Source organism: Peromyscus leucopus, chromosome 19 (assembly GCF_004664715.2).
Source record: "Peromyscus leucopus breed LL Stock chromosome 19, UCI_PerLeu_2.1, whole genome shotgun sequence".
Classification (NCBI taxonomy): domain Eukaryota; kingdom Metazoa; phylum Chordata; class Mammalia; order Rodentia; family Cricetidae; genus Peromyscus; species Peromyscus leucopus.
The window spans coordinates 67,597,702-67,740,712 of NC_051079.1; the positions used below are offsets into that span (position 1 = coordinate 67,597,702).

At 46.3% G+C, this 143,011-nt stretch overlaps 3 protein-coding genes across 7 annotated transcripts; 2 read left to right on the forward strand and 1 right to left on the reverse strand.

The window, feature by feature from the left end:
* Positions 1 to 17,230: 17,230 nt before the first annotated feature.
* Positions 17,231 to 87,687, forward strand: Pard6g (par-6 family cell polarity regulator gamma). The gene is made up of 3 exons (XM_028871993.2): positions 17,231 to 17,461; positions 46,759 to 46,981; positions 84,969 to 87,687. The coding sequence occupies exons 1-3, from the start codon at positions 17,390 to 17,392 to the stop codon at positions 85,823 to 85,825; spliced, it is 1,152 nt and encodes a 383-aa protein (XP_028727826.1). The 5' UTR covers positions 17,231 to 17,389; the 3' UTR covers positions 85,826 to 87,687.
* A 3,793-nt stretch (positions 87,688 to 91,480) lies between these two features.
* On the reverse strand, positions 91,481 to 119,333 carry Adnp2 (ADNP homeobox 2). Of its 5 annotated transcripts, none has more exons than XM_028871989.2 (4): positions 119,197 to 119,333; positions 110,056 to 110,176; positions 102,248 to 102,337; positions 91,481 to 96,066 (listed from the first exon to the last, which is right to left on the reverse strand). In XM_028871989.2, the coding sequence occupies exons 2-4, from the start codon at positions 110,161 to 110,163 to the stop codon at positions 92,782 to 92,784; spliced, it is 3,483 nt and encodes a 1,160-aa protein (XP_028727822.1). In that variant the 5' UTR covers positions 110,164 to 110,176; positions 119,197 to 119,333; the 3' UTR covers positions 91,481 to 92,781. The 5 variants fall into 5 exon arrangements, with proteins under 5 accessions (XP_028727822.1, XP_028727823.1, XP_028727824.1 ...); XM_028871990.2 differs by having other exon boundaries at positions 119,193 to 119,241; XM_028871991.2 differs by lacking the exon at positions 119,197 to 119,333 and adding an exon at positions 110,808 to 111,799.
* Positions 119,334 to 132,343: 13,010 nt separating this feature from the next.
* Positions 132,344 to 133,295, forward strand: LOC114694923 (protein JTB). Its single transcript, XM_028872031.1, has one exon. It carries the CDS (start codon positions 132,597 to 132,599, stop codon positions 133,035 to 133,037), a length of 441 nt encoding a protein of 146 aa, XP_028727864.1. The 5' UTR covers positions 132,344 to 132,596; the 3' UTR covers positions 133,038 to 133,295.
* The last annotated feature ends 9,716 nt before the right edge of the window (positions 133,296 to 143,011 follow it).

Consider the following 143,011-nt stretch of genomic DNA (forward strand, 5'->3'; position numbering starts at 1 on the left):
TAGCCACTGGACAACAAAGTATCCTCGAATCAACAGAACAAAATGGACAGACAGAACACGAAACAAGGGACTACTGATTCTTGCCAAAACAAGTGTGGTTATGGCTTTATCAAAAGGCATCTTCTGAGGCCAGGACAATACGGCCCATCCCTGAAATGGCCTTCGCATCCGGAAAAGGTACGGTGCCCTTTTCTTCAAAGCAGCTTAACAGGCAGAGGGCCGATGGATTCTGTTGTACAATGGAACAGCAGCTGAAAGCTCATGCCTCTCGAAAGTAGACTGGCATTTAATAGAGGGATGTGGAGAAGAAGGGGATGCTGAGATGAAGCCATATATACACAGCCAAGAAGAATGGACAGCTGAATTTAAAAACTGTCAACAATTTCCAGAATTTAAAATCCTGAATCATGACAGGACACTAGTGGAATTCAGGTGTTTCTGGTACGTGGACTGCTCTCACCCAATGTGAGGTTGAACTGTTGACCTTGTGTACATCCTACTTCACAAATGAGTCTGTCAGATACACTAAGCCTATAGGCTGAAGATGATGCCCCAACACTGCGGAGAAACCTCAGGTGACTGCCCAGGCAGCTGGCTGTTTCTGTCAACTCACAAAATTTTTTGGAAGTTGCTTGCATGCACTTCCTGTTTTTATTTTTGTTAGCTAATATTATTCCCTTCTTGGGTCTCTGAGGGAGTTGAAGATTAGTTAGTTATGGTTGAAGATTAGTTAGTTATAGTTGAAAATTAATTAGGATAGAAAGTGCATTAGATACATCTTGGATTTACCAAAATAGGATAGAAAATGGAATTATTTTCTCTGATTTGTCAAATACCTGTTTAGGTATTTATTACTTGTATATATTGTATATAGTTATTGTACTTTTGTATATAGTTTTTCTTTTGTTAGTTATATCCTTTTGCTTTTTTTCTTTTTATTAAAATAGAAAAGGGGAAATGTGGTGGTAATCTAATTGTACTGAAATATTATTTTGATTGTATGTTAATAAATAAAGTTGTCTGGGGGTCAGAGCTATTAGAGCCATAGCAAGAGTGTGGCAGTGGTGGCACACGCCTTTAATCCCATAGATATCTGTGTGTTCAGGGTCAGAGCTATTAGAGCCATAGCAAGAGTGTGGCGGTAGTGGCACACGCCTTTAATCCCATAAGATCTCTGTGTGTTCAGGGATACAGTCAGCATTGGAGACATATACCTTTAAGACCTAGGGGGCTGTACATTCAGACAGTGACGAGGCAGTCATGTGTTTGGGTTTGCAACCAATGAGAAGGCAGAACAACATACTTTAAAAAAAAACGAACCGACAGGAAGTAGGTCTCTTTTCGCGAAGCTGGGACAGCAGGAGGAAGGGTGAGATTTTAGCTCTGAGCTCTGACCTCTCGGCTTTCTCTTTTACATTGTTTCTGTGTTTCTTATTTAATAAGACGGTTGGTTACATCTACAGGTCACAGGTTTTGTGGCTGGGTTGGTGTCCCAGTCCCACCACGGGAAGCCTTACCTGGTTATAGAAGATGGCCAGTTCAGGCTCCGTATCCCCCATCAAGAATTGAGCTGCGATGTTTTGCTAGAGGTGGTCCTCAGTCTGCTTACTGCCTGTAGTGGGGTTTCGATCAGTCGGCCTGAACTGAGTTTCCGATTTGCAGTAGGCTTTGCTGCTGTAGTTGTAACGGTTACAAGAAAATGTACCAGTTGGTCTATGGGTACACAGTGGTGGTTCAGAGACTTAATTTTTTTAACATTATTATTATTGTGTGTGGGTGTATGTGAGTGTGTGTGATGTGTGCATGGGTGTGAGAATGTACGTGCCGTGAGATATGTGTGCAAACCAGAGGAAATCTTTGGGGAGTCATTTCTCTCCTTCCACCTTTGCGTGAGTCCTGGGAACTGAGCTCAGGTCTTCAGTCTCAGGCAGCAAGCGCCTTCACCTGCTGGGCCATCTCACCAGCCCTCAACTTGTTTTTAAGAGTTTACATACAGAGTTTTAACTCTTGGGGTAAATTTACCCAGACAATTCCTGAAAGTTTTAGACAAATGAGCGAGCTAGAGACCCATTCAGAAGTCAAGAGTGATGGGTTTAATCTGGTCATATCTACTTCAGAATTAGGACAATCAATAAATGGTACTTTCACAACACTATAAATAAATTATAAAACTCTCTCATGAACGATCCTGTCTTTAGGAATCTAATCTTGCTTGGGCAGCAGAATTGAAGGACGGTCAAGCTGGAGCAGTACCAGAGAAGCAACCATCACACCTGTTTATTTTGTTCTAAAAGCCGCTGTTTTCACTTTTCCTATCACTCCAGATTATAAATTAATTTCTATTGATTAAGCACAATTTATATTAATCAAGGCATCCTTTATAGCACTCTGCTTGTCAGCTAACGTTTTGGTAGACCTGTGTGTTCATTTCGTTTGTAGCTATGGTTAAACTAACAGGTCTGTAGATGTCAAAGTGCTTTCTTAGTCTGATAGACTCTGGGATTCTTTTGGGAAATGCAAATGGATTTGTTTTGCTTGGTTCTGTTCTGCTTATATATTTCAGACAGAATCTGGATTCTTATCTCAGGCTGGACTTGAATCCACTGTACTCCTGCCTCAGCCTCATGAATGCTGGAATTGTAGGTATATGCTGTCAGACTCGGGTTCTGTAGGGATTTTATTATATGAAAAACTTCAGTCTAGTTGAAATTAGTTCTGCCCAGATTGAAATCCATGTTCAGCTAGTGTGGTCTGGAAGTAAAACTGTGCTTCCTCTTTGATAAGGTTGTGCATCTTTCCTCCCATCACTGTTTTGTCAAGGAAGGCAGATTTCATGAGTGAGTGCATAATTTATAATCTTAAAGATGATCTCACTATCAGAATTTTTCCATTGTGATGCCCATTGTGAGCTGTGGGGGTTTCACATCACTTCAAACAAACAAAAAAAATATTCATTACTGAAATCCTTGAAGAAATGACCATCGCAAGCCACCACTCCTCTTTAAAAATAAATTTACAACAGACATGGCTTGAGAGTTAAGAGTCCCTATTCACACACCTAGGAATCATTCCCCTAGTTAAAGTAGTGTTGCTGGGTCCTAACGGCTCCCTCAGGGGAAGGGGTGAGAAGGTGTGGCATCAACAACACAGACATGGGGAGTCTGCTGTTCGCCTTTCACCTGACTCCCAGCATGAATTTTAAAAAAGCAATCATTAATATCTAAAACTAAAATAAGATGGAGGGATAGCACTAGAGTTGGGGAGGCCTGGTTGTGTGGACCCCATTTTTTCCATGTGATCATTAACTACATGAAGATCCTGCAGGAGGCGGTAGTGTCCTGATCTTTGGGGAATGACAAATATGGGGGTACTATGTTTACTTGGGCTTGGCTCTGTATGCCCCATCTCCAGCTGTTCTGACACCAGTCTTTTTAGGATAGACAGCTTGGGTTCAATTCTAGGCCACTGTTCTCCCCATATCTCCTGATCTGAGAGCCATGTTAGCTAGATGAGGTCAGGAGGCTTAATGGGGCTGGACCCCTGGGGGACAGTGGCCCTTAGAATTGGGGGTGTGACTCGCGTCGGGATCACCAGCTTGTCTTTTCGTGGACCTCAATGTCATCAAAGTAGGCCCTGTCATCTGTAGTCAAAACAACACCCATATCTTCTAAAATATCTCTGCCCCAAAGATTCCTCGGCACAGAGGAAACGACAACAGGGTGGATAGCCCCTTTGTTTCCATCAAGGTCTTTGCAATGGACTGGATGGGTGGAATTTTTTTAATCTTTTTGGAGTCTGCTGTTTGCCTTTCACCTGACTCCTGGTGTCTGTGTTGCTTACACCCAGCCTTCCCACCCCTCCCCCCGGGGAGCTGTTAGGACCCAACAACATCGTAGTAGCCAATGAACTCAATAGAGATGCACTTTAGTGAGTTGTTTTTTGTTTTTTGTTTTTTGGGGGTTTTTTGGTTGGTCTCGCTCTCTTTGTGTGTGTGTGTGTGTGTGTGTGTGTGTGTAGAGTTAAAGAGTTGGGTGACTGAAATTCACAGAAGAGGCATGTCTGCTGAGTGCTCTCATTTGAGACATGCTATGACAAACAAATATGCAGGAGGAACACAGGCACATTGAATACTCAATGATACCTTTCAGACAGAGCTCAAGTGAGAAACTCTATGATTGTCCCTTCAATGTTCTCTTATCCTCAGAGTTTTCATCTATTTCAGTATAACTTGCATTGACAATGTATGTGGTGCAGTTTAGAGAACTATTGATAACAGTTGGTGCTTAAATAAGACATCAAAACAACATAGGCTATTGCTGGTGCCCTTAGCTTTCTCCCAGGAATGGAAGGTAGGTCCCGATGGCTGAAAACAACATGTACTTTGGATACAGGACTCAATAATCAAACTGGACCTGACTCCAAAACCTCCTCCCTGAGGACTAACTTTCATAACACCAGACGGTGCTATGCAACCTGCCACTGGAGGAAATAATTCAATGAGCCTGCCCAGCTGTGGTACCTATGAACCACAACCACAAATAAGACACCCCTATGGTGCAATAGTGGTACTTGTATCTTGGTGGTAACCAAGAGCTGTGTAATTGGATTTAAGGGCTTCTCACAGGAGGAAAATCATGCCCAATACTGGAAACCTAGTCAGCCAGCTGTGGTTAGTGAGGTCACTGATCTCAAGGGAGAGCCTACTATTGCTATTTCCTTGAACCAGCATAACTCCTAACTACATTCTAAACCTTATCCTTGTGCCCACATATAAGTGAATCTCTCATCCCTTATCAAAGGAACTCCTTTTCACAGCCAATGGAGACCATTCCATAAACACACAAGTAGGCAAGCTGTGGAGAACAACCGTGTGATGCCCAGGCCCAGGTGATACAGCACAGCCCTTACATGTGAGGCTCAGGGAATATTTCAGAAATCTCGGAAGAAGGGGCAGAACGTGTATCTGTAAGAATCGGATGACCAGGAGGTCGCTGCATGACTGAGTCTTCTAGATAGGACGGGAACACTAGACCCATGAAAATCTCAACAATATGGCTACTTCAACAAGACGTGAAATGACACCACCAACTGGCATTCCAGTGTGGATGGGGGAAGTCACACAGGGCCCCACCCCTAGAAAAGCTCCAGGCAGCCAATGACTGCTGAGAGAGGGAGAATTCATCTTCTCCAGAGATCAGCACTCTAATGGGGTGACTACAAATGGTCAGTACTGAAAAAATACATACACACAAGCAGCATTAAACACACTTAGCAGGTTTCATTTATATATTTATTTGTGTGTCTGTCTGTCTGTATGTATGTATGTGTGTGAGAGAGAGACAAAGACAGACAGACAATAATAATTAAAGAATAAGAGACAATAAAATTGGAAGTGAGCAGGCAGAGGAGGGGACACTGGAGAGACTGGAAGGAAGAAAAAGGAGAATGATGTAATTATGTAATTTTCTAAAACTTAAAAAATAATTTTTAAAAACAGCATCTTGGGGGCTGGAGATGTAGTTTAGTGGTAGAGTGGTGACCTAGCACACACAAAGGCCTGGATCCAACCCCCTGCATTGTAAACAAAGTGTCCAAAATTATATCTTACTGTTTCAGCTTTGTCATTAATGAAGCTGGATATGTCTTTGTAGTCGGTAGGCATTTGGATTTCCTCTTTTGTGAATGGCCTCCCGGTCTCCTTTTTCCATTTACACAACATTGTTTTATTTTGTTTTGTTTTCTTGTTGATTTGTAAAAAAAAAAATGCTTTTATAATCTAGACAAAAATACATTTGTTAATTTTCAACACTAAACAGGACTTTGCCCCGCCCCCCAGAAGACATCAATCTTCTTACACACTGTGAGTTATTGCTCAGGATTTCGTGAATGGTGCGTTTGCTCTGGCTCGATAGACCCCTGGAAAGCCCATTTTCTGCAGAAGCACTTGTCCGTTAGATTTACGTTTCGGTTCCTCTGTCCTATTAGACTGTGTCGTCACTGACAACAAGTAGAAAACCTCAACAATAATTCACACGGACTCAGAATAACAATGTCGAAAAACTTAAATTTAACTGAAATTAAAATTGGGAATTAGTTTTTTTTTGTTTTTTGTTTTCTTAAATGACAAATGAAAACTACTTCAACACACATTTTTTTTTTGGTTGTTTGTGGTTTTTTTGTTTTGTTTTGTTTTGTTTTTTTGTTTTTGTTTTTGTTTTTGTTTTTTTGGTTTTTCGAGACAGGGTTTCTCTGTGTAGCTTTGCGCCTTTCCTGGAACTCACTTGGTAGCCCAGGCTGGCCTTGAACTCACAGAGATCCGCCTGGCTCTGCCTCTCGAGTGCTGGGATTAAAGGCGTGCGCCACCACTGCCCAGCTTCAATACACAATTTGAGAAAGTTTGGGTTCTATTTCAACCTAAGATAAGTATCCATGAGAAATGACTTAACATCTTGACAGCAATTCTAGAGGTTAACATCTGATGTTATTATTTTGAGAAACAATTGGCCCGGTTTCATGTAAAAGTTTCACACGGCTCATAAAACAACCTTTCGCCTGGGTCTCTGGCCTCCAGGCTTTCAAATGTATGTAGTCTGGTAATATTTCCACCGCAGAGGCCTGTTGGCTAGGGTGATGCTGTTTTCTAGACTTCTCAGCAATGCAGCGCTTCTAGGAAGTCACAGCCCATCTCACTGGTCAGCGACTCTGGCTTGGTTCATCCTCCAAAATTTAATAATTCATTCAGGAGTGCACAGCAAAACAGATCTTAAGAAAAGTGTAGATTCTTGGAAGAGTTCCTTCCCCGAAGCTGGTTTGGGTTGAGTATCTTATCAATGCAGACTCTGAATAGATTTCTACCCTCTATCTCACTACTGAGTCTCTCGAAATCTGCCCCAGCCACATTTCCCTTCCTTTTCTTTCTGTAGACCTACCTGTTGTAGTTAACGGCGGTGGAAAAGTCACAGCATACAACAGAACTCCTGTGGGAGGTTTACTAGGGGAAGGAAGGGGTACAGACACCAGCCTCTGGGGGAGAAGGTGAAAAAGAGTGGGGAACGGGAGGAGCTTGCCTTTTATAAGGGGATTTAGTGCACGCACACAAGAGTGGCTGTGGATGATGATGTATTCAGTCAGGGCCCTGAGCAGGCCAGCGTAAATGCCTGAGTACTAATACATGCATGTGTGCAGACAGGGAGTGCTCTTAGCGGTTGCAGCTGAGGACCCTGAGGGCAGGCCAGTGTAATGCCTGAATGCTAATGCTACCCTGACTCTTAACTGTTGATTCCTGAACTTTGACTCACTCACTGATCTCATGACCTTATCCATGATCCATAACCCCAATCCCAAACCATAACACCAGCTCCTAACCCCTAACTCTAATCATAACTCATATTAAGTAGTGGGCAAACAGTGCAGACTGAAGTCACTTGGAGATGATGTGAATGAGAAAGAGCCCTTATAAGGAGAGGTGAGAGCCTGCTTATCCATTCTGCCACAAGGACACAGCTAGAAGGCACCATCCAATCAGAGTTTGCCCTCACCAGACACCAGGCCTACCAGAAGCTTGACCTGAGATTTTCCTGACCCTAATTGCACTTTTATGTTGGGGATAATCAATGGCTGTCTCATTAGACGTAAGGCTCGCTCAAAAGAGCATAATTCATGCCTGATGCTATAAATATAACCAACTACCAGCAGCTGGAGAGGTCATAGACCAAGGGAAAATCCACTACTGCCATATTTTCTAAACTAGTATAGTTTCTAACTATATTCTTAACACTTATATTTATACACACAAATAACTGTAGCTCTTACCTATCATCAAAGAAACATCCTTTTGCAACAGATGGAGACTTTTACAGAGGTCCACAACTGGTCAAAATACAGATAACAAGTGTCCATGGGGTGCCCGACACCAGCTGATACATCTGCAATGCAATCTCTACACTAAGGCTCGGGGACCATTACAGAGGTGGAAAGACTGTAAGAGCCAGAGGCTCAGGGTGCTAGACAGTGTACCCTAGGCACGGCAGGAAAAAATGAACATATGAACTCTCAGCAATGTGTTTGCCTGAATAAGATAAATATAATCTCAATATCAGTGGGACGGGGTCAGTCCCACAAAGACCTACACCTAGATGAACTACAAGTAGTCAATGATGGCTGAAAGTGGGAGAAACATTTTTCCCCCAGGGATGAGCTCCCACATAGATTGCCCAATCCCATTGGTCAGCCCAGAGAACATGTATGTATGGGCAACAATAAATGGACTCAGTAGGTTGTTTTTGTGTGTGTGTGTGTGTGTGTGTGTGTGTGTGTGTGTGTGTGTGTGTGTGTATGCATGTGTGTGTTTGTGTAAGACACATCAGAACAATAATTGTGTTGACTCTAGGTTTCTGAAGGATGAGTAGTCTCTAGTGTCTCTTTTTGTTTACTATATTGTCTAATTTTTCAATAGTGAGCAACATTAATTATAACCTAAAGAGTTTATGAGTGGAATTCAGCCTTTCATATACTTGCCAGTAAAAACAAATAAATAAGACCTGATGTTGGGAGGAGATGTGATATTGGGTCTTTGGGGAGTTGGTGGGTAAGAGGCGGATATGAAAAAGACACACTGTATACTTGTATTTTAAGGAATAAATTAAAAATTAAAATAAAAACAAGAATTTTCATTTTTCAAAATTGTTTCTAAACTCAGGTACTTAAAAGTTTGGGCAGAATCTTTAGGGAGCGGTGGCTTGAGTTTCCCCACTGCTTGGGAAAGTCTTCATCTCTGTAGAGTAGAAATGAAGCAAAAAGCCTGGAAGAAAGCAGCTTAGGCATAAAGGAGGAAGGGTAAACTGGACATGGGAAAGGAACCGTATGCTACCAAAGGCTGCTTGAATTAACACAGCCTTTCAGAGCAACACACACAGAAAGGACCAGTAGTACTGAGAAGGTGGAGGCAGCTTCCGGGGGAACGGACAGCAGTGGGTTCTAATGCATGCTGGAGGAACCTGCGTCCAGATAGGGGCAGGTGACAGACCTTCACGTAGAGAGAGTCCAGGGTGGCATGCTGACACTAACGACCTATTGGCAAAGAGCAACAAGAGCAGAAATATGAGGTCACCACCTAGTAGCAGCCTCAGCTGTTGAGTGTCCAGAAAGATCGCCTATGAATATAACTTAGGATCTGTTACATATGTATGGGCAGAAAAGTGAGGAGACCTGAGTTTCTGGGCCTTTCTTAACACTTGATTTTGCAGATACTCTCTGCAGTTAAATAATTCAAAGACACCAGAAGAGGATGCAAAAAAAGGAGACTGGAAAGGGAACCAAGAGACAGAAATCATATCAGGAAGATGTCAGGGCATGGAAAGTTTCCCAATTTGTCCTGGAACTAGACATGGAAGTTCACAGTGGGATGTTTGAGACCAACTTGTAACACAAATCTTAAATGGTCTTAGTAATAAAAAACCTGGAGCCAGATATTGGGGTGAAGGCTGAAAGATCAAAGAAACAGAACAAGCCACAGCCAACCTCACTTCACCAATTCTTCAGCTGATCATGCCTCAGCTGATCTTATTTCCCCAGACTGAAAGCCTCTGAGTAGTCACCCAAAAGTGTCTCCACTGAACTGCTGCTAAAAGGCCTAAAAGCTTAAAAGCCCTAGTTCCCGGTCCTCACGCCTTATATACCTTTCTGTGTCCTGCTATCACTTCTTGGTTGTTTCCAGTGTGGCCTTGAACTCACAGAGATCTAGTTGGACCTCTGCCTCCCTGAGCGATAGGAATAAAGGTGTATGTGCCACCATTTTCTGGCCTCTGTGTCTAATCTAGTGGCTGTTCTGTTCTCTGACCCCAGATAGGTTTTATTAGGGTACGCAATGTATTGGGGAACACAATGTATCACCACACCAACTCCTCCTTGTCCTGTTGGCTTTGCTGTATCCTCCGTGTTTCCCTTGTCCTTCACTGTCCCCTGTCACAATACCTGTCCCATTGTGTTCATTTCCTGTGTCTGTTTTACTTCATATTAGACCAGTATCCCCAGCCCTGCCCAGTGGACTGGCAGATAACCAAGTGGATTCTGTATACAGATTCTGATGCACACATAACGAGGGCTGAAAGGCCTCCTAGCTAGAGGACTGGGTTGAAAACTAGTGATTACCTCTCTTCCCTCAGATTAAGAATGCCAGGCCTGGTGGCACACACCTTCAATCCCAACACTCCTTAGGGTTAGGGTTAGGGTTAGGGTTAGGGTTAGGGTTAGGGTTAGGGTTAGGGTTAGGGAGGCAGGTAGGCGGATCCCTGAGTTCAAAGCCAGCCTGGTCTACAGCACTAGTTCCAGGACAGCCAGGGCTACATGGGGAAACAGAAATGGTTACATAAATGTTCTTGTTCATATCTTCTGGGTTAGAGAGATTAGACAGAGAGCCAAGTGATTTTGGTAACTTCCAGGAGATCTCTCCCAATCTGAAAGTGATGAGCTGACATGTTGGTGCTGGAGCGAATGAACTCTGCATGCCTGGCTCCCGGGTTGTTATTCAGCCCACAGCCAGAAGGCATGAAGGATTCCATGGTGTTTGTGTAACCAGCAGACAGTACCATGGCAAAACCTGACAAATTAAACATTGTCTCAGAGAGTGCCAGAAGCTGACCCACCCCAAAGCTGTGTCGAAGTAGACAAGAGAGCAAGCACCCCATCTTTATCGCTACAAGGCCTGTAAGGAGTTCAAGCCTGCAGGGTACCTACCTGGTAGGAGTGACCGTGCTGGTGAACAAGCGCTCCACCATTGAATTGGCCACATATCTCTGCCAGAATATCATACTCAGTTGGGTTTGTCAGCTCAGCAGAATAAAGCTTTATGAATCACCACCCCCTAGCACCCCCCCCCCACACACACACACACACACACACACACACACACACACACACACACACACGAGAGTTTGATCCATGGCTAGTGTGATCCTTGGAATGAGGACTTCATTTTATGCCCCCAGGTACTTTTGTTTGTGTTTTGAACACTTGCCTCAGAGCTTAGTGCAAAGCCACAGCAAGCAGGGTGACCCCCCTCCCCACCACCCCCCACCCCACCCCACCCCCGCCTTTCACTTCTGACACATACATACAGCCTCACAAGGACCAGTAAGCAAGCTCCGGGCTGAGGTGGGGGGCACGCTCACTGGTTCAGGGGATTCCAGCAGAGCCACTTTGGAGGATGTGAACAGATGTGAACAACAATTTCCACATGGCTCTGGAATGTGGGGAATTTATTCTTTTGTGGCTGAGAGTGCTGTCTGGAGAAGGAGTGGCTACTGGGTCTTTGCTATAGATCTTCCACACAGGCCAAATCATCTTCACCACAAAGGCAGACGCGTCCTCGGTGAGCAGATGAAGAGCAATACCTGGGAAGATGTGCGTTTTTAGATGAGGACCAAATGATGGCCAAGCCGTACTGTGACACTTGCTTAGTTCAACTATAATAGTGGCCTTCTATCTTCTTGTCTCACCCCAGGACCATACACCATGCCTGACATGCGCAACAGCACATGATCCAAGTGTCATGGAATGCTTTCCAAGCATCACAAAACCGTACCTTAGAGAACGTTTTCCTGGGAAATTGTACCTCAACAACCCCCCCTTTGTTTGTTGTCAATGACAACAAATCCTGAAAGTGATTAGTAGAGCTGGAGCCATTAACCAATTATATTGTCTTTAATCCCAGCACTTGGGAGGCAGAGCCAGGCGGATCTCTGTGAGTTCGAGGCCAGCCTGGTCTACAAAGTGAGTTCCAGGAAAGGCACAAAACTACACAGAGAAACCATGTCTCAGAAAAAACCATATATATATATATATATATATATATATATATATATATATACATACACATATATATGCAACCTACACAAACACTTCACATTTTGGGAGAGAGATCAAAGAGAGCTGGGTGTGCACCTACATTTTTTCTACAGTGGCTTCGGAAGGCCTTCTCCTCACCCCCAGGCCTGCCGCAGGAGTCGGAGAGAGGTCTGCTTCTGAGTGGTGGTCCTCACTGCTTCTCTCTGCCACCTCTTTAGGTGGAGGGGCTGCAAAAGTATGATCTGTAGGTCTGTGTTCTGAACTGTTTCTTTTGGGGCGATCCTGCTGCATCTTCTCTTTGACCCTTAACATTATACAACCTCCATTAGAAACTCTTATGGCTAAAAAGAAAAAGAAAAAAAAAAAAGAATCTTCACTGGAAACCAACTACTTACTCTGATGCCTAACGTTACCTGTTAGGTGGTGAGATCAGATGGTGCCCACTTGCAGAGAACACCTCCATCAGGAAGGAGCTCCAAGTCCTAGATCCCCTTTGTCTCCTGTACTTCATTGAGGACCGTTCATGGTACCAGAGAACCCTGAGCCTGCTGTTCAACAGGACCCAGAAACTATTTAGCTATTGGCCAGTCCATGGGGCGGTCCTGAGGCTATCAGTCTAGTGAAGTACACCAGACAAAGGAAATGGATACAGTGTGACAAGTGTTGCTGTCCTGAGGCTATCAGTCTAGTGAAGTACAACAGACTTAGGAAATGGATACAGTGTGACAAGTGTTGCGGGACATTAGAGATGCCAGGGAAACACTGTAGATAGAGCTAAAGGGGGCGGGGTGGGGTGGTGGGGTGGGGGAGAAAGGTCTCCAAAATGCTGTTCCTAGTGTTTTCTTTCTTAAAAAGAAAGAAGAAAGGGGTCATCTCTTTGAAAACTTTAGTCTATGAAGTAAAAGTGAAAATACACAGAAATAAAACAGACATGGAGTAAGATAAAGCAGACAATCAAGACTAGGGTGGGGGACAGGAAGCATCTCAGGCAGGAGATGAGCTCAGAGAACAACCGGAGGAGGGACAGTGACCGGATGATGAGATACAACGGGAGGCTCAGCAGCACCCACTGGTCCAGGGCACTCCCGTTTGACATTCGCCCTGTAATAACACTGAAGTAGGCTCTGGGCGAAACCGTGGGCAGGGCATGCTTGGCATCCACCCAGGTGCCATACCCCACCCCCAGGGTTCTGACTGATCTCAGGCCTTGTTCTCAGAGTACCCAGGGTGTCCAGCATCCTCTGCACTGTGACCTCCAGGGTTCCTCCTCCATACACTCCAAACACATGCCTGATGATATGCAGCAGGAGTCTGAGTGGAGCACCCTGGGGCCTTTGATTTAAGAAGAAATGGGACTTGACCCACTAAGTGGATGCTTTGCATTTATAATTTTATTTTATTTCAACACATTCTCTTAAGAACTTTTACGCCAAAGTACCCTTTAGAAAAGAAAGGCTCCATAATGAGATTTTCAGTGTTTCGTCTTTTGTATCCAGATGTGACTTGCTTGGTTTGCTTTTCTTTGAAGTGCCGAGGAGGCCAGTGCAGAGCAGAGCCTGATATTTATTTTTATTGGTTTCACAGCAGGCTAACTTTTCCCAGTCTTTATCACCAGACCCAGAGACCAGAAACAAGGGCAGCGCAGGTCTGCACACTTCAAAATGTGCAGAGCTCTGCAAACCAAGGCTCCAACAGGGATCCACAGTAAAGATGAAGAGTGAGCGGCCGGGAGACCCAGGTGGGAAACAACAGCCCATGGCACAGCTGGCGTTTTGGCTGGGTTCAATCCCTGTGTATAATCGGAGCTGCCCCCTCTTGGCATTACTGGCCCCTGCACTCAGTAGCACACCCTGCCTTCCTCACAGTGGATGCTTCTAGACATTGCCAAGTTTCCCATGGGGGAGGGGAGGGCCAGGTGGTTTGCTTAAGAACCCCTGAACATTCCCAGGCATCACCACTCCTGAGATCTCTGGTGGGCTGCTCCATGGGTGTGCAGGGCCTACTTATCTCCTACCCAGGCCGCTCTGGCTGGTACCGACATCTTCAGTGTAGACAGCAGCCCGAGCTCCTCTGCCTGGATAATCTAGTAATTCTCAAGGCTGCTTCTCCCTATTATCAGTTGTAGAGTTTTCCTGCCTTGCCCACAGTCAGGACAAATCTCTCTCACCCGCCAGTCCCACAGCCGCTCAGACCCAACCAAGTAAACACAGAGACTTATATTGCTTACAAACTGTATGGCCGTGGCAGGCTTTTTGCTAACTGTTCTTATATCTTAAAGTAACCCATTTCTAGAAATCTATACCTTGCCACGTGGCTCGTGGCTTACCAGCATCTTCGCATGCTGCTTGTCCTGGCAGTGGCTGGCAGTGACTCCTGCCTTCCTGTTCTTTTATTTCTCCTCTCTGTTAGTCCCGCCTATACATCCTGCCTAGCCACGACCAATCAGGTTTTATTTATTGACCAATCAGAGCAACTTGACATACAGACCATCCCCCAGCACAGCCAAGTGCAGAACATCTCAAACACCTGCACTCAGGCCCATGGTCCTAATCATCCTCTATGCAGACCTGCTGGGTAACGCCACAAGGAACCCAAGAAGGGCTCCCACAGGACATACAGAACATCCCATAGCAATCAGTGATCCTAAAAACAGTTCCTTTAGGGGTGTTTTGTTATTCTAAAATCTGAAAAAGCAATCAAGGTTGCCAGTCTCCTTTCTTTCTGATAAAATTGTCTCAGCTGCCACCTATCTAGAAATCTGAGATTTTGAAGCTCTGTGCTATTTCCCTTTCAAGGACTGACAACCTAAAACAGTGGTTCTCAACCTTCCTAATGCTGAGACCCTTTAACACAGTTCCTCATGTTATAGTGACCCCCAACCACAAAATTATTTTTGATGCTACTTCATGACTGTAATTTTGCTACTGTTATGAATCATAATGTAAATATCTGTGCTTTTTGATGATCTTAGGCAACCCTGTGAAAGAATAGTTCAACCCCCTTAAGGGTTGTGACCCACAGGTTGAGAAAACTGACCTAGAGGCTATATTTTGGGATCTACATTCATTTACCAGGGTTGGGTAAGTCATTGGTTGTTTTGAGACAGTCTCACTATATTGCTCAGACTGGCTTTGAACTCTCAATTCTCCTAGCTTGACCCTGAGTGACTAGAACTATAAGGCACAAACCATCACACTGAGTTAGGGTTACCAATTGACAGATTCTTTGAGGAAGATTAGGCCTGTCTCTCTCTATTTTCTTTTGAAGGCCTCGGGATCCCTAGAGAGCTGCTGGTCTTCAGTCTGTATTCGAAGCTCAAAGGAGTCGGCTCCAGTATTGGCCAAGTATGCTGCAGCAACAGGCTAGAGAACGTGACAGTGAGCATGAGGGCAAGAGCAGGCAAAGAGCACTTTTCTTTTTCCATTGTCCTTTATCTGAGCTCACACCAGAAGCTGCCGTCCACATTTAGGGTGGGTCTTTCTGCTTCAGATAATCTGATCAAGAGTCAATAGTTCTTAAAAGCCTCAGAAACAAGTGGATTTAGGAATGAGTTCAGCATTTATAATATCCCTCACAAGAGCACCTAGAGGCTTGCGTTTAGTTGATTCCAGGTGGAGTCAAGTTGACAACCAGGGGAGGGCACTCAATCCTCAGCATGCTCCTGAGCCTCTCCCACCCACAGGACAGTCCCCTTGGAGGGGACAGTAAGCAGCAGAACTGTGACTTTCCACAAGCCCAAAGGACTGTCCTGTTAGCCATCTTCCCTTTGAATAAAGTCATCATGAAGTCCCGGGTCCCATACCCAGCTCTGCATAAAACTGGGTGTGGAAGTATCCACACCTGTAATCCCAGCACTATGGAGGTGGAGGCAGGTGGAGGGGAAGTTTAAGGTCACTTCAGTTACCTAGCAAGTGTGAGGCTGGCTGAGGTTATGTGAAGGCCAGAGAGAGAGAGAGAGAGAGAGAGAGAAGGAAAGAAAACTATGAGAGGGGGATGGGTTGGGAAAGAGGAGGGAAGAGAGGAGCCAGCACTTCACCCCTGCTGCTTTCCAGTGGGCATCTCCTGGTGTCTTGCTGGCTTGCCTCATGTGCCCCTCGGAACAATCTGGAGTTTGTCCCAAGGTAAGGATTCAAACTCTAAACCACTGTGACCATAGGCCTGTAACAACAAATACACAGCAAAATTAAATAAAAATTGCATTTTGAGGGATAAAATTTGGCAATTTGTATTAAAAGCTTTAGAGATATGTGTATTTTATGGCCTAATAATTCCGTTTTAAGAGTCAACACTTCTTTTAAAAAGCCTCAGAAATAAGTGGAACCGGGAATAAGCATTTATAATGTTAGTATGTATACAATGCAAACACAGCCAATAAAACAGTACCACCAGAAGTCATACCCCTATTCACATAAGCAGCTCTAAGAACATTTTCTAAAAACAACTGATGAAAACGTCCGTTCTAACCCAGGCAGTGACATAATCATGTTGCAAAACAGGATGAACTGTACGGTCACAATTCTATAAAGTATATTACAATGTACACGAAAAGTAAACAGAAGTAAAATATACCCGAAGGTTAGTAGAGTTGACTGCTGAGTAGCACCGCTGTAGGTGATTTCACTAACTTGTATTTTCCACGTCTTTGCGGTGACTTTATGATAAAGTTTTAATTCTTTAACTAGCAAATTACAAAAAAAAAAAAATGCGTAAGACATTTTAAAGCTGTTTTTAAAGCCTGTGTGTCTCGTCCTAACTTTTTTACAAACTCCTTAAAGGACAGGTTGCATCTTGGGCTTCTTCTTCCCTCTATGTGCTCTCTAGTAACAAGTGTTCTATGGTGTAACTGATAATCAGTTCCCTCTCTCTCCGAACCTATCCTATCTCCTACCAACTGCCATAGAAAAACCCTCGCTGCGCCTCAAAAACAGTGTAAGTTCTTGTTGTCAGTCCTACCCGTTAGATTTAACGTTCACTGCTTCATCACAGTTTGGGACTGGTCGCTTTTCATCCGGCCTGGGCTGGGCTGGGCTGTGCGTTCAGAGTTCGCCACTCCAGGCCGGGACCACCCACAACCTGGCAACTAAGGCAGGCAGGTGGAGCCCAATCGGATCAAGCCTGGGGTGCTTCTCATTAGCGTGCTTATAAGGAATCCACCAAACACCCCTTTCCTGGGCCGATCGATCGCTGTGGGGAAGGCAAAACCATGAGCCCAGAGAATGGCCCAGAGCTTCCTTTGGAAGCGCACCAGGTGGGGGCGTGGCGGGGGAGGGTCCTGATAGGCGGGGCGCTGGGGGCGGGGCGCCGGGGGCGGGGCGCCGGGGCGGGGCCCGGGGGAGGCGTCCCATAGCTCCTCCCGCGCGCGGCCCCTGGAGTCCCCGAGGCGCGCGGCCAGCCCAGCTCCGGCCCGCCTCACACCGTGCAGCCCGGGCGCCCTAGCGAGCGCGGGCCCGGCGCCGGGCCCGGGCAGACGGCCGGGGGCGTCTCCGCCGAGACTCTCTCCGTGGCCCCTGAGAGGCGAGGGCGAAGGCTGAGTGGGGCCGAAATCATGAACCGGAGTTTTCACAAGTCTCAGACCCTACGCTTCTACGACTGCAGCGCCGTGGAAGTCAAGAGCAAGGTAAGTGCCCGAGGCCCACCGTGGCGGTCTGCACTCGTCCCCCTGGCAAATGAATGGGGCACCCCGCGGAGGGGAACTGGAGCGGTGTGGGAGGCGACCGGCGTCGACAACTTTGGAGCTTGGGCGCTGCATGCCTCTGCGCAGGGTCCGTGGGATGTGCTCCGGGACCCCGGCGGTCCTCCCTGCTCCCTGTGCGAACACAAAGCCCGGCGGCCGAGGGCCATAGGACAGTCAATGCAGGCTCGGAACCCGCTCCACGAGAGCTGCTCTTTTGTTCCACGAACTAGAGACGACCCGGGCGCGCCACACGTTGGAGGGGAGGGCTGTGTTTCCGGGGCGATCTAGGAGCTGAGGCTGCTGGGTTTCGGGTCGTGGAGGGGTCTTTGGGGGCCAGAACCAGGAGGGGGGGCCTGGCTGCACCGCCTATTTGACTGTGAGGAGCAGACTGGCGGTCGACTCCCAGATCAGGGCCCTGGCCCAGCCCCCAGTTTGGCGCTGGGTACCAGACCCGGAGCCCTAGGCGTCCTCTACCCCCAGGCCCAGACCCCTTAATCATACACACCTGGCTCAGATCCAATCTTCCTCGACCCAGCCCTGAACACCCTTCCTATCCAGACATCTTTCCCAGACGCTCCCCCAGCTTAGATCCTTCAGGTCCCTAGGGTGCCGGGACCCAGAAATTCCCATCTGGGCCAGCCCCCAGACCAGACTGCAATCCGCTACGGGGCGCGACCCCAGCGCAGACTCAGACCCCCTGGGCGCGCCTAGGCCCCTCCCGCTGCTTGTGCCTAGGCAGAGCGTGCCCGAACTTGCGGGTCGCCTTGTGTCTGGATAATTGGCTGATAGGATCTGGCGCTTCTCCCCTCTGCGGAGGCGGCTCCTTCCCTGCAGACGCTTTAGTCTGGGAGGGTCTACAGTGTGGACCCTGCGGGATGGAGAAGGAGCTGCTGTTGCTCCGGGTCGGGTGGGAGAAGTCCCTCGAGGCTTTTACTGACTAGGAGATAAGCAGCCTAGTTTCTGTGGTGTTCTGGGTGAAGAAGGCGGGGCTGCCAAAATGGTCCAGGTCACCAAGGGTTGAGTTCTCACCAATGCTTCTTATGGGCCCAAGGCCTGTGATCCGTTCCTCTGCTCTCCAGGGAGGTGGTGCATCGCTGGACTGCTGACCAGCCCCAATGAGTCTTTTGGTGTAAGATTTTCAGGGTGTGTGTAGAGGACCAGGGAAGGGGGCAGTCCCTCCGAAACAGCAGCAGGGCATCATCGCAGACTCACAGTGATGAATTGCAGGGGCTCCTCATCTGGGGACTCTCTTACTTATAATGAGACCCTACCCTGCTTCCAAATGCTAATTCCCTGACCCTTGCCCCACACCCATCCCCTCTGTTGCCCAGGAGTGCTCCCAAACTCCCGCACTCATGGACCTGTGAAGTTAGGGCCCTCAGTCCACCAGGAGATTGAAACGATTGCTCATTTCTTCAGCACTGCAATATGGCAGCCACTCCGTTTCCTTAAACTTTGTTTTGAGATGATTGTACATTCACAAGTTGCGGCCAGAGAGAATACCAAAATCTGAGGTCACTTTGCCCAGCCTACTGTGATATTGACCTCTTGTGTGAGTAGATGGGATCTTACTAGGGTTTTGTGTGCTCGCTTGTGTGCGCACACAGGTGTGCACACTGGTGTGACCGCCAACACGGTGAAGGCTCAGAGCCATCCATCACACAGGATCCTTCCTGACCACCGAGTGTGGACTGATTAGTACTAAACACTCAATCCTGGTGCTCAGCAGCTCTGCGTGGCACAGCACATTATCAAACTCAGAATGAGGCTGTGGGACAGATCTGGAGGAAATGCCCTCACCAGGCCTTATCCTGCAGTTCTGGGCTGTGGTCCATGCAGGGCTGTTAGGGGAGGAGAGGCCACCTGCCTTTATTTCCTGGAGTGTTAGCCCAACTGCCTCGTCCAGCTCAGCTTAGTAGAGAAATGCTACCCCCTGGCTTTGAGCTCAGATGCTGTCTTGAGTGGAGTAAATGGCGCAGCTGAAGTTTGTTTGAACTTGAGGGACATTGGAGGGCCCACACTGACCGAGGCAGCACTGGGATGGCTGTGGCACACTCCCCACCCCACAACTTGGCATACTCATTGTCCAGAATGTCCCGTGCGGCTCTTCCCTCCATGTCTTCCCACACTCCTCCCACTTTGTAGTTGATATGTGTGACTGTGGTGTCCATCTCTGCAGGGAAGGGCTTTTGTCACACTGCTGGAGGCAGGACTTCATATCAGCGAGAGGACTTCATGCAACATGAACTACCCTACCGCGGTTTTGCTTGGCGAAATGGCAGCCTGGGAGCTAAGCGCACCCACGTTTTGCCACCTCTCTACCTTCGGGGGTTTGCAGCAAGTCATTTAGTTTCCCTATCTCAGTCATCTCATCTGTAGCATGGGTGTTCTCTCTGAGCCGCTCGCCTCCCGAGATGAAATGTAGCAGTGGGGGTGAGGGCATGTTGGAAACTCCAGCATGCACACCCACAGTCGTGAGGATCCAGCACCACAGATCAAGGTCCTGTAGCACTGTAAGATGCCTGGTCTGAAAATCGCCACACATCCTCCCCAAACTGTGATCCTCCGTCATCTGCCACCACTGACCAGTTCCTGGGCATGCCGGGTGTGTCTGCAGAGGGCACAGGTTCTTGGCCTGGTGGCTGGCCCCCATTTGACATCCCCCTACCCTGAAGTCTTTAATCTAGCTCATCAGCTCTGCCTCTCCAGAGCATGCGCACTTCTGACTTCCTGCTTCTGCCTGCCCTTCTCTCTCCTTTGGCTTTTACCTCTCCCCTCATAAGACCTGCAGCCAGAAGGGAGAGACTGAAGATGCATAGGAAAGCTTATTTCAGACTGAAGGAAGAAGGGCAGACGCCTAGCTGCTTTGAAGGGTAGATAGCAAGCTGTCGGGATTGGGAACTGGCGGGGAGGGGGGGACGGGACACGGAGGGTACCAGAGGGTACAGTTTTCATCCATCATGTCCTAAGTCAAGCCTTTTGCCTTTTGCCTCCTCCGTATCATCAGCCGTACTACCATCTGCTTGAAAAACCTGAAAGGCATAACAGGCCCTTCCACCTCAGGAGTGTCTCAATTCCAGAATTAAATGAGTTATGCTTCCAGGTTCTTTTCTACACTGTGTGGTGTCAGTTCACACCTGGTTTGGCCTGAGCCCCTAAACAAGAGTCTGTGCTTTTCCCCACTTGAGAGGCTTGTCCTAGATTGTCCCCCTTCTGCAAAGCCATTCTGAAGGGTCCCACACCAAACCAGGCTCGCCCTGACCCCTTCTCTCCTCGTTTTAAGGCATCCCTCTGATGCCCGCTCTGTATTCAGTTTTCCGTCTTGTTCATGCCTCCCTAAAGACAGTCGAAGCTGGGTGAGGGGTAAATACCTCTGGGGATTCTGTCCACAGATGAACTTCTCTTAAGTGTTGTCTCATGGCCTTCTGATGGCACATGCATGTGTGCACACATCACATTATGGTTTCTAAAATTAGCATCACAAAGACATATTACATAGTCTACTTCCGGTCTGGCAATATATTATGTTTCTTCATGTCATTAATATTTTTAGAAGACTTTTTAAAAAATGACTACATAGTATTATTATATCTCATGTCTAAACCAAAATTAATTCAACCAATATCTTGTTTGAGTGTCTGCCTGTTTTTCCCATACTAAACTGCTGTAAACCATATTGAAGTATTTATATGAAGCTTATATAAAATATACAACATAAGGTAAATGAAAGTTATTGGATGCATTAAATCAGTACAGAACTCTGTGTATTCAAAATTACTTGAGAGAAAGATGAACACATTTTTGCAGCTTTGAATACATAGTTAGTCAATGTTTAGGCAGATGAGATAGCCCAGTAGTGAAGGCACTTGCCAAGCAAGCCTGACCTCTCCAGTTCGATCCCCGGAATCCACATAAAGGTGGAAGCAGAGAATAACTCCACAAAGTTGCTCTCTGACCTACACACACACACACACACACACACACACACACACACACACACACACACACACCATGGCATGCACACCAGTTGCGTTCTCTCACACACATATCATGCACATGCAATAACTTTTTAAAATGAAATGTTCCGAGAAATCGCCTCAGCTATCTTCAATGTGCTGTTTGACATTGATTCACTATCCTCCCCCAATCCTTTTTTTCTCCCTCTTTCAAGCTCTAGACACTTTCTCATTCCTTCCCGATTATGTAAGTGAGGTGGCATCTTATTGTTTTAATTTGTATATTCCTTGAGATGTCAATGAACTGGAAACTCACATGTGCTAGTGTGCTCTTTGTCCATCTTGTTTTAGCTGCCTGGTTTTATCCGGTATCCTCTTCCCGTTCTCTTTGTGTTGACGTTTGGGAGCTGCTTATCTATAGAGGGTCCCACCAGAGCAGGTGAGACTGATCTTCCAGGTTCTCAATGGAGTTGGTGTCCTTTCCCTAGTATAGCCTGGCTCAGACATTAACCTGGGCCCCTGGGAGGGCATGTGTGTGAGTAGCACCTTGATGGCTGGATGATCATGTGCTGGCTGGCAAAGTTCTGCTGTAGACAGCTGGGCACACCGTGTTTTCTGTCAGCAAGTCTCCTCTGATCCCCAAGATCTTATCTCTAGCTGAGCCTGTTGGCTGCCATGGCCCTGCAGGGACCCACCCTTCCATCTGGCATGAGACAGCAGGTGGGATGGAACCTGGGCCAGGCCTCCCTGTTGGATGGCTGAGGCCTTGCCTCCTGTGGGCCAGTTGAGAACTGCCTGGACACGGTTTGACTCACCTGTATGTCAGCTACACCCTTTTGAGATTCTGGTTTGTTGTATTTGCACGTATGTGTTTCAACAGGTTCTGGGACTTGGTTTGAGAAGTTGCGTTCAGAAGAGGCTCTTGACAGGGACCCAAGTGGGATGTTAGTCTGGGGACCACGGATGGTGTCACTGCCCCCAGAAGTTTTCCCACCTTCTCTGGGTGTGTGGCCGGGGGCTACTATATCTTGCTAGGGAGTCAAGTCATTGCCTGGGACCTGGGGTGTTCCAGATACTGGGCTGGGGTTCTTCCAAGTTTAGAGAAGGGAAGGGTGTCAGAAATTGGGAGATGGAACCTTCCAGGGTCTCAGAAGCTCTACCATCTGTGCCGTGTGTCTAGATTGGCATAGGAGAGGTGCGCCCTGGCTTCAAAGGGTCTCCACCATTAAGGGAGCCTGAAATGACAGCAGCAGGACACACTTCGTCCAACTGACCGTTTACATGACAAATCCTCATGCTTACTGGCTCCCCACTTCCTTTTGGCTGTAAATCTGGGACCCAAGGTGGCAGTGTTATACTCCTTTGTAGCCCCTCAACTTCTTCCCAGCACACTTCTAAGCCCTGCTCTGAGGCTGTCCTGACCCACTGGGGATGTAAAACAGGGCACGTATGACGTACTGCCCTCTGTGCAAAGGGTCCCATTCTAAAGCATTTAACACTTATTTAACGTATCCAACGCATGTATGAAATACGTGCCAGACATGGTTCCAAATACGTTGACATTACAAGAAGACATTCATTAGTCCCCATCATGACCCATAAAATGGGCTCTTCTATCACTTTCACTATGTACAAGGGGACCTTGAACTCCTGACAGCTCCTTTGTCCTGCCCAGTCTTTAACAGGTTCTGAAACCCAGTCGATGCCATAACAGCTTATGGCCACTAGTGGGGACGGCTCAGAGCTCTTCTTAGGGATTGTCAAGTCATGAAATCCAGACCAGGATACAGACACCACAGCCCAGTTCCCCCATTTTGTACAAGAGACCCTAGCTCTCTGGATGCTGTTACAGTGTTCTAGTTTCCCACATGGGGCGAGATGTCCCTGGTTCTCCAGGTCTAGAGCTCGTGGAAACAGCTGGGAATGTGAGTCCTTTGATCTTAAGATGTTTGCTTTTCCTTGTACTGTGGAAGAAGGTTCTTGATACATGTCCTCAAGGGAAACCTCTCTTCAGTGGCTAGCTATAAAATGCCGACCCTGCAGATACTCGGCGGCGGGGGGCGGGGATGGGGGTGGGGTGTTGCTCTTCTACTGGGCAACTACTATGTGTCAGGGATGGAGACCATGTTGGGGGTACAAAGACAAGACAGCAGACACCGTATCCACTGTTATCAGCTGAAGGCAGATTTGGATGAGGTGGCATGTGGCGGGCGGGGTGAGAGGGGGGCGGCGTCATTTATCCTATTATTTGAAGTGTCACCTGTCCCCAACCTCACATTAATGTGAAGCCAGAGGTCAGCAGCCCAGCTGTCTTGTCACCGTGCCTGGCCTCTGGGAATGCCCTCATCTGTTCTTTGCATCTGTGGGGGGTTCTCTGTACCAGCTCTTGAGTCCAGAGCTCTTGGGCTGTTGGGCGCTAGTCTTCTTGTTTGGAGTTCTGTACTCCTCCCAGGACATGCACAGCAAGTTGAGCATTTTAGAAGACCAGCCCCGAAAGTCACTGGCAGGTCATGTCTTCATTATAATTCAGCATTAGCCTGCGAAGTTGTACATATAGTACACATCCAATAAATGCTTGCTGATTGAGATGAGAAACAGATGGATTTTCCTTACAGCTCTGACTTCAGACTACTTTAGAAAATCTGCTTTCTGAAGGTGGCGAGCAGCCCTCCTGTGCCTGGGGAGATAGCTGATGCTAGTGCAGTGGACAGAAGGAGAACAGACTCTAGACAGAGCAGAGAAACTTGGGAACTTAAGTACCCATTTTGCTCTTCCTGCTGTTAATACCTTCAGGCTTCCGTTTATGTGGAACTGTGTCTCCAAGGTTCAGCCTGACCCACTTGTCCATAGCAGATCCACCCAGTGCACCGGACCCACCCCTTGGGCATGAGAGGAGCCTTGCTTCTTCCTGCGGTGGGTGTGTTGGCAGTCACTTGAGGCTGCTTCCTCCTGACGGTGCTACCAGTAGGATGGGATATAGAGTTGTCCTGGGCTGAGGGGAGGCTTGCTTTCTATACCTATAATGTTCGAAAGCGCCCACTGTGCAGCATCTCATCTGAGTGCAGGGCCTCCTGTATGGACCACCTACATCCAGTTGGTGGCTTGTCTGCTACCGTGACCTGTCCAGTGACCTTCCAACAAACCGAGACTGTGCCAGGTGGTGTGGCATGAGTTAGGGCTAGCCCACCCCCCAAGATGTATAAAATGGTGATGCTGTGTGTGTGTGTGTGTGTGTGTGTGTGTGTGTGTGTGTGTTACTGATTTTACTACTTTTCAGGTTTTTGTTTGACATGCCATAGTTCTGAAGTTCTGAGGAACTGAACTGAATCTCATTAGGTATTTGTAAATCAAGAAAAGTCTGTGTTTTTTGCCAAGTTTTGGGTACCCACTGCTGATATGTGAGCCAAGAGGCTCTTGTTACGCTTCACAGTGGTGAATGGTCGCCTCTGCACTTGGATTTCCATTAGTTTCTAGCAGTAGGTCATTCAGAGACCCCTGTGGCTAGCAGGGTGTTGTGGCTGAATGTGACATGACGTGAATGAATGAGGATTAGCCTGGGCCACATACAGCAGATCGTAGGCCATCCTCTATGGTATTTATTCTTCACGTATGGGGAAGGTTGGACCATCTTCCTTTGAAAAATGGAGGTAGTATATGTGGAATGAAGGTTCCATAGCAGACTCACGCTTGGTAGTCCATGGAACCTGGAGAGCCAAGATCTTGCACTCTACCTTAACTACAGGGTGAGCCTGGGTCTTCCTGGATGTGAGTCATACACACTTGCGGGTGTTGAGGCTTCATGTCTTGTGAGTACATCAGAGCACCATGGGATTTCTCTGTTCCTCTTCAGGGTCCTGGCTGTTGAGTAAATACATGTGTGTTTTGTTTCACTTTATTATATTACTGTGCTTGTCGCCGCTAGATTTGACCTTCCAGGATCACAGCTCCCCGTCTCTGCCTCTGCTTCTCAGACAGAATAGATGAGGCAGAGGTGCCCAGGCCCAGAAACCTCCCCTCAGGGGGCTTTTTGAGGGAAACGTGATGCTATAGAAAGACCCTCTGAGAGGCTATTATGAAAGGGAACTTTGAGGGCCACACGTGCTGTTGTTTTGGGGTGGTCAGCTGTTGTAGAGGAATTTAGCAATGAAAGTAATGTTAGTATCCTGTTCTCCATGGCTCAAGGGCCTACGCCACTAGCTGCCCCCACCCCCGGACAGCCAGGCTAGCCTCACTCCCTCAGTGTTCTGAAATAGCAGGGGGTTGCTAGGGGACAAATAAACCTGTCTGCCTGCAACATGGTCCCTTGCAAGGAAGAGGAGGTGCACCTGCTCCTGACATCATACCCGGCCAGTCAGCACCATTACTGACAGAGATGAGAAAGGAGAGAGACGATGTGGTTTCTCCCTGAGGGTGAGCCTGAGAAGTTGATGTTGAATGTTGGAGCCTGTATGTGACCATCTCATATGCTCAGTTTGGTCTAAAAACTATACACATGTGCTCCTTTTGTTGCAGACGGGAGTATTTGCTGGAAGGTGACCCTAATGAGTCCGAGCAAGCAATTGCCTGACCTACCACTGTTTCCTAGGGTTGTGACCCCGTTGTCTGTGGGTGAGATGGAGCTGGAAGGGACCTAGAGGTGCCTTTCTCAGCCCAGGCAGTAGTCCCAGCCTGACCCAAGATTAACGCCTGGTGCTTAGTGGATAGAATCTGCTCGAGGAACATGATCAAGTCTGTGAGAGAAGAGGTCACATAGACACATACATGTGCAAAGTCTAGGTGTCACCTACTCCAGCTTGAATGAGTCTGATGGTTATAGCCTTGGGTAACAACTGTGCCAGGCCTCATTCTGGGCACTTGGCATACAGGGTTCTGTTGATACTCAAAACACCTTACAGAGTATTGTTCTTCCACTGTGGCAATGAGGACCCCGAGGCTCAGCAAGGACATGAACTCATGACAAAAACCATTAAGCCATGTGTATTCAAGTCCAGAATTTGAGTTGCAACATCATCCTGAACCATCCAGTTCCATGGTCCATGATTCCACTTCCTGGGAAACAGACAACACCTGGCTGCTGAGGTCAGTATCCACCCAGCTCCCTCCCTGCTGCCTCCCGGACATGTGTTCAGGGCCGGGCTGCTTCCTAAATGGCCTCCTGTATCCTGTGAGGTCCCCTCTCCTCAGCAGCCTGAGCCTTTGATCCTGCCTGTTAGCACAGCATGGGCGCTTCAGCCCTGTGTGCAGTGTGCCTGGCGGATGCGAGGAGCACAGACTTGGAGCATCACCATTTCCTTCAGCAGTACTGCAGCAGGCTCTCTGCAGCAGGATTACTGGGAGTATTCCTGGGTCCTCCAGACCCTGACGTAGCAGATGCCCATTGACTCACACAGCTGGGAGGAAAGGCCACTACCTACCCAAAGCATCAAGCTCTGGTCTCTCATAGTATTATATATATATGTTGTTTGATTTTGAAAAATAGCGCTGAAGAGTAGCCACTTTATAGCAATGGAAGGGACGGGCCTAATAAGCCAGGCTATTGCTCAGATGTTAGGAGATGCAGCTCAGCTGATGAAGAAGAGTGCCCAGCCCATAGCACAAGCTTCCCCAAATGGTCTGTCCTAAATGCTGCAGGAGTTTGCAGGTTGGTCCATGAGGCAGGCTGAGTGACAGCCCTGTGAGAGCCTTGAGATGCTTGTACACCTTCTCAGGCCTGCAGAGTGCAAGCCGCTCCGGGATGTCTTGCTCTCCTCCCACACTCTGAGCACAGAACGAGCCCTTCCAGTCGGATCCTCACAGACCCTGTAAAGACCTGCTCTTCATTCCTGCTCACCAAGGAGTCTAAGACCCAGGGTTACGAAGCCAGGACAGGGAGCAGAGCCGGGAGCTGGTGTACTCCTGAGTCTGGTGCTTTCCAGCCTGACTCTGTTGTCTGAACCTGTGCTGTGAGTCACCAGGACCAGCCCGCATCCCTTGCGCAGCTCCCAGCCTGCAGAGTGCCTGACTCTTCCACATTTCTTAAGCACAGGTCAGACTGTTTCCTCTCTAACCAGGGTTCTCACTGTGGATTTACAGTTCAGGAAAGTCCCGTGGAGGTGGAGACAGATGAGCAGCTACGTTCACACTCCACCTACCTAGAGCCTGTGTTCGCCCGGCTCCCAGGCACCCTACTTCCTCCCTGGCAGCCGCTCTTGCCCATGCCAGTCCATTGCTTCAGACCTCCCCTCCCGCCTATACCCGTCCTCGTCTCTGACTGTCCCATCAGAATGATCTCAGGCCCTCCTGTAATCTGGCCTCAGCTCCTTCATTACTAGCCTTAGGACTGAGCCGGTCAATGAATCCCTCTAGATCAGCGCTTCTCAGCCTTCCCAATGCTGCGGCCTTTCAGTATAGTTCCTCATGTTGTAGTGACCCCCCCAACCATAAAATTATTTTTGTTGCTACTTCATAACTGTAATTTTGCTACTGTTATGAATCATAATGTAAATATCTGATATGCATCCCTGTGGAGGTCATGACCCACAGGTTGGAAACCACTAGGTCTTACTCTCTTGGCCTATAAAATGGGGCAGTGGTACCTCTCCCCAAGTAGACTTGCTATAGGATTGAAGTGTACACAGAGGCTGCCTGGCAGTGACTTAGTCATCTCCGTCATGCTTGTTTGTCTCCGGCCTCTGGTCCCAGTCCTGGCTGCGTTGGGTCCCCAGTGTAGAGTACCTGTGTGAACCAGAGTGCAGGCCTTCCCGCAAAGGCGCATGGCCTCCCAGATGGAGCCCAAGCCAAGCGAGGGTTCCTGGCCCCAGAGTCGCCCTGGGCAGTCTCGTGCACCCTGTGGTGCTGGTCCAGGCAGTAATGCAGGTGTGACAGTTGTGCCATCATCACCCTGGATGGCAGTGGGAGAACAGAGCACAGGAAAGGACCAAGCACCACCCTGCCTGACTCACAGATTTATGACCCAATTTTAAAATGTGTCCCAGTATGTCATCCAGAGCATCATCTGTGGTGTCTCTATTATCTTCCTATTATCTATCCATCATCCATCCATCCATCCACCCATCTGTCTATCCATCCATCCATCTATCCATTCATCCACCCACCTCCCCACCCACCCACCCACCTACCTACCTACCTATCACATCCTACCCTGCTTCAAGTTGGAATATATGACTCTGATCCAGGTTCTTTCTCCTTAACAAATCCTGTTCCAGCCATGTCTCTAATAGTCCAAGTCAAGTCTCTGTCATAACCCAGGTGGAGCCATCATTGACCCTGCCTGACCTTCCTCTGGAGTTAGGTTGTTGTGACGCTGCGACCCATCTCCATGAACAGTGGGAACATCAGAGACATCCAGAGGGCCTTGGCTTGTACTGACTGATGGCTGCCTTCCTGGCCTTTCCCTACAGCACCTAACAGAGGGCAGGGTCCCCTGTGTCTGGCCGCACTGCCCTTCAGCTTGTACCATAGATGAGATGTATATTCCCCAATCTCCTTACCTGATGATTTACTTGCTTTACACACCCAGTTTAAATGAAGGCCTGGGTTCTCGGTCACTCCCCTGGCATTTCTCAGTGTGTAATTATGCGCTGCATGTGTGACTACTGATTGACATCCTGCTGGTCAGCAAACCTTCAGCCACATGAAGGCAGATCCATAGACTCACCCCAGCTCAGGGCTAAACATAGTAGACATTATGTGAAATTTTCTTGAATGAACAAATACTGAAAAATAGACTATAATTGTGACTGGCTGTTGACAGCCCTGGTTGTCGGTCTTGAAAATACAGCTGAAGGCCAGTGATCTAGCTGAGATGACAGTGTGATTGCATGGGATGCACAATGCGAGTTTGATTCTCAGCACCAACTAAACTAGGCATGGTGGTACATGCCTACAATCCTAGGGTTGGTAAGTGGAGGCAGGAGAATTAAATATTCAAGGTCATCCTTGGCTACATAGCAAATCCAAGGCCAACCTGGGATACATGACTTTCTGTCTCACAAATAAGGAATGATAAAAGGAAATGTACCTCGGTTTTGTCTCTTACAACGCTGCATTCATTGTTCCCATAGGCCCGGGTGCTGATGCTGTTTGCTCAACATCACTCCTAGGAGCAAGAGTCCATGCATCCTAAAGCCATGCCTGGGGTCAGCAGGATTTCTCTCTCAGAGACCCTGAGGCCAGGCTTTGCTCCTTTGTTTTGTGTCAGAATACCTTTTACCTAATCAGAATCACAGGGCACACTCGCACTGAGTCCTTTTTCTTGCGTATTGTAAAGAAGTCCCTGAATTCTCTTTTAACCCTTTGAAAACACCACTTGCATTTGGCTTCATCTGGTAGTTCTGTCTACAGCTATGGCTGTTTTAGTCTGTTTGAGTTGGTTCATTTATTGGTTCCACTTTTCATTGCTGTAAATATAATTGATGAGTTATTTGTGGGAATTTTGAGATGCTTCTGGTTACATGAGATTGTCCTCATTTGCAGAGCCCTATAGGAGAGTGCCTGTTCCAGGCGGAGGAGCCTACAAGGGTGGGTCTTGCCAGGAGAGGCCTGAGGGAAAGAGGGTTGTAGAGCAGGGCCTTGAACAGCTCAGCCATAAGGGTGGGTCCTTGCAGGACCAAGCCTTGTAGACTTGGGGGAGGAACAGCATCCAGAGTTGTAGGACAGATTGTGTTTGGTTTATAGGGTTATTCTCCTGTAGAAAGGTGGACGGGCTTTTCATTCACAATAAACCTTACAGTTCAAGAGAGTGAGCGAGGCCTCTGCTCTGGTCTTGGCTAGCTAGGATCAGAGTGAGAACCACATGGGTCCCTCTCGAGTAGGAGGGAATCTGATGGCAATGTCTCAGTGAGACCAGATGCTTCCCCCGGGGTCCAGAGCAGCTGGTGGAAGAGACCTAACTAGGTGGCCTCTCTCCTCTCAATTACCTCATTCATTCTCCTGTGCCTCTGAGAGGTCCTAGCCTGCTGGGCGCCCCTCTGTGGGGCGCCTGAAGTCCTTGGATCTAGGTAGTTGAATCTAGGTGGAGTTTCGTTTATAGGTACCAAATGCCGGAGAGAAAAGAGACCCTTTCCTAGGTTTTCCAGGCCTAGGTCACAGATGTGCATTCTAACACTGGCCCACTATGGCGCCCTCCTTGACTACCTCCCGTCTGCCGTCTTATTCCTCTGGGGCTCTGTTGGGTATGCAGGTCAGCCAGTGCCATTCCAGCGAGGCTGATGTCCCTCCTGATCCACGCTGGGAACAGATCCAAGGAGAATAATTTCAGTCAGAGGAGACCTATCCGGGACTCTCAGGGGTGCCCCCCTCTGAGTTGGGAGGGAGAGGCCAGAAAGCGACACTTCGGGCTATGGGAGCCAGAGAGGGCGTCCACAAGCAGGCAGCCCTTCGGGTAATCTTGGGCAATCTGGACACTGTGAGCAACACCCTGTCCCAGGTGGGAGAGACAGATGGTTCACAGGTGCAGTCTGCTGAGGCCAAAGCCGAGGAGGCGACTGGAGAAACAGGGCTGAAGAGTGGGCCGCAGGGTGGGGGGTATGGATTGCTTCCTAGAGAAGCAGCTGTGAAGGAGTAGGAGCCTGAGCCATCCCAGCCAGAACCAACCGGCTTTAGGGGCGGGGGGGGGGGGGACACTATGGCTCTGCTGCCTGTGGCCTCGAAGACCATAGAGTTCCCCCACGTCTGTCTTACCCACAATCCTCATTGGCTCCTAACTCACGCACAGTTGGCTGTTTTCTACTTCATGCTGCCTGCCTTCCGTAGGGTTTCCTGAGGGCTGGCGTTTCCTCTCTGGGCCCTTTCCTATCCTAAGTGTGTGGGATGGCATCTAGGCACAAGGTGCCCTGAGAATATTCTCTGGATGAATGAAGGTAGAGTTATGCAGTGCATGCCCATTTACCCATTCAGCAAGTGGTTTTGGATGCTCTTGTATGCTAAGTCCTTGAGTGGTTAAAATGGAGACCATGTCTTTCTTTTAGGACTCTGAAGCACAACACAAGAAAAACCTGGTTCAGTGAATAAGCTCCTACTTAGAGTGGAAGGGGTTCAAATAAAGAAAGGTGTATCCCCCCCCATCCCAAAGGACATTCTGTGAGAGTGGCCCGGCCCTCCCTCAGCCCTGATGGCTCAGTAGTTCCTGCACTGCCCTGTGACGCAACATCCTCAGTGCTCTCTTCCTTGTGTCTAGTTAGGAGGACAGGGCTGTGGTGGAAGGTAGCCTCAGAGTTCCCAGGAGATGCCTACCTGCGGCATGTGTATGATACAGTCCACAGTTGAGGGTGACCTGGGGCCACCACCCAGGTTAGCCAAAAGCCAATGAGGATGCCACAGCAATTCACTCTGTTTCCTTCTTGGGTAATTTTTGGAAACAAAGCCTCTTTTTTTTTTTTTTTTTTTTTTCCAGGTAAGTACCTAATACCTCCAGGCGGCTCAGAGGTACAGCTGTAGTCACTTGGCTCTGTTTCTTATTATTCTTGAATTTACAGCTATTCTTTGAAACATTGCCTCCTTGTTTTTGCCAGCATATTGGCTGGCACGTGGCTTCAGAAGGGTAGAGGATTTGGAAGATGGATGTGCACCCAGCAGGGCTAGTGGAACCCACTGCCTGTGAGAAACGTGGATCTCTTTCACAGCTTTCTCATCCCATCTTGCTTTATGATCTCCTAAGCCAGCGCCAGCTTACAGCCTTACAGACTTTCTGGCTTAAAGCTCATTAGCAGGCTTAATTCATTAATTCAGTCAAGATTTGTGCATCTGCCGTATGCTTCTCATCCATGGTGAGGTAGGGCAGCTCCTGCTACTTTCTAGTGTCGATTAACTGTTTAAAATTTGTGACTGCTTGGGTTTTGAGAGGTGAACTGGTCCCCAAGCCAGCTCTGGCTGGTATAGACCGTTCACTGATACCCGGACCGTCAGCAGCCCTTTCCCGGTCAGTATGACATAGATGATGTCCTGTCCCGTGTGCACCTTAGGAAGGCAGCAGCCAAGGACAGATAGCCCTTCTCAAGTCGAAGGGCTCATGTCAGTTGGGGTGTCCCCTCCAAAGCACCGTAACAAGCATTTTCACAATAGAGCAAGTCAGTGAGAAAAGTATAACCTTGTGGGTAGATAGAGTGCTACTATTGTTTAGAAAAGAAGACTGGATGAGGTGATACTTGCCTTAAGATCAGGATTCCAGAGGTGGGGGCAAGAAGATCACGAATTCAAGACCCCCAGGGCTGCATCTCAAGACTGTCGAAGGGAAAGAGAGAGAAGGGAAGACTTTACCTTCTTTGCATATAATCTTTTGAAGACCACATCATCGCTGGAATCATTGATTGCTTGGGGAAGAGGACGTGGGTGGCAGTGGGTCCTGAGTCCCTTTTGAGTTTAGAATTATATGGTTGTATCCCTACTTAAACCATGAAGAAACGCAAACCACATACTATGTGATCTTCGTTTTAAAGAAGAGCGCTTGCTAGACACTCCTGAGAGAGGCAGTCTGGCCATATCCAGTGGGCACTTCTGTACGGCTGGTGATGTCTCCATCTGTCACACATCTCTGTGGGACCCTTGAGAGGCATCAGGGACAGCCTGTTTTCAGCAGGTATCTTGAATGAAACTGGCTTCTTTGGCTTTACCCGAAACTCCTGTGCTTGTCACACATGTGGTCCACGTCTCTGGCCAGCTCAGAGACAAACAGTGACTTAGCTTGGGTGCAGAAGGAGGAACATTTTTCAAAAGCGGAATAGTTTGAGGAAATGAAAGACATAGGATGATGGAAAACCAGTCAGAAATTCGTGCTGTTTGATTTTTATTCTGCCCTTTGGTGAAAACCAACTTGAAAAGGGAGGTGATCTCCTGGACAGCCAGATCCTGGCAGAGAATGAGAGACCAAGGGTGAGTCCTTCCACCACTTGAGTTTGGAGATGGTACATCTCCCCGTAACAGCCAGAGAGCAGAGGTGTTGTGTGGGTCTCCGGTCCCCGAATAGCTATTCAGAACAGGACAATCAAATGATGGATTTGGTAGAAGACCTTCCTTCTGGCCCACCGCAGGACCCAGTGGGCTCAGACCCACGAAGCCTCCGTCCGTCGGGAGACAACAGCATGTAAGGGCAGTGCTGTTGCTGGTTCTCATCCCTCTGAACGTGGCAAGGCTCAGCTTGAGGGTGGTGGTCAGCCAGCTTACCGTAGATGCCAAACCAGGGACATGCGGCTCACCAGGAATGGTATCCAGCCAGAGGTGCACTTTGTTCAGCAAGAAGTGTTTTTTAATTGTTTTTCAACGTGTGCATGTGAATACAGGTGCCTGCAGAGGCCAGAGGCATTGGGTCCCCCTGGAGTTACAGATGGTTACGAGCTGCCAGATGAACTCAGGTCCTCTGGAAGAGCAGTACATGCTCTTAGGCTCTGAGCCATCTCTCCAGCCCGCTCAGCAAGATGCTTTTCAGTGAAAATAGTATCCGCATGAATTTGATATGAAGTGTGTGGACCATGTATTAGTTGCTTTTTATCACAGTGTTAAAATGTTTGAACAACACTTAAAAAGAGAAGCCATTTATTTTGGGTCAGGGTTTGAGAGTACTCAGTCCATGCTTGGCTAGCTCTGGACCAATAGCAAGATGGAGCGTCATGGTCGAAGGATGGGACCAGGGTAGAGTTGCTCACTTTATGGCAGCTAGGAAGCAGAGACACAGAAAGAGGGAACACATAGGATAAGAAAAACCCCACACAGCTACACTCTTGATCTGTACTCCCTAAGCAGGCCCCGTGATTGGTTATATCAGGGCCTTCATGACCTGTCAGCTTAAAAAAGCCCCATCAATTGGCAACCCAGCCTTTAACTCATGAACCTCCAGGGGCCATTTTTAGATTGTTTTCTAAACCTATGTTTTCAGCAATAAGAGAAATGTGTGGGTGTAGCCAGAGTCTTCCTGCCTTGCCCACAGTCAGGACAAATCCTTGTCACCCGCCAGTCCCACAGCCGCTCAGACCCAACCAAGCAAACACAGAGACTTATATTGCATACAAACTGTATGGCCGTGGCAGGCTTCTTGCTAACTTTTCTTATATCTTAAAGTAACCCATTTCTAGAAATCTATACCTTGCCACGTGGCTCATGGCTTACCAGCATCTTCACATGCTTCTTGTGCTGGCGGCATCTGGCCGTCAGTCCTTCTGCCTTCCTGTCCTTTTATTTCTCCTCTCTGTTAGTCCCGCCTATCCTTCATGCCTAGCCACAGCCGATCAGGTTTTATTTATTGATCAATCAGAACAACTTGACATACAGACCATCCCCCAGCACAGCCAAGTGCAGACCATCTCAGACACCTGCACTCAGGCCCATGGTCCTAATCATCCTCTATGCGGACCTGCTGGGTAACGCCACAAAGAACCCAAGAAGGGCTCCCACAGGACATACAGAACATCCCACAGCATGTGGGCTGTTGGCTACCAGTGGCCACAGTTGGTGCTTCAGGAAGAACAAAGTAAGAGTCAAGACTTAAGGATCCCATTTCCAGCCAGCCTGGATTGGGGCGAGTCTCTCATGCTCTCTGAGCCATCGGTGGAGGGCCTTGTAAAGTAGTAGCCTTCTGAGAGGTGAGAAGCTTTCAGTTTAGTTCAGGCCATGAAGATAGCTGAGCAGACCTGAAGAACACACCGCAGTGAGCCCAACTCTGCTGACCCTAAGACACCCACATGTCGATGACTCTAGAACCATCCATGCTCTCAGTTAAATGTGTTTCCGCATGGAATGCGTGTGTCCAACTATGATATGTTAAGTTTACTTTTCTCCTGAAGTATCAAGAAAAATGAAATCCCAGTGATGTCTTTTAGCCTGGAAAGTAAGGAAGCGCAGTTGGCAGTGATGATGAATTACCCCGGGATATATGTGGAATAATGAAGATAGAGTCAAATGGCCAGAGCCCTATGACTCCAGAAACACCATTTCTAGACGTTCGTTTCTGAATTAGGGAAGACCGGAGGAACTTGTGCAGTTTGGGGTCAGGGTGGAGACAGGAGTGTGAGGGAAAAGGCAAGTTCCACCCTGTTCGGAGCACCTGTCCTCCGACCTCCTTTCTCTTCAACACCCTGGGACCCATGCAAACAGGAAAAGCTGGCCTTGCCAGCTGAGCTGGCCCAGTCCTCACAGCCCATACCTCCTTCCAAAGGCCCAGCAGTCATGGGGCCTGGCCTTCCCTGATCTCTTAACTGTGCATGTTCTCTTAACTGTGTGCTGACAAGTGCTAGGCCCCAGTCTGGTGGGGCTCCCTGCTTACTGGAATAGAGCCGGAGCCTCCATGTGTAGCACCGGTCCGGTGCCTCCCTACAGATTTCCATGTTTCTCATCACAGCTTCCAATGAGCCTTTCCAGGAGGCTGTTTTACAAAACATAATCTTTAAGGTCAGCTCTTCTAAATAACAGCTGTAGACACTATAATTAATATGAAGTTCACACCTATAAATTGTAAAATTCAGTGGTTTTTAATAGTCTGAGTTGCATGGTCATTACCACTATCTAATTTTAGAACATTCTCTTCACCCAGACAGAACCCCTGTGACCATGCCCACCAACAACACTAATTCTTTCCTCCCTTCAGCCCACAGAATCATTTCCATATTACACTTTTTGTCTCTACTGATGATAACGTGTTATAACCATATGTGGTCATAACGTGTAAGTAGAATATACAACAAATGGCCTTTCGTGTCTTTTTTCCCTCTTAGGATAATATTTTCAAGGTCCTCCAGCCTGTAACATACGTTGTATGCCCTGGCAGTCACTTGATGGACGCTTGTGTTATTTTCATTTTCAAAACAGTGTTGTTACAAACATTTGTATACAATTTTTTTTTTGGCATGGGTATATGTACTCATCTCTTTGAGTATATACCTAGCAGGGAAATGGTCATTCAAGTAGCAACTCTGTTTAACACTCTATGGAACTGCCCAACTGTTTGCTAACCATTGAAATCCTATCAAAGAGGCAAGCGGCTTCGTAGTCCTCCGCATTCTCGCTACTATGTTTTACATTTTTTTATTATTATAGTCACTTAAATAGTTTCGAAACGGTAACTTAATTAGATTTCCACTACTATCATAAAATATCTGAGGCAAATCACTTATAAAGAGAAAGGTTTATTTTGGCTTTTTATTCTGGAAGTTCTGATCCAAAATCATGGTCTGAGCCTGTAGCGAGGCAGCAGATGATGAGGAGCATATGGCAGAGTAAACCACTTAGCTCATGAGCCAGGAAGCAAAAATAAACATCTGGGGTCCTAGAGTCTCTCTTGAGGGGATGCCCCCAATGAACTAAGGATCTCTCACCAGACTCCACCTCCTTGCAAGTTCATGTGGACCTTGGAAGACACCCATCTAAACTGTAGGAGTGACTCATTATAGTCTTTTGCAAGGTTGGAGTTTATAGAGTGAGAGTGCATGCTTAGATTTAAGTGCAGGCAGTTAAGAGAGATGTTGAAGAAAGTACCGCACTGTGCACTCCAGAGGACTCTTGGGTTGGAGAAAGCTGCCCCGTCTTTTGATCCACATTTCCCCAGTGACTAGCAATGCTGAGCACCATCTGCTCATGTGTTAATTGGCCATCTGTAGATCTTCTTTGAAGAAATTGTCTATTCCAGTTTGTTGACTATTTTTTTGTTGGGGTGAATCGTCTTATGTGGTTGAGTTATGTTGTTTTGTTTTGTTTGAGACAGTGTCTTTCTGTGGAGCCCTGGCCTGGAACTCTCTATGTAGACCAGGCTGGCTTTAAAAGTCACAGAGATCTGTCAGCCATGCACCCCACACACACACACACACACACACACACACACGTGTATATGCAACCATGCCTGGCAGCTTAGTGTTGGGCTTTTAAAGTTCTGTATATGATCTTGATGCAATTTCCTAATCCGGTATCGAATTTGCAAATATTTTTCCCATTCTGTAGATAACCTTTCCACTTCCTTGATAATATCTTTTGATGCACAGAAGTTTTAAATTAATGAAATCCAGTTGGTCTGTTTGTTCTTTTCTTGTTTATGTCATGGGTGTCATATCTAAGTGATAAGTGCCTAACCCAAGTAGTAAAAATTTAATCCTGTGTATTCTAAGAGTTTTTAAAATACTTAGCTATTGTGTTGACCCCATGACCTAGCCTGAATCAGTTTCTGTGTGTGGTGTAAACTAGGAGTCCAACCCCAGTGTTCTCACGTGGATGTTCAGTAGTCCCAACACTAGTTGTTGAAAAGGTTATTTCTTCTTGCAGAGGGTTGGCTTGGCTTTTTTTTTTTTTTTTTTTTTTTTTTTTTTAAGCAGAAATCAATTGGTCACAAGTCAGGTGTTTTATCCATGTATTCGCCTTGATCCTATTCCATTGATCATGTGTGTATTAGTCAGACTTCGGGTTACTGCGACAAAATACCTTCCTGAGCAGCTAAAGAAGGGGAGATTTATGTTCATCACTGCTTCAGTCCACCGTGAGTACAGAGGCCATGGTGGGGCAGAGCATTTCCTTCACGATGGCCAGAAACCAGAGAGTACATGTCTGTTCTAGCGGGTTTTTCACTCCCACGACATCTGAGCCCCAGCTCATAGGATGGTAGGACTCACACCAAGGCGGGCCTTCCCCCTTAGTTACATGTCTCTGGACAGGTCCAGAAGCGTGCTGTAGTTACTTCTCAACCCAATACAACTGACAGGATTAATTGTCACAGTGTATCAGTACCACACTAAGAAGTTAGAAATTAGCGAGTGTGAGTCCTCCAGCTCTTCTTTTCAAGATTGATTTTTTTGGATATTTTGTGTCTTTCACATTTCCAAATACTTTTAGGACCAGCTTGGCAGTTCCTGTCCCAAAGGCAGTGATTTTGATAGGGGTTGCTTTGAATCTGGAGACCAATTTAGGAAGCATTATGGACACTGAGTTCTGTAATCCGTGAACATGAAATGCCTTCATCCATTTCATCTTCTTTAATTTTTCAACAATATTCTGTAGTTTTATGTCTTTTATTTACTTTATTCCCTTTAGTATGTTATTAGTAAAATTGTGTTTTTAACTTTATTTCCAAACTGATTGTTCATTGCTATGATATAAAAATAATTTTTGGTGTGTCCTTAAATTGTACTGAACTCATTCATCAGCTCTATGGAATTTAGATAAATTTTATGAATAGAAATGTTCGAACATCCTTCTTCTCCTCTTACCTTCCTGTTCTCAAAGGTGAAAATAAACACTCTTCTTAACTTTTCTTAATTTCTTCTGAATTCTGGGGCAAACTAGTCTGTCTCAAGCCATTAAGTGCAGTATTAGCTGGGGTTGTCCTCATTTGTGGAGTTCCATTTTTAGTTTGTCGCGATGCGATGATTGTGTTGCCTTTGGCCTTCAATATTGCTTATTACAATAACCTATTTCAGATGTGAATACCACTTTGCACTCCTGTAGTTCACGTTGTTGGCTCTGGTTGTGTAGTTCTTTTTGTGTGTTGGTGATTACATATTGCTGGCATTTTAATGGATTTTTGTCCTCTTCATGCTGGATTTTGATCTGTAGATTTATTCTGTGCCTTTTTTGGTGTTGGTATCAGGACAAAATTGGCCTGATAGGAAAAGGTAAAATGTATTCCCTCATACGTTTTTGAAGAGTTAGTGAAAGATTGCTATAAATTTGTGAACATTTGGTAGAATTCATGAGTGAAGGCATTAGACCTGGAATTGTCTCAGTGGGCATTTAAAAAATTAAATTATACCCTGATTAGAAGTTACTTGGAGTTTCTCTTTCTTTTTTAATAAGTCCTCATAGTTTGTATCTTCCTTGGGCTCTATCTGTACCATCTAAGGTGTCCAGTACTCAGCATATGGTCACTCATAGGATTCATGTGTAATTTTTTCTTTAAAATTTATTTTAGGTTGGTGAGTTGTACCCACATCCATGCCCACATAATTCACACATATAAAAATTAGCAGCTAAGGTCTACATATGAGAGAAAACATGTGGGACCTTTCCTTCTGAGCTTAATCTAATATTTTCAGTTCCATCCATAAGTCCTCAGAAAGGGAACCGTGAAACAGGGTGGGGGTGAGGTGTAAGGAGGGGTGTGGGGAACGTGATAGAACACATACAGCATGAAGATAAAAAGGTGAGCACTGAGAACAGAAGGGTACAAGCCTGGGGGGAGGGGACATGGGTGTGAAGAACAAGAGAGGATTAGCCAAACCAAAGGCGAAAATGCCACAAGGAGACCTGTTACTTTGTGGACTAATATAAAAATGTTTTAAATCATGTTAGGACAGTTTTCAGTTTACAGAAAGATTGCAGTGAGGATACAGAGGATTCCCATACAGACCACGCTTTTTTTCTCAGTTTGAGACATCTAATGTTACCGTGGTACATTTTTGTAATGATTGAGCCGATGCTGATACATCATAACTAACTGAGTCCTATACTTTACCCAGATTTAGTTTTTCCCTGGTGTTCTTTCTAACCTAACGTTCCAAGACCTCATCCAGGAAAGCCTATTCCACTTAGTTGCGATGTCTCTGCATCCTTTTGATTTGGATTATTCCTCTACCTGTCCCTGTTTTTGATGACCATTTTGCTTTTGAGGACTACTGGTCAATGTTTTACAGACTGTCCCTTGATGGGGATTCGTTTGTTGTGCCTTTCATGATGGGACTAGGGTTGTGAGACTGAGAGAGAAAACCACAATGGCAGTGTACCATTTCTGTCCCTCATACCAAGCGTCCGGGCTGGCCACCGTGACTTGCCATTGTTGATGATCTTGAAGCCCAAGCAGAGAAGTGTGTTCAGATACCCCCACTGTGAAGTCACTCTTGTCCCTTTCCACACTGGAACAGTGGAGCAGATTCTTTCTGCACAGCCCATCTTTGAAAGGCGGAGACTTGTGCTGCCCTTTCTTGAGGGTGATGTATCCAGATAAATCATTTAGTATTCTTCTGCATGGAAGCTGTGTCTACCCAGTTATTTATCCTGGCATTTGTTTGTATCTGTGTGGACTCGTGGATGTTTATTTTGTGCTCTTTTATTTTGTTGTTCAGATTGTTCCAGCTTTGGCCACTGGCATATTTCCCAGTTGGTTCCTGTCTCCTTCAACATGTTCCATGTTTGTGGGGTTTGTTTTGCTTCCTGGCTTTCTGCTATTATGAAATGGCCAGGCTCATCTCACATGTTTCCTGAGCCATGTCCTAGAATCAGATATCACAGTGCCCATTGCTATTGGGGTACTCAGAGTCCTCGTTCCTAAAGATTGACGGCAATGTCCTCCCTTGCGTTCGTGATTTGAATGATTTGAATTTCTTTTTCTCTCCTATCTAAAGATGTGCTGATTTTGTTGGTCTTTTCAAAGACTCAACTTTTTGTTTTGTTTCTTTCCCTATTTTTTCCTAATCTCCAGCCCATTTATTTCTGCTGGTTTAGATTAGGTTTGTACTTTTTAAAGTTTCTAGTTAGTGGATTTCTTTTTAGGTTTTTATACCCATAAGTTTCCCTGTGTGTGCTGCTTTAGCTACAGTCTGTACGTTTTGGTGTGATCTATTTTCATTAATCTCTAGGTGTGTTTGATATATTTTCTTTAATCTCTATGTGTGGTTGATATATTTTTATTAATCTCTAGCTGTGTTTGAATGTCTCTTCTAATTCTTTTTGTATATGTGTGGTATGTTAGGATGTATGCATGGTTGAGGGGAGTGTGCATCTGGAGGCTGGGGCAGGATGATGTCTTCCTTTATCATTCCCTGGCTTATTGCCTTGAGGCAGGACTTCTTACTGGCATGGAAGCTCTCCATTTCAAGAGGTGGGGGAAGGGAAGAGAGATAAGATGAAAGAGATAAAAGACAGATGATGTATTAGTTGAGGTGATATATATGTATGCGTATCTTTTTCCTAACTGTAAAATCATAAATCTGTTGTTGTTATTGTTGAATATACACTAAAGAGAATCAAAATAAATTTCACTTTTAGGTAAATACACTTTTTTGAGGGTCTTATTTTATAGCCCAGGGTGTCCTGGAACTTGTGGTGATCCTCCTGCCTCAGTCTCTTGTGTACTAGGACCGCAGGCATGAGCCACCATGCCCAGCTGAGAATAATGTACTTTTGCCTACTGGTCTAAGAATTTTGTATTGAGATTAATTTTCTTTTGAGCTTTAAAAGGCAAAACTATCCCCTTCCCTAAGTGTTTACTATCCTGTTGCAGAAATTAAGACTGAAGATCACCTACGAAGTAAGTTAGTATTGTCAAAATAATGGAATGACAGTTTATTTTGTGAAAGTTCTGGAAACTAAGGAGTTTCACACCTGTGAATTTCCCAGTGAGAAATAGTCTTCCTTTAAAAAGTACTTGATTCTTGCTCTTTATTTGTTCTCATAATAATAAATAGATTCCTTAGCACTCTCCAGAAGGTAGCAATTTGTGTTATTATAAGCACTTGGGTTTGCACATATTAGAAGAGGTCCCATCCAAGGCACAAATGACCTGAGGCGGCCGGGAGATTATTCTGGCTAGGTGCTCCTTTCTTGGTCAAGTATGCTTCTGGAAAGGTCCCTTCACCAGCTCTTGTGCATGTCTAGACTTAACTCCCCCAGGGAAAAGCATACTGCCTGAGTTGAGTGCTGATGCGAAATGGGGGTTGTGATATGTGGTATACTAACGTGCCTGCTGGCCTAGCTAGGCCCAGCAAGGCCAGTGTGTGTGTGTGTGTGTGTGTGTGTGTGTGTGTGTGTGTGTGTGTATGTGTGTGTACATGTGCGTACCTGCCTGTGTGCATGTCACCACACCCAGCTGAATCTAGCCGGTGAAATCTGAATGGGTGGTTTAGTATTTCCATTAGCCATTTTTAAATAGAATAAACACAATCTTTTTTAATAATTGGAAAATTTACGTAATTCCTTTTCTCTTTGATTTCTTTTATCTGTTACTATCCAGAGATTTCTATTCTACTAGTTTATGCTTGATTATCTGTCACTCTTCTATGTAATAAAAAGTTTAGATAAGTTAAAGTTGAAATAGTCTCCACATGGCTATCAATCTCTGTTAAAATTGCTCCTAAATTGTTGCCCATCAGTATTTTCAATTTGCAAAATAGGAAGAGCTTCAGAGATAGGAACCCTGGGACACAGTTGTAATCCCGTCACTCAGGAGGCAGAGATAGGAAAACTTTAAGTCCATGAGTTCAAGACCAGCTTAGGCAACATTCACACACACACACACACTTGTGAGGGGGCACTTAGGCATAATATAGATGCACTGTGATTATCACCCCAGAATTGTATAAATGATGAAAATGAGGCACCCGTGGTGACATACTTCTGTAATTACCCCTCAGGCTGAGACAAGAAAATCAAGGGTGGTGTTGGGAGTGTGGCTGGAGGATTGGGAGTGAAGATTTAGGCTGGATGTGATCAAGATATATTATACAAATAAAAGTGATATATAAGCATGAAATTACAAAAGAATTAAAATTTTTAAATAAAAACCCAAATGGCAAATGTAAATTAGAGAATTTACCTCTTAAAAGTTCTAGATTGAGTTATTACAATGTTTATCAAATTCTGCATTTAATAAAAAGTATTATTGCTCGGTGACCAGAAGTGTCTTCTTGTATTTTTTTTTAACTGCTATAGATGTCCACACCAGCGTGAGCTTTGTTACATAAACAAATCAAATGCTGTGTAAGTGAAAGTACAGCCAGGGAGAGTGAAGGCTCCTGGTGAGGAAAGGGCTCTGGGACCCTCCCTGGGTCACATGCCAAGAGTAAGTCAACCATTAGCATCATTCAGATGACCTCTTTGCTGGGAGTTCAGTGTGAGCAGTTTCTGGGTTTGATGGACATAGACGGTAGGGAAACAAGACTTGCCACCTGGTCAGCAGAGCCATGCAGTTTTGCAGTTTCTGGAAGCTAGAAAAATTCTTGGCTTTACCAAGACTTCTATGGCATTGAGGGGCACCTACTAATTCCTTCATTCGGAGGCCCCTTGTTCAATCTGATATAAAGTGGAAAATAAATTTTTTTAATTTTTAGATAAAATGGATTGATTACATCACCTTTACCCACCTCTGTCGGAACTCTGGACCTCATTAAACATACATAACAGGCTCTCTGATTGCGTGGCAAACCAGTCACATGGTCAGACACAAACCAGACTTTCTTCACCTCAAGAAAAGTCTGATTGTTTTGCCTTTCCAAATTACTATAGGAAGGTACACATTTTAGGGAAATTGTTTAAATAGTGAAAAATACTTTGAGCTGCCTGTAGATTAGTTGCCAAGTGAACCTAAGATGGAAACATTGTTGGAGAACTTGGGCATTTAATGTGTGAGCTTTATCTCACACATAACATGGGTGCTGAATCTGCAGTGAGGAGTGCTGTGAGCATACAGAGGAGGGTGTTCCTCAGGTGGGGTACAGTCATACATCCTGCTGAGGATACCCAAACAAGGACTGGCGGTGAGAGAAATGCTCCTGGGGTTACATTACTCATCATTACTGTCTTCTATGTCTTCACTGGGAAGAAAGGGGTGTGCTCTTAGACTCCGCAGAAGTCAGCCAGACAGGTGGGAAACATGAAGACTGCCCAAATAAATACGTTATGACTTGACCGGATAACTAAATCAGGAAGAAATCATACAGAACGTGGGTTGTAGGCTTTGTCATCTTACAGTTTTTCAACCCCTATGGGGGAAGACCAGCATGCTTATTGGTGAAATTATCAAGGCCACTCCAAGTAGTTAAAAGGGAGGTTTATTTTGTGGGGTAACTTACAAGTGAAGGGATAGGTAGGTCACAGGGTCTGGGGAAGGTGTATCGCAGTCCAGTGGTGTTCTCTAGAGAACTCTGCTCAGTCTACCTCCAGCGTCCAGGGTCCAGAAACCAAGAGAGCTGGCGCATCCGGATCTCGGGTCTTCAGAGTCCTTTCTCGGCCCCGCCTTGTAGGATTGACCATTACCGAAGCCTCAACGGGGGTTGGAACTTCCAGGTCAAAGCTGGGATGGCTACCCACTACACATGTTCTTCCCAGGCCTCCCTGTTGCTGGGGCATCCTTTGTGAAGTGCTGAGAAGAAATGACATGTTTGTCTGAGTTTGTCTGGAGCCAGGGTGAAAGAGTCTAATCTGCGCCTCTGACGCCAGTGGGGACAGAACAGAGTCCTTTCCTCTGCTCTTTCCGGGGCATCAGGCGTTCATAAATGTGACTAGCAACACCAATGCTGGAGCCGTACCTCTTCCCCTAGTGAGTGTGTGGGAGGGCCATTCTTCTCCCCTTACTGTGTGTGTGGGAGGAGACAGTAGACTTCTGACTAGCCACCGAATGTAGCTTTTCCCAGGCCGGCATTTTGAATTGTTCCTTTGTTGGGTATCCTGGGCAGTGCAGGTAGGTCAGAGGTTGGCTTTGCTTTGGGTGACCTGCAACAAGTGGGACCAGCAATTGCTCCCCAGGCAAGTCGGTCTTCACACGGATCTCTGGACGCTGGTTCCCTTAAGCCACCGGTCTCTGTATGTGAGCCCCAGACACAGCATTAGTTACTTCTGAGAAGTTCTTAAAAATCACAAACTCTTGGGCTACATCCCCAAATCTGAACGCTTCGTAGATGATTTTTGACACAAACCTCAGTGATTTGGGATGGTTTGTCCAGTATAATGCCCAGATATAATGGCCATTCATGTGTAACATTAAACATTAATCTTTGTGTCCATTGGAGCCCATTTATTTACCTCTTAATTATAGTGAAAACTATTCTGAGCCAAGACCTCAGGCCAGACTGACTATGTTGATTTCCTTGCAGCTCTCAAGAGGTGACCATATGCTGTGGGCTGGGGTCCTCTGCTGTGAGCATAAGCTCTGTGCACAGCTCCATGGGCAACGAGGTCAGGGCCGGGGTCTGCAAAAAAGAAGTTGGCGCTGGGCCTTTATGTTTGTGGTGCTGCCAGTTACTGCCCAGGTGGAGGGTCGATGCTCTTTTGAAAGGAAGCTGGTTCCTTTTTCTCCCCATTATTCCTTTCTCTCTGTCCTCCCTGACAGTCCCGGTCCAAGATCGATGACTTTGGGGTTTGTTTTGTAACCCATGTAGTTTAAACCAGGGCCATCTGTGTGAGCATTAGATTACAGCTGTCCATTGAAGCTTGGTGGTGGCACCATTGGGTATACAACTGGAGGCAATGACTCCCCCTCTCCCTGAATCTGTCAGTAGCAAATAGTTAAGCAGTGACAAGTAAGCCCCCCCCAAGCTCCTCCTTCTTCTCTGACTGTTGAAGGGCCCATTCCTGCGCAGACCCAGAGCATTTGCAGCCACTGAGTTCATGACTGCCATGGCTGTGTCTTGCCTAGAGATAGCATTTCACATCCCTTCTCCTGTCATTCCTTCAGCTCTGACATTCCTCCGGTCCCCTCTTCACAGTGTTGCCCAAGCTTTCGAGAGAATGGTCTGAGCATGGTGTGTAGGGCTGAGCACTCATGGGTCATGGGTCACTTATTCTTCGCACCCTTGCAGCCCTGAGCCTCCTCACTCTCCACCCCTCACTAGAGAGAGACCCTTTTCTGATTACGGCTCACAGTAGTGTCCGTGCGCATAAACATAAGTAGGCAGTTCAGTGCGTAGTCAGTTTAGCTAAACAGCAATGTTCGGTTCCCCTATGGCCTTTTGTTTCCCCTGCCATGGGTTTTCACCAGGGTTCAGTACCCAGCGTGGATTCCCTGCCATGGTGTGGGCATTAACTCTGATCAGAGGCAGTTGGTTACCCCTAACCATAGTGCCGCTATTGCACAGGTGGTCACATTTTCTTTTTAACCTGGCAGGTCGATGTCATAGCTCGTAAGAGTCACAGCTGATGCCTTTCCCCCAGCAGCTTGCGTAGCATCTTCATTTTGTCCCTTGGGTGTGGATCCTGGCTTCAGATCTCTGATTTGTTGGGTTTACTTGGAGTTCCTGTAGAACCCAGGGAACTAGTAAGAGGCCATTGGGGGTGGGGAGTCTTAAAGGAAGGAAGAGAGTAGAACATAGGTAATTTGAAAGTAGTTTCTGTGAGTGGAAAGGTTTGAGCAGGGAGGGGTGGGAAACATGGGGAGGACTAACCCAAACAAAGAGGAGATTTAAAAAAAAAAAAAAAAACTGCAAACCTACTACTTTAAAACCAAAATTAAAAATATACATTATATATTTTAAATAGAATTTGACTTGCTCAGTCACAAGACCATGGCACAGGACTGCTAGTGACCTCAAGGGGACTTAGTTACCACATTGTTCCAAGTACCTCACTGACTCTTCCCAGTATTTACTTACCTCATCTCTTCTTGCCTTGTAGTTTGGGGCTGAATTCCGAAGGTTCTCCTTGGACCGTCATAAGCCTGGGAAGTTTGAAGATTTCTACCAGCTGGTTGTGCACACCCACCACATCTCCAACACCGAAGTGACCATCGGCTACGCCGATGTACACGGCGACCTGCTGCCCATCAACAATGATGACAACTTCTGCAAGGCGGTGTCAAGCGCCAACCCCTTGCTTCGGGTCTTCATCCAGAAGCGAGGTACGAGGAAGCGGCACCGCTCTGTTTACTCGGCAATCACTTAAGAGACAAACAGAGTGCTCTCTCTCTCTCTCTCTCTCTCTCTCTCTCTCTCTCTCTCTCTCTCTCTCTCTCTCTCTCTCTCTCTCGGTATAGGACTCTAAGTTCCAGTTTCTGGCCTGTACTAGCAGACTTTAAAATTAATTTTCAGATCAATACTAATTTGTTTAAAGGTCTTAAAAGTAGCTAAATTGCCTTTTCCAACTTAACATAGCATTGGCTTCTGCCTTTTAAAGATGTAAGAAAAAATAATACAAATACTTTCAGACTTTTATGAAGAATAAATAATGCTGATATTTTTAGCATTTTAGCTAGAAGCAAGTGAATTCAATAACAAAGAGGCATTTGTCAATATCTTAAGGTTAAACTTGAGGGCCATTCTTAGTATGTCTTTTTCACATCCCTGGAAGACTAGCTTGAAATTGTAACTGTGGTTAACTCTAAGCTCTAAAATCCTGGCCTTGTTGTAAGCAAACACTATTTTGTATTGAAATAAATTACTGACATAGGCAGGTTGGTGATTGGGGCGGCGTGGGGGGCTAGGGGGAGACAGTGCTGTGAACTCATCCTGCTTACCTCTCAGAAGTGCATTTCGGGTTTCGTTTTCTTACATCTGAGCTTGGCAGAGCCTTGTCAATGAAAAATACTATGTTACAGGAAAGAGCCAGCTGCAGGGGAAGCTTCGAAGTCGAAAAAGGACATTTCATAATCAATTTGTTAACTATCATCCTTCTTCTGGGGCAGACCTACTTTGAACATTGCAAGCACAGGCCTGGAGCGGACTGCTGTGTGCAGTGTGCCTCAGACCGAGGAGCCAGTGGAGATCCCTGTAAAGCCGTGCAGCAGCAAACCATGTCTGCTGCTAAGGGCCGCTCCTTAGGTGTCTTCTCCCAGCACCCTTTCGGTGTTCATTATGCTTCCTTCTCCCTCTTCCCCGAGGAGCAGCATGGCATTTCCAAAGCTGGCTTTTTCAGTGTGAGCACATCTGTCGTCTGAGCTCAAATCCTTCTCGTGGGTTCCACCATCCTTTCTGAGCTTGGTGGAAAGAACCAGAGCAAGCCACTGTAGTGTGCTGAGTGAGGAAATGGAAGACCAAGGTGTGGAGCTGACTGTGGGGCTCGGAATTGTTAGCCAGGCCTTCTGTGTCCGGCACCCTCTTGTCTTGACAGTGGCCTGCTCACCAGGTTACCGTGAAGTGACACATTGCACGCCAGCTGACAGCCGGTGGCCTGGAAATACTGACTTTTAGTGTTCTCACTTGTGCTGATGGGGTACGGTAGGGGACTCCTAACCTCACTTTAGTCCAGTTTCCTGGCACAAAACTAGAACACACTGGCATCTGTGTGATAGTAGAATCTGCATGTTGCTGATGATGCTGAGAGACTGGTCCAGCTGTCCCTTCCTCGGACAATTAGGAGACTTTGGGAATCAGGACTCTTGTGCTCCCTGTGGCTCTCTGTAGCCTACAGTGTCCCTCTTGTCCCTTCTCGATCCTCTGTGGTAGCCATAGCTGGTCCTGGTGTACACATACTGCATCCTACTACCCCATCCTGGAACTCTGCCCACCACACCACTGGAAAATCCATCGATTGACACTCTGCCTTCTCAGAAGGCCATTTCAATCTGCTCATGTTTTCCTCTGCCTATCTGTCCTCTTCTTCTTTTCTCTGGATGTTACCTATTACAGGTTCCTAGAGTGGCTCGTGATTCATCTCCACCAGACTCCCAGGCCCCTGGGCCGGTTCTTGGCTGTGCCACAGTGACCCCAGCTCATGGCCTCACTCACGAGGGGCAGGTAAAGGGGTGAAGGCTCTGGGAGTTGGCATCCATGCACATAAGCCTTGTTATCCATCATGAAGGAAGCTAGTGTTTTGATCCTCCTGGACTGTGGAGTCAGGGTTCTGAAGTTCCGGCAGAGGCTGGCTTGAGTGAGGCATGCCCCTCACCATGGAGCTGCTGAACCTGCACTCAGGCTGGGAGCTCAGGTCTGCGTGTTGCAGGTGGGACTGCGTTGGCCTCCCTCACGGTTCAGGTGGCTTTCTCTGCTTCAGCGTGTAGGCTGAGGCCCAGGGTCCTTTCGCTATTACTTATTTTTCCTTCTTATTATTTTTCCTCTGCCCTGAGTAGCTGCATGGCATTTCAAAGCTGGCTTTTTTCATATTATATAAGCTCAGATCCTTCTCATGGGCTCCAACCATCCTTTCTGAGGTGGGAAAGTTCTTAGATTTTTGTTGGATTCCCATATCAATGAACTCTTGACTGGGCCCATGTACACCATCCTGGCCCCTCTTCATACCTCTGGATAGCTCAGAACCTTCTCTTCACCCTCCTCATGGGGTTCGGACTGGGGTAACTGCATGGGGGGAGAGTCTATACATCTGTGGACAGCTGGACACCTTTGTCTGCAGGATAGACTTGCTGGTCCATAACCATGAAGATCAAGTGTCCATGTGGTTGACGTCTTGAGACCACCAGGGTCAACAATCATAGTCCATTGTCTTTCCATGGCATTGGGCTGGAGAGGCCAATGAGTCCCAGGTAGCTTCCCATTTGACAAAGACTTTTTTTTGTTGTTTTTTTGTTTTTTGAGACAGGGTTTCTCTGTGTAGCTTTGAGCCTTTCCTGGGACTCACTTGGTAGCCCAGGCTGGCCTCAAACTCACAGAGATCCACCTGGCTCTGCTTACCGAGTGCTGGGATTAAAGGTGTGCGGCACCACTGCCCGGCTAACAAAGACTTTTTTAAAGAGAGAGAAAGAGTGTGTGTGTGTGTGTGTGTGTGTGTGTGTGTGTGTGTGTGTGTACACTTGTGGTTGGTTCATGTTAGTGCAGTGCCCATGGAGGCCAGAAGAAGGTGACAGATGCCCTGGAGTTGGAGTTATAGGTGGTTGTGAGCAGCCTGATGGGTGCTAGGAATCAAACTCCGATCTTCTAGAGGCAGTACATGCTCCTAAATGGGAACCAACTTTCTAGCCCTGACTGATATAGAAGTTTTAAAAAGAAACTATTACCATCACCAGTGAAAAGTAAGCATTCTTCATAAATGTTTAAATAAATCTTCAACCATGCTTAAAACATTTAATCTCCTCTTACAATCAGCCACTCAAGGACATAACAATAAAATGACAGACAAGTGTCCCTTTCAACTAAAACTCCCAGCAGAACCCAAGTGTGTGGGTACATATCCACACAAAGACTTGCACACAGTACCATTCACAACAGCCTAAGAGCTAACCAAACCCAAGAATCTACCTGCCAGTGAACAGATGACCAAGTGTACATATCCATGCAAGCAAATGTTATCCTGCCGTAAGAGAGAGCTAAGTACTACTTCACAGCAGTGATGATCACCAACAGTATGCTCAGGGAACTAAGCCAGGACCCAGGGCCACTTACCATGATCCCATTATTCAGATGATGTGTAGTTAAAAACTGATCTGCTTCTAGTATTTACTTGTGACCCTAAGTCGACACTAACGTGGTTCTCTGGTCATTGGAGAACATGCACAATGAGTGGAGAAATACTGAGCCACTCGATGCGAAGGTCACACGGCAAAGCACCTCGTGCTGTCCTGTCTCTCCCAGCATCCATCGCTCACACACTCTGTCCACTGCCAACATTGCCACTTTTGTTTTGTTTTGCCTTTTGTTGGTGATTTCACTCTTTAAAACGGCCAAATGGCCAAGGGCTGACATGGTACCTAACGTTCTCAGCTCAGGAGGTTGTGGTGTGCCTCATGGAGATGTCATGTTAGAGAAGCCACATTCAGGCCCTCTGGCCACGAGCTCAGTAAATGCTAAACACAGTGTCTTTAGACAGATGTCAGGTGATATGGTGACTGGTTGTTGACAGGTGATGATTGGAGTCCTGTGATGACCTGAGCATATCTCTCTCCAGGGATCATGGCTTTGGATTTACTAACTCACTGTTCTTAGTGACTTTACAGAAAGAAAGAACCCTTAATAAGGAGTTTGCCGTCTGTGAAAAGTCCAGGATGAGCAGATTCATGGAGACAAACGATTGAGTCCGGCTAGGAAGATGCCCCAGGCAGTGAACTCCCTGCCACACAAGCCTGAGGCCTTGAATTTGGACCCCTAGCACCCCTGCAAAAAGCTGGGGATGGCAATGCCTCTGTAACCCCTATTGCTGAGATAAAACACTGTGACCAAAAGCAATATGGGGAGGGCCTCTCAGCTTACAGTTCCATAGTCCACCGCTGAGGGAATTCAGGGCAGGAACCCACACAAGGCAGGAACTGGGAGGCAGGAACTGACGCATAGACAATGGAAGAGTGCAGCTTACTGGCTTGCTCCTCATGGCATGCTCAGTTTGCTTTAATATATACCCCCAGGACCACCCGGGTGCCCAGGGATGACACCATTCACCATGGGCTGGGCCCTCCCCCATCAATCCCCCCATCAATCACTAGTTAAGAAAATGAACCATAGGCTTGCCTACAGGCCAGTCTGGTGTGTGCATTTTCTCATTGAGGTTTCCTCTTCCCAAATGACTCCTGTTTGTCAATTTGAAGAAAAACAAAAAGCAAAAACAAACAAACAAACCCACAGCCAGCACAAGGTGGATCCCTGAAGGGCAGCCAGCCTAGCTGAAGTGATACACTCTGGGTTCAGTGAGAGACTTCTTCTCAAAAAAATAAAGGTAGAGAGTGATCAAGGAAAGACACACGACGCCAGCCTCTGGCCTGAGCATAAACTTGCATGTGCACCTGCTAATAAGTGCATAGCCACACATGCACATCACAGGCGGTAAAAGTGTTTCAGGATCAGAGATCTCTGTGGGTGTGAAATTGTGCACTTGAATCCGTCAGTTTCGTGTGCTGTGTCACAGCAAAGCCCGTGCCAGGGTTAGCTGTGACGGCAGTCACGGTGCTCTTCTGGTCTAAGGTACGTTCTTTAGCAGGACCTCGGGGTTCTCTCCAGCTTTTACTTCCAGAATTCAGCCGTCCTGACTATGTGTGGCTATTTTGAGGGTTTGTTTGTTTGTTTGTTTGTTTGTTTGTTTGTTTGTTTTTCAAGGGATGGCCTCATGGAGACATCAGAAACTCTAATCTGTAATGTGGCTCATCGTGTCCCAAATACTTTGACTTTCTAGTTAACATATTTGTTTGAAAGTTTTTTTAAAAATCATCTCTTTCCCTGATAGTCAGAAACTTCCTGGGTGTTTCTTCTAACCCTCAGGTGTGAGCCATGCCCAGGTATGAGCCATACCCCAAATGTGTGCTAAGCCCAGCTGTGACCCATGCTCCAGATACGAGCTGTGTCTGGGTATGAGCCACGCTTTAGGTATATGCCATGCCCCAATGTCAGCAGTACTGTGGTGTGATCGAGGCCCAGATAGGAATGGGTCCCAAGTATGAGCGTCGTCCAGGTAGAATATTTGACATTCTGATAAAGTGTTCTCAAGTACTCTTATGGCAGGGCTTATGGTACATACAGGACCTAGGTCCCCATTTGTAGAAAAGGCTGCTTTGGGACCCAGATAATCAGCCAGGAACCACCTGCCTTTTGTCCCACTGGGTCCTGGTCAGGGGATGTTTTCTTGAAGACCACTACATAGCTTTCTGACCGTGGAGGCTTGGGGAGGGTGTGTGGCAGCCCCCGGCTTCAGCCCCACCAACTTCTTTCAGACTTCTTTCTTCTACATCTGCTGGCTTCTGCCATCATCTCTCCAGGGCAACTCTTAAAAATCCTGGGCCTTTCTCTCTGGAAAATAACCGCTTCCATTCTGCTCTTCACATTAATGCTCCGTCCATGCGAGTAAGGACGGCAGCAGGCCCAGAACTAAGGGCTCAGGATGCATGCCTGGGTTGCAACCCTGGTGAGTTTCAGTGACTCATTTTTCTACTTGCCCGCCTTTCCCTCTCACCCTCCCCAGTGGGTGCAGGAACACTTGGGAAGCTGCTAGTAGTGAGTGGACAGAGGACTGAGGCCAGTGTAGACACTAACATTGTTACCACTAATTCATTAAGTCCTTCAAACACCAGCAGTGCCCATTATCTTGTCTACCTCCAGGTCATACTCAGGGCAAGGTAGGCTAGGGCAGTGGTGGGGTGAGGGTTCCTAAAAATAAACATACATGTTGCCCCTGCGCGTGTGGCTCTTAGCTGTTCTGGGCATTTGGGATTCTTAGAATAAGCAAAACTCATTTGCAACTGCTTAGGTTGATCAGAAATTGTGCGAGGTTACATTTGCTTGTATTTCATTGCACTGATTTGCTGTGAACCATAAAAAGAAATGTTCTTCAAAGTAAGTAGAACAGTTGTAACTTTGGTTACAGACCCTCACGGAGTTTGAAAGTATCAGGCACAAGAACTCTGCTCACTGTTTTTCTTGGATTCTTACGTGTTGGCTCTTGGTAGGAGGGTTACTTAGCAGGAAACATCGGTGCGTGGTCAGAACTCCCCGAGTTCCTCTCCTCTGAGGCTGACTAGTACTGCTCTATGAGACGTTTTGCTGTGTTGGGCCCATTATATCATTATGTCCCTGTGCTCGCAGGGACAGGCATGGAGCTGGCACACACCTCTCTGGTGGAGGGGCCCCCGCCACTCAGCTTGTGAGATTCGGTAATGCCACGGAGTCCCGGAAGCTCTGGTGTTTGGGAAATTTCCTTTCTCTATCATTTTCTATGTTTTTGTTTTGTTTGCTTTTGCTTTTTCAAAAGGCCAAGAGGGCCTCTGACTACAGCAGCGTGGGAGCATGGAGGAGACAACAGGCCTGCCTGCTGCCCTGTCCTAGAGTGGGCGTGGGGGAATGTGCTGAGGCAGCTGGTGGAAAGCCACACACCAGAGGTACCCAGCACCCAGAGGAACGTGGCTGTCTGGGGACCCACGCACAGCCAGCCCGTAAGCCTCAGCTTGTTGTCTTCTAGAGTCCTTGTGTCCTTCTGGCCCAGCTGGTCTATGATTAGCATATTCTCTAGTGAACCACCGCGGGGACCTGATGTGCAAATGGTGAGGTTTCACACCCGATGAGCTGGTGCTTTTTTTCCTCTCTAGTCGGAGCTGCTTTTACACAGTCAGCCTACTGTGTTTATAATTTGATTTCTTGCTTTCTAAGTGTCATATGTCATAAATAGACCTGATTGTGGAATGCTTTATAAAATGTTTTTTAAGACTTTACTGTTTGTGACATATTTGTGTAAAGAAATTCAGGTGACGTGGAAATAACTCCCTGCCCCAAGACAACATTTAGCATTTGACAAAATTGTTCCAGGCTTTGGATGTGGTATCCCATAAACAAGTTGTCGTATCCATGACATGGAGATTGCCTTGGCCTGGCATTGTCCTTTTGTCCTTTTGCGGCTCTGTGTGGATGAGCATCACCCTGCCATGATGAACATAAATGCCACCTTTGCAACTGACCTCCCAGTTTTCCTTCATTCTAAGCTATGCTGAGCAGTCCTATAGAGCTGTCAGTTTCTCTCTTGGGATAAATGAATAAAAATATTCTTGCCAGATTAGATGGTAGGTTTGAGCAAAGGTGTATAATTCCAGTGTTCCTGCCCTCAGGAGGATCTCAGTGTGACATTTGAAGCATCTTTGAACATGGTCATGTCCTATGGAAACTTGTGGTCTTTCAATTTGTCTTCTTGGACACAATGGCAAAGGCCATCCCTCCGGCCAGAATGACTGAACTACACAAATGGTGGCCATCCCTGGGCTTCTGTGAACCCTGGGATCCTGCCTCCCCTGGCAGCCGCTGTGTATTGTTGTTCCTGGTGGCCTCACCTTTGTGAGTGTAGAGTCTGACTTCTGTCACATGTCATCTGTGGATACGTCTCACAGGAGCAATTCCCATGATGGGATCATTGATTTGCTGTCACTTTGACCAATGTATTGGAAGGCTCAAAACTGTCATCTTGTTCCATCTCTCTGTGACATCAGAGTGACCCACTGGGTGGCAGAACATAGGTTTATATATAAATTTAGGCTGATGATAGCCTGGAGCCAAAATGATGGGTTTTCAGACTTGTTTCAAAGACATGTTGTTTTTGAAATAAATATTTATTGAACAAAGATAATGTAATCGATCATCTAAGAGGGGTATGTTCCTCTGCTTCCAGAGTAGGTAAGGGTCACGTCATGTGGGCTACTGGCTATTTCAGAAGTGAGGAATTCTTCAGCCTGCTACGGTGGCTGCTGTGTAGACCTGTTCCCGGCCTACACCACTCGGATGCTGCTCAGTGACTGTAATGCCACCAATGGGGTCTTGTCTGATGGTGAACTCTCTATCTCAGATGTGCAAACTCGAGGGTTCATCCATTTCCCCATGAGCTTGGTGGCTCTCCTGGGTGCTGTGGTGAGCAGATCAAGAACGGCATCAGCTCTCACAGCACCGGTCTCTGCCATTGGGGGCCATGTGCTAAAAGAAAACTGAGCAGTGTGATTTCAGTAACTGCGGAGGTTGGGGGAGAAAACCGGGCATACTGTCATGCATCTCTGGGAACCACTTGCAGAATGCATGCTAGAGTAAGGCCTCCTGAGAGACCAGCAGAGGCTGCTTATGCAGACAGAGAAGGCCAGCAGAGGCAGTAGGCAAGAACAGGCCTGCATGCTGGTTAGTGGACCTCCCCACAAGGCATGCAAACTGTGCTATCCAGAGGTTTCCAGTGGGGAACTACAGAGCTAACCTCAGGATCTGACAGTACAGGGGTCCCCCAAGTAGACCTGCCGTGGACCCCACTCACATCCAGAAGGTCAGTGCATGAACTCCAGTTGGTGAGGTTTGGTAGAAACGTCTTGTGCTGGCGGGAATAGATGAAATTTCAGCATGTCTCCCTCCACCCTCAGCAGGCCTTTGCTCAGCAGGGGGATGGAGATTTCTAGGCCCTTGCTGGGTCACTGACCACAGGTGTTGCCTGGGGTCATTTGCTTCAGCACAGAGATTTGGGAAACATGATCTCTCAAAAGTCAAAGTCTTGTTTTGTCCCCTTTGACCTGGATGGCTGCCAGGTTAACAACCTTTATACCAGAAAATCTAGAGCCCTCCACAAAAATCCCAGTGTCTAGGCCATCATCGTCACCATTACAGAGCTAACGCTTCTTCCCCTCATGTTTATTCCACCTCCAGCAGCACTCTCCTGGGCTTGTCATGCACTCCCCATTAATACCCAGAACTTTGAGGAGTGGTCCAGTTAGAGACTCGGTCACAGAGCTTCCTTACTTATTAGGCACCTACTGTGTGCTCGGAACTCTGCCGCCTCCTAAGGGTACAAGGTCAAGGCTCCTGCCCCTGAGTGTCCTGCAGCCCCAGGGGTGCACTTTCTCCAGGTGACAGGTGCCGTGCTCAGGATGGAGCAGGGCGTGCTGTGGAGGAAGGATGGGAAAGAAGCTGACAGCATCAGGGCCAGCTCAGAAGGCTTTGTGAGGAGGCAGGGCCAGTGTCATTGGAGACTGGGCTGTGGAGTGAGAACGGAGGCATCTGGAACAGACACAAGGTCATGTAGAAGGTGAAGGTCAGCTCGCTGGTGCCAGCAGAAGTGTGCACTGGGACGACACAGTAGGATTGCTGGGAGCTGCCGTCTCCGTGAGTGCCTGCAAAGAACAGAAGGTGCTCACCAACGAGCATGGGTTAGGGAGCCCCGGGGAAAAGCTCATCCTCCCAGGAGGCTTCAGAGAAAGCAGAATGTGAGTTCCCACAACAGCTCAGTAGGAACTCAGGCCAGGTCCCAGGGAAACCTGCATCTGAATTGCCTTGAACTGGGACATCGGTGGCACAGTCATAGAAATTCTGGGTAGGCGTTGATCTTACTGTGTGCTGTTAAACATTTGGTATCTTTGTCAGAACAGCGGGTCTTTAGATACCTACCCATGATGGCAAAGTTCGTACTCTCTGCCAGAGGCCCCCTTTAATACGCACCTGTGTCTGGCTGACGGGCTACCAAACTCGGGAGCCATTTACATACTAAGTTGCTGGTGGTTCTGAATATAAAGCCCAAAGTGCTGGGGAGGATTGGGTAGGTACTGGCCCCACAGTCAGTGCCTGTGGGAAGAGATGGACACTGGCCCCATGTTGTAAGCCACTCTATCCAAAGGGCTTATGATATCAAAGATGCCTTGCTCAGATGATGGCCATGGAGCTCCAAGTCAGCGGAGGCTCAGCCAGGCCCATGCACAGATCTCCCTGCAGTCCGCCCTGCTCAGGACTCAACAGAGAGAAGGCAGGAGATCATATGTAGCCACCGGGAGCATGGAAATGCTGCCTCAGACCACGGTTTCCAGATCCCTGCTTGAAACCACCAAAGTGGTACCTTTACCCCTTCTGATGCTGGGCTTGAAGCGCCCAGCTAGCTGCTTGCCTTTTCCCCCTTTTTTCTCGCATCAGTTCCCAGACTCCAGCCTGTCTTCCAGCGTCGAGGACAACCCCCACATTCCACCTGTCACTCCTTAGGTCTCCAAGGAGAGTCCTGGACCCCAGCTAAGCTGGACTGGTCCCCACTGTCACTTCTTTCCCTGCAGTCACACAGCTCACACCCAAAAGAGTAGTGTCACAGCCTCGGTGGTCTCCTCCGAGAGAATTCACTGAGCACCATCCCAGTTAAAGTGCCGTGCCGAGCCTCCAGCGAGCCCTCAGAATACCTTACCTCATGTCACGACCTCTGTCCTCTCCATGTCGTTCTCAACTCATTCTCCAAAAAAGCTATCACCTTCCAGGTTCCTCCTGTGTATGAATTCTGACTGCAGGAACCCTCAGACCTCATCCCCCATGTGTGGCTTTATGTGATCTGGGTTCTCCTCAGCCCTCAGCCCCAGGAATCTTGGGCCATAGCCTGTGGCCCAACTTCTGCATGACTCAGTACACTGAGGCCCCCAAACTGCCACCTGAAAGCATACAGAACCCTTATTTCTATGTTCTACGTGAAGAAGTTCGTTTCAGACCTGATTTACTTCTGGTTTGGAGTCCAGAGACATAAAAATTTCCATCATGAACTCTCTTTTTCCAGAAGCAGAGGGGTGAGTTGGATTTCCTCTTGCACGGCACTTTTCTCTTCCTGTTTTGCCCCCTCTCTGTACTTCCCACCTCCCCTGTGGGAAAGTGGTTCAGCACTGGGGTCACCACCTGTGCGCCAGTGCTCATCCTCCAGCCGCGCTGTTGCCGTTAACAAACACGGGCGCGGAGGGTTGGGCGAGGACTCCCATTAAACTCGGAACTGTTTACCTCAGGGTTGTGGAGCAGTGGTCTGGGGTGTGCTCACCCGGGCTGTGTCCAGCCACATCTCAGCCATGGAGCTGGTGACTAAAGCCTGGAGGTCGACTTTATGAAACTAGAAAGGATGGTAGTAATACTAGCACATGTTGATTAGCTTTTTATAAAACACGTATTATAAATTCATCATCTCAGCCATATGTGTTTCAGGGGCATTCAGCTTGTCCACATTGTAAACATACCACCACTCGCCTCAGAACTTTACAGTCTTTGGTACCTCAAGGTACAGATTCCTATAAAATGTCAGTGAGCGCTTTTGAAATTGCTACCTGTCTGTGGCCTCATCCAATATTCCAGATCAAAGGCAAGGAGCTAGTTTTTTGTTTTTGTTTTTGTTTTTTCAAAAAGCAAATCACTTGAGAAATACTTGACTCATGCTAAAAAGTCACTGAGTTCTTCAAGACCCCAGGCCTTTGCCCACTGACAGTGAGTGACCACCGTACCCACTGGGTCTCATCCCTGGCTCCATGTACAGACACTGCATGGGACAGGGATAGGAAATATGGAGCTAGCACCTCTGTGACTTGACTAGGGTTCACAGTGTACACACTGAGACCAGGAGGGCGCTTCCCAGCTCATGCCAGGACATGCAGAGTGCCCATCGTCTCCCTGGGCCTTTCTGAACCGAAAAACATCCTCTCTGTTAGGAAATGAGTTCTGGAGTTTCCAGTATTCCACATTCAGTCTGCTAGGAGTGGGGCCCGGAACTGAGAGCCCTGTCATTCCTGCTCCGGAAAGATCTGTGGAATCCATCTCTCCACATCCTTCTCCTCTCTCCCAGATGGCAGTGAGGGAAGACCACAGCCAGACCCCAGGTCAAGTGCCCAGGATGGGTCCTGTGTACAGGCTTGCGGGTTCAGGTAGCTGGGGCTCGGACCCTACCAGGGGATTTCAGTGGGGAAGGCAGGTGCAGAGACTACCCTTAGTTGTGGGAATGGCTAGAGCATCCCCTGGTGTCATGTGGCTTCTTTTTAAAAGGCACTGCATCAAGTGTTGTGACCTCTACATCTGTCAAGATTCTTTCTCCAGTACTAGGGATAGAACTCCAGTTGTGCGTGCAAGGTGGTGCTCCACCACTGAGCCCCATCCCGGCCGTCGGGGTTGTTAATGATCCCTTCGAGATCAAATGGAAACATTGGCGTGGTTACACTGACTTTGCATACAAAGATGTGAAGGCGCATGTTTTTGGTGTTCAGGATAACCGCTGGCGCACACAGATAACGCAGATGACAATGTTTAGACTCACGGCTTAGGCAGCTGGCACGGACGTGCTGGAAACAAACCTAAACTTGAAGCGGGTCTTCCTGGGGTGAGCGAGCTTCCACAGCATGTGGCTCTTCTACCCTTGATGTCTGGTGTCCGTGTCTGCGTGTGCCTGTACGCAAGACTTCACATAAGCGCCGAGCCTCCTGCGAGTCAGAACCGTAAAACTGGGAGATTTCCAAGAGGTTACCGAAGCCAGCTTTCTTGCTTCCAGGAGGGAGCTGAGACCTAGTCGGGCTGTGCCGCAAACAGCCTTCTGCGCTGCTGCCGTACACTGGCACCTGTAGCCTAGGCTTTCTCATAGACCAAAGTCTAAATGCCTGGAGTGTCTTTAAAGCGTATGACCTGAGCCCAGCCCAAAGGACCTCCAGGGCTCTTGTGACTGAGCCCCCGCACCCTCACCCCGTGGCAGGAGCTCACGTTCGCACCACCTCGGGAACTCACACGGAGGCTGCTGTCCATGACCTGCCCTGTGGAATTGGGTGTCTTCAGTCACACCTCTTCTCGGCTGGTTTTCCTCCTCCGTCAGGGAAGCTTGAAGAACGGTGTTCAAGGGAGGGAGAGCCGACGGGAGCGCCATCATGGGAAGGAAGTTCAGGTCTACAGTGCCCAACGGGGCCACTTGAACTATGCTAAGCCAAGGAAAGAGACGGCATGGACGGGGATCTCGGTCCATAGCCCACTTGCATGGGTGTGGGCAGCACCAGCACTAGGCAAGAGAGCTCTTCTGTCATCCAGGTGAGAGGCCCAGGAGGAAGCTTGGCTGGTGCTGCTCCCCAGCCCTTGCAGGAGGATGGTCTTCCCTCTGACAGGCCCCCGCCAGGGTCCTGTGGCCAGCAGCTTCTCTGCACGTCTCAGGGAGAAGTGAATAGATTTGTTACTGCTCTCAATCCTTCGGGTTTACAAAAGAAACCCTCGGCCTAAGCTTCCACAGACCGTTCCTGCAGCGAGGCATGTCTCATATTAAAACCGCATGTGCTTTGCTCTGCTTAGTTGGTAAGCATCTACCCAGGCCGTGCTTCACACCCATTTCTCACCCCCACACTCACGTTATTTTGCAGCATAAGACGGGGGCGGGAGGGGTAAAAAAAAAAAAAAAAAAACCTCAGGACACATAGGTGGAGGTGCATCAGAACTCCTACCTCATGGAAATGGGCATGCGGTTACTTCTATGGTTGTGGGCACAAGGGAGTAGGGGATGGTAATGAGCTCTGCCTCTCATACACGGATGAGTTTTGTTGTACAGCCAGGGCCTAGGAGAGTATACCAAGGGCTCCTTGACTCCAAGAAGTGCCAGGACCCCTTCCCTGCAGGCTTCAAACATACGCCCCACAATGCCACCTCCCCCTACATTCTCTCTGGGAACAAGGGCTCCCCACTTACAGTCTCTCTAAGAAGTGGAATCGCTCCTTTTACAGAGGACAAAACCAAGTCCCAAGAGGACATGAGATGTTCTAGAGCTACACAGCATCAGGTGATGAGCCAGGATTGTGCTGAGCCTGCCTCCAAGGTCTTCATTCCCTCCATATCCTCTCTATGCTGGACTCACAAATTGTAGAAGACAAGACCTGTGTGCAAATGAGGCCTGGTGGCTAGAATTTCCCTGGACCAAATGTCCCTGGGTTGTACAATGCCCTTTAGTGACGGTCTGCACAAGAGACAGACATATATCTTTGCCCATCCCTGGAGGCTGCCTCGCAGGACCTTATCCCCATGGATTTGTACATTTGGATTGTCATCTGGTACTGAAGACTTTCTTGAACAGCAGGACGATGGCACCCTCAGATATTAAAACCTGGAGTCTCTATGATATTAAGTGGAAAACCTAAGGCACCCTACCCTAATAACAGAAGGAGGAACCTGGCTCCACATCCACACTGGCTTTTACTTGTGTAAATAAACTCTGGGACAGCCCATCAACCAGAAAAAATCCCAGCCTGGGGTGGCTAGCTGAGGATAGGGAGGGGTGCCCTTAGTTCTGGGTTTCTTTTAGGGGTGATGAAAACACTCTGGAATTATACTGCGGTGTGCAGCTCTGAATTGCCGAAGCCACAGAATTGTATGACTTAAACAAGAGAAGTTGGTAGACAAATCATGTACTCTAACTATATGATATCACAAGCTAGCGATTCCAGATGCCTTGGTCAGCAGGATTTCTGAGTTTTCGGCTACTGAGGTTTCCTTTACGGTCTTCATCCTAGGAGAGGTCTGGTGTATTCGAGATGAGAGAAGAGCCTGGGAGTGAAGGGCCTGTGAGAGGACACACTTGTCGTCTCTCAGGGGATGGGGGTATCTGTGAGCCAGCAGGGGGTGGTTGCCAGTCCCACCTTGAGTGCTGTGAAGCCAGGAGTGGCCCGAATGCCCCCATAGTGAGCTCCTGATGTGGCATTGCCTTCAAAGTGAGCAATCCTCTTGAAGGAATGAAAGAAAAGGGACATTCTTCCCTCCAACATGTCTGTCCTGTTGGCTTCATAAAGAACCATGAGCAATCTGCTGGTGTCCTGGTGTGGCAGGGCCTGGGCAGTCTGCTGGTGTCCTGGTTGGCAGGGCCTGGGCAGTCTGCTGGTGTCCCTGGTGTGACAGGGCCTGGGCAGTCTGCTGGTGTCCTGGTGTGGCAGGGCCTGGGCAGTCTGCTGGTGTCCCTGGTGTGACAGGGCCTGGGCAGTCTGCTGGTGTCCTGGTGTGGCAGGGCCTGGGCAGTCTGCTGGTGTCCCTGGTGTGACAGGGCCTGGGCAGTCTGCTGGTGTCCTGGTGTGGCAGTGCCTGGGCAGTCTGCTGGTGTCCCTGGTGTGACAGGGCCTGGGCAGTCTGCTGGTGTCCTGGTGTGGCAGGGCCTGGGCAGTCTGCTGGTGTCCCTGGTGTGACAGGGCCTGGGCTGTCTGCTGGTGTCCTGGTGTGGCAGGGCCTGGGCAGTCTGCTGGTGTCCCTGGTGTGACAGGGCCTGGGCAGTCTGCTGGTGTCCCTGGTGTGGCAGAGCCTGGGCAGTCTGCTGGTGTCCTGGTGTGGCAGGACCTGGACAGTCTGCTGGTGTCCCTGGTGTGGCAGGGCCTGGGCAGTCTGCTGGTGTCCCTGGTGTGGCAGGGCCTGGACAGTCTGCTAGTGTGTTTGTTTGGTCTCACCTTATCAGAGCAGATCCAGGCCCGCAGCTGAGGATGGGCGGGGCCTGGTGGCCTAGCCCCTGAGACCTTGTTGACACTCCTCATTCCTTTGTGGGACTTCTGCAATCTGTCTGGACTGGTGACTTCACAAAGCCCTGGGAATTACTGAAAGAGGTTTGCCTTAAATATGGGCTTTTCTGCCAACGGTTATTTTCAGTGTTTTCGATTATGGCTGTGCTCTCTGGTAACCACTGCAGTATCTCATAAATACAGACTGAATCACAGCCCAGTTGCGGGGCCAACCCTGGGGTGGAGACAACATGTGGATGGCCTGGAGACTGTCTTCTGCCCACAGCCTGGGAGTGTCAGGTCAGGCAGCCCAGTGAGCAGGCCAGGGCCAGGTAGTCCCCAGCAGCCATACACTAGCCAGGGTGTTATTTCTCATGTTCTTCCTCTGCTCACCTGAAGTTGCAGGCGGCCATGGTGAGCCTACCATGCCAGATTACAGGGGTACATTCTATTTTGACCCTCCTGGGACTATTACCCAGCAAGCTCAGGGGGACCACTAGCCAAGGCCCTGCCTGCCTCCGACTTGAATCTCTACAAGAAATGAGAAACCCGTGTTTCCTTTATTTTTCCTCACTGGGGAACGTTCAAGGAACAGTGGGAGGCAACCATTCCCGGGCAAAGTGAGAGTCAGAAGAGGCGGAGGGTCTCAGGCGCTGCCTATGCATGGGGAGGCAAGTTGGAGGATGGGCTGGACCAGCTCAAAGCCAAGGGCAGGCATGTGGGGGGTGGGGGCAGGTCAGCATGAGGAGTCACCTGGCTCTCAGAAAACTGTTTCTCCTGACCTCTCAGTTATGAGTTAGTTACAAATGAAGAGGAGCGGGGAGCGTTCTGGTTGGAAGAAGCACAAACTCTGGAATCCAAGTCCCCGTCCCCCAGACATCACATGGGTGCAGTATGCAGACCTGAGTACTCAGTAAGGACCCTTGGATGCCAAGCAGCAGGGCCGGGACACAAGGGTGTGTGCCTTGCCCTCCACAGCGCCACAAAGTCCTCTCATCTGATTAGACACCTAATTAAACTGCAGTGGAGCCTGGGGAGGGGTGGGCAGGGACCTTGCTGCTGCATGTTTTTAGTTAAGCATGTTGTCTAGGAACGGCGCTAAAACTTGAGTTTTCCAGATTCACGCCCTCAGAGCCACCGAGGTCCTGGCAGGCCCGGAGCCTGGTGACTGACTGCAGGTCCTGCTTCATACATAAGTCAATAGCCGTGAGGACCTGGACAGGTCATTTCAGCTCCCTTGTGCCTCAGTCTCCTCGGTTGTTAGCTACAGGTCTGGGAGGATTGACTCAGTCTCTCAGGAGTGTCGTGAATGTCATCGACTGTCACCCGGGGCTGAACTGAGTACAGGGAGAAGGCTATACTCACACAGTGCGTGTGTAGGTACAGGAAGCCACTTTCTCGGCACCGGGAAGCAGGGTGTAGGTATGTCTGCTCCTTGTACACCAAGCTGGAAGGGGCTGAGGTAACCTCTACTGCTTTCCACCACGCCCATAACACCAGAATTGGTAGGTAGCTGACCAACCAACCTGCCCGGGTGGAGGGCTGTCTTGAGGCTGCTTTGAAGCAATTTGTAGATCTTGTTCACACTCACTCTTGTAGCTCTCACGCTTTCTATCATGAAAAGCGTAAAGTTCCATCCATTTTGAAGCAAATATCTAAAAGCCACTGAAGCCTCTTGTCTCGAGACTGGTCCTCACAAGAAAGAGCCTGATGGTGCTGCCATCACCGTACTAAAGTGAGGACAGGCAGAGGCCCTGCAGGGCCACAGACAGCTTGGAGTGGCCCGGCTTATGTATTTAAGGAGAAGCCCACTGGCCTCAAGGACAGCAGAGGCATTCTGTATAGAAGTCTCTTTGATGTCTTAAATTGCATCTAAGATCAATTTTTTCAGTTGCTGTGATAAAGACCATGACCAAAAGCAACTTGGAGGTGAAAAGGTTTCTGAGGCTTACCGTAGGTCCATCCCAGTCCACGATGACGGGAAGTCGGGGCGGGACCTCAAGCATGAGCCTGGAGGCAGGAGCTGCAGCGGAGTCTACAGAGGAGACGACACTGCTTACTGGCTCACCTGGCTGGCTTGGTCCTTCAACCCAGGACCACTTGCCCTGGAATAGCACTGCCCACAGTGGGCTGGGCCCTCCCACACCAGTCATCCATCAACAAAGTGCCCCACAGACTTGCCCATAGGCCAATCTAGCGGAGCCATTTTGTCAGCTGAGCTTCCCGGGTGACTATAATCTGTGTCACGCTGATAAAAAAAAAAAAAAAAAGAACCCTAACCAGCACAGCCAGGAAAGACGAAGATGCTGGTTGAGGAGGGTCAAGGATCAAGAGTAAGCCTTGATGTGTTCCTTCTCTTGTTTCGAGAGAGGCTCTCGCTCTGCAGGGGAGGCTGGCCTCCAGTTAGCCATCCTCCTGCCTCCATTTCCTGAGCGCTGGGCTCGCAGACATGAGCCACCCCTCCTGGGTGCCGTGTGCTCCCTTGGAAACAGTAGGAGGAAGAGAAGCTGCAGCCAGCCAGGACCCTCAGCCCTTGACTGGAGACAGGACTGAGAGCAGCGGCCAGAGTTAGTCTGCATGCATGCACACTGACCGAGTGTGCAAGGATACGCGGGGTTCATGCACACATACTGCAAGAGCATGTGTGTGCCTATTTACACACATATGTAAAGGTTTGTGTGCATGTGCAAATTGGGAGTACATGTGAGGGTGTGTGAGAATGAGGGTGTGTGCACATGCTTGTCTCAGTGTGTATGCCCTGGGTGTTTGATTATACACCTACAATAACTGCACCTCGGGGTGCTATGACATTCGGGTCGTTTTTGACTCCAAGTTTGGATAAGAAAGCCAATAGAAGCTAATGTACTTTCATTAAAATGAATTTTAATCACCTTGCAATATATTAAAATTCGCTACTTTCTGAGGATCCAGTTGGCTGTTGAGAGTGAATCTTTTAAGAGCAAGGGCCACACCTTTGTGCTTGTGGGTTCACCTCACACAGCCTCACCCAGTCCTCACTAGTCAGGGTGCAACATTCAGTGTTTAGCTGGAAAATGCCGGAGCTATGAACCTAAGCACTGCAAAGTGTCTTGGTGAGCTACAGACTCAACACTTCCAATAATGTGCTAGAAAGAATGGACGTGTGAACTTGGAGCAGGAAGCTGAAGGCAGGTGTGAACTTTGCACACATATGTCTGTGTGCAGGGCTGACCTGGCCTGTGTTCTTGGTGTATCTCTAGCTTCCACTGGACGCCTTTTGCTACCAATTCCAGCTAGACAACCTGAGAGAATGGCTGAGGAAACATGCCTCGCAGCCCTCTGGGGTTAGCTTTCTAGCTGCCAGAATTCACCCCATCAGCTTGAGCCCCTCCGTGCTGTGTCCCCTGATTAGATCTAAGCCTAAGGCTGGCTGGGGGCCAAGAGTCTTTGGGGCAGTGTCGCAGTCTCACACATCTCCTGCATGGGAGAGAGGGGGCCACCACGTGCAGGACTCCGTGGTGGGGAGGAGTCTTGTAGGCAGCAGGGCGAGTGGACTCCACTCTTGGCGTCCTGACTCACCTCCCCCTTCTAGGGATTCCCAAGGTGGCAGGACTTCCCTAAAATGTTGGATCCAGAACTAGTGAAGAAATATCTCTTCTATGGTGAATGTATATTTGAATTCCAACTCTTTCCATGTTGCCTTGGTATAGCTTATTTGTCTTGTACCCCCAAAATGAGATGATTTTATTCACCATCATCCGACAAGGGCGTGATCGGCACTGGTAGTGAAACAGTGAGCAGGCTCCTGAGAGCCGCAGAGAAGCCAGCCCCATGTGCACTCCGTGTCACTGAAACGACCGTGGTTAGCAGCTCCTTTTGGTTCTCTTAATCACAGGCTCTGACTGAACAGGCAGGCAAGGGCCAGGGGTTAACCCTCATGGCCGTGCCTCACTGTGTGCAGCGGGGCCCAGCAGTCTCCAATTGCTAAAGGGCCATTGTAACCAAAATGGAAGCGATTGGAAGTTGAGGGGATAAAGAACCCTCAGCAGGAAGGTACAGCCCTTGTCAGTTTGACTGGAATTCCCAGACCTGCCATGTCTGCAGCCAGACCCTGGGCAGTGGTCCCCTTTGGGGCTCAGGCCAGCCCTCAGGCCATTGGCGCAACTCCCTTATCTTGGGAGATAACAGACATAGACCTGCTTAAAGATGGAAGGCAGGCTGTCTTAGGTAGGGGGCATATGTGCAGCTCCTGCTCACAGGTGGGAGTGGAGCTGATGCTTTCAGGTTTCAAGGTGTTCGTGTTTAAAGGAAGGAGTGTAGACTAAAAGCAAAGCTTGGACTCCCCCAAATCTCCCAAAGGCATCTGACGTTACAACAGGCCAGAACACACCGAGCAAGAGCTTTGTGGGGACAGTTTATATACACCGCGTCGCTGGCCTGTCCAGTGTCCCATTGGCTGGTTGTCAGTGCCGTCCCAGGGCCACACAACCACTGCCACGGTAAAATTTAGAGCATTTTCATCACCCTCCCCCCCAGAAGAAGACTGCCCCCATTAGCAGTCACCCTAATTCTTTGCACGCCCTGAAAACCACTCATCTACCTCCAGACTCGAGGTCTTCCCATTCTGGCCATTCTGTATAAACGGAACCCTACAGTTCGTGGTCTTCCTTCCCGCGGCATGTCATTTTCAAGGTCGGTCGTTGTTATAGCGGGAACAGTATTTCGTTACTTCTTGTGATGGAATACGATCATTGTGGGTGGAGCTGTCTGCTCTGTTTGCCTTTTCAGTAGGCAGGCATTTGGTCTGTGTACACCTTGTAGCTGGCGTAATTGTGAGCATTCATAATAAATGTTCGTGCGGCCTTGTGCGCTCAGGTACACTTGCTTGGTGATAATCAGCCCTGGTGTAGCCCGGCAACCCCGCTCCATCCAGAGAAAGTTTTACTGCTCACCTGGGCCCACTTTCTTTCCCTTGCTTGCTTAGTTGCTAAGGCTAGAAGAGTGAGGAGAGAGACTCCCATGCTGTTCCTGACCTTGTGGGTTCTCGTGAATGCCCATCTCTCGGTAGAGGCCTGGCATCCCTTTCCATGTCAGGAGGACTCCCCTCACGTAGACTGACCTCACTTTGTTTGGAGAACAGGAAAGGCCAAGGAAAATGAAGTTACTTGACCACTAACATTTATAAACAGAGTCCACAAGAAACACAAGTTGGGAACTTTAAAGCGCTGCCCCACCACCCTGTGTGGTCATTGAAGTCCTGACTTCAGCATTATCCACATGTGCGCACACTTTGCCCTGCGTGCATGCTCTGTGGGTGTCCACGTCTACTCTCCAGCTAACAGACTGTAAGCTGTCCTTGCAGGTTTCACTTATTTTATTTTTCCCTTCTTTACTAATTAAACTTTCATAGAAACTGTTACAGCCACTTTGAAACAGAGGGATCATTGTGCCTGGTTTTGCTGAATCGAGACGATTGTGGTCTGGAAGGCAGTGAGCGCTGAGGCCAAAGGAATGAAAGCCTCTGCAGAAGCAAATGGCGCTCTCCCATGCAGCGAACCTGACTAACGACAAAGCAGCTCCCAGTCTTGCTCGGTGGCACTGGGGGAGAAATGCCCTGGCTTCCCCTGAGCTGGGACTGGTGTGCACTCTCCTCTCCCTCCCCTGCCAGTGGGGATTGTCCAGCTCCAGGGGGCTGATGGTCAGTTTTAGAGCAGCTGGAAAGACAGACATGTCCCTGCCCTGCCTGGGTGGCATTTCCTGCCCTGTGCTCATGTGCAGAACTCTGGCTCTTGTCTTGTTCTTCGTGCTCTCTCATGTTGCTCGACTCCTCCTTCCCCCTTTAATGTCCCTGCAGAAGCAGGCTCCCCGCTCACAGCCTCCTTGTTGACTGTGCTTCTACCATGCCTCATAGGCCCACCACGGTGGAGAGCAGACAGCCTGCCTGCCTGCCTGCCGACAGGCCCTGAGGGAGGCCCGAGCCAGCTCCTTCCTTGTGGGCTGTGGGGGTAAGGAGGAGGGCTGCAGGAATGGTTTCTGACCAGCTGGGCTCTTGCTTACAGCCTTGTTAAAGCATCTGCAGCTTCAGTCAGATGGGCAGCCCCGTGCCCAGAACTGAAAAATAAAACACAAGTATCCATTAAAAAGGCCTCCAGAAACACTGATCCAAAGAACAGGTCATCATTTTTCAGTCATTCAGAAGTCTGGAAGCCCTGTGAATTCACTCCATGGGAACTGAGGTGAGGGGCTCTTCCCAACTTCCAAACGACCCCTAGAAAGTTGAAAGTGGCCGGGCGTTTTGGTGGCACATGCCTTTAATCCCAGCACTCGGGAGGCAAAGGCAGGCGGATCTCTGTGAGTTCCAGGCCAGCCTGGTCTACAAAGCGAGTTCCAGAAAAGGCGCAAAGCTACACAGAGAAAACCTGTCTCGAAAAACCATTTAAAAAAAAAAAAAAGTTGAAAGTGTTGAATTAGCTTCCTGTATACCAGAGAAAGCTATTTTGTATTTGTTTTCGAACACATTAGCCCGAACACTCTCCTTCCGTAAGAAGTGACTTTTAGTGTATGTTTTCAGCTCTCATCTGCAGTAACTTCAGCGTTCAGGCTGTCAGCACATGGGAAGATCGGCTCCTCAGACATCAGCTAGCGAAGACTTTCTTAAAAACTGTTTTTGCTTGTTTACTTTTGTATCTAAGAGTCACCCACTTCCAGATATGATTCCAGGATTCGGACACCGGCTCCTCCCCGTACCTGTGGGTCGAGACTATCGTCGGTGGCCATGGAAGTGCTTAGGAGGACAGGGACACAGGGGCAAAGGCAGATGGCTCTGTGCGGGGAGAGGGGCCGGGCACAGCCGGCAGCCAGGGACGCGTGCTGGGCCCACTCTGCCCTGTGGAACTGGCTTGTTGCATCCTCGGTTTTACACCATGGAGCTGCAGAGGGGGCTGTGGAAGCAGCATGGAGTGTGGGGCCAGGAGAAATGCAGGTCTGTAGGGCAGCTCTTCCAGCCTGCACGACAGATGGACCTCGTGTAGATGCAGTCCTTGTACTTTCCCAGCTGTGAAAACAGGGGCGCTCGAGCAGACCCTTCCCTCCCAGGGCCTTCGGGCCTTCTGACAGGAGGGAACAGGAGGGAAGTTTGGCCACTGGAGGATATGGGTAAGGAAGAGTCAGTTCTGACGGCGCCCTGTGCGAACAGTATCCCCAGCAGAATCCTGGCCGAGGATTGGGTCTCTGGGCTGTTTGCCTTCTCTTCCCACCTGCTAAACTAATTCTTGGATATTTTCTATCACACAGACTAAACCTGTAAGACCTCAGGCATTTGAAGAACCTCTTTGCTGGAGGTGTGGGTGTGAACCAAGGGTCTCCCTCTCTGGGGTATTTTGGCTAGATGACTCTGCTGTCGGGCATTAACTAGCCTAGTTTTTTGGTTTGGGGGTTTTTTGTTTTGATTTTGTTTTGTTTTGGTTTTTTTTGTTCTTGTTTTGTTTTTTCGAGACAGGGTTTCTCTGTATAGCTTTGGAGCCTGTCCTGGAACTCACTCTGTAGACCAGGCTGGCCTCAATTTCACAGAGATCCACCTGCCTCTGCCTCCCAAGTGCTGGGATTAAAGGTGTGCGCCACCACCGCCTGACACACACAAAAAATTTTTTTAAAGCTTTTTTTTTTTGTTTGTGCACATTAGTAGCTTATCCACGCTCCTGGCCTCTCCCAGGTAGGTGTCAGTAGTGCCCCTACTGGTCATCGCTACCTCAGGCCCTTCCTTGAAGGGTGTTGGGGACCATGCCACCTGAGCCTCGCTGTACTCTGTACCTGGCCCTCCTGAAGGATTGGGAAGGAACAGTAAGTTCCCATGGTGCTTTGTGACCAGCTCCCCCTCATCCTGGCGGTTTCTCCTCATCCTCGGGCCCCTGACACATTATCTTTGCACTAGCTTCATAGGATGCTGCTTCCCAGGTAGCTTTTTCTACTACCCGCTCTCCTCCTTCCTGGGAATGTGAGCAGTGGCCCTCTGGCACAACCCTGAAGGGGTGAGGGGTGCCAGGCAAAGGAGCAGAAACATTTGGGGACACTGAAGTGGACCCAAAGCTACATCCTTCCCTTGTCCAGTCGGCCTTCTTCCTCTCCTGGCCTCTCTCCGGTCCCCACCACCCAGCTCTGCCGACCAACTGCTGTGTTCTGCTGTTGTGTCTTAGAGAAAGACACCTTGAGGTTTGCAAGGGCTGTCCTGAGGGAAACATCTGCATCTCTGGGAGGCTCCACCCTCCCGGCCCCGTGAGGACCACAGGCAGTGCGTGTGCTGACTCATCAGGCCATTTAGGGAGGCCCGGGGCTAGAGAGGATGTCCTCACAAGCTGTCACGGTAAAGACAACCACGAGGTCAGGCCGGGCATTGTTTGTGTTTGGGATTGCAAGGCAGCTCTCCCAGACACACCTCTCACCCCTTCCTTGTGGCATTTGGGTATCCCACAGGACGGGAGGCTGTGGAGAACTTTTCCTTTCTTCAGAGGACCCCCTTGTTGTCCGTCAGCCATTCTGCATGGCAGAGAAAGCAGGCACTGAGCAGGAGCAGCCAGCAGTTGGGGGCTCCCCTCAGCAGCAGTGACGCACGGTCATGTGAGACGCCCATGAACACGGGCCCATTCGATTTAGGTAAAAGGCACCAACTTTGCAAAGGCAAACCAGATTATCACTGAGCAGACACAGGCCCTGTCTCCAAGAATGACCAGACTTGCTCACTTGCCTGTGGTTGATGTTTTTTTTTTTTTTTAAGAGACAAATCGTAACTGTCTGGTCAAACTGAACAAAAAAGAAAACCACTTTTCCCTATCAACAGCTGTTTATCTTGTGTGTGCATACACATGTTTGTCTGGGCTTGCCCTGTTTCACCGGGCTAGTGAGGGGTTACATAAGTGAACAGTGTTTTGCCTATGACTCACGGTGCGCTCATGGCCCAGTGTTCAGTTCATCCGGCATGTCCATCCGGCAGAGCTGCCGGTCCCAGGTGAGGCCCCGCCTTCTTCAGCGGCCATTCTTTGCTGTCAGCGTGAGAACGTGAGTCTGGGCAGGGAGTGGGAGAGGCCCCCTCTGGGACCGGCTTGTGATTTATTCCGTCCAACCCCATACCTATCCCTGTCCGTTTACTTTTGACCAAGTGAGCTGCCCCTGTGCTCTCCATGGAGACCAAGACAGCAGGTGAAGCAAGAGTCAAGATCAGGTGCTTGTCTGGACATTTATTGTTCATCTTTCATTTTAAAAAGAACAGGAAAGGTACATTATAGGTTGTTACTCACTTGAGAATTGAGTTGAGATGGCAAAGTATGCTTGTGTTCCAAGTTTGAACAAGACACCAGACATCTCCTTCAGTGTTCAGGTGAAAAGAGGAAGCCTGAATGGCAAACAAATATCATGTGCTCTCAACAGAGAAGGTGGCTTCCGGTTCCTGGTTCCCGTCCTTCCATGGCTATTCTATTCTCTTGGCCTGCCTCTCTTTTATTGATACTCTTAGTCTGTGGAGTGCCATCTGTCCATCCCACTTGACTCTTTCCTCTTCCACATTGGGGGTTGTTCCTAACCGCGGATCCTCAGTGTGGGGCCAGTGAGCTGCTCCCCTTTGAAAGCATCTCTTAGTCCTGCTAACCTTTGATCAGATTACGTCAAGGTATTCATGCCCACGATGCTGTGGCTGATACAGGGCGGTGATCGGTGGGTTTAAAGACGCTGCCTGCAGGGTCTCCCGACGAATAGGTGTGGGAGACCCACAGCCAGGGTCAGTTAGCATGGAGCAATGCTGCTTCCACGAAGAAGTCACCCTGAGGCGTGGGCTGGGTGGTCATGGATGTTCTCTACAGCCAGTATGACCAGGATGTTTGTTAGGCACCCAGTGTCCACCCAGAGACTGAGGGGATTGGTAGTAGGGCTCTGCACTGACCAAGGGAGCCATGGAGACAAAGCGTACAGGAGCAGTTACAAGTACACATGGCGCTTTTAACTCACTGTGTCCCTCAAATCCAATGCTACAGCCCAGCCAACCATGGGATCTTCAGAAGGACTAAGGGCTAAATGAGTTGCAAGGGTAGAGCCCTGCTCCAAGGTCTAATGGAAAACGTTAGTGCCAGACTGTCGGTAAAGGGTGGGGTTACTGGACCTTCCTGTTTTGTTGCTTAATCTAGTCTGTTTGTCATCGTATCCCCCCCCCATGTGAGAGTCAGAGAAGCGTGGTCCTGCAGGCACATTTCAGCCTCCAGCCTCAGTTTCCCTTCTGTCAAAAGTTGTCGACCACAAAATCTGTAAGAGCCAATGAGGAGCTGGATCGACACCTCTCACAAGCCCTCTAGGAACTTTTCTGGAAAGGGGCCTGGCCATGATCGTTCTTATGTGCAAAATGCAAAGTGCCAGGTGCAGATCTAGGGGTTTGCAGAAGCCCTAGAGGCAGCATAGCTAACATGATCTCAAGTCATGGATGTCATAACTGAGCTAAGACGTGCTGTCTTAGGGTTTCTGTTGCTGCGAAGAGACACCATGACCACAGCAACTCTTATAAGGGAAAACATTTAGTTAGAGCTGGCTTACAGTTTTAGAGGTTTAGTCCATTGTCATCATGGTGTGCCATGGCAGAGTGCAGGCAGACATGATGCGGGAGAAGGAGCTGAAAATTCTACATTTTGATCCACCAGCAACAGGAAATGAACTGCCCCACACTGGGCATGGCTTGAGCATGGGAGACCTCAAAGCCCACCCCCACAGTGACACACTTCCTCCAACAAGGATACACCTCTTAATAGTGCCACTCTCTCTGAGCTTAAGGGGGCCAATTACATTCAAACTGCCACACATGACAGACAGTTCCTCCTGGCCAGCAGACTCCAGTGCACTAGAGAGTGGCTCTTGACTTGACCAAGTAAGAGAGCCTTTGTGCAGCCAAGGCCTAGAAGCTGAGAGCATGCACCAGTGTGCTTGCTCACTCCTGGGACTCTTGACTCCACAGGGAACTTAGGGTGCTAGACCCAAGATACTGGCTTCGGTATACAGTAGCATAAGCTTCAGGGACCCACCATAGCCCTCACCCCAAAACTCAGGCATTGCTTCATTTTTGCAGAGAAAGCATTGTCAGCATTTGGTTTTACTTTTATTTTGCAACTTTGAAGAGTTGTTTGAAGAAACTTATCTCATGGGGGAGAAAAATCACCCATTTTGCTTTCTTCCCCTTTCTGCAAGTGGACATCTCCGGGTTATAACTGCCCTGCCCTATGGCTGTGGCCTATTCCAAACAGGTTGTTTTGGTGCCGGCCATAACCACGCCCTCTGCCCCAGTCAGTAGTTCTGCAGATTTCAATCTTTCTACCTGCCTGGTAGAGGTTCCTTCCTCAGCAGCCCAGAGCAGCACCGTTCCTGATGGGCAGTATGGCTGTGTGAAGTTGGAGGCACTGGTGGCTCCCCATGGTAGCACTTGGTCTCTAAGATTGATCCATTCACTTTTCCATCATGCTGCTTCCCTTAGCACTTGGCAGAGTGGAATCAGTCCTCTAAGGCAGAGGGAGAGGCAAAGAGAGATGCTTGCGTTTCTGCTTTCATAAACCTGTGCAATCATTGTTGTGTTGGGCACTAGCGATGTCTTGAGGACATAGCTTTGGATATGGAGTGATTCCTTGTATTTTTAAGGGAGGATTTTGTTTTGGCTCACGGTTTGAGGGTACAGTTACTTGTGTTGGACAAGGCATGGTGGCAGCAGTTGCTTTAACTGTGGTAGCAGGAGTATGAGGTGGCCAGTCAGATGAATGCTAGTTCACTGAGATTATTTCTTTAATAACACACACACACAACAACAACAACAACAGCAAACAAAAGAAATATAAATTAAACATCAAAATGTTAAACTATGGTTTTACCTATGGCTTATACAAAAGGACATTATTGAGAAAATAAAAAGACATCTTAAAAGATGGAAGAAAATATTTGCAAAGCCTCCACCTTCTAAGGGACTTGTATCTACGATATGTAAAGAATATTCAGATCAGTGATAAGAAGAACGAACAATAGAAAATGAACAGAAGATCTGAATAGGTATCTGTCCACAGAACATACACAGCTGCCACCAAGCTCCACACAGATGTTCAGCATCACTGGTCACAAGAGAAATGCAAATCAGAACCACTCCACACCCACTATGGTATCAGCAAGCAGACAAAAGCCAATGCTATCAAGAAGATAGAGGAGAACCACACACCCTCCCTCCATTTGTAGAATGTAAATGTTAAAGCCACTGTGGGGAACAGTCTATCAGTTCCTTAAAACATTAACCGACAGCTTGGGGGCAGAGTACATGTTTAATGTACACGGAAGACCCTAGGTTTGGTCCCCATCACTACACACACACACACACACACACACACACACACACACACCAGGATTACCAATGCCTGTAAAGCTTGTAGGCATGTGTGTTTGCAGCAGCATTGTTCACAATAGGCAACGGCAGAAATAAGCAAGTGACTGTGGTTGGCTGAGTGCATGGATGTCAGGCATCTGCAGAAAGAACAGAATTCAGCCATGAAAGGAAATAACTTGTGCAACGTGGATGAACCTTAAGGAAACCCTGGGAAGTGGAAACATTATGTGCCACAAAAGAAGCCAGACCCAAAGAGCTGTGTTGCCTAATTGTGTTCATATGAAGTGTCCCAAGCAGGCAAATCCCTAAAAGAACCACGAGAGGTTATCAGGGCCAGGAAGACGGGGACATTAGTAATCCAGGCTTCTTGTGGGGTGATAACAACATCCTGTAATTAGGTAGTGGCAATGGCTCAGCATACTAAAAATCACTATTGTATACTCTAAAAGTGGTTTTAACTTAAAAAAAAAAAAACTAAACCAAATGGACAAAGAGGAAATGGGTGTGTCTCTCGGGCAGTAGGTTAAGGGTCTCACTGCCTTGCCAACCCCTGTGGATGCTCTTCTGTCCCCTCCTGATTTTGATCATGGAAACTTTCAATGAAGAATAGAGATGTTAGCCATGCTGGCCTTTCTAGAGGCCAAGAGTGTGTGGGAGAGAGAAGCTACAAGAAGTTCTTCATGGAGGACTCTTGAATTGTCAGAGGAGAAGCACCAGGGTGCCAGCCGGTTGGGTACAGACAGTACTAGGGTGTTTTAATCATTAGGTTTGCACCCACTTTTTTCCCATAGATGATCTGCCCCCTGCATGGACTGGGGTGCACAGGGCCTCATATATCCTAGGGAAGTGCCCCCACCACCACCACCACCACCACATTCCCCTTCCTGAAAAGAGAATAATTTTTAATGGAGGGAAATAACGAAAGTCCCGAGCCAGTGCTTGCTAGGAAACACTTGTGTTGTGGTAGCAGGCTCCGGTCCCGTCTCTCTTCTCGTGTCCAGACAGGGCTGAGCCCTCTTGCCTTTGCTTCATCTGAGGAGGCAGCAGTTGGCCCAAACAGACCGGCTGTCCAGAGGGGAGAGAGCACTGAGCGACGTCCAGATACTTCCTCTCCGTGGAAAGAAAATCCTTTCAAGAGACAGAAGACACTACTTCAGTGGGAACTAGTAGTCTGGGGCCGGCCTGAGGGAAGTGCCTTCTTTACATGCATGCTGTTCTCAGCCTCCTGAGATCTCATGCAGGCTGATTTTTGGGACTACCTGTCTCAAGGTTAAAGTGGCATGTTGGTGACCTTGTTAGTGAGTTTTTCTCCCAGGGTGGCTCCTGGTGCTGTGTGCTTTTCTCTTCCCTCTCTCCTGATGCCCTCCCCGCCACCACAGACAACTAAGGGTTGCCTCTGAGGAGCGCACACTTATTTCTATATTCCATGTGCTGTGTAACAGGGAGCAGGTGGGTGTGTCTCTCAGGCTCTTGTATTCCCTGCTCACCTGAGGGTTTTCCATGTACTTATAGGGGACAGAAAAAAGGAAGAGGTGACCACAGACAGTCATAGAAGTTACCTCTGTGATAACAACTGATCTTGTCATCTGAGAAGCAGAGGCTGACTCCAGCCCCTGAATGCTATGAAGGGAAATCCTCCTAGCCGGGACAGCACAGCTTAGGAGGACCATCACTCCCTCGTGGAGGGCCAATTGTGGCCCAAACAGCTCTATGTCACAGAAGAGCCACAACTAGGAACCCATACCACAAGGGCACCCGATCCTCACGCACCTATGCACACCGTCTCACGGCAGGTGCTCTCCAGCCTCGCTCGGTGGAATGCACCAGTCACTTCCCCCATTAACTAGCAGGTTCTAATCCTGGCTCCAGCAGATCAGTGGCATCGAGCCGATACCTGCGGTGGGGTCATCGGGGGCCCTGAGGTCACACATGCTGCCGTGACACCTAGCATGAGGCAGGCCAGGCCTTCCTTCCTTGCCCTAGCCTGTCTTCTGGTTCTTGTCAGCACGCACTGTATAGCATGGATGAGGCTCCTTTCCCAGGAGACAGGAGGATTGAAACACATGTGCTCTGGGCATGTCCTCCTGTTTCCCCAGGCCCTCGGAGGAGTGCTGGGCAACACTGAGCAGCTTCAGGAGAGTCCGGCAGCCCAGGTGCCCAATCAAAGCAGGCCGGACTCCCAGAGAGACAGCCCCACTCCAGAGGCTCCTCAGATGAGCAGTTCTCAGGATGAGCAGGCACCTAAGGCGCAGCTGGCACAGCTGGTCCAGCGTTTCCAGCTGTTAGAGCCACCACCGTTCTACCAGAAAGTGCTCGGGAGCCGCCATTACCTCCTGTTCTGCTCTGGCTTTGGGTCACTTTTTTGTGTGCGTTGTCTTGTTTTCATTTTAAAGACAGGGTCCCTCTGTGTAGCTCATGCTGGCCTCAGATTCTTGATCCTCTGTCTCAGCCTCCCCGTGGCTAGGATTACAGGTGGACGACACTGTATACAGTAGGCTGCCCCTCAAAAACCTTGCTGTTTGACTAGAGACAGCCCAGGAAAAGCGGCCACAGTGGTGGAAGACTCGGCTCATGGGGCATGTTGTTAGACACGGAGCCCTCGAGTCTTCCCAGAAGCCCTGAGCGTGAAGGCAGAGTCCGTCAGCGCTGAAGGTTGTCGGTCATAGTAAAGACAGCAGAAACCTGACCAGTGGCAGAGTCCGTCAGCGCTGATGGTCTGTCGGTCATAGTAAAGACAGCAGAAACCTGACCAGTGGCAGAGTCCGTCAGCGCTGATGGTCTGTCGGTCATAGTAAAGACAGCAGAAACCTGACCAGTGGCAGTAAACCCCCGTCACCGTTTCTTCTTCATCCTGGAGAGCGCGGGTGAGTTAAACATCCCTTGACCGGAGCATGACACTGCGTGCAGCTCTGAAATGGCAGGGTCTGCATGCAGCTCTGGAATGGCAGGGTCTGCGTGCAGCTCTGGAATGGCAGGGTCTGTGTGCAGCTCTGGAATGGCAGGGTCTGCATGTGTGCAGCTCTGGAATGGCAGGGTCTGCATGGTCTGCATGTGTGCAGCTCTGGAATGGCAGGGTCCGCGTGCAGCTCTGGAATGGCAGGGTCTGCATGTGTGCAGCTCTGGAATGGCAGGGTCCGCGTGCAGCTCTGGAATGGCAGGGTCCGCGTGCAGCTCTGGAATGGCAGGGTCTGCATGTGTGCAGCTCTGGAATGGCAGGGTCTGCATGTGTGCAGCTCTGGAATGGCAGGGTCTGCGTGCTGTGCTCACCAGCCCTGCCCCATGGCTGGTGTCCGAGCTCCCCACACAAGGGGATTCGGTAATGCGCTTTTCTGCACTGACAGCTCTTGGGGTGCCCTGAAGGGAAAGTAGAGGAAGGAAATGAGTCTTAAGCCTTCAAGACAAAGCTGTGGGGAGACAGAACTGCCGGAGAATCTGGGGATCCCATCTTAACACGTGGCACATTTTGCTTTTCAACTTCTCTGACAGGCTTTAAAAATACTGATGTCTCTTTTGTTGTTAGAAATGGAATCCTGCACCAGCTTGTTTTGTGTGCCGTGGTGTGGCTCTTCTGGATGTTTCCCATACGTCTGCATTTGAGTTATGTGGGGAGAGAAGCTGGCCGGTCTCCGGCTGCCCACAGACAAGTCGAGGCTGGGGGATGCACTTGTGTAGGCACGCTGGCCAAGTCTTGCAAGGGGCCCATCGTTCTGATGTCCTTAGGAAAACAAAAAGCATGTTTTGGCTTTCTGTTTCCTCCCTGGCTAGCAGCCTCTTGCTCCCGAGCGGGCATGGCTGCTGCCACGGCTGTGTGGAGGCCACTCGCTGTGCTCCAAGCACACACCACGTTGACTGGTAATTACAGACTGACGCCAGCATTGATGGCGTTTTCTTGAATTGGTGGTTGTGGTTGGATCAGGACATATAGGGCCCAGTATAACTTCAAGTAGCTAAGGTATTTTATTTTGTACTATTCACAGAGGGGCTTGCGGCAGGGACTCACCTTTTAGGACATGCTTAGTGACATACACAGTTCAAGCTGCCTGCTTCATCACTGCTGTCAGATAAAACTGAAATTCAACTAAATGTCTGACAATAGGACGAGTTAAAGAAATTCAGGAAATCCCATGCATTGGAATCTTAGTTAGCCATTAAAAGTATTCCAAAGTGGAGTGTTTACTGAGCAAATATTCCCAATCTAAGCTTTAAGGAGAAAGCATCACACTATGTGAGCCACACACGCAGAAACACCAACATAGATCAGTGCGTTTATCCCAAATTGTGAGGGACGAGGTGATGTAATGCGCCTCTGTGTGGGCATCACTTAGAAAAGACAGTGGAGAGCGTGCTTGGTGGCACACACCTTTGATCTTAGCACTTGGAGGCAGAGATGGGTGAACTCTGTGAGTTCCAGGTCAGCCAGGACTACATAGCTGAGACCCTGTCTCAGAAGTTTGTCATTTAAAATTAGTTATGTCATCTAAAACACCTTATCACTGGGACAGGCAGTTGTGGGAAGATACCTGCTCTTCCAAGCAAGGGCTGTTCTGAATGTCTGTCGGGCCCAGGAGCATGGCCAGGAGCATGAGGCAGGACAGGTGAGACAGATTTCCTCACCCTCTTCCCCAAGCTGTCCCCACACACCTGCTTCTTGGTGCCTTGTGGTTGAAGTGACAATGAGACCGTTCTGTGTGCTGTGCCACATGCGGCAAAAGCCCGATCACAGTCCGCTTGGAGCTGTGCATCCACCAGCCTGCTCACAGTTACTCGTCATGTGCAGGCCATGCTGTAGTGGTAGCTCCGCCCCACCTGCAAGATCATCTTGAGCACGTATCTGGGTTCAGAACTCATTACCAGGGGACACAAAGCCCCTCCCACGCCTGTTCTTCCGTGTGGATTGTTGGTATTCCCAGTCTAGGGGACATGCAGACACATGTTCAGGCTGCTGCTCTCTGGGAGACATAACAGAATAAACAAAGGGCAGGACTGATGTCATCCACTGTTCAGAGGGAAGGTCCCCAGGATGAGTGTAGAGATCACAGTGTACCTGTCTGGCCTGCCTGTTGCTCCTGATGGATGGTGAGAAACTGCTTTCTTGTATTTCTGTTTTTCCTGGGAATGAGAATACTAGGGAAACAATTGCCCACAGCAAGAAAGCATTGGAAAGCATCCCAGAAGTCCGTGACCCCATGAGCACGGAGCTCTGCTGAGAGCAGAGGTCATGGAGCAGATGGTCTTGCTTCACTCATGGTGAGGCCAAGCAGCAGCTCCAGAGCCTGTGTCCTGGCCTGGAGCTTCCCATTGCTTAGAAACAGCCTGTTCAAACATGCAGGTGCTCCGGGGCCTAGAACAGGATGATTGGCGATTTCAGACATTTCTCTGTCTGATGCAGCCAGGAGTCCCAGGGCAGTGGAGGCAGGAGTGGTCAGGTGAGTCTCCTTATGAGCCAAGAGGCTGTGTAATCCTCAGCAGCTGCTCACACAGAAGAATGTGTGCCTGGGGCTACCACACTGCCACAGGCTGGCTAGCTGGGTTTCACGGTACAGGTTGTGGGCGGCTCACCGCCAGAGCCGGGACCTCACCACCATCTGTTGTTAGATGTGGTACCAGTGAGTCAGCTTCTCTTGAGTTTTCTGTCCACAGCCGTGATACACAGCAGTCATTTGAAGTAGCCTTTGACGCCCATTCTGATCCTCATCCAAAATGCCTAATGGCGAATTAAAAGGGTCTTTGTGCCGAGAGAGCTCAACAGGCCCAGAGGCAAACACCTGCATTCCTGGAGGAGACCTGCACGTGAGGAGGAGCATCTTCCTATCCTTGCCCTTTGCCAAAGTCCAGTGAACAGGTGCTGTCCAGGAGGACGGCCCCAAGTCCTGAAGGAGACAGGTTCCTCCTCAAGAAAAGGCTTGGCTCAGCATTAAGGACAGTTTAACCATACCAAAGACATGGATGATATAAGGGCTTGTCTCTAAGAAAATACCTCCTTAAAAATCTTTTTGAAAACCTGTATCCACCAGAGTTTTACAGGGTCAAACTTCCACTTCCTTCCATGTCCTCTTACTGAGGACATCTTGAAACAGAAGTTAAAAAAAGAAAATAGGAGGGAAAACAAGATATATTCAGCTCAAAAACATGAAATTCTTTTCATTGTTTACTTGTAGAAATTAGAAAGTTTAGCATATTGTTTGGTGAAGAAGCTATGACAATTTTGCTCTTTTAAAAGGTATTTATTTCAGAAACCAAGATTGGAATTTTAGGAATGGGGCATTCTTTAGAACATTTTTATTTTTAGAGTTTGGGATTTTTTACAAATAAAGTCCATGTGTGATGGTTTATATTCAAAGAGATAGAAACACATTGCTGTCTGAAAATCCTGCATGCCAGTCTGTGGGCTGCAGCTCACCTCTCTCCTTCACTGCATGTCCTAGAGCAGGCAAAGATGTGTGTTCTCCACCCCACTCACTGGGAAAGACAGTCCAGGTTAAGTCTGCAGTGGACCCATTTCCCCAAGAGTTCAGAAAGTACCAGAGTCACACACACACACACACACACACACACACACACACACACACACACACACACACTACTCCATCTCATGTGACATCTGCCTGTTTCCCCTGAGAACACTTCACTCATTTGCTTCCTGTCTAGAAGCCAGCATGCCCTTCCTTCCCACAGCCATTTGCCAGTGGTAGCCATGATCTCCAACTTTCCAACTCATGGTTCTCAAGATGAAGCTATAACCCGGAGCATAGCCCCTCCTCGGGGTATTGGTACTAGACCTGCACTGGAGCTCTGGACCGGCTGAGCTGGTGCACGAACATGGCCAGCCAGCACAAGTCCTGCTCGGGGAGCCCCTGACCGCTCTGTTGGGGCACACATCCTCTGCAGTCACATCCCCCACAGGCAGCATCATGAGAACATCTGAGACAAGCCACCATCCACAGTGGGACTTGTTTCCAGAACTGCCCGAGGGAAGTCAGTGTGGAGAAGCCAGGGAGCAGTAGTGGCCCCTGCTCCATCCCTGGGAGAGCCTCTTCCAAGGGCTCCTGGATATCAGAGACGCCGTGCGGCATTCTGTTACCCAGCCAGCGTTGCCTTTCCTGGGGCTCCACACAGGATCTGCCCACTCTGTAGACATTGTCAGGAGCACCAGCGCCAGGCTTGCTGCCCTGGAATGTGTGATCTCCAGCCATACCACTCTGGATGTAGCTGACCTCACCGGATGCTGTGTTCAGAGCTGTGCCCGTCCCCAGCCCTTCCTATGCACTCGGCACATACATCTCACCCTTGACATCGCCATCCTGGGAGCTGCGACAGGACCTGCAGTGGCGCACCCCCCCATAAATCCCCAAGGTCGCACTTGTTCTCGTTCACTGTTTCTGCGGACCAGTATCTTATGCTGAAGAGTGAGAATGTTCTGTTGGTCAGCATGGTGGGAACATTCTAAAGGGAACAGCTGCCCTGTCAGAACCTTAGATCTCCTGAAACTTCTCCTGATGCGTAGTTAAATGAGCACGGGAGCTAGAAATACAGCGTCAAGCCAGAGAAGCAAAGGCTGGACACTTGGGTCTAGCCAACACCGTAGAAGCCAAAAGTTAGGGAACCTGGTTTGTTGAATCTTACTCTTAGAATTTCAGGGTCTCTAAGGTAAGAGGCACAATGCATTGGTGCCCCGGCCCCCACTTTACAGAAGACGCAAAAGCCCCACCTTCAAGCAGATAATAACTTAAAAAAAAAAAAAAAAAACATAAAATGTATCCATTTAACTAGGTTCTTGGTAAGAAATTTAGAGCACAAGTTCATGAGCACTTTCCATGTGTTAGAGCAAAACCTGGCCATGTGGAGCTGCAGGGCTGAGGAGCAGCTTTAGGTTTGGTAAAATTTGCAAGTCCGCAGCCTCCCACTCACCCTGCACTGTGCAGTATGTTAACGCCTCTTTTTCCAGGTCTCAGGCCTCACTTTCCTGGACTTCCATAGCTGCTCCTCCTTGATACTGCCTCAGTATGGTATCCGAGGATCTTCACATCACAGATGCTGGTGGTTGTGGGGTGCCAGTGATATAGGGTGTCACAGATGCGGGTGGTTGTGGGGTGCCAGTGATAGGCTCCTGGGGTGTACTGTGCAGACGAGCTCAGCTGAGGGAAGGAGTTGAGTCACACACCACAAACCACTGCTTGGCTGCTTCCAGAAACCCACTCCAAGCTCTGGCTCGGTGAATGTGTGAGGATCTCCCTGGAGGAGCATGCTCACCATGATCCCGTGTGCCGACTGCAGGGCTGGCCATGGTTCTAGCTTCAGGCATTACCTTCTCCAAGTAGTGATGACAGTTCTTGAAGCTTAGCCATGAAGGTGCCACCATTCTTGTTACCAACTGGTATGTGACCATAGCGGGAGCCTTTTCTTCCAGCCCTGGACTGAGCAGGCTTCCTCTCGCACGTGGCCTCCAGCACACTACCAGATAGGGCTGTCTGCCTGAGAAGGGTCTCAGCTGCGGCGGGGCTTCGCTTTCTTGGGCTTTGTAACCTGAATATTGTCCTCTTTGACACTAGCCCTCTTGGCTTCAAGTTTCCTTTCCATGCCAAGCTTCTGGACTTTTGCACTACCCTTCTTCCAGGATGAAGGACAAGACATTTCCCCGGGTGGGGTTATTGTCTTGTCAACCCCAGGCTGTCTCCACTCTGCTCCTCTTTTCTTTCCTCTTATCCAGTCTTCCCTGCCTGCAGTCCGGTTCTTTTTATTCCATCAATCTTATGTGTCTTTTACACATACGTAGTGAGAAATAGTAGGAAGACTGTTGGGAGACAGGGCACAAGCAGGCCACCTCTCAGTGTCCTGCTTGTAAGGGCATAGGTCTGAGAAATGGTCAGCCTTTGAAGAGAGGGGTGTTGGGGAGAGAAAGTTTCCTAGCCAGGTTTTTGTTGGCAAAGACAGGCACCCCGCCACCCCAAGTCCATGCAGAGGCGGCCACCATGAGGCGCAGACTCCATGGGAGCAGTGTGTAGAACAGACACTTGTGTATCCAGGGAGGCGAGCCATGGGGGCCGGGGCCTTTGATCTGAGTTCCAGTGTGCTTTCTTGTATAGCCTCACGTGTCAAATATAAAAGACTTAATATGAAAATAAATGTACTATGTTTTTCTAACCCAAGAAAATGTTCTCTTCAGTGTTTCCAAACACCAGTCTACTGCCTTTCATCTTTTAAGAACTGTGCTTTAGACCAGGCTACTCAGCACATCCCTGGCCAGTTCATTCATCCATACATGTCTTATCTTGCAGCCACTGATCAAAAACATGCAAAAACAATTCCCCAAGAAACACCTTCTGTCGGGACTTGAGTGCTGCTGACACCATGGTGCTTCTAGAGAGGAGAGGGTCTGTCTTAGGGCAGGGAACAGCTGGAAGGCGATGTAACAGGGAATCATCCAGGGATGATACAGGTTGGATATGTCTGAGCCCCCCAGTCCAGCCGTCTATCTGTGGACGTTCCCTGTAGGCAGGCCCCACTGTGGTTTAACCCATGTTTCCAGAAGTTTCCTACAGCCAGCCCCCGCTGTGGTTTGACCCGTTTTCAATTTCGCCAGCTTTCCAGATGTTTAGCCCTTCTTTCTCTTGCTAAGTCTCTTCATGGCGGGCTCTTCATTTCACTTCTTCCCCTCTAAGTACTTTGGTTTCATTACCTGGGGCCAGTTTGGAGATATCCACTGGGAAGTGCGGTAATTCCCAGACACCCCAGTGTCTGCACATCGAGTCCCAGCGAGAGCACTTCTGGGATTCGGACTTGGGGAGGTAGCTGCAAGGCGTGTGTGTAGCAGAGACCTGCAGTGTGAAGACAGCAGACACAGGCTCGCTGACACTGTGAAGATACTAATGCTCTTTTCTTTCTTCCTGTGTGTGATGTACCTCTCACTTTACTCTCTCTGAACTGTTTCAGAAGAGGCAGACCACTACAGCTTTGGAACAGGCACCCTGTCAAGGAAGAAGAAGGTGCTGGTGACCCTGAGGGACGAGGGTCTGCGCCGGCGTACACACCTCAACATCAGCATGCCGCATGACTTCCGCCCAGTGTCGTCCATCATTGATGTGGACATCCTCCCCGAGACACACCGCCGAGTGAGGCTCTACAGACATGGCTGTGAAAAGCCCCTGGGCTTCTACATTCGAGATGGCACCAGCGTGCGTGTGACCCCCCACGGGCTAGAGAAAGTCCCGGGCATCTTCATTTCCCGGATGGTGCCCGGGGGCCTCGCAGAGAGCACTGGGCTACTGGCTGTGAATGATGAAGTCTTGGAGGTGAATGGGATTGAGGTAGCTGGAAAGACATTGGATCAAGTCACAGACATGATGATTGCCAACAGCCACAACCTCATTGTCACCGTCAAGCCTGCCAACCAAAGGAACAACGTGGTCCGCAGCAGCCGCACATCCGGGAGCTCTGTCCAGTCCACAGACAGCACCACCAGTCACCACAGCCTGCCAGCCGCCCATGTCCTGCAGAATTTCCACACTGAAGAAATGGAGAGTGATGAGGAAGCCGACATTGTCATTGAGGGGGCTCTGGAACCTCAACACATTCCCAAGACACAGGCTGGACCTCCAGGCAGCCTCTCGAGGGCCAACGGCACCAGCCTGGCCCACAGGCTGCACAGGGACATGGTCCTGCACAGCTCTGGGCGAGAGAGCAACGGCAGCATCCACAGGTTCCTCAGCTCCCTGAAACCAGACCCCCGACACAGCCTGGTCCTCCCCCAAGGAGGTGTAGAGGAGCATGGACCGGCCATCACACTCTAGGGATTGAGCCACTTGGGCAGGCCGAGGTCCCAGACAGACTGCGTGGCAGCAAGACCCATGGGTGGCAAGTGTTGAGTAGCATGTAGTACTATTAGATGTATAGTGACTCCAAAGGGAAATACTTTAAACTTTTATGTCAATTTTAAAATAAGAAAAATGTGTACTTCATCTTTTCCTTTTTTCATCATTCCTACAATCCTATTCTTTATTTAAGCTTTTGGACAAGAATACTGTCTATTTTTATAGGATTTTTCCACAGAGCTTAAAATTATACATACCTGCACATATTCTGAGCCAGGCCTCAGTGCATGTCCAGAACCTTTGCAGAGTAAAACAAAATACTAAAGTACAGAGGGTATTTTTTAAATTTTTTAAAATACTTGTTTTTAAAATGAAGCTTTATAGATAACTTTTTTAAACTAGTAAAATTCCTGTTTTTAACTAGTTCATGTAAAAATACCGTGTGCTGCCTGAGTGCGCTACTGACCCAGTGTGGCTGTGACAGGAAAATGGGAACTGTCTGCGGATGGCTTTCCTCACAGAAGAATCTCTTTTCACATTGTTTACAGCCAGCTCCAAAAGCCCACTGGCCTAGACCAGGAGCCGCTGGGGTCCCAGGGGCTGTGCATTTGCAGGTCTGCCCCAGCCTCCACAGGCAGGCAGTTACTGCCTTCAGCCTCCTACATTGAGTTTAAGAAGTCAGCAAGTCTGCTGGCTGGAAGATGCGGCCCAGTGATGTCACGTGGGATTAAAAGCCAATGTTTCCATCAGTGTTTTCTTTGGGTGGACAGACCAGGGCAGTTTTCAGATGTCTGCAGTAGAAATGAGAGACGAGCACCACACCTCTGAAGCCCCACAGCAGTGGGGTGGACATGCTTGTTAGCTTTGCTTTAAAACAGCTGGTTGTTTTTCTAAGAGAAGAGCAGAGCATGTCAGTGCGTGTTTCCACAGCAGTGGTTGGTGGCAGGAATTCTCTCAACTAGAACAAAGCACGTGGAACTTAATAGTTTTGACAGATCACTTTTCTTAGACCTTCTTAGAGGTGTATTATTGTCTGACCCAATTAAATTTTATATGAATTGTGTTTTCTGTTTGGATACAGTGTTGGCAAGAGAATGGCTCATTTATTAACTGAGAACAAACTGACCGAGTGGATCTTACATGTAAATACAGGTTTAAAGTGTCTTCCCAGCCTTCCAGGTGGAGAGCCCCACCTGCTGGTCAGAGGCAGAACTGTCCTGACTTCATGACTGTCAGAAGAGCACTGCTTCCCAGCGTTCTCCTTTGTCTGGGGTTTATTGTGAAGAAGTGAGTTCTTTTCCTTTTCTGTTTATTGGGCAGAAGTAGCTTTTGCTGAGGAACTGTTTCCTTGGCCTGTTTCTCAGTTGTGTGCTGAGGATCATCCACCACTTATTTCTGAGCACAAGGAAAAGATGCTCCCTGAGTCTCAGTGCTAAAAGAGCATATCGTGTGTTGCTCCAGTAGTCTGGAATGTGTTTTACAACAAGTATTACAGAACCAAAAAGCTGATGATCAGTTACTACAAGATTTGTGCTCAGCTAAGCTACCGCTTGGTACAGTGTGTTGAATACACTGGGTTTACTACCAAGATGAAAAGTTGTTTCTTATCCATGCTTAAGTTGTTTGGCAAATGTGAATCAGTTTATTCAAGGGAACTAAAAAAAAAAAGATGTTGTGAGCTGTTGCATATGAGGAATTACATGTGTTTAGCGGATGCCTGAGTGTATTTTTCTAAACAGAACTCTACTCCTACATTTTATTTCTTTTGAACAAATCTACGTCATTCTATATTGTTTGGTTTTATATATCAGAAAATAAAAACTGTTTTGCTTTTGAGTTTACAGTGTGTTACTGATATACCTCTCTCAGTTACTATCTATTTCTGTAAAGAGACACCAGGACCAAAGTAACTTATAAAAGCATTTAACTGGGGACCTGCTTAGTTTCAGAGGGTAAAGTCCATGACCATCATGGCAAGGAGCATGCCAGCAGGCAGGCAGGCATGGCACTGGAGCAGTAGTTGAGAAATTACATCTGATTCGCAAGCACAAGACGGAGAGAGAGCTAACTGGGAATGTCATATAGGCTTTTGAAACCTCAAAGCCCACCTCCAGTGACACACCACCACCAAGGCCACACCTTCTTTCTTCCCAAACCTTTCCACTGAGACTGAGCATTCAAATGTGTGAGCCTATGGGGCCACATTCAGACCTCCACATATACTTTAGAGTAAGGAGAAAGAGTTTGGATGCCAGTGGCAAGGTGACCTGGCTACATAGAAAGGACTGATGGGCATTTTTCAGAGCCTATCGTGTACCATATATTTTTTTTCACATAACCCTTGCACATTCTCTTAAGTGTTGCTATTACTATTTTAAAGAAGAGAAAAAAATGGACCCACACTCAGATAGATTGATAGGTAATTCAAAATATTCCTTTGAAGTCTTTTGGGGAAAAATTTTGAGTCCTTACACAGCTCCCCCCAATATTTACTCCCATTTGCAGAGTTTTTTCCACTAACATTATCATGCTCACGCTACTAAAACTGTAATGCTGTCCTCAGGGTTCACTCAAGTCTCAAGTACTCTTCTGGCCCTAAACACCAGTAATCCTGGAGGAAGTACACATATGCCCTGATGGGAATGGTGCCAGTGTTTTTCAGTTTTTGTCTTCATTGTGACCCTAGACTACAACCTTTCCAGTTCAGAGCTGAGAAAACTCAAGCGCCTGCACAGTTGAACCTGGCAGTCTGATGCAGTTGGGTTGACAGGTGTCTGCCATACACTCTCTGAAACTGTCGAGTTTCACAACCACTTACACGGTGAAGTGTAAAATACAGGTGCTTGGATGGGAACCAAGGCCACACACTGATCTAAGCATCCTTAGGTACTGTTCTATTGCTGTGAAGAGACACCATGATCTAGGCAAAAGCAAGCATTTAACTGGGAGCTTGCTGACAGTTTGAGAGGGTTACTCCATGGTCATCATGGCAGGAAGCAGACAGGCATGACACTGGAGCAGTAGCTGAGAGTAATACATCCTGATCTGCAGACAGCAAGCAGAGAGACAGGGCCTGGCATGGGCTTTTGAAACCTCAAAGCTCATTCCCATTGACACTACTTCAACAAGGCACACCTTCTAACCCTTCCCAAACAGTTCTACTAACAGGGGACCAAGCACTCAAACATACAAGCCAACAGGTGCTGGGATTCAAGCCATGTAGCACCACACCCCCGTTGTTTTTTCCAAATCCTTTAGCTATTTATTTGTGCTTTCTGGTCTTTTAACCTAGGCTACAACTTTCCCTCTTAGATCTTTTACTATGTCCCAAATGTTAATTTATTCTATTGTGTTTCCATTTTTATTTAGTACCAGAAATTTTCTTCTTTCTTGAATTCTTTGACTCATTCATCATTCAGTAATGAGCTGCTTAATCTCCATGAGTTTATGTACTTACTGGAGATTTTTCTGCTGTCAATTTTGTTTTATTTCATGACAGTCAGATAGGATGAATTAAATTATCTGAATTTAATAAGGTTTGTTTTGAGGTCTATGTTAGATTTACAGGTTCAATGCAATCCCAATCAAAAATATCCACAACATTCTTCACAGAAATAGAAAAAGAATCCCAAAATTCTTATGGAACCAGAAAAGTCCCTAGATAACCAAAGCAATCCTGAGCAACAAAAAAACAACATACTGGAGGGACTGCCATTCCAGACTTCAAGATGTATTAATATATTATAGAGCTATATTAATAAAAATTGTGTGGTAATGGCACAAACATGTACACCAAAGGAATAAAATAGAAAGCCCAAACATAAGTACATGTATCTGCTTGATATTTGGCAATAATGCCAAAAATATATGCTACCACTGACTATGATGGCATCTCTATCTCAACTTTTTTTTTTTTTTTTTTTTTTGGTTTTTTTTTTTTTTTTTTCGAGACAGGGTTTCTCTGTGTAGCTTTGCGCCTTTCCTGGAGCTCACTTGGTAGCCCAGAATGGCCTCGAACTCACAGCGATCCGCCTGGCTCTGCCTCCCGAGTGCTGGGATTAAAGGCGTGCGCCACCAACGCCCGGCTCTATCTCAACTTTTATGATCAAGGACAACTGGATATGGAATATTATGTAGAAATCTCAAGAATGGACGTGAATGAACGGCAAAGACATAGCTAGGAAATGTACAGTACTGAGGATTGACAGAGGTGTATGCTGTTCAGTTCTGAAGGTATAGCTTTTCAAATCACACTGCTCTCCACCATCCCTAAGAACAGAATCTGGATATCAGCAGTGAAGTAGATTACATGAGAAACTGCCATCCCTGCAGCATGGAATTCAGGATAAAGCTGTCAATTTTCTATCAGGTGAACTCGGCTTAGCCAGAAGACTAGCCTTAGATTACTGCAATGGAAGCCTCAGCTGCCTTTCTACCCACCCATGCTTTTCTAGCTCAGACCTAAAATAAGGGTATCAGCAGTGGCTGATTTGATGTTTCCTAAGTACACTTCAAAACCCTGGCTATCTGTCCTGGTCATGTATGTTGTCATATGACAAATGTATTTACTCCAGTCATTTGAAAGCACATGTAATAACTAGACAAACTGAGCTCTTAAAAATAAGTCAAAATTATCTTCAGGGCAAAATGCCTTCTTTTAAAAATGATCATTTATAAGCTGTTGTGGTCACACAAGTCATCATTCTAGCAATCAAGTTGCAAGGCCAGGATCTCCATGAGTTTAAGACCAGCCTGGGCTACTCAACAAGACCTTGTTTAAAAAAATAAAATAAAAACAAACACAAACTGCTTTCAAACTAGATCCTTCAGCATTTGTGGATGTTTAAACTTGTAGTTAAAATAGGTAATATTAAAGACTACTAACCAGGACAGTTCTCGGGAGTTGGAACAGTTCCGGAGCTGGAGCTTCTGCTTGCATACCTCCTGAGCAGCTGAGGCCTGGAGGTGGGCCAACAGTGATGTCCTCGGCAAAAGGCAGAGAATGGCCAGTACAATGACCAGTAATGAAAGGGGAAAAGGGGCTGAAGTGAGCCATTCCAGCAGCACTGCACTGGCGGGAGCTTTGGGTTTAAGTAGCAATGTTCAGCTGGGGCTGCCTTTTCTGTCTTGCTATCCTAATGAACCAGGCTTCCCTTGCATTCTCCACTAACTACGATACCCAGATCTAAAGCAGTGCCTAGCACCACCAGAACTATCTCCAGATAGCTTGTATCCGCAGAAGATGCCTCCCATCAAGATGTTCTATAGATCTTTAAAGAGCTACATAGAAAGAAGCCTAGAGACAGCATGGCATTATGTCCAACCTTGGGCAAGTAAACTCAATAAGAGAATGACAACTTGTCCCATTTGATGTTCTGGTTTTAGCACAAATCCAGGGAAGTACCTCAAATCCTGAGCAGACTGGACCACTGGTTATTTACATGAGCCTTAGCTTCTGCCTCTGTAGGAACCAAGTCACAGAGGAACAGCTACATGAAAGGATTTGGTAAGGCTTAAAGGGTAATACGTGTGCAGAACACATCGGTCCCTGCTGGAGTAGCTAAGACTACAAATATGCACCACCCTGCCTGACATAAGAGTAATGTTTAATGTTACAAGAATTAAACAGTTCTATTTTCAGTGGTTTAACAAATTTTAATTCAAAATAGACACTCTGGAAATAATAAAAAAAAAATAAAGTCCAACAAGCTCTGAATTTACAAGAGTACACCAATAATCACAACTGCCTCAGAATGCACAGTAGAGCAATTACATGCAAGTATTATATTTTAAAAACTCTATATAGCAACATTGCAGTGCTTCCCAGAGGCCATCATCCCCTCTGCTTGCTGCGCATCACTCAGAGGGATGATTTTGACCAGAGCTGGCTGGTCCTCGTTACCAGTTCTGGTGCTTTACATTATTTCATATTGTGAAAAACACAAGATTTGGCATCCACAGGACTGAAAATTCATCAGTCCACATCCCAGTCATCTGAACACATGGGCCAGAGGAAAGCCTGTTCTCCAACTCTAACACATCTACCCCAAGCTAGTCTAAGCAGACGAGAGCTCCTGTCTGCCCGTCACCTTAGGCCTGAAACCTGCACTCCACCTCAAGCTGTGTCTATATGCAAGAGCAGGAACCCCATGTGTATCACGGTCCTTCCTTCCCACTAGTTTACCAGCAGTCCCAAGGAAGGACGCATTCTCAGTCTGTTCAGTTTATTCTAAAGGCACTAAAGACTTGTCTTACCTTTGAATGGCAGAATGACTTGCCATCACAGCAAAAGACAGTTTGCACCATAAAGCATTTCTGTTCCTACAGAGACTTTATTTATGAAGCAACACTTGATAATTCACTACACACCAGACCTTGGGCTCAGGATATCTTTAATAAATGGAGACATTTGGTTTTTTATGAGTTATGACATTTAAAAAATAGCTGTCAGGGAAAACCTAAAAGGATGGAAATCAAATTTGTACTCTTAGCAAACAGCATTCACAGAATCAGCAGAAGTTAATGCTTAAAAGTATGTCCTTAGGGACCATATACATCAGAGTACTCACTTCCCTAAACATGGACATTAGCTGCTGTCTGTAAACTGAGGCTGCACAATGCTTTTATTTTCTATTAATCAAGTACTCTTAAACAAGCAGAAATTTGCTAAAATGAAAAAACCAGGTATTTGTAGATTGCAGGTAGTTACTACAGACACTGACACTCCTGGGAAAACAAGGCGTGCATGGACTACCAAAGATGTCATTTACACGACAGAGGGAAAAACTCAAACAGTTGCAAACCAAACTGCAGCTACCAGGACTTGTGTGGAACTGTGTGCTTCCTTAGTAGGCTTTCTGAGCATCTGGCTTAACACCTTGAAGGGCCTCAGACACTTAGAACAAGGCCAGGGGGGCATCCAAGTCAGCCAGACTTCAGACCGAGTCTTCTAGACTTTGTGATTCACACTCAAAGTTCAGTCTATGTTTGACATTTTTTAGTTCAGACATATCAAAACCTAGAAGTACAGAGGGCTTGTGAGTTTTTATTGCTTTCATGCAAATATACCTTCTTTTCCCAAAAAATGAAGCCACATCGATTTTCCACACCCACAAGAGTGAAGACAGTAGTTCCACTTCTTTTCTACTAGGATATGGTCTCTTATGGAAATAATCTCTAAGAAACTGTTTTTTTTCCTCGTAGGGGCGGCTTCCATACTTAGTGGGATCCAATGCTAACACCTGCAGAGAGTCATCACTGGTCCCAGACCCCTCTGTCCTGCTTTCGTTCTTCTGTCTCTTCAAAGGCACAGTGCTCAGCCCTCTGTCCGGACCTGGGACTGCATCGGTGTCTAGGGTGAGCTGGGGCTTGTCCCCATCCCTCTGGTCTTCTGCCCCCAGGGGGCCTTCTGGCAGCTTTCTCTTTACAGGAAAGGTGGAGTCAGGGATCACCTCTCCATTAACCAACAGCAGGTCACTGCTCTCAATGAAGCCTGGCTGGGCCTGCAGATCTGAGCTGCTGTCCTTGGGAGCACTTCTACAACGGAGCAAATGGACAGCGATGGCTCCTACAGTCATGTTTCCAGTGTAGACCCCACAGCAGTGGATGCACTTGAAGGCTGGAGACCTGAGCATTGTATGGACTGTGGGCATGACATGGTGCCTCTCCTTCAGATGTAGCTCATAGGCATCAGCAGTCATAAATGTGCTGAAACAAAAGGGGCAGGTCAGCTTCTGTTTGCTAGGCATCTTTGGTGAAACCTCAGGCTGAGGCCTCACCTTAACATACACAGGTACCAGTGACTTGGAGTGTATTCCAGCAAGGATAGCCAGGTACACCTCTCGCTCTCCGAGCTTCTCTCGTGGCAGTATGGTGATGAAATCGAGATGGGGGAACAGCAGGTTCCCATTAGCATCCAGGTCCAGCTGGAAACCTCTGTTACTATAATCCATAGACAGTCTCTTCTTGCCCAGGTGCTTAGTCCTGCTGTGCTCCACGAGGCCCCGGACATCATGAAAAGTGCACGGACAAAACAGGCACCCCAAGCCATGCATGAGCAAATGGTGCATCAGCTCCTCCTGTGAGACCAGGCACTTACAAGAGAGGCAGCGCACTGTCTTCTCCCTCATCCACTTCAGAAATGGGGCACATGCGGCAAGCTTTTCGGGTTCCAGTTTCTCACCAGACTTGGACTCAGTCTGCTTGTGAGCCATTTCCATGTGAACCTGGTAGACGTTAGCAGGAAAGAGCTCATTGCAGACCCGGCAGAGCTGAGACTCACTCTGCTTGTGGGCCACTTCCATGTGAACCTGGTAGACATTGGAAGGGAAGAGCTCATTGCAGACCGGGCACGTTTTCCACTGCTTGGCCTGTTTGAGTGCCTGACTTGCATCTGCCATCGGTGAAGTAGCCTGAACAAACACACTAGGGGCAGGGCTCACTAGCACCTGTGGGGAGGGCAGGCTGGGCAAAGAGCTAGCCAACGGTGTGCCCGAGCTTGAGGGCAAGAACTGCACTGGCACCTGGGAAGGCGGTGCAACAGCTGCAAGGCCTCCAGCGGAGGACACGGGCAGAGTGACAGACACCGGGGCCAGTGTGTAGGTGGGGATTCCATTCACCTGCTTCCCAGTCGGAATGAGCTGTCTGAGAATAGAGCCTGACGTAAGGAAAGTAGTGTTTTGTGAGGTGCCAGCTCTCACTGGCTGGTTCACAGGCAAGATGCTGGTGCTGACAGACGGACTGAGCTGCAGTACACCAGGCCTCACAGGCGGGCCCACAGGAAGGACTCCTGGTGTTACTGGCTGACTGAGCTGAAGAACACCAGAGCTCACACCCTGACTCACAGGGACAACAGCTGAGGAGACCGTCTGGTTTGAAGAAAGCAGCCCAGGTGGTACCACCTGGCCTGTAGGGAGAACCCTCAAGGGCACTGTCTGGCCAGGAGGGAGAACTCGAGATGGAGCTGTCTGGCCAACAGGAAGAACTGATGACTGGACCACTTGGCCAGTGGGGAGGACACCAGAAGTGGCCGTCTGCCCCGGAATCACTCCAGCAGGGGTCCCCTGGCCTGCAGGAAGGACTCCTGGCGGAACTGCCCGACCTACAGAAATTACTCCTGGAGAGGCAGACTGCAGAGCCCCTGAATTGACAGAGGGACTCACAGGCAAGACCCCAGGCCCCATGGGTCTGTTTATGGGCCCCACAGGCTGAGGGAGGGGTAAAACTCCAGGGCGGACACCTTGATTCATGGGAAGGATGCTTGCTCCGACAGACTTATTCACAGGCCCAACTGGCTGAGTCAGAGGCAGCACAGAAGTCCTCACAGGCTGATTGAGTGGAACACTGTGAGGGAGAAAGACGGGTGGGGGAGCTGAGGGCTGCAGGGTGAGGCTACTCTGGCATACAGGCAAAGGGCTGGAGACCAGAGCTACATGAGACTGGGCAGTGGTGGGCGGGGAGTTTGTAAGGCTTCCAGAAGTGCCTGGGGCCCCAGTGGCTGGCTGCACAGTGCCAGGGCTCTGGCTGTTCGGTGGCAGAGCAAGCTGGAAGCAAGGTGGAGGGGATGCAATGCTCCCAGCACTGCTGTTTGGCGGTAAGGCCAAGTGGGTCACTGGCTTCGGAGCGATATGCATTTGCTTCAGAAACCCAGTCCTCTTGATGTGTTCTGAAATCACAGACCTCAGCTTGTTCTCCAAGTCCCTATGTGCATCTGATGTCAAAATGTGATACATTAGGGCATCCTGACTGCTGGCAATAGCGCTGCATTTTTTACAGTAGTATTTGTCAAATGGCAGGCTCTTATCCACGGAAACAGGGTCACTTGCTTTTGGCTGCTCTGCTTCCTCGGTTCTCAAACCAAAGTAGGAGTTAATTAAGTAATGGAAATGGGCCACCAGCACATGCTTCTTCATGCTGTAGTACAAGGTGTTGGAAAAGTTACATTTTAAACATGTGAAGCTTATCACGTCACTCCTTGATGTCTTCGCCTCACCCAGAATGTTCACCGTGTAGCTCTGGACTTTGCGAGCAGGAGCATGGAACATCCTGAAGTGCTTGCCCACCACCCGGGGCTGCGAAGCAAACGGGCAGTTAGGGCAGGGGATCATCAGCTCCTGGTCAGCCTCGTCTTCGTGGTAACGATGCACGTGATTTTTCAAGGAAGTGAGCACTTTTGTTGAGTACCTACACAGACTACAGCAGTACGGCTTTGTTCGGTATCTCTGTCAAGAGAGAGCAGAGTCTTAGGCAGAGTAACAACTAGTGGCTAGGTCTCCCTTCCACGCTCTCCCTCGTCTGTGTGCCCGTAACTCCGAGGAGCAGCGTGCTCTACCCTAGCCTCGGTTTTGCTGCCACCAGAAGGTTCTGAATAAAAAGCAGTTTCTAGACAGAGCTGTGCCCCCAACAAAACTAGATTTATGGGTACTTACTACAATTCTATATAATTTTCCCATGTCCCAAAGAGTATTCTTTTGGGCACTTTTTTTCTTTCTTTTTATTTTTATTTTTTATTTCTTTGGGTTCTTCAAAACAGGATTTCTCTGTGTGACAGCCCTGGCTGTCCTGAAATTCCCTCTGTAGACCAGGCTGGCCTCGAACTCATAGAGATCCGCCTGCCTCTGCTTCTGAAGGCTGGGATTAAGGTGTGCCCCACGACCTCCTGGTAATACTTTTTTCTTGAACATTTGGAAAACTACCAACTATTACTAACTTATGGATTTAGTCTAAAACTCCGGGCTTGCTGACCTCTGAACTATCCCCTAAACCACAAGTCTCAGCACTTCATCCTGTATTCCACACAGCCCTTTAATGAGATACAGACAAAAATAAACTCCGTTCCTTTTCTGAAGTAATTTTCCACCTCCTTCCTTTCACATTCCCCTTAGTTTTTCACTCCAAATTATAAAACTTGGAATTCAACTTGTTAGACCTTTTAACTGTCTTTATTTCCCCATTCCCAAGACAGTAAAGAGCGAGCTACATGGATGCACTAGGAAGACAGGCCTGTTATTCCAACTCCTCAAGAAGAAGCCAGGGGGTAGAATGTGCAAGACCAGCCTGGGCAACCTGGTAAAACCCTGTCTGGGATACATACACACACAAACACAAACACACACACACACACACACACACACACACACACACACACACACACGCTAAAGATCCAGAGTGGAGGGCTACTAAACATATACAAAGCCTTAAATTCAATCTTTAGTACGACCTAAGACAGGACAAACAAACAGATGACACCCTCACCTCCCCCCCAAAAGAAAGGACACAAATTTGGGAGGGGGTCCTAGTTAGGGTTACTACTACTGTGATAAAAACACCATGACCAAAAACAAGCTGGAGAGGAAAGGTTTTAATCCGCTTACACGTCAGGTCACAGTCCATCACTGAGGGACGTCAGAGCAGGAGCCTGGAGGCAGGGCTGATGCAGACAGAGGCCATGCGGCAATGTTAGCTTCACCAGAACTTAGGGAGGCATTTTCTCAGTTGAGGTTCCCTTCTTTCAGATGACTCTAGTTTATGTCAAGCTAACACAGAACTAGCCAGCACAGAGGGAGACATGGTAGAAAGGTCCGGGAGAAGCAGGAAGGGGGAGCAGGGATTGGATATTAAGAACAACTTGCAGTAAGGAGAGCTGTCACTTTTACAAGGGTGACACTTGTTCTCTGGAATAGCTGGAGGGTATGTGGAAGCCTCCAGTCTCATAAAAATACAGAGACCCAGAGCATACAAACCACACAACTCCTCCCGTGCCAAGATGGAAGCAGACTAGATCCACTATGGAGGCACACAGTGGACTGTGGCACCAGCAATCCAGGGTTGGCCTCAGTCCTCCCTAAAGCTGTGGTTTCATAATCGCTCTAGGAAACATACAACCACTCCACTCCTGACTAATACAGTTATTCAACTGGGGTCAGATAAAGCAGACACACACATTCAACATGATACTAACGATTTCCAACAGTCAGTAAGACTAGGCTCAAGGATTTGTGAGGACCTACAATAACCTCAGGCAACTGTCACAACCTCAGATTACAGACTGAAGGGCAAAGAGAAGAAAACTTAACAATGTTTCTAAGAGATACACTTTTCATATTTAACATATCTGAAGTCCAAACTTCCTTTAAGAACTGAAGGCAATACTGATTAAGGTGAAATATAGGTGTAGTTTCAATAAAAGGGTATACCTTCTGGCAGTCAAGCAAGGAGCAAGGGAACCTATGCTGAATACATCTTTAAAGAGCACAGAGTTTCTGAAAAGCCCATAAGCATTATCAACAAAAGGAAAGACAACAAACTAGACTCCATGGGAGCAAGAAGCTTCAACTCCTTGAAGACTCCACTAAAGCTTTCGGTTCTAAAGCAGACATTTCGGAAGCTGAACAAGCCCTATAAACACCTGATAAAGGTCAGATGTCCAGGATACCAGGAACAGGTTCAAATCTCAATACAAAAATAACTAACGTGGCTTCTTTAAAAGGACAACAGATTTTAAAAAGCTTATTAAAGAATGTCTATGAATCCCAAGTCAACAATGGAGAAGTTCACATCATCCATCACAAGATGGAAATTAAATCAAAGACTGTTCATCACACTCATGTTCCCAATGAAGAACAAAATAAGGCAGCCTCTGGACAACAGCCTGGATAGACAGCTCCTAGGAAGGATACAGGGTTTGCACCCCCCAGCCTGGCAATGCCTAGTGGAGACACCACGGATAAGAAAGGTGTCTGTACATAAATCCTACATGTGCAGGACAAAAACCACAGCTGACAAAAAGCAAAGACATCAAAACTTGGGAAGCATCATCAACCTGACGATGGCACTTCATAACCTCTGATCCCTCAACCTTGTATAGTATAAGCCACGTGGGCCAGCATGATTGTGTGACATCCCTGTTGTGAAGCTGTCTCTGTTCCTAGACCCTGGTCCCCAGAGGGTAAAGGAGACAACATTCAGCCATCAGGCCAGCATTACACATGGTACATACTCTTTCTGTCCCCAGAGCACAGCACCTGTTTAATACATAAAATCTCTACTATTTCAAGTTACTATTAAGTTATGTTTTAATTTTTTAGACTTATTGCAAGTGTATGCATGTATGTGTACCATGTATAATGTGTCTGGTGTCCAGAGGCCAAAAGGGGGCATTGAATCCCCTAGAACTGGATTTAAAGACAGTTGTGAGCCACCACGCAGGTGCTAGGAATCAAACCTGGATCCTTTGCAAGAGCAACAAGTGCTTTTAATCACTGAGCATCTCTCTGGCTCCTTGTTATTTATATTTATATTATGCCGTGGTCTTAAATACTTCAACAAAGACAAACTCCATGACGAAAGAAACCTTAACTTTTATTATTCCCTTCAGTCTGTTATCTGGTGTTTTATCTCTAGAGCAGGCTCTCTATTAACCGCTCAGCACCAGAATTCAAAACCTCCTATTTGGGCCAGCAAGATAACTCAGTAGATACTTATGGCCAAGCTTGATCACCTGTGTTCCCCAGGACTCATATGGTACAGACTGCAAAAGAGTATCATGATGTACACACACAAATAAATCTAACTAAAAAACCTTACACCTGTAACTATATATACAGTGCACGCTACAAAGAGGATAGTCAAAACTTTTGAGTGAGAAAATTCAGTGAGGACTGAAATTCAAAACTTCAAGTGTCCCTCCCCGCTCCAAAAGAGAAGACATACTGGGACCTGCAAGCCAGACTGTGCAAGATAAATCACAATAGTCTCAAGGGGTCTTGCCTATATAACTAAAGAGCAAGTTTTTTAAATACTAGGGTTGTTTGGTTTGGTTTGGTTTGGTTTTTCAGGATAGGGTTTCTCTGTGTAGCCTTGGCTATCCTGGAACTAGCTCTATATATCTCGAACTCAGAGATTTGCCTACCTCTGCCTCTTAAGTACTGGGATTAAAGGCATGCACACCAATGCCTGTTTAATAAATGTTTAAAAAAATAAACATTTCTCCTGGGCAGTGGTGATGCACTCCTTTAATCCTACCACTCAGGGGGCAAAGGCAGGAAGATCTCAGTGTGTTCAAGGCCAACTTGGTCTACAAAGTGAGTTCCAGGACAGCCAGAGCTGTTTATACACAGAGAAACCCTGTCTCAAAAAAAACAAACAATAAAAGATTTATTTTCATTTTTTTTTTGGTGTGTGTGTGTGTGTGTGTGTGTGTGAGAGAGAGAGAGAGAGAGAGAGAGAGAGAGAGAGAGAGAGAGAGAGAGAGAGAGAGAGAAGGGGGGGCAGAGAGACAGGGAGATGGAGAAATATTGGGATGAATATTATTAAAATAAGAATGGCAGCAAACACTGTTAATATGCTAAATCGGAGAAAGCATATTCAGTCTCCAACTGTTGAATTGCTGGCTCAGCAATTCAAGAAGGCATCCTAGAAAAGGAGCTGGATGTACATACCTTCCTTCTTCCTGTACCTGTAATTACAATACACCGGAGCGCCCTGGTTTCTCACTGCCAGATCAAGTGTGCATAAGCTCTACTCTGCACTGTTGCTCCCCAGGCAGCTTTGTCCTCAAACTCTGTATGTGTGTGTGCAGGTACATAATACACCATGTGTGTTCACAGACAGCCTCAGGAGGCTGCTGGGTGTCCTGCCGTTCTGTCTCAGTGAACTTGAAGCCAGACTGGTGGTCAGCAAGGCCCAATGATCCTCTTGTCCCTCCACAGCACTGGGGTTACAAACTTGTGCAAAGCCACACCTAGATTTTGTGTCAGTGCTAAGGATCCAATCTTGGGTCCTCTTGCTTTCATAAGCACTCTTTCCCACTAAGCCATCCCCCAGCCCGTGTCCTCAAACATTCTGAACCTGGCACCACCCTGGCTAGCTATCAATGAAAGTCCACTCAGACATCTGTTTCTGTAAGAGAAGTCTTTCTTTAAGGCAATGTAACCACACACAGTATTTACAGATCTCAAACAATTCACAATAGGACATCCAAGTGGGTCACTATTTATAAGTTACTTTAAAATACTCAATGAAAATCAATCCATTTCTGTTACTATAATAATAATTAACTTGCAGCTAGCTCTTCGGCCAGTATGGAGAGAGGTCATTTCATGAAGACTATCCTTAGTCCTGCAAGAGGGCACCACCACCGCCTGGCAAGGAATTTTTTAAATATAAATGTAATGTAGCCTAACTGTGCAACACTCACAAATCTAGCAGCAGTCATCAGCTACATCCACTGCCTCACCCAAAACAACTTCCAGGAGGGCTACAGGCTCAATTCCTACACAGATAGGAAGTCAAAACAATAAATAAAAAATTCTGTCTAGTACTTTCACCATAGCCCTTCTCTGAGCAGACGTATTCAGAAACACATCACTGTGTTACTACTTGTCAGTGTTCAGTACAGTAGCATGCTGTACATGTCTACAGCTGGGATATATGTCCACTGCCGTGTGTCCATCTGGGTAAGCACTCTTTGTTATATGAATGTGGCTTATTCTAACAATGAAACCACCTGAGGACACAATTCTAAGAGTATGTCCCCATCCTGTAGCAATGCATGCCACCTTAAACCAGTAATGGTCTTATCAAGTACTATTTACTGTATTTAACTCTATGCAGTACACTTTTTCTTTTTCTTTTTGGTTTATTGAGACAGGGTTTCTCTGTATAACAATCCTAGCTGTCCTCGAACTCATTCTGTAGACCAGGCTGGCCTTGAACTCAGAGATCCGCCTATCTCTGCCTCCCAAGTGCTGGGATTAAAGGTGTGCGCCACCACTGCCCGGCTTTGCAGTATATACTTTCCCATGGTCAGCTCCACAGGCTTGTTAAGATTAGCATTACTGGGCTGGAGAGATGGCTCAGAGGTTAAGAACACTGGCTGTTCTTCCAGAGGTCCTGAGTTCAATTCCCAGCACCCACATGGTGGCTCACAACCATCTGTAATGAGATCTAGCTCCCTCTTCTGGCCTGCAGGGATACATGCAGACAGAACACTGTATACATAATAAATAAATAAATCTTAAAAAAAAAAAAAAGATTAGCATTACCACAAAAATGCAATACATCACACTATGACCTAAACAACAGGTATTTTCAATTCCATTATAATCTCAAATACTCACCTTTGTACATGCAGTCTCCTACTAACTAGAATGTCCTTAATGAGGAAAGCAGCATTTATTCAGAATTACTAAATCGAGGGATCTTCTTATACATTCACTTCTAATCACAAAGCTCGGCTATGTCACCACAGGGTGCATGTGGAAAACTGTCGTCATCAACAGCCCTGTAGTAAACAATCTTTGAGCTTTCCCACCTCACGAACAGATCCTCCCAATTAGCCAGCAGCCCCAACAGCCAGGGTGTGCCTCAGCCTTAATTCATGAAACAAATTACAATACGTACCACTTTCTTTCCAGAAGGTTCCCAAAGAGAAACATCTCCCCATGATGTATTATAAAAGTACTTCTCTCCTGGATCAAAGCCTTTAAGATCCTTAAGAAAAAAGAAAACATTACGTGACAATTTGTGAGTTAGAGAAATATTTACAGTTAGAATTGATGGTGCATGCCTATAATCCCAGCTACTCAGGAGGCTGAAGCAGAAGGATCCCAAGGTTCAAAGCTAGCCTGGGTAACTCACCAAACTAAGATTCAAAGGTTGGACCGAGAAGCTCAGTGGTAGAGCATTTGCCTCACGTGTGTAAGGCCCTGAGTATAAATCCCTCCTACCAAAATTAAATCCATGAGCAAGTAATTTGGCACCTAAAAAATCTTCATGGGATGGGGCTGGAAAGATGGCTCAGTGGTTAAGAGCACTGCTGCTCTTCCGGAGGACACGGGTTCAATTCCCAGCACCCACATGGCAGCTTACAACTGTTCCAGGGGATCTGACACCGGATCATACAGACATACATGCAGGCAAAACAACAATGTACATAAAATAAAAATAAGTAATTTTAAAAATCTTTATGGTCTAAGAAAAATGGAAATACAGTCATTAACAATTTTTTACATTTAAAGTATGAGTGTCAAGAAAAAGGTTTAAATGATCCACATTAAAACTGCAGTTTTTCAAAAAATAAACAGATCTCCCAAAAGAAAATGTTATCTATATTTTGTACATGAAAGCAAGGCCTAAGTGTTCTTAAAGATTCTAAAACTAATGTGGCTTTGTGAACACACATAAATAATAATGTAAGTCAAAGGGGAAAACCAATGTCTACACTCAACAGTCCTTTACCAGTAGCACATCAGCACTGTTCAATCTGGCTGTGGAACATAAAAAAAGAGTGTGTTTTTATCTTTCCCTTAGATCACCTTTTAGCCAGGATCTAGTACATACCCAATGTTTTCTTTTTCTAAGATAGGTGTCATTTTTCTTTTCTTTTTTCTTTAATTTTATTTTATATGTAGGTGTTCTGCCTGCATATCTGTATACCACATGCATGTCTGATGCTCAGAGGCCAGAAGAGGTCATCAGATCCCCTGAAACTGGAGTTACAGATGATTTTAAGTCACTATACGGATGCTGAGAATTGAACTCGGGTGAAGAGCCAGTCCTAGACAGAGCAAAGAATGGTTCCAGGTCCAGCACACCAAGAAAACAGCAGGATGCATCCATTTGCAATTGACAGGGTAAAAATGGGGGAGCAGACAAAACTCTGCCATCAACACTAATTCCAGTCTCAGACAGTCACTGTTAGACTCTGGGACCAATCAGGATAAGAAGATTCCAAGCTCAGTTTCACAGTTGAGAAAGACAGGTAATGGCAAACTCTTGAGAGCAAACACTGTTGACAAGTGCTGTGATGAGCTCTCTCAGGACATAGAGGAGCATAAATCAGGGAGCCCACATCCAGTTAGCCTGGCCTGAGTTCACCAGGAGAGACATATAGCTAACATGGCCAAGAAGGGATAAGCAAGCAGGGCCCGAGCAGAGGGCAGAACTAACTGTGCAGAGTACTGCAGGTGAACTGTGCAGAATATTGCAGGTGACAGAGGGCTCAGAATGGAACTGTTTCACAGAATGAACAGCAGTCACGGAGGGATATGCACCACAGCATTTCTCGTCTCTCTAAAGTTCACATGGCCCCATGACACTTTTATCTCTAAGTTGAAGGTAAAAACCTATTCTTGCTTTGCCCTTGGCATGCCCTACAGTGTATGCAAAGTGACACTCCTTTCTACCTTGACAGCATAGCTCATTTAAAAAAAAAAACTTCAAAGTGTATCAAGAAGCAGGTAGAACTTCAAGGTATGCCCTGCCCTCAAAGTCAACCCATGGAACCCAGAACAAGGGCCCATTAAGGACACAAATGAAACATGCTCAAGGACAGGCTATCATCAAAGAACACCTGGACCCAGAACAGACCCACCTGCATGCTGCAACCTTTTGGTATCAAAACACAGAGAAAGAAATGGAAGGCCCAAGTCAGCCATGCCATGACTCGCCATCTGGAAAGGTTACTGGGAACTCTGGAAGGTTACTGGCTACTTCAAAAGGATGAAGGACCTCTGTGGTCACTAAAGAATGCCTGTTATTGGCTAGGAAAATGGCAGGACCAGATGAGCCTGTCATCAGCAACACTCCCAAGCCCTTCGTCTGGCCATGTGCATACTTCATGACAAGACAAAGATAACCACAGCCAGCAAGGTTCCCACCCAGCGCACACACGGGAACAAACCTATACACAGGGTCTCAACAGAGCACTGTAAGCCAAACGCTCTGAACGTGGCATTTAAATTTCACTTTCTACACAACTGTATTTCATAACGTTTCAGCTTATAGTACTTATCAAAGATATTACCTTTAATAATCCAGAAGGAATTAGCTGAGTCAGACCGATGGTAATTAATACAACTGCCTTTACCTACACCAGTGCTAGTCCCTTGCCTCATGGCTTGCTCAGCCTGCTTTCTTATAGAACCCAGGACCACCAGGCCAGGGATGGCACCACCCACAGTGGGCTGGGCCCTCCCCCATCAATCACTAAGAAAATGCCCTAAAGCTGGGTATTATGGAAGCATTCTCTCAATTGAGGTTCCCACCTTTCAAATGACTCTAGCTTGTGTCAAGTAGACATAAAACTAGTCAGCATAAAAGGAGACCACAGAATCCAGCAATCATAAAACTCATCATGTTCGGTATCTAGTCAGAACCTTTTAGCTATCCAAACAGCAGTAAACTATTAGCCCAAACGAGGAGCACAGCAATGATAGGAAACAGATGTATGTGCCAGAGACGGCTCAGCAGGTAACGGTGGAAGAAGAGGGGCTGGAGAGATGGTTCAGTGGTTAGGAGTACTTGCTGCTCTTCCAGAGGACCCGGGTTCAGTTCTCAACACAAGGCAGCTAACAACTGCCTTTAACACCAATACCGGCAAATCTGACACATTCTTCTGGCCTCCATGAACACCAGGCACCCAAATGGTACACAGACATACAAGCAAAATAGTCATACACATATAATAAAAATTAATATTAAAAAAAAGAGAGAGAGAAAGGGGGGCAGTTAAGGTAAGTTGTTGCTTTTACAAAGGGCCAGAGTTCAATTCCCAGCACTCATTAGTGGCTTCAGCTCTAGGGGATCCAATGCCTTCATCTGAGCTCTGCAGGCACCAGGCACACACAGTACACACACATACATATAGGCAAAAGATTCAAACACATGAAGTATAATTTAAAACTCTAAAAAATGGATAATAAAAAGGAAAAAAAGTGGAAGGAGAAAACTGTCTCCACAAAGTTCTGACCTCCACATATATACATACACTAATAAAAATAAAATTTTTAGCCGGGCGGTGGTGGCGCACGCCTTTAATCCCAGCACTCGGGAGGCAGAGCCAGGCGGATCGCTGTGAGTTCGAGGCCAGCCTGGGCTACCAAGTGAGCTCCAGGAAAGGCGCAAAACTACGCAGAGAAACCCTGTCTCGAAAAAAACCAAAAAAAAAAAAAATTTTTTAAAAAGAAAACAGGGGCTGGAGAAATGATTCAGCGATTAACAGCACAGCTGCTCTTCCAGAAGACCCAGTTCAATTCCCAGCATGCACATGACTCACAGCTGCCTCTGAGTCCAGTTCCAGAGGCTCTGATGGCCTATCTGGCCTCCTCAATTACAGGCATCAAAGCTATGCAGATACAGATGCAGGCAAAACGTTCATATCTATGATCTTTTTAATTTGTTTTTTGCTGGGGGGAGTGTTTTATTTTGGTTTGGTTGGGGTTTTTTGGTTTTTCAAGACAGTTTTCTCTGTGTAGTCCTGGCTGTACTGGAACTCCATCTGTAGACCAGGCTGGCCTCGAACTCAGCGATTCGCCTGCCTCTGCCTCTTAAGTGCTGGGATTAAAGATGTGCACCACGACCACCAGGCTGATCATTTTAATTTTTAATAAATAAAAAGTAAAATAAAGAGTTACAGATAATTCTTAAAACATTTTTATTTAAAAAAGAACACATGAACCGCAGGGGTTGAGACTGCAGCTCTATGGCAGTGTGCTTGTCTAGCATGTGGGAGGCCCTGAGATTAATTACCAGAACTACCAAGAACATAAACAGAGGAAAGAAATGAAAGACATTTTAAAGATGGACCACACTGCATGAAAATAAACTGTATCGAATTAAAACAGATTTGAAACTGCAGAAGGAAAGCCTGGGAGATGTACTTATTTACAGACTGGCTCTCACTAGGCAGCCTGGGCTGCCACAAACAATCCTCATGCCTCAGCCTCCCAAGTCCAAGTGCTAGGGTTACAGGCATGAGCCATCACACCGAGCTTGGCCTGGGAACCTTGATGCAATAAGAGAGAAACTGCAGAAACCCAAAAAGCTCTGAAAACTGTAGTCTCAGGAACAGACAGGAGAGAACAATAAATACCAGAGAAATGAGGTCACTATATCCTCCAAATTCAGTGAACTAGACAGAGCAGGGGTTCTCAACCTGTGGGTCCCAACCCCTTTGGGGTTGAACAATCCTTTCATAGGGGTCATCTAAAGCCATCTGCATCTCAGATATTTACATTACAATTCACAACAGTAACAAAATCACAATTATGAAGTAGCATTGAAAATAGTTTTATGGTTGGGGTCGCCACCACATGAGGAGCTTTATTAAAGGGTTGCAGCATTAGGAACGTTGAAAAGACTGCATTAGATGCTCCAGTTCAAAAAGCTTAGCAGACCCAGCCAGACAGTGAGACCACACTACCAAACATCAGAATTTCAGTGCTGGAAACACAGGCGAAGACACCAGCTAGGAAAAAGAACAGAGCAAAATCTTAAGAAAAAGGACACTAGAATTTTATAACAAGAAAGGCTACCTAGGCCAGGCACTGGTGGTGCAGGCCTTTAATCCTGGTATTCCAGAAGCAGAAACAGGCAGATTTCTGTGAGTTGGGGCCCAGCCTCATCTACATAATATGTTCCACGCCAGCCAGGATACACAGTGAGACCATCGCAAAGTCTCCCTACCATAGATTAAACCTTACTTCAAGAAAAAAGTACAGACAGCCAAGGTAGCCAACCAACACCACAGCATGAAGGACATTACTCAAGAGGGTAATTACATCCACGTAAAGGAATGGAGAGCAGGAGTAGCAAATGTGTTTAAAAAGAAAAGAGTAATTCTTTTTCCTTCCTTAAAATAAAAATAATAATAATAATAATAATGCACTGTGAGCCTAACAACACAACGCTGGAGACATAAAATGCTGCTTCACAAAGAAATTCTGGCTAAGAGGACCAGGAAATCTGCTGCAAGACAGTCTCCTAGACATGGCAGAGAAGAGCTTGTAGGCAACCCTGTCTTCACCAAGGGGGGGGGGGCCAGAAAAAAGTGAAAAGATGAAATAATTAAAAACAAGCTTTAAAATGAGATTTCAACCCAATCAAATCAATGATCATATTAAGTAACAGGGGTCAGCACACATTTTCTACATAGGAGCAGGTTACTGGCTGTGTTGTTCCAATAACAAGGATCTACAAAACTAAGAAGCAAGCCTTACACAAGGGACCAGCAAAGCTGTGCTTGTGACACGTGACTATAATCTCAGCACTCCACTTGAGAGGCAGAGGCAGGAGGATTTAGTCTGAGATCAGAATGGGCTAAATAAACACTGACTTCTAATCTCCAAAGCAGAATTAATATAGTCCAGGATAGAACACTTGTCCATGCAAAAAGCCCTGGGCTGCACCCCAATATCAAAAAAGGAGCCCCAAATAGTTACAAACCATACCACATGCTCCTAAGAACTGGAGCAATGGACAAATACAGAATCACACCACTACTTTGAACAAACATCCAGCCATTTCTGTAATAGTAAACATACCACAACCTCATAATTTCACATCTGAGTTTTCTTTTTAAAGAAGTCAAAGCAGATACCCACAGAGTTCTGTAAGTGGTTAGGACTGAGTGAGGCACTGTGGATGCATGACTTAATCCCAGTGTAATGGAGGCTGAGCCGGGCAGAGCTCTGTGAATTACAGGCCACTCTAGTCTACAGGGCAAGTTCCAGGCCAGCCATGGCTACATTGTAAGACGCTGTCTCAAAAAAAAAAAAAAAAAAAAAAAAAAAAAAAAGTTAGGGCAGGGGATGGCAGAGACCTTGCTTATCTCCAGAACCCCTCCCAAAATAAACAAAAAACACTCACAAAAACTGCATTCACAGAAGCCAAAAGAGCAGAAACAGCCTAGGTATCTAACCACCAAGACAATTTATTTGTATAATGGAATATTAGCAGTAGGCAGGACTCAACACATATGTAACAAACAAACTCTTCCATAGAGATGAACAGCACACCACTTTCTTTTCCATAAAACTGTACAAGAGGCACATGTAATTTGCAGTGAAATACTTTGGAAAGAGGTAACCAGAGGTACAAGGGCAGGGGTTCATTGAAAAAGGCATACAGGGACTTTATGGCATGACTGGACTGCTGTGTGACGTGACAGGGACTTACACAACACACACATGTATGTCAAAACCAACAAAGCATGCCAATAGGTCAAGGGTGAAATGCAGTGTCTCTCTTTGACAGAGAACAGAAATAGCATGGAACCTGAGTAAAGAGATGTAAGATAAGCAAGAAACCACTGTAATAAAGGATCACCCATTCCACAAATCTGACAAAGGAACAGAAACTACCTGGGTCTCTTCAACAATTCCTCACCTACTTTAAAGCAAAACAGACTGTTATTGTTAGGAATCCTGGTTAAGTATTAGTTGTTCACTATTAGATTACCAATTATAAATAAAACCTGATTGAAAGCCTGAAATTCAAATATTAAGAAACTGGCCTGAAGATATAGCTCAATGGTTAAACAGTTATTTAGTATGCATAGTTCCCTGAACCATATTTTCTATAAAATGTAAAGTAGACACTTACTCTATTTCCACAGTCAAGAATGAAGCAAGCACAGAATAATCAATGGCTATGAACAGACAGCTGTTACTGTTTAATATTTCTTGAACTATCAATGCCATCCACATAGTCTCAGTATTATGACAATGAACCATTGAGAAGCAAACTGACAAATAAGTTTGTGACTATGACTTTAATTTTGAAACTTTTGGAAGACTACACACTTAGTCCATATAGCAGTATAAAATCAAAGCAAAAGAAACTCAAACATGTTTGCAATCCACTTGATATAACTAATAATACTGGGAAATTAAATTCATCTTCTTTTGCTCAAACAAGTAATTCAGCACATTACCCCAAACATCAAAAGCAATGTTTTTAATAATAAACAGTCTAAAAGTCCTTTCCTTAAGCAGGCATGATAGCACCCTCCTAGACCCCATCACTCGGGAGGCTAAGCCAGAGGACAGCTTGAAGAGCTTACATAGCTCACTTAAAAAGATAGGTAAGTTCTAAGGACGCATGAAGGCATCTGAAGCATTAGAAAAATCCTGATTTTTTTTTGTTTTGTTTTGTTTTGTTTTGTTTTGTTTTCGAGACAGGGTTTCTCTGTGTAGCTTTGCGCCTTTCCTGGGACTCACTTGGTAGCCCAGGCTGGCCTCGAACTCACAGAGATCCTCCTGGCTCTGCCTCCCGAGTGCTGGGATTAAAGGCGCGCGCCACCACCGCCCGGCGAAAAATCCTGATTTTTAAGGAATTGTATCTATTCTCAACTCTCCAATCTCACCTCCAAAGGCCAGCCCTGTGGTCTCTGACATCACTGACCCCATCTGGTACTTGTGCACACTCACCTTCAGCAGCTCCTTGCAGCTCTCAAGTCCAATGTCCACCAAGATGCCTTTCACCCTCTTCCGCACCTTCCTGATGTTGTCAAGATTCTGCACAGGAATCTGAAACATGTTTGATGTTTTCCTTAAAAAGAAAAAGAAAGAACTGTAACTAACACGTATACACACAATAGTTTTAACAGGGCTAGTAAAACACTAGCAGTACTATCTGCAGCAAGGGGTGCTGAGGAAACTATACAACCACCATGCAAAAGAATGACACCTGACTCTTCCTCACAGCGACATAAACCTAGCACGAGAACAGGAGCTAAACTAAGGACTCTTAGATTAAAAACCTAGGCATAAACTTTGATGTCTTTGGATTTGGCAACAGTCTCACATACAGCACCAAAAAGCACCCACAACAAAAGAAGAAATGTATTAGGTAGACTTTAACAAATTTAATGTCCCCAAGGGCACCATCAAAAAAGCAAAAATCCCATAAAATTGAGGGGAATTTTTTTCAAACTACATTTCTGACATATCCAAAATAAAAAACTCAGAAGAGAGTTGAAGAGATGGCTCAGTGGTTATAAGCACATGTTACTCTTGCAGAGGACCCGGGTTCAGTTCTCTGAACTCACCTGGCAGCTGTCTATTCTGCACACATGTAGTGCTCAGACATACATGAGGACAAAACACTCACACACATAAACGTAAATATATCTTTAAAGACAAAAAAATTCAATTTAAATAAGCAAAGGATCTAAACATACTTTTCCAAAGTTCAGGAAAGGATGCAGCATATCTTCGCCACGTTAAGAAGCAAAAGTACTGGCAGGGGATAGGGAAATGGAAATGCATTGTCAATGGTAAGGTACACAAGACAGCCAATTCAGAAGGCAATCTAAACTCCTCAAGGGAAAAGTGTGTGGATGCCCCCTGAACTAACAGCTCTACCCAAAAGAAAAAGTTGGGCAAGAATATTCAAAGAATTATTCAAAAACAATTCCAATGTCCATCACATAAGACAGCTGTGTACACTTGTATTTTGGACCATCAAGAGAAGTACCAATACATGCTGTAACCTTGGAAACATTCTGCTGAGAAGCCAGACACGAAGGACCAAATATATACATAGTTAGGATTCCATTTATACATAACGTGACAGAACAGACCTATGGAAAGATAGCATGGCTGCCCTCCACCAGAGAGAATTGGTAAGTGACAGTTAAGGGAAGAGCATTTGGGTTTTTTTTAGTGAAGCAGCAGTGACAACTTCAAACATCATCTGTGAGTAAGGTAATGTTGCATGCCTGTAACCATAAACTTTGGAGGCTGAGGCAGGAGGATCACAAGTGGGAGGCTAATTTAAACTAAACAAAACTCTGCCTTAAAAAATGAGGAAAAGACGGGCAGTGGTGATGCATGCCTTTAATCCCAGCACTTGGCTAAACCAATCAAGTATGACAGAACAATGCCATACAAATGAACTCCAAGACCGGATAGTAGGAACAGCCCATTTCACTCTTAAGAACACTTGTGGAATCTAGCCCCATTTGTACACACAAACCCAAGAGACCACACTGGGAGTCCACTTCCTTCCCTATGGAGTAAAAACACCTCTGGAAAGTTTTGGTCCCAACTACCAAAACACCACAGGTTCTCAATCTCCTAACACAACAGATGGTGAACTGTAGCACGAATCTTAACAGGGCTTATTAATAAAAACAAACCCAGAGTCAGGTATTGGGGTGAACGCTGAAAGATCAGAGAGACAGAACAGGCCACAGCCACCTCACCTTGCCAATTCCTCAGCTGATCTTGTTTCCTCAAACTGGAACCTCTGTGTCTTCATCCAAATTTATCTCAGCTGAACTGCTGCTCAAAAACCTAAAAACTTAACCAGCCTAGTTCCTGGTTTTTAACGCCTTATATACCTTTCTGCTTCCTGCCATCACTTCCTGGGATTAAAGGCGTGTGTCACCATGCCTGGCTGTTTCCAGTGTGGCCTTGAACTCACAGAGATCCAGACGGATTTCTGCCTCTGAAATGCTAGGATTAAAGGTGTGAGTGCTACCATTTTCTAGCCTCTGTATCTAGTGGCTGTTCTGTTCTCTGACCCCAGATAAGTTTATTAGGGTGCACAATATTTTGGGAAACACAGTATCACCACATTTCCCCTTTTTTGTCTAAAATTTAAAAAAGCTTATAATACAAGAAAAATTATATCCAATTAAGTATATACAATATATAGTCAAGAATTACATTAACAATGTCTAGTCCGTTAACATTTGACAGATTCAGACAAAAAACCTCCATTATATATATATATATTAACAATGCCCAGTCCAGTAACATTTGACAAATTCAGACAAAAAAACTTCATTACTTATCCTATTTAAAACAAGTAGTTCCTTTTTAAAAGCAGATTCAATAACCTCCCTTTTTATCTTATATCCATATTCTTTTTTTAGTAGATCCAAAAATCTACCTTTTATCTTATCATTTCTACATCTTTCCTTTTTTTCAGAACAGATTCAATGATCTACCCTTTTCTATATCTTTTTTCTTTTTCTTTTTCTTTTAAACAAGAACCCTGTATCTAATCTCCTTTTTTAGCTTTTTTTGGGGGGGAGACACAATACCATCACAGTGAACCATCTCCCCATTCCATATAAATTTCTAGTTCACAGACTAGTTAACTGTTAAAATGTTCGCTCTACGCGAACATCCATAATAACAGAATGCAGCCCCACAGAATATAAAGTCACATCCGTACTGATATAAACTAAAAACATGAAGACTGGGACATATACCTCTTCACAATAAGTCTGTTAATAAGTATGGCATCACAGCACAGGGACAATCCCACCACTCAGGATGCTAAAGCAGGAAGATCATAGTTTAAGTCCAACTTGGACTATATAGTGAGGTCCTGTTTCCAAAAAAATAAAGACAGAGAACAGGATGGTTGGGGTTGGGGGGAGAAAGCAAGAGTCGTAGCTAATTTTGGAAACATGGACACAAGTCAGCGTCCATCAAATGGTACAAGGATAAGCATATATGCTATGTCCAGGGAAATTAAGGCTGTTTGACAATAAAAGGGAGTTGATGCAAAAACATCTGTTGGATGGAAGAGTCCTTCTGTCATCTGACTCCAGTTGCATGAAATGCCCAGAAAAACACATCTCCAGAGGTGCAGCAGATCAGTAGATGGCTGTTTGAGGTCAGTAAGTAAACAGACTTGTAGGGAGCTGGACATGTTCTAGCATTAGACTGTGGTGATAGATGCACATGTAAATTTCTTCACAGAGCAATGAATTTACAGGATCTCCACGACAGGACAACACGACATCCAAGGTGAACCCCAGAGAGCCCGTTATTGGTGGTGGAGCAGAAACCAGAGGCCTCGGGCCAGACCAATGGCTCGTAGCAATGAAGACTGACTTGCAAGTAGATGAATAGACTAAAGGACAAACCTTGTGTCTCAATGGGCAACACTACAGCTTCCAGGACAAGATGATGATGATGATGATTCTTCATTTGTTTCGTTTTTGTTTCTTTGGTTTGTTTGGTTTTGGGTTTTTCTTTTAAATTTAGTTTTGATTTGGGGGGAGGTTACAAGGGCAGATGTGGAGACGGGGAGAGAAGTGGAATCAGAATGCATGATGTGAAATCCACCAAGAATCAATAAAAGTTTAAAAAAAAAAAAGACAGAAAAAAATATCATGAGGTAAGTCTACCATTACCACCAGAAACTCGAGAGCATGAGAAGCCTGTGGCTGGCTGGTGTTGTAGGGCTGGCTTTCCCTGGAGAGGAGGTTGAAACTTGGGCTTGTGGGGGAGAGGGTAGCCAGGACATACAAGATGGCCAAAGTGACCACTTGTATGTTCCTTTGTTTCTGCTTAGAAATAAGGTCCTGAGGAATGTCATCACTGTCTGCATTTAATGGTTGCACTTTTGAGTGAAACTACAATTTTTGTCTTTGGATTGAAATATGAAGTGTACTGTTCAAACATAAAGCAGCTTATTATTTGCCCTTTATATATATAAAATCATGAAGGCTAGTGAGGTACCTGACACCAAACAAGGCAACCTGAGTTCAATCCCTGAAGAAGAAAACCAACTCCTGAAAACTGTCCTCCAACTTTTACACACACTCACACACTTGTGTAAATATAAAAACACACAAAACACAAAATTACCACAGCTAAAAATATTTTAGTTTAGCCGGGCGGTGGTGGCGCACGCCTTTAATCCCAGCACTCGGGAGGCAGAGGCAGGCGGATCTTTGTGAGTCCAAGGCCAGCCTGGTCTACAGAGTGAGATCCAGGACAGGCTCAAAGTTGCACAGAGATAACTAAACAATGCAACTCTAACCTGAATCTTTTTCTACAGATGACATTACTCGAGTGACTCACAAGTCTCCAAGGGTGTGAGATTTCTTTGTTGTGATAACTTTGCTATAAGTATATAGAACGTTCCTGTTTGTAAGAACAGTTTTGGGGATGATTATCTTGACAACCTGATCTCAAATGATTGGGTGAGGGGGACTTCTTCCTATTGTATTTGTGACTCTTCTGTAAATCTGTAACAATTTCAAAAAGTATTTCTAAGGCCAGCAAAATGGCTCAGTGAGTAAAGGTGCTTGCTGCCAAGGCAGACAGATCCAGAAACCACATGGTAAGGAGAGAGCTGACTTCTCTATCTTCTCTACTATGCAACACACACGCGCACACACACACACCTACACACACACTCACACGAGCGCACACTCACACACAATTTTTAATTATTTTTAATAGTATAAACAATAAAAATTTAACGAGTATTAGTCAAATTCAAGTGGTAAACATCTTGGTTATTAACTTCACCACTAAAGAAAGGCCATATAAAATAGACCGTCTTTTACTCACTTATTTTTAAGATTGATAATTATAATAGAGTGATAAACTATTTAGTCCCATCTCCCAAAACTCACCAGCGTTTCTGGGTCACGGACCCTCACCGCCCCCCTAAGGACAGGATGTGGTCTCCTGTACTCAGGACAGCAGGGGACCCTTCACTAGCTCCCCTCACTGCTGCAACCCCTACTGGCTATCTCCCTAATGGACTGAACTTCATCAAAGCAGGAGTGTCACAACACACCACAAATGCTAAAACAATAAAAACTTAATGTTTTTAAGAAGGGTCAGAACCACATACAGACACAAATTATCACACAGGCTTTTATTTTAAAGGCTGTGGCTGGATACAGATTGGGGTCCCAACACATTCCAGGCAAACAGATCACATTAAAATGCCAGTGACGTAGAGGAGAGAATGTCCCAACCTTCAACAACTAAGTTAAAACTGAAAGGTAGAGGACTTAACTAGGGCAGGGGGCGGCAGAGGGTCAACAGGAAGGACACTTTTAGAGAGAATGAGGAAAAACTGGTTTTGAGTGGCTAATTTAAAGTAAGTTTCTTCTCAGATCATTTACCCAGGAAAGACTGTCTTAAGAGCTTTAGGGACCATTAGCAGTGCAAAACAAGGGCCTTAAAAAAATAAATAAATAAAATAAAATCCCACAAGACATGAAGTAAAAATAAAGTTACGAAATAAAATGCACTTTCAAAAATTACACTATCAGAAGTGCCATCAGGAATTTCAACAATGCATTTCCAAACACCACACAATCACTATGCAGGCCAGAGTATCACTATGCATCAGCCAGAGTAGGGCAGAACAAAAAACCTTGGTCAACTCTTCACTGGCTCTCCCAAATGAGCTTCTACTTCCTTTCAAGCTCCACCATTATCTTCTAGGGTTTTTCATTCCAAAGGCTGGTGGTTCTGCCCCATCCACTCATCTCAAACAAGAAAGCTAAATTTACAGTTTGCAAAGAACAGTGTCAAAACACGAAGCAAGATGTAGTCTTCTTTCAGGATCTGAGAAACAAGGATCCAGGTCAGGAATATTTTCAGGAGCAACAGCAGCATTCGAAGACTAGGTGGCTTTCCTAAGCACAGGGATCACAATGAGGCTGTGGGTGACAAGGCAAGTTTTAAGAAGGTTCTGTGGATTCTTGCTCATGGCTTGGGAACTGGGCCAAGAACTGTCAGGGTTTTTTTTCTTTTATTTTGAACAAGAACTTTTCATTCTCAACTATAAGTGCCCCCCCCATTCCTTCACTGTTATTATGGTTTCCAAAAAATAAGCACACTAATTCTTTAAAAGAAAAGTTTCCCTTCTTTAGAACTATCTGCTTTAGGAAAACAAGAAATGAAACAGGTGATTACAGAAGCTTTGTAATGTGCAAGCAGCCCTTCCAACACCCCTGGTCTACCGTAGACAGTCACTTTGGGAAGGGCAAGATGACTTCTAGCCACACATTTCAACTATCCTAAGATACAAGATTCCATAGAGAATGCCCACTGGATTATCTAGGGAGAAATGGTGCCGTTTTCACATCTGCATATCCTCTTCTTCACCACTGGAAAGAGTAGCTGGTCAGCCAACTGAGCTTCAGGAACTTAATTTTTAACTGTTTGTTCCAGAAACTGAAATACTTCAAAATATCCAAGTCCTGTATAAAATAACATTTCCTAAGGAGATCCTCTTATTGCTTTTGGTATCATGCCCATTTAAGGATAACTGTAAAAAAATGTGTACTTAATAGTTGTTTTTTATATAATTACATCGTTTCCCCCTTCCCTTTCCTGTCTCCAAACCCTCCCATATTCCATTCCTTGCTCTTCCAAATTCATAGCATTTTTCAGTTGTTACATACATATATGTATATGCATATGTATTCCTAAATACAACTCGATCAGTCTGTATAATGTTACTTTATGTATATTTTCGGGACTGACCATTTGGTATTTGATAACCAATCAGTGTGCTCTTCTCTGAGGAACACTATTTCTCCCACTCTCGGCATTCCTCAGTAGCCTGTAGTTCTTTATGCAGAGGCCTCACTTGCCCCACCCAATTTAGTTATGTCTATTGCTGTCCTTGTGCAGCTCATGTTTAGGCAGTCAGGAAGAAATATTCAGGGGCTGAAAAGATGGCTCAATGCTTAAGTGCATGTACAGCTCTTGCAGAGAACCCAGGTTTGGTTCCCAGCACCCACATTGGTTGGCTCACAACCACTGTCTCCAGGGGACCCAACCCCGTCTTCTACCCTCTCCAAGCACCTGCACTCGTGCACACCAACGGTTTAAAAATATATTTTTAAATGGTCAGATGATAATCCTTTTAAGACCCCCCCCCCAAAAAAATCTCCTTTAAAATCTAGTTTTCCAAATGATTTCTCTTGAGTGGGACCACAGCAATGGTCACCAGCACAGGCGCTGGAGCTTTTTCCCGGGGGAAATCAGCTCAAGCACTTTATAGCTGGGTAAACGCAGCGAATCACTTCATCTCTCTGGGCTTCAGTTGTCTCCACCTGTGAAATCGTGCAAGGAATTCATTTCATGAGCAGCTGTCAAGACAACAACGTTGGTAAATCATCAGGAGTTTATTATAATATACACCAAAAACTTAAGTGAAATGTCCCAACTATTAGGACACAGGTCTTTTAGCAATTTCCAAACATTATAATTCAGAAAGTCTGGCTCAACTCAGAGGAAAACGCCTTTCTAATCACCTGGCCTTCATCAATCTGCTTTCTCTAAATAGCAGGTCAGCGACAGCCAAAGGATTTGGGTACAGTGTGGAAAAGGTAAGCTTTACCTTCCCAGAGTATAGGGAACCATCAACGCAAAACATTGTACACTGCAAACTAGCACAATACACTGCAGACTTGGTTTCAAATTAAAACGGCACCGTCAAAATCCCAAGACAACTTCAAGCTAAAAACTGCCTTCACTGTTATCCCCTAAAGCCAATGATCCAGACCTCTCTTTCCTCCCATTTCTCAACCAGATGCCAAAAATAGCCTGAAATGACTTCATTTCCTGCTTATCCTTTCTAAGCACAGATCTGTGCTTAAGGACCTCTCTCTACCTAAGGACCACTGCGTCAATGCTATTTTCTAAGCAGGGCCTCCACGTACCCGAAACACTGGTATATGGCCAGCACCACCACCACCTGTGATCTCTCTAGTCAACATGCCTGACTTCCAACCACAGCTGAACATCGCACTTCTCATAACTACTTTTTACACATGCTGTCTCCCGTTCTCACACCAGACTAGACCGGTCCAAGCCACCAACTGATAAAAACCCTTCAGGCAAAAAGGTTCCATCGGTCCCAATCTACACTGTAGGTTAACATTTTACCCATCCCAGTCGCATAAACTTTAAGCAGCACACTCTTAGCGAGTTTTGGTTCAAATTCAAGCATACTTATAAAAAGTATGCGTTGCTTTACAATGCACTTTCAACCTGCACTTTCCTTTTTTTTTTCCATGTTCTCAGGCCAAACCTTTATAGAAATTGTGCGAATAAAATTTATTTCGACCACTCTAAAATGGCAGGTGCAAAGTTAAATTTTACATCCAGCATCTCCGTTATCAAGTCACGAACGCGGCCGTATCGGGGACGAAGAGACGGCGATTTGCCCTCGGCAGTGCCTGAGACCCGCCTCTCCTTCGGGAGAAAGCACGGCGCTCCCCGAGGTGGCCACGATCCTGCCCTGCATCCCGCCATCCTCGCAAACCGATGGATCCTCGCTCGGGCTTCGGCTTGATCCCCGGGGTCGCCGTAGAGGGGCGCCCTGCCCGACACGGCGCGACGTCTCCCACCCTCCCCACCACTCTCTCACTCGCCACGCCCGGCGTCCCGTCCCGTCCCGTCCCTGCCCCGCCCCCTCTCCCCATCCCATCCCTCCCTCCCCGGCCTCTGTCCCCGGTGCCGGGGTCCCCGGGCTCGGTCCTCTCCCGCGTCCTCCCCGTCCCCCTGCCCCCGCCCCTCCCCCTCCGCGGGGCGGCCCCGCTCCCACGTGACCCCGCGAGCGGGCGCCCGGGGGGGACCCGAGCCGCGCGCGCTCGAACGAACGTCCGGGATCCCGCAGGGACGGAGGTAGCGACGGCGCGGCAGGCCACAGTGGGCACAGCGCGGCGGCCGCGGCGGGACAGCAGAGGGGACGTCGGGGCGGACCCGGGGGTTGGGGGGGGGTTGGGCGGGTGGGCCGCGGGGAGGGCCGGGGGCGGCGCGGGCCGGGCTGGCCGTACCTACCGCGGGGCCGCTGGGAGCGCCGCGTCCCGCCGCCGTCGCAACACCGCCGCTGCCGCCTCCTCCTCCTCCTCCTCCGCCGCCGCCTACGCGGCGGGACCCCCGCCCCGCGCCCGTCCCTCCTCCCGCGCGCCAGAAAGAGAAGATGGCGCTCAGCGGCCTCAGGAAGTGACGTCGCCTCATTTGCATGCCGGCCAGGCCAGCCAATGGGTGTAGAGTGTGCCTGGGGACCCCCTGGGCTCTTTTCCCGGGCCCCTCCAGGCCCCTGGACCCCGCGGACCTCGAGGCTCCGGGAGGGGGCGTGGCCTGCCGCAGCCCCCCCCTCCCCTACACCCAAGAGGGTCCTGGGGGCTGCCTGTCAGCTCTCCCCCCACACACACCAGCTCTAGGCAAGCTCTCGTGAGAGTTTGAGTGGGTGGTGACGTCACCGGAGGGGTGGGGCGGGGCCCTCGTCGACCACGTGACCGGTCACATGGTCTCACCAGAGCTCAGACTTCTTTTGCATAGGGGGTGGGGGCGGAGCCAGTAACAGCCAAGTGGGTGGCCCCGCCCATACCTACAGACCAATCAGAAGCCAGCCCTGAGGATACTGTTTTGCCATTGGTGGATAGGACTTAAACTCTAGGAACTTGGACCAGTGTGCCTATGATTGACATATCTTGGTGAGCCAACGGGATAGGATCTCCTGACTCATCATTCTTCTTAAGAAAAATTTGTGTCACACCTTTTGAAAATTTTCATGTTAAAGTTGCATCCATACCACATTGTATACTAAGAGGGTTAATTGCATGTATTTGCATAACTAATAGAATAGTTTTTAAACTGGGTGGTAAATGGAGAAGGAGTTTTCAAAGTTTTCTGAGTCTCCGTCCAAGGAGAGATCAAGCCCCTTGTCCGCTGTAGATGCAGTAGGAGGGTCAGCAGAAAGTTCTGTTGAAGTCTAGTAGAAACTCTTTCTAAAATGCCGTGTAGACCTTTTAACAGGCCTCTCTCCTATCTCCGCCCGTTATGGATCCCAGAGATGTCCCAGCCTGGCAACTCCTGCCCCCCGTGCACCATCCTTTTCCACAGAAGGTCATGTATCTGTCCATAAAACCAAACCAAGACTTGGGCTCCCATCAGCCGCCATCACATGTCTACGTTCTTCCCAGGCTGATGGTGTACTCCACGTTTGCTCTGCCCTGTCTGAAACCTTTATCCTCCACCTCAACACTGGGGCCTTCTGTCCAGTTTGGTCCAATTACTAGAAACAGTAAGCTCTCCATAAGTGACCACATCAATGTTTAAGTGTGTCCAACGTTGGACTGATGATACTGAACCACAACTGAAATAGAGTTGGCCCTTCCCGTTTGTTCATCAATTATAGGTTAATTTGTGAAATTATAGCAGCAGGTGAGCAGGATGTCCCTGTCCATCTCCCTTGAGAAACTGGGTGAAATGAAAAGTTAGCTGCGGCCTTCCAACCTTCCCTCATGCAAACTGAGATGCTCACAAATGTCTTATCTCATTTCTTCCCATTTCTCAAAACAAGTCTCTGTCCCTTCTCTGCATTCTCTTGACTCCTCAACCTCAGGCATTGCCTCCACCACACTTCAGAAAACTTTCTGGTCACCAGTGGTTTCATAGTTGTTGAATCCCAGAATAGACTTTAGTCCTCACCTTCTTGGACCTGTCTTTCATCTGTAACCACTATGGGAATTCTCTTCCTAAAGGCTCGAACACTCACAAGACTTGCTATTCAGTCTTGCCCAACCTCTGTTCCCAAGCTTTCCTCCATGGTGAATACCAGTGTTCACAGAGGCTGCCTATTTTTCTACATTATTCAATACATACAATTCACTGCCTACCTCCTGTGCCAGGTGGTGTATGAGATACTGGAAATCCATACTTTTCATTTTTTGACATATTCTATCCCTGTTAAGCTCAATTCTAAACCTCATTCTTTCAACTTCAAATCCTTATTTTACCAGGTGTAATCGGGCAGACCTATAATCTAGCAGAGAGACTGAGGAGGTAGTGGTATTATAAGTCAAGGCCATCCTTGTCTCAAAACAAAGTGGGAGGGAAGGAAGGAGAGAGAGACACTCCTCCAGCTCCTAAGGAGCAGTGGGGCCCATTGCACTTCTAAGAAACCCTCACCACAGGCAGGGTACGGCTCTCTCCTTCACTCTTCCTGCATTCATTTCTCCATCCATGCCATATCCTAAATGTCCCTCCCATCTACTGCCCACCTGAAGCCCCAGTGCTGCTGTGTGTGGTAAACCAAGCCCGTTTCCACCCTGACACGTGCCCCCAACCCCGACTAGGCTCCAGCTTGTCCTCCAGGGATTTTCCCCAGTCGGTCATTTTTGTAATGTATCAAAAAGCAGGTTTGATGGGTCAGATTGTGTCATGCCCTTCTTGTCCCCATCTTCAAAGAAAGGAAAAGACTAGAGGAAGCTATCTGGGAGCAGGAGAAAGGCCAGGGTCCCCCTCTGAGAGTAAGGGGTATAGAAGGAATGGAACCCTGGACATGAGACATTCAGTCTCTATATGCAGTCAATGCACTCTGTCGCACCTCAGTACAAGGGAATGGGAATTTTTCTCCCAATAGAAGGAAAACAGTCTAAAGGGACCCTTAGGTAAATATTGGAGGTGACTCCTCTTTTGGTCTTAGAGAGAAGAAAGGTAACAGATCTAACCTAAAAGGCTGACACCCACACCAGGTTTTACTTGCTTAGTAAAATGCTAGGTCTCACTCTTAGTACCAGCATGTTGGGGCTTAGGTTTTTATATGAATTCAGAAAGTCACACTGTGAAGCCCTGGGTCATTAAAAAAAAAAAAAAAAGTAGGATGTATTTGGGGGATGGAACCTGGCATCCAGTTTTCCTACTTTTAACTTATAGGAATCTTTGGTTCCTTAAAATTTTCCAGAATTTGCAGGTGGTCAAGGTAGGGTGGTTTTTGATAAGAGGTAGCAGAAGTTCTTCAGTGACAGTCCTGTCATGTGTGCCTTGATCACTTGGTGTGAAAGTTAGCAAGTGTCAATGGGGGAACACAAAGGTGAGTCGGTGTTTCACAAGTGTAAGGGCTGTGGCTTGGGGTCAATGCTTCAATCCATCCTGAAAATAGGCATTGTAAGTAAAGCATATTCAAACCCATGGAAGAAGCAAGTTAGACAAAATCTACCTGGAAGTATTGAAATCACTCTTAGGGCTTAGTCCTACCATGTCTTACCTTTGTAGACTTTTGTTTGATTATATTGTGGACCTAGATGTAAACTCAACTGTGTTTTTAAAGTTTTTCCACCAATACTGACTTAATGTACAACCAATTTTTCTTTACTGTGACAAGTACTTTCATTGTGGTTTACATGATCTGTATTTGACACCACCTGGTTACCACAAAGTGTCCTTCTGGAAGTGCCAGAGATTGACTAAGTGGGAGCCAGGCAGTCTCTTCCTATCTTCCTACTCAAAACTGTAGCTAAAGATGCCTATACTGGCCCCTGGAGATCTCTCAGGAGATTTGTGCCTCAGGAGTTTAGTTGGTATCATAGTGTTTATAAAACTGATTTATGACCTTCTAAAGAGTATCTCCTTCAATTTATGTAGAGTCTCTTTGGGCAGGCTCCAACCTTTGTGACAGATGAGTGTAGCTCAAGAGTGGGAAAAGGCAGAAGTAAGAAAGACTCTTTGCTTCTAGAGTATTGCAAAGTGATGTTCTAAAAATATGAGGGTAAGGGGGAGCCAGAGTGTTTCTTTTTTTCTATTCTCTATTTAGCAATCTTCACAGATGGTTGTTCTGTTTTGTTTTATAACCTCTGGTTACCAAGAAATGTGGGGGAACTTCCCCTAGACAAACAATTATGCAGTGGATACCAGCTGAGTGTCCTCAAATCCAGTTTAATTTTGACACTGTCATCCTGGGGATCATCCAGTCTCACAGTGGTCTATTTCCAATTAAAATACCCCCTCAGTCACTTCATGCCCACTTTGGAGGGTCCAGCTTCCCATCATTGTTTGCACTTCCTCCTCCTTGGGTTAGGTTGATTTGGAATGGTGGTGCTAAGAATGTAGGGAACATGCTTATTGGTTTAGTTAAAGGATATTACAGAGGATGCTGGTGAACACCAGATGGAAGAGATGTCCAGGAATATGGGAAGGGCAGAGCCCTATGTCCTCAGGAAGAATGTGAGAGCCTAAGAACCTTCAAATGTTTCACTATCAAGATGCTCCCTGAACCCAACACTTGATGATAGCCCCTTCCTATGGAGGCATCATTGTGTAGGTGTGATAGACTAAATCAGTGACCACTGTGATCTTCTCAACCTCCAGCCTTCATCTCCTCATCGAGGATGGGGTATGATGCTGAAATCCTAACTTAGAGCAGTCCCCACCCTGAAGCTACCTGGAGACTTCTAGAGTTAGTCAACTTATTAGCATAACAAAAAGATACCTGGCACTTTGGAGATTCCTTGTATTTTAGGAGTTGTGTGCTGGGAAATATCTCTATCAGTGTCATAGATTACCACCCACCTGCCACCTGAACTTATTCCTTTCTGCTCTGACTAGTGGAGCAGCTTTGGTGAGTGCATTGAGTCTGCAGAGATGCATCCCAGCAAACCTTAAATGAGGCATAGCAGATCCTAGTGACTTGCAAATTCATACTGAAATAGAATTCAGAAATAAGTAGCCTTACAACATCACCCAAGATGATGCCCAACCCCATCTATTCCTGTGTTAAACACTGCCACTTTCCCCAACTGTGTCACCAGTGGAAACACAGTACCTAGCACTTCTAGAACAAGTGCCCCCACATATTCTTCCTATCGATCCTCAAACAAGTGTAATTAATATTAAGCCTCTGTGTGTTTATTTGGGAGCTGCTGGTGGGACAGAAACATCCACCTACAGATCGTCACCTTGGGTAATGTTAATTTAGTGAATCTGCCTTGAGTAGAGTACAGCAGAAAGATGAGAACCTCCTTTATGGGAGCAAACTTGTGGTTTCCTTTAAGATAGGATGATCTTCTAACAGACTGATGGTTTGCATCTTTTGAGTATAAAGCCGAAACCAGCACAGCCTAGACATAAGAGAGGAGAGGAAGACGTAATGAGATATGCTGCAAGCATTGTCCTCTCCAAACAAAGGAGGCATGGGGATTTCATTCGGGGAGTCTAAACATACTCATACAGAAAAGTAAGGGCAAGCACATTCCTGAGTATGTTCACATAGGAGTATGTCTTAGTTAGGGTTTCTGTTGCTAGGATAAAACACCATGACCAAAAGCAACTTGAAGAGGAAAGGGTTTATTTTACCTTATAACTTACTTGTAAGTTCATAACTGAGAGAGGCCAGGGCAGGACTTGGAGGCAGAAACTGGGGCAGAGACCATGAAGGAGTGCCACTTACTGGCTTGCTTAGTGTGCTTTCTTGTATCATCCAGGACCACCTGGCCAGGTATGGCACTACTCACAATGGGCCAGTCCTTTCCATATTAATCGCTAAGAAAATGCCCTACAGGCTTGCTTACATGGGAACCAGAACTTCTGCTTCCAGATAGTGTTTTCTAGGGGCTGGAGAGATGGCTCAGAGGTTAAGAGCACTGGCTGTTCTTCCAGAGGTCTTGAGTTCAATTCCCAGGAACCACATGGTGGCTCACAACCACCCGTAATGAGATCTGGTGCCCTCTTCTGGTGTATAGGAATATATGCAGACAGAACATTGTATACATAATAAATAAATAAATAAATGAATAAATAAATAAATAAATAAATAAATAAATAAATAAATAAATACGCTCTCCAAAAAAAAAAAAAAAAAAAAAGATAGTGTTTTCTATGTGGTGGGAAATCTGTACTCATGAGATCTCGGCAATAAGGTCACCTAAACAAGACCTAAACAGTGACAGCACCGGTTGACATGACAGTGTGGATGGCGGAATTTCAAAGGGCACCAACCTAGATGAGGAAGAGCTGCTGGCAAATGACGGCTGCTGCAAGAGGAAGACTGTCTTTGCCAGCAATGAGCCAATGGTCAGCTCTAAAAATATGTACATACAAGCAACAGGAAATGGCCTCAGCAGGTAGTATTTATATATATTTCTGCCATGATCCTTGACTTGCCTTTACCCAGAAACAGTCCAGCCAGCCTATACTCTAGACAGAAACCTTTGAAAACATGAGCCAATACAAGTCTTTCTGTTTTAAATTGTTTCAGGATTTTGTCATAGCAATAAAAGTCTGACTAATACATCATCCTTGATCAAGTTACACCACTTAGAAAGATGGGCACAGAATTAAGATTGTAATTAGGGTGTCTAAGGAGTAGAAATTTTCTTAGAAGAGGCAGGGTCCAGATCAGATGTCCCAAAAAGGCTAAGGATGGCTCCCACACATTGTCTCAAGCTTGATGTATCAAGGAAGTTTGCCATGGTCACCTGCATTTGGGAGAGGATTCAAGGCATCCTAGGACAGGAAGGTTTTCGGGGAAAGAGGAGGGCGACTCCAGAGGGGCTCTGGTTATAGACTTCATGTAAATATGTAGGCAGCACAGGCAGGGCACTGGCCCCACTGCTGTAAGAAGTCTGTATGCACTTTAAAAAATGAACAGGAGTATTGGTACCGTGTTAGATTAGAATGTTACTCTGTGATTCTGGAAAATGTGAAGAGTCTGGATAAGAACAGGGCGACTATATTCTGAATAGAAGTGGGGGAGGATCAGGGATAAAGAAAGGTCTAGTGTTTTTGTTGTGTTTTTCTGTTTATCTTTCAAGTCTCAGCATCTACATATGCTTTCACTTTGGCTGTTTTTCTTCTGTTTATTTTTCTGTTTGTTTTATCCTATTCCAGTTCATTTGTTTTTGCTTTATCTTATCTTAATTTATTTTATTATTGTTCTTTAGATGGCAGTTGGTTAGATTCTAATGAGAGACAGAAATGGTGTGGATTCAGATGGGAGGGAGGTGGGAGGATTTGGGAGGAGTTGGGGAAGGGGAAACAGCAATCAGAATGTATTGTATGAAAATAATCTACTTTCATTTAAAGAAAAATAGAAACAGAAAGAAGGGAAAGCAAGCAGGTCATTTGGAGTATAGCGGGTACTGTTGTGTGGTATTTTTTATTGCATTCTGACAATAAAGTTTGATTTGAGTTAGAGGACAGAGGTAACCACTAGCCAACCAAAATTAATCATAGAGGTTTTGGAAGACTGAGGACGGATAGAGAGACAGGAAGTAGTAAGGCAGGGCTTAGAGAGTATCTTGGTCTTTTTGGAATGAAGAATGAAAGAGGCAGGAGGTCACTGGTGGCTTCTCCACCACTTCTCTGATCATTCAGGTTCTTACCCCGATATCTGACTCCCAATTTTTTTATTGATAAAGAATAATTAGACAAATGCATCAGGACGCTTTCCTCACTACTGTGATAAAACATCAGAAAGAAGTTACTAAGGTGATTGAAAAGTTTTTGTACCCTCATAAGCCCCTCCACCAACGCAACAATCCAAACAGATGGAATTAGAAAAAGCTAATGGTTTAATGGGTAAAGTATTCCTGGGTGATCCTCCAGCCCCTCAAGAGAGGAGATGGGGATTAGAGACAGGAAAACCACATGTCTGTTTTCTGTGATGCAGTTTAAATACCCTATAGGAGTGGTCTTGAGCATCTCTGTGGGAGGAGCTGTGTTTGGTAGACTTTGAGGGGACAGGTTTGGGGAAAGATATAGGGGACAGGAGTTGAGGTGGACCTTCCACCAGAACATTCCAGACTCTTTGGGTATATGGATGCCAGGGTGCCAGGGGCTGAGGTCGCCCTTCCACCAGAACAGTGATCAATGATTAATTTGACTGGCAACTATAAAGAACACATTCCAGTATGGTAGAAGGCATGATGGCATGGGCCTTGCTCACGTCTGAGCATACCAAGAACCAGAGATGAAGCAAGAAGCAGAGCCAGGCTCTAGGCTCAAGGCTGACACCCAGTTGCAACCAAGGTACCTTTCCTAGAGTCCCAGTGCCAGGTATGTCATTTTGCTTTGATGGGCTAATTGCTTTAGCAATTATAGATGCACTGTCCACATACACGATGTCTGCAGCTTCGGGCTTAGTCATTCCTTTTTCCTCTCTAAATGTACAGTTTTCTTATATTCCTGCTCCACTTGCTGATTTTGTTCACTATAAACCTGGCTAAGAGATGTGAGTAGTAACTATGTCACATCCTCAATGCTACACTATGTTGAAATTTCCTCCACCAAACAACTTAGTCTGTTATTTGTTGACTGGGCCTCACTGGAATTTTCAGGACTTCCACAGAACACAGCCAGATTATTTCCATGATGTAACACAGACGTTCTCTAGATCAATTACCAGTAGAATCTTTAGATCAGTTTCAATAGAATCTTCATTCTTCTTTGAAACCTCCATTGTCGGAATCTCTTTTGGCGTTCTGGTTTTCCACAGTCTCACCAGAACAGCCCATTAAGTTTTGCCTAAGGCTCCTTAGGCCCCGTTTCCAAACTCTTCCACATTCCTCCAGCAAACCAATTCCAGAGACCTATAACCACATAGTCACGTTACTGCCGCAGTTCCCCCAGTTCTGACACCAGTTTTCTGTTGTAATTGCTTTCTTGTCTCTGCGATAAAATACCTTTTAAAAAGCAACATAAGGGAAGAAGGGCTTATTTTGACTCACAGTCTGAGAAAACGCCGTCTGTCATGGTAGAGAACAAATTATGGCAGGAACTTGCTCACATCTAAACAGATCATAAAACAGACTGGAGAGGAAGTAGTGACTGACTGTCTATAGACATTGTATCCTGCCCCTCGTGACCCACTTTCTTCAGTGAAGTCTCCGGCTAAAAGTTCTACAACCTCCACAGTCAGCATCAGCTGAGGAGCAAGTGTTCAAACACATGAATGTATGGGGTATGTTTCGCATTCAAACCATATCTCAGGGGGAAAAAAGATCCAATATTCTACATCTCTGGCCCTAGTTCCCTTGGTGCAAGCAAACTTGAAGCTACAACCATAAGACTGGAAAGTTTAGCCCCAGATGCAGGAGAACCTAACTTCTCACCAATGTAGAGTTTAGTCTGACAGTTACTTCTAAAATCTGTAGTATGTCTGGAGTACACGGGAACCTCCTCAGCCCACAGACCACAAAGCTAGTTGGAGCCAGCAACATCTCCTGAAACTCAAGAAGAGATGCTTGTAAATGAAGCCTTGTCCCTGACAACATGCCCTTTACTGGTCCAGTGCTCAGCTCCTGTAAGACAACATGAACAACCATGGGAACACCCAGGAAATGCGACAGATTGCTACAGTGCACTGCACATCCCCCAAGTCCAAACCCAGGGGTGTCCTCTGCGGGTATCTGAGAGTGGAGAAGGCAAAAACCACACTGACATATACTAGAGAAGGACAGAGGAGAGAACCAAGCACTTTGCCTGCCAATCTCAGTCCTTCTAGACCAGTAGTAGACTACCCCATGAGAGCCTTTCCATTTTTTTAAAAGTGTGTGTGTGTGTGTGTGTGTGTGTGTGTGTGTGTGTGTGTGTACATGTGAATGTTTTCCACTTGTGGAAAGGTGTCTGCAGAGGCCAAAATAAGTCATCAGATCCCCTGGAGCTGGAGTTACAGGCAAAAGTGGGCCACCTAATATGAGTGCTGGGAACAAATCTCTATCCCTGTCCCCTCCTGTATTTAATTATTTCATTATTGATACTTTTACCCTTATTAATTTTTTCACAGCTTATTCTATATTTTTGTGTCTTTTTTGAGGCATGGTCTCATGTATCCCACGCAGTCTGGCCTTGAACTCACAATGTAGCCAATGGTGGCCTTGAACCTCCAATCCTCCTGCTTCCCAATCACTGGAATTAATTATAGGCGCATGCCACTATATCTGATTCTGGGGTTTTTACCCAGTGCTTTGAGCATGTTACACAAGCTCTCTACCATTTGAACTATATCGCAGCCCCATTCCTTTGTTTTGTAAGTTATTGATGGGGGCTGGAGAGATGGCTCAGTGATTAAGAGCAGTGATGGCTGCTCTTCTAGAGGTCCTGAGTTCAAGTCTCAGAAACCATATGGTGGCTCACAACCATCTCTAATGGGATCTGATGCCCTTTTCTAGCATAAAGTCAGTAGAGCACTCATATACATTATATATATAGAGAGAGAGACAGACAGACAGACAGACAGAGATTACATTATATATATATATATAGAGAGAGAGAGAGAGGGGGGCATAATAATTTCTTATATAGTTTTTAGTCTCTAACTTTGGTGTTGTTGCTCTTACAGTGAATTCTTTCTTCTCTCTGAGTGTACATGGATTAGACCTTGAAGAGATGTCTACTCACTAAGTAGACCTCCATATAGAACCAGAAGAGATTTCCATCCCAAGAGATACACAAATTATAACATAAAAACAAATTTGAAAAAACAAAGAAACATGATTCTTCACAAAAATTAATAACTCTTAAATGACTTGAAGATTGAAGTGTTTGCAATGCAAATTCAAAGAAGAAGTCAAAAGTTTAGCTTTAAAAACCACCAATGGTTGGATTGTGGATACATACCTCGCATGTACAAAACCCTCAAATGAATCTCTGTCACTGGAGGAAGAGGTGTTGGGGGAGGAGAAGGCACTAGAGGATTTGGAGGAGAAAGAAGACAAGGAGAAGGAGAGGGGAAAGGAGAAGAGGAAGAAGAAAATCGTGAAGTGCTCCAGAGAGAACTCAATAAACAGATGAATGGGAAAAAAGCCAATCTGAGACTTGGATAAAAGAATGAGTAACTGGGTGAAAAATTTAGCAGTGGAAGACTAATAAAGCTAAATAGCAAAAATAAGCTAGTAAACTCTAATAAAAAGAGATAAACTAAAGTTAAAGAAAATTTACATAATAATACTATAGCAGAAAGTTCCTCGAATCTAGGAAAAGAAATAAGCACCCAGATATATGAGATATATATAGCCACAAATAGATAAGACCAGAAAGGAACCTGTCTACTTCATGTTTTACTTATAATGACAACACTATATAATAAGAAAAGAATACTAAGAGCTGAAAAAGATAAGAGTCGGGTTGCTTATGAAGATGATTCCTACATGGTAACAACAGAAATCTCAACAAGAAAGCAAAGTTGGATGGGTTTCACGCCTGAAAAAGAACCTGCCAGGCAGAATTACTATACCTAGCAAAGATATACTTTAAAATTGAAGGAGAAATAAAGATTACCCATGACAAGAATAAGCTAAAGCAGTCCATCACCACTAACTCAGCATTGCTGAAGATACTTAGATGAATACTATAAACAGAAAAGGAAGAGATATACAACTGTGAGAGCTTAGGAAAAAATAAATCTCTCTGGAAGAATAGATACAAAATTGAGAATTAGGAAAGTTCCAAACATTATTAACACAGTAAACCAGCAAATATCTAAGATCAATAAGGAAAAATGAATAGATGTCTTTCAAGGAGAACTATATTTTAAATGGCCTTAACTCTCCAGTTAAAGGATGGTAGAATAAAAAAAAAATGCTGTATGAGAGAAACTGGCCCCAATAACAAAAATACGTACAGAATGATGAAATGTAAAAATGGCATTCCAAGCAAAAGGAATCAGAAAGCAATGAACAGTAGCTATAATCATATCCGATACAAGAGACTCAACTCACTGACAAAGCGATGCACAGACTGAAAGAGTGAAAACTGATATTTCAAGCAAAGGAACCAGAAAGCAAGAAGCGGTGACTAAATGCTTCTCTGACAAAGCAGATTTTCAAAATTAATCAGGAAAAATAAAGGTCATAACATATTATTAAAAGGAATAAGCCACTAAGAAGATAGAATGATTGTACATGTGTGCAACTTCATACATCAACTTGATGTATGAAAACAAACAGTACTTGATAAAGAGAAACAGATGGGTCCAAATCACAATATTGACTTCAGTGGTCTATCTAGTCCATAAATGGAGACACCATCTAAACAAAAACAAAAATAAAAAAATAAAACTCACAGTTAAGCTACATAATAGATCAAATAGAACTAAAGTAATCTACAGCATATTGATCCACCAGCTGTGAAATACAAATTCTTTTTATTATCCCATAGAGCTTTCTCCAAAATAGATCACATAATAGCCATAAGACAATTATTATCAAATACAAATAAAAAAATTTAAATAAATTCTAATGTCTTATCTGATTACTATACAATTAAACTAAAAGTCAAAATCAAGAGAGGCTAGAAAGATGGATCAATGGTTAAGAGCACTTTGTGTTCTTCCAGAGGATCTGAAGTCCCAGAACCTACATCAGATGGCTGTAACTCTAGCTAGCTCCAAGGGATCGGACACCCTCTTTTGACCTTTACAGGCACCTGCACACAACTGACAACACAGTGAGATATGCACATTGACATAAATAAAAAATTTTAATCTTTATCTTAAAAAGAAAGAACAAAAACTAGTAAACAAATACATGGAGATTGAACAATACATTTTTTTGTGTGTGGTTCTAAGGTTTGAACCCAAGTCTTTATGTTGTACAAGTGCTGTATCACTGAGCTACATTCCTAGCCAAGGTAATATATCTCTGAAGGATCAGTGGTTCAATTTAATTCATAAGCTGAAATGCAAATGAAAACACAGTCTACAAGATCCTTTGGGATGCACTGAAGTCAGATCTAAGAAGGAAGTTCACAACTGTGAATACCTACATTAAAAAATGAGAAAAATTTCCGGGTGGTGGTGGCGCACGCCTTTAATCCCAGCACTCAGGAGGCAGAGCCAGGTGGATCTCTGTGAGTTCAAGGCCAGTCTGGTCTACATAGCAACATCTAGGACAGGCACCAAAACAACACAGAGAAACCCCTGTCTCGAAAAACCAAGAAAAAAATGAGAAAAATCTCAAATAAATAACCTGATGATGTATCTCAAGGTTTAATAAAAGGAAAAATAGCCAAATTCAAAATTATTAGATAGAAATAATAAAGGCCAAGGCACAAATTAATGACATAGAGACAGAAAAAGAAATAATACAAAGGTCAATAAGGCAAAAAAGTTGGTTCTTTTAAAGATAAGCAAGATTGATAAGCCCTTAGCCAAATTAACAAATAGAAATAGAAGACTCAAATTAATAATTTTAGAGTCAAGGCTCCCGAGACCGAGGCCGAGGCCCGCGGGCACTAAGTCCGGACCCGCGCGCCCTTCCCCCCCGCCCACGCCGCTGGCGCCCCCACAAAGACCTCGCGCTTCCAGCCAGCAAATCCACATGGATTGTTCTCGCCGTGGTCGCGAGGCCGCGCCCATAGAGCCTTAGCGGGCCCAGGGGGAGAACTCTGGCCTTTGGCTGCTCTGAGCTGGAACCTCAGGGAGGTCTGCTGCAACAGGTGCGACACTCACTGACTGCTCCATGCTAGCGGGCGCGGGGAGGCTTGGCCTCCCCCGGGGCGGCCACCTCTGCTGGTTGCTGTGTGCTTTCACCCTAAAGCTCTGCCAAGCAGAGGCTCCGGTGCGCGAGGAGAAGCTGTCAGTGAGCGCCCCAACTTCGCCATGCTGGCTGGCGGAAGAGTTCGTGGTGGCCGAAGAGTGTACTCCGTGTTCCAACTTCCAGATTAAAACCACACCTGAGTGTAGTTCTACAGGGTATGTGGAGAAAATCACATGCAGCTCATCTAAAAGGAATGAATTCAGAAGCTGCCGTTCAGCTCTGATGGAACAACACCTGTTCTGGAAGTTTGAAGGCACCGTGGTGGGTGTGGCCTTAGTCTTCGCTTGCCTTGTCATCATTCGTCAGCGACAACTGGACAGAAAGGCTCTTGAGAAAGTCCGGAAGCAAATCGAGTCCATATAGCTGAGTCCCACTGTACTATGCTGGGTCTCGCAGACTCTATCTCAGATGGAGAAGGTTCATGGCTAATTTGCACTCGTAAGCCTGTGGTAGTAGCACCTTTCCCTGAGTTCCTCTTCCAGACCATTAATGAGCACAATAAAAAGTAAAACAGAGCTGGGTATGGTGGCACACACTTGCAATCCCAGCACTTGAGAGAGGGAGGCAGGGGGATCCCTGGTAAATTTGTAGGCAGGCTGACCTACATAGTAAGGCTGTCTTTGAAAAAAAAGTAATAAAGGAGTCTGTAAACAAAAAAAAAAAAAAAAAAAAAAAAAAAAATAATAATTTTAGAGTCAAAGGGAAAAGTATATAATAGAAAATATCAAAATCCATGGGTTCATTGGAAAATACTTTTTAAAACCTATATTCCAGTTAATTGGAACATCCAGATGTGGATAAATTTCAAGATACATTTTCTCTACCAAAGTTGAACCAAGACCTATTTTTAAAATGCGAACATAGGTATGCATCATTACCACACCTCTAATCCCTGCACTCAGAAGGCAGAGGTAGGCATATCTCTGTTGAGTTCAAGACCATCCTGGTCTATGTAATGAGTTCCAGGACACCCAAGGCTATGTAGAGAGACCAAGTCTCAAAAAGAAGAGAAGAAAGAAGAAGAGGAGGAGAAAGAACAAGGAAAGAAAAAAGAAGGAAGAAAAAAGGAAAGAAAGAAGGAAGAGGAAAGAGAAGTGAAGAAGGAGGAGGGGAAGGTGGAAGAGGGAAAAGAGGAGGAGGAGAAGGAGAGGAAGAGGGGGAGGAGGAGGAGAAGAAGAAGGAGGAGGAGGAGAAGAAGAAAGAGGGAAATAAAACATAAATCAAATTCAAGAACACACTAAGATCATTCTCCATGACTGGGCTTGTTTCACTCCAGAGACAGAAAAATTACTTGTTATGACCTTGTCTCTGCAGCAGGTGCTGCTAATATTAAGCCACCTGGCCACAATGTCTGTGTTATAGTCTATTGTATGTCCAGGAATGGGTATCACTGAGCACCAAGGGCTATGGGATCTCAGTATCTAATGGTACACAGGTTACAATGATGAGTACCAAGGCACTCAATGGTGATGAAGTGCAAAGGTGATTGGGTCTATGATGGTGAACCTATGGCATGCAATGGTGTGATGATATGCAAGGTGTGGTGTGTGTGTGTGTGTGTGTGTGTGTGTGTGTGTGTGTATGATGACTATGATCAAAATGTGATGGGGTGTGTGTGTGTATGATGACTATGATCAGAATGTGATGGTGTGTGTGTGTGTGTGTGTGTGTGTGTGTGTGTGTGTATGATGACTATGATCAGAATGTGATGGGGTGTGTGTGTGATGACTATGACAGAATGTGATGGTGTACGTGTATGGTGGTGACTACCTGAGATGTGGTGATGAGTAGGGTGCCATGAAGAAAATGGTGCTGCTGTGGTGATGGGTGGAGATACCAAGGTTGCAGCTCAGAATTTCTTGTGGTCTACTCTCTGCTCCTAGTCCACATCAAACTCTGTATCACTTTGAACTTCCCCAAACTTAATATTAACCGTCCAGTATTGACCGGAGACCTTTGGAGATAACAAACACCTGACAAACATATATTTTATACCTTCTATGTGTTATATACAAGGAGCCCTGAAATATTTTACAAGGTGTGCAACTACTTGGAAGACAAATAATGATGGGGACACATTTGCAAAGCATGAACTCACCACAATGGCAACAGGGGACTACAAAATTATCAGATAGCACATTGTTACTACAATTAACTTTATGTAGTTGTCTGCGTTTTGTTTTGCTTTGCTTTTTATTATTGGTTTTTGTTGTTATTGTTTGTTTTTGTTTTTCAAGACAGGGTTTCTCTGTGTAGCCTCAGCTGTCCTGGAACTCACGCTATAGACCAGGCTGGCCTGAATTCATAGATATCCATCCGCCTGGCTCTGCCTCCTGAGTGCTGGGGTTAAGGTGTGCGCCACTACGCTCTGCATATGTAGTTGTGATTAACAGTGAATCCTTACATTTATTACATTTCTGTAGGCTGTGACCACCACTATTAGAGTCTGTTTGTGTGCGTGAATGTTGATAAAATTTATTATTAATAATAGGTTTAGGTATACTTTGAAGTATACTTAAGTGATTAAAAATATGTTTTATATGTTCATTTTTGTACCTAACTTTTAATTGTGTGGGTTTTTTTATTTCTAGGCTAAGTGAGTTTTCTTCCAAATTGCGATAAATATGCAAAATAAGAAAAACACTCAAGTGAAGCGGTGCTGTTTACATGTATGTTGTTCTAAGAGTCATATCTGTATGTGAGTGTATGTGTATTTCCACATTTCACTATTTGAGGGACTGACCTAGACAACGCTTGCTATTTTCCACTAATAATTCATCACCATTGTAGCAGTAAATTGGTATCACAGTTTGCTTTTTATTTATGTATATTTAGTTGACCACAGATGTTGGACAACTTTTCATATACTTACTGGCCATTTACAGATATTCTGTGGAAAAGTTTTTGCATAATTGGATTCTTTCCACTATTTTTATTTTTATTTTTATTTTATATGTATGGGTGTTTTTGCCTGCATGTGTGCCTATGCACCACATGTTTGCTAGTGTTCATAGAGGCCAGAAGAGGGCACAAGATCCCCTGGAACTGGAATTACAGAGGCTTGTGGGCTGCTGAGAATTGAACCTGAGTCCTCTGCAAGAGCAGCCAGTGCTCTTAACCACTGAACCATCTCTCTGGTCTTCCAACTTTTTTGAAAGACAAGAGTTTCACTATGAAAGTCAAGCTAGCTCAAAACTTGAGACCTTCCTACCTCAGGTTCCCAAGCATTAGGATTACAAGTTCATTCATGCCACCACACTTGGCTCTTTACTCATCTTCAACGTGTGTTATTTGTGTTCTTGGTGACTTGTAAGTACCTCTTATATATTCTAGATACAAAGCATTTATTAATATACTGTTTAAGAATATAGTCTGGGCAGCAGGGGTGGGAGGGTAAGGGGGATATGTTATCATCTTTTAACTATTTTCTGTTTCATCTTTTGTTTGAACAGTGCAAGGGATCTAACCCGGGGTCCTCAAGCACACTAAATAGGCATACTACCACAAAGCTATGCCAACACTACCAATTTCTTTTTAAAAATCCATGACAATATCTTTGATTCAACTAATTAGTAACTTCTTATTAGATTTAAAGCTTTTGATTTTATGAAATTGAATGTCTTTCTTCTGATGTTCATGCCTTCGTTTTGATCCTTGGGGAAGAAGTTTTCATCCTTCCTTCCATCATCATGTAAGACGTTGGAGGCATATTTTTCATAAATGTCTTTATGACAGGAAGGAAGTGAACTTTTGTTTTAAGTTTGTGGATGTGGCTTTCTTTTACCATTAAAAAAGTATTAGATTTTATCAAATGCTTCCCCAACTGTATTGAGACGGTTATGTTAGGTTTCTCTCATGAGCATATAGGAAGACTGGTCATGAAATCAGATACAACTTCCAGAGGAAACTGGAACCATAAAGCAGAACCATATGAGATGGAAGGCATATTTATGCTATGTCAAGATTATTATCATTTTACCATATTGAGCTGAAAATGTTCCCACTGTGTGGACAAGTGGGTATCTGATTTTTCATTTTTATGACTTGTACTAGTAGGTCGTTGCAGCAATATTTAAAGTCTACAAATGTTTTGAAGTTAGGCATGGTGGCACTTGTCTGAAATCCTAGTACATGGGAGGTAGAGTTGGAAAGATCAGTAATTCAAGGTCTTCCTAGGCTAGGCTATATAGTAAGCAAAAGGCCAACCTTGGTACCTGAGACTCTGTCTCAAAAAAAAAAAAAAAAAAAAAAAAAAAAAGACTACTGAAGAAGATGGCAGATTAGAATCAGAATGTATGTGACCTCATGAAGAAGTGTTAGCCTAAGAAAAACATGCTCTGTTTCAAAAAGAGTAAGAGAGGAAGAACTTGAGAAATCCATTAAGGATTGATGTTACAGCTGAAAGGACAGAGAAACAGAAGATCATGCACTAGCTAGTTTTCGTGTCAATTTGAAACAGGCTAGAGTCATTTTAGAAAAAGGCACCTCAATTGTAAAAATGTCCCTATCAGGTTGGCTTATGGGCAAGCCTGTGGTGTATTTTTTGTTAGGATCCTGAGAGGGGAGCCAGGCCTGGCGGGAGGGAGCAGAGCAGAGCAGGGAGCAGAGAGCAGAGGGCAGAGAGAGAGGGTGGAGTCTGCATCCAGTTTTTAAGGCACAGATTTTGTGACCACGCTGCATGTACATAGTTGCCAGTGCCTGCTGATGATGTAAGATGCTCAGCTGCCCATGTATGGGTGTGAGGGCAGGATCCTAATATTCCAGACTTTTTGCTTATTATAAAAAGTAAGTGAATAGGAATAGGGCCACTGTTTCTCCCAGAAAAACTGCTTCCAGCTGATTTGGTGGGTGTTAATTGGCTCTTGCGGATGTGGGGGCGGGGGGAGTGGTAAGAGCAGGGGGCCTTCCAAGGTAGACAGGCATCCTGGGATTGTGGGCTGTTCTGCTGCCCTGGAGCTGTCCATCCCTCTTGACTTGGCATTCTGGCCACTTTTGTGTCTGACAGGATACTGGTGAGACAGAAAAGGCCTAAAGTAGATCTGACCTGTCCAGATGGATTTAAGCTGGTTTCTGGAGCTTGGGAAAATTTCTGAACATGTTAAGAAGCAGCCATAAGAAAACTGGTGACCAGCAGAAGTGGTCCACCCAATACTGGAGAGCCCACCCAATACCGGAGGGTGGAAAGCAGAAGTCAGATAGACAGAAGTGGTTGCACGTGGCAAAGAAAGAATCAGAAGTGGAAAGGGGGGTGGAGTGAGGTGCAGGACTTAGGTAGAAAGCTTGGGGATAAGGTAACTCTTTTCATTTTTTAGATTGATGATTGATGCAGTGAATCCAGCCGATGTGTGAGGCACCACCCTGGGACAGGTAGTCCTGAGTTGTATAAGAAAGCAGGCTGAGAAAGCCATTAGGAGCAAGCCAGTAAGCAGCAGCAGCTCCTGCCTCCAGGTTCCTGTCCCGACTTCCCTCAGTGATGGACTGTGATGTGGAACTGTAAGCTGAAATAAACCCATGGTATTTTGTCACAGCAATACACAGCAAAAGACAGATGGCAGCACAGCTCCAGCCATGCAGCTCCAAGGCGGTGAGAGCAGACGAAGGACCCTTACCCAAATGCTCCTATTGTTTTATTCCCTTACCACACTTACCTAATTTTGGTTAAATATTTTTCTGATTATTGGGAAATATTTTTGTTTTCTTCATTTTATTTTTTCTAATTGCTTCTTCTTTTTCCCCACTATAGTATTCTTCTCTATTCCTCTCCTTTTCCCTTTAACTTTGTTTTGCCTCTTCCTCCCTCTCTCTACCACCTTCTTTCAACATATCCACTTATACTTTACTTTTCTATGACTCTAACAAGACATCATGACCAAGGCAATTTATAGAAGGGAAGGTTTATTTGGCTTTCTAGATGGAGAAACATGGAAACAGGCAGAAGGTGGCTGGAGCAAGAAGTTGAGAGTTCACCATCTCTAATCAATGCAGGAAGTAGAGAAAGCAAATTGGGGATGTCATGAATCCCACCTGCAATGACATACTTCCTCCAGCAAGGCCACACCTCCTAAGCCTCCCCAACCACTACCGCCAACTAAGGACCAAAGAGCCAAATGCCTGAGAATATGAATGAGGTCCATCTCATTCAAACCACCACAATCCTAAACAATTTTCCCTTCACAACACACTATTAGTTTTGTCATTTTCTGCTTAATGGTCATTGATGATATATTAGTGCACTTTTGTTACTTTTAAGTATATTTCTGTATCTTTTATAGTTTGGTGGTGTTGCTCCTACAGCAGTTTGTTTTATGTGCTCTGAATGGTACTGGGGACTGAGTCCTCAAGTATAGGCTTCTCACTGAGAAGATCTCCATTTAGAACTGGAAGGGTTACCCAAGGCAACAAACATAAATCACAACATAGAAACACAGAGACACGATAAATGTAAGGTACCATGACTTCTCCAAAAATACTGTAACTCAACCACTAAATTAAAAAACACTTTATGGGTAAGTCCTGGATGAAAATCTCAAAAGTTTACACAAAAATGACCAATGATCTCATAGAGAATACAAACAAGCAGATAAATGAAGTACAGAAATGGGTCCAGGGCTCAGAGAGGAAAGCCTGTGACATAAAAGAATATCAAAACGATGAGAAAATCAGTAATATGGATGAAAAGTTCTACAAGGAAATTGAGATTCTGAAGGAAAAACAAAACTCCCCAAATAGAAATGTTAGGAATGAAAAACAAAACAAAACAAAACAAAATGTCCACGGTAAAGGACCACCAATAACTCAACCAATCAAAAGTAAAAGCAAATCAAAGATGAGCTGGGGAGCATTTACATGGCTGGTGCTAGAGCCTGCACTTAGGAGCACCTGTTCCCCTCCAGGAAATTGCCAGCACCCACACAAAAGGCTCAGAACCATTTATAACTCCAATTCCAGGGGATCGGATGCCCTGTTCTAGCCCTTTCAAGGCCCAGGCACATGTGTGGTACACAAACATAAATACAGAAAAGAAACCATACACATTGAAAAATAGTTTTAAAATTAAGATTAAAATTTAAAAAGAAACATTGTCTTAGTTAGGGTTTCTAGTGCTGTGAAGAGACACCATGACCATGGCAACTCTTATAAAGGAAAACATTTAATTGGGCTGGCTTACAGTTCAGAGGTTTAGTCCATTATTACCATGGAAACATGGTGGTGTGCAGGCAGACATGTTGCTGAAGGAGGATGGGAAGTTTTACACCTGAATAGGCATGCAGCAGGAAGAGAGAGCAAATGTGAGCCACTGGCCCAACATGGGCTTCTGAAACCTCAAAGCCCACACCTCGTGACACACTTCCTCCAACAAGACCACACCTACTCCAACAAGACCACACCTCCTAATAGTGCCACTCCCTGTAAATATATACTATGTAAGTAAATAGATAGGTAGATAGATGGATAGATAGATAGATAGATAGATAGATAGATAGATAGATAGATAGATAGATAGATAGATAATAGATTAAACACTGAAAGGGGGAAATGGCAACTCACCTACAAAGACCAACACATCAGAACATCAGACTTCTTACCATCAGCTATAAAATTCAGGAAAGCATGGATTAACATATTTCTTTTTTCAGTGTAAATTAACCCATTTACTGCAGGCTAGGCATGTCTCAAACAGTAGTGCTTCCACTGGTCTTCAGCTCCTTCAGTCTTCTGATGGAGATTTCACTGTGATGGCAGAAGTGGTGTTGTAGGTCCAGGCTCCACCAACTACTGTTTTCACGCAGGAACCACAGTGCCAGATGCCAATGGCTCATCTCTTCATCTTGGTCTTGCCACAGAAGGAGCAAGTGTACTTGGTGTGCTAGCCAATTTCAGTTTTCTTCACCATTTTCCAGAGGGAGGCATCATAGCGGGTCCCATATTTCCCGACAGTCCTGACCAAACCCAGAGAGCAGACTGACACATTGTAAGCTTTGAAAATAAATGAGTGTCAATGCAGATCACTACATCCAGAAAAACTGAATATAGCAATAAGGGCATTTCAAATTAAGTATAAAGTAAAGCAGTTCACAACCACCAAGTCATCAATATGCCATGCGCTTGAGGGAACACACATACACAGGAGTTAGCATCAATCCTAAGAACACAGGAGAGAAGAAATTGCACAGAAAGAACAAAGGAACAAAGGAGAGCCAGAAAGGCATCTGTTGTCTGTAACACAGTAAACCAGAAAACCTCTAATTCCAAAAACAGAGAATGAAGAGAAAATGAAAATCCACCTAACCAGAGACACCCGACAGAGTTCCAGGAATCAGTAAATTTCTGTCAACAACATAAACGTAAACAGCCTCAGCTGATGCAGAATGGGTAACTGGATTACAATACACAATCCAACTATCTATGTTCTCAAAAACCACAGCTCACTGATTAAAAGTACCCACAGACTGAGAGAAAAAAAATGATAGAAATCAATTTACCAAGCAACTGGAAGCAAAAACCCAAACTGGCAGAGCTATTCTGACATCTGATAATATAGACTTCAAACTAAAATTAATCAGAATATCTCAAGAAGGCTACGACATACCAATAGAGGGAATAAACTATCCTGAAAACATAACAATGGCACATGTACATGGATCAAACCTCTAGACTCCCAACTTAATAAAATAAGCCCAAGGAAACCGCTGTTAGACTACACCATAGAGCAAATGGACTTGCATTATCTACAGAACATTCCATCCAAAAGAGGTGGAACTTAAATTCTTCTCAGCAGCCCAAAGAATCTTTTCTAAAATTGCTCATATCCAAAGTCACAAAGAAAGTCTTTAAAAAATACAAAAGAATAAAAGCATTTTCTGTAGATGTAACCAACCATCTTATTAAATAAGAAACACAGAGCCAATGTAAAGATGAAAGCAGAGGTCAGAGCTAAGAGCCTTACCCTTCCTGCTTCAGCTATCCTCTTCAGCCAAGAGACCTACTTCCTGTGTTTTTGTCTTTATATAGACTTTCTGTTTCTGCCTTCTCATTGGTTATAAAGCTAACCACATAACGACCTTGTCACTGCCTTTCTGTACAGACCTCCAGGTCTTCTATGGTTGGTATTGAGATTAAAGGCATGTGTCTCCAATGCTGGCTGTATCCTTGAACACACAGAGATCTACTTAGCTCTGCTTACCAAGTGCTGGGATTAAAAGCATGCACCACTACCACCCAGCTTTTGCTATGGCTCTAATAGCTCTGACCCCCAGGCAACTTTATTTATTAACATACAAATAAAATCACATTTCAGTACAAATAAAATATCACCATAATTTTCTTCTAGCTTATCATAGCATAATAGAATATTAGGAATCAATGGTGAGACAAATCGCAGAAACCACACAAATTCATATTCTTGAACAAAGAAGAAAATGACTGATAAAATCACAGAGGAAGTAAAAAAAAAGTCTTAGAATTGAATTAAAATCAAAGCACAACATACCAGGATCTTGAGGATACAGGTAAGGTAGTTCTAAGATGAAATTTTTTAGCTATTAAAAAATCAGGAGGGCTTGAGAGATGGCTCAGGGTTTAGGATCTTGTCCTGCTCTTCCAGAGAACCAGACACAGTTCAATTCCTAGCACCCACACTGGGCAGCTCATAACCACCTGTAAATTTAGCTTCAGGGAATCCAGAACCCTCTTCTGGTCTCCTCTGGCACCTAGGCACACAAGAGACTCACTCATATATGCATTAAAAATACAACATTTTTTTTAAATCAGAGAGTGGAGCTGGAGAAATGGAGAAGGGACCTTTTCACCTTGGGGTGCTCCCTCTGGATCCAAGATTAGGCACAGACCACACCCAAATACCAATTTCCAAGCACAAATAAAACACAAAGAGACCCTTTATTAAGCAAAGTGCTGGAATCTTAATCGGGGCAGAAACAGCAGCAAACAGCTTTGCAAGTGTTCATTTTAAGAGGAAAAAGGGAGGTTTGTGTTAGAATGAGCTAGGACATATTGGTAAATTCTGATTGGACATATTAGGATAGCCCAATATGGATCTTGATTGCTGAGCCTTGATGTTTTGATATGTAGATCTTGGTGATCAGCCTCAGGAATGAGCCAGGCATAAGGCAGTGGCCAAATTAGGGAATGGACCTTGGTGGCTAGCTTTAGGAATGTGGAAGTGTCTACCAGAGGGAATCTAATGGGTTAGCAAGGGAGAGGGAAGCAGGGAGGGCAAGACCTGCTGGTGCCATGTTAGCCTTGCTTGGGCCAGTTGGAGCCTTCAAAGAATGCTTGACGCCCCTGCAGAGGACCAAAGTTTGGGTTCCCAGCACCCA

Coding starts and splice junctions, on each gene's coding strand:
- Pard6g (XM_028871993.2), top strand. CDS start 17,390: ATGAACCGGAGTTTTCACAAGTCTCAGACCCTACGCTTCTACGACTGC. Junction 17,462..46,758: donor CCGTGGAAGTCAAGAGCAAG/GTAAGTGCCCGA, acceptor CTTGCCTTGTAG/TTTGGGGCTGAATTCCGAAG. Junction 46,982..84,968: donor GGTCTTCATCCAGAAGCGAG/GTACGAGGAAGC, acceptor GAACTGTTTCAG/AAGAGGCAGACCACTACAGC.
- Adnp2 (XM_028871989.2), bottom strand. CDS start 110,163: ATGTTTCAGATTCCTGTGCAGAATCTTGACAACATCAGGAAGGTGCGG. Junction 102,338..110,055: donor GCTGCAAGGAGCTGCTGAAG/GTGAGTGTGCAC, acceptor TTTTTTCTTAAG/GATCTTAAAGGCTTTGATCC. Junction 96,067..102,247: donor AACCTTCTGGAAAGAAAGTG/GTACGTATTGTA, acceptor CTCTCTTGACAG/AGATACCGAACAAAGCCGTA.
- LOC114694923 (XM_028872031.1), top strand. CDS start 132,597: ATGCTAGCGGGCGCGGGGAGGCTTGGCCTCCCCCGGGGCGGCCACCTC.